Raw genomic sequence first — 129,156 nt, forward strand, 5'->3', positions numbered from 1 at the left:
CGTTTAACAAAACATAATTTTTTATAAAGTCTTACATAAAATTTGAGAGGATTCTTGAACTGTAAGTGACAGATCTGCTGCTGAGAGGTGGAAATTGTGTGTCCTGGACTTCTGTGTCTGGGCAGAGCCATTTTGTCATGACTCCACTTCCTGAAAGCATTGGAAGAGCTTTGTTTTTCCTCTAATAAACATTGAAAACAAGTTTTGAAACCTTGAGAGCTGTTGTGAAAGAGTCATCCACTGGCAGGTGCTGCTACTTTTGCTTTCCAAATATTTTAAAATTTATATTGTGCCTAGCACACCACTTTGCCAGAGAGTCATGGGAAACATGCAATCTCTGTCTGTTACCTTAATCCTATATTTAAGACCACTTGAAAAGTTTGAGGGATACATTCAGGTTGCAAAAGTGGTTACTCTGAGGCTGGGAAATAACACAACTATGTTGTCTTTTTGACCCTTTGGACACAACTGCTTGCATTGAGCAAGGCAGCAGCAGCAGCATGAGTAGGGAGTGCTGACATAATTAGTTTTGTTCCACACATGCACACACCCAGATGAGTCTGAATGAAGTCTGTGCCTCTCACATGGCCAGCTACTCCTTACAAATATTGCTGGATTCTTCAAATGAACCAAGAAATATTCTTAGTAGCTTACCAAACAATTAACAAACATGCCTGTGGATAGAAACAGGATCATGGGGCTTGCAGGTCTATTGGTTTCGTGCTGTTCTTCTGACTTTGTTTAGAAAGTTACTCTTAATGAAGATTCAGCCTTATCTGGATGTCCAGCTTAAGCCGAAGATGAGGTTTACTGTCTTACACCCAAATGCTGAACGCATTGTAGAAAGTGAGCATTTACTACTAATTTTAAAAAGTGTCAGACTTCAGCTCCAAATTGGAAAAGGGATCAGGTTTTTTTGTCATGTAATTATTTTAAATAGAAAATCCAACAGGAATAGAAGAGACATAGGGAGGAAGCATCTCACTACGATTCCACAAATCCAGGAATTTTGCAATGATCAGTGCAAATAGGTGCATATATAATGCTACATGCTACTCAGCTAAGCTCCATCACGCGAAGTAATGCACCCACCACTGCAGCTTTCCCTGCCCTCAGTAGAAAGAGGGCAATATTTAACCTTTGAGAACATGTCCCCCACTTCATATATTTATGCCAAATGAACCTCTGGTCTGCACCTGAAAAGTAGGTTTTCATAATGTATTGTCCACATTTATTTACAGAAGAAATGCTAATGCTGGGGCTAAAGTAGAACTGCTACTTCTGAGCATGATCTGACACCCACATCCATCAAACTTCCTGAACTGCTGCTTTTTCCTGGTAGTCTCAATTTTGTTTGAAGGTTGAAAAGGTGAAGTAACACCCACTGCAGCTAACACAGCTCTTGCAGAGTGTTTGCTTTATGTCAGTACCTCTTTTATTGGCTGAGCTGGTTGTCCTTTTGCTGCTCACTTAGGAGCCGCATGATCCTGCTGACTCCAAAGAGACAATGCAGGAAATTGCGTGGATCAGTTTATTATTCTGAGCTGTTTGTTTAGTTATGTGTGGCTTTCACTATCTCTGGCATTCCAGAGCAGTCTTAGTTTGAGGACTGTGCTGATGCTAGTTAGCAAATAGGTGAATTAAGCTGTCTGTTGTGCTTTCTGTCTTTTGCCTGAAATATATCTGAAAGAATGAAGACAAGATGAAGTAGCTGCACTGCAGGACAGGAGTCCAGCAGTTGTTCATTAAAGCTGATTTTCAAAAGGAAACGAACCATAAAATTTCTGACATCTTTGTTAACAGGGTGCAGTCAGTTTAGTTGGATGGAGGTAGAATTGGACTGGCTGCAGCGTCCATTACAGAAAGCATTCCTGAATGGATGAGTAAAGAAATGAGCCTGAGCTGCAGAAGAAATGGAAATCTAGATGACTCTCAGATTTGTATTTTTACTTCAAGCGTTATTTCCACCTGCCTTCTGCTGTTGTGGTCCAGATGGAGGTCCAGTCCAAATGAAAGAAAAGCGGAAAAAAGAGCCCACTATGCATTATGCTGTGACAATATTCTTGCGCTTCGTTAATTTCAAGTCCCTATATGTGTTGGGGTGTGTGTGGCAAGGAATCCATTCAGCTTCCTCTTGTAGATATATAGAGAGAACAGAATAAAAAGCACTGCAGCCCTGTATAGACCTGTCCTGTAGCCACACCAATATTATTATATGCCTGTTCTCTTGCCTCATCTCAACGTCAAACTAAACAAAAGAGCAGAAAAAATGTCAAATGTGTGAAATAACTCTTTGCTCCGGGGAATGCGATGATTGAGAATGCAACTATATGAAGCATTAAGTGCAGAGGATTGAGAATTACTACTGTTAATAATTCAAGGGCTAAAGGCAACAGACTTGAAATGTGAGGCAGTCAATTTAAACCAACAAACATAAGTTCCTTCCCTGGGTTTCGACCTCTTCTCTGCTATATACACTACACAAGTTAGACTCTGAAATTCATGTAGCATGGAATATTGTAGAGGACAGTGATATGAATGGGTTAAAATAGGTTCAATAGATCCAAGGAAGATAATTATATATGGATATTAAACTCTATTGAACTCAGTACTTCAAGTCTAAACTCCGTAGCTGCCATTCCAGAAAGTTCTTACAATGTTAGACACTGGAAGCTGAGGCTTTTTACAAGAAGAAGAAAAAGAAGAGGTTTTAACTTTCCCTCTTGTATGGTTTTCTTAACCTGTCATTAGCAGCCACTGTTGGAAACGAATGCTCCTCAAAGCAGCATTTGGCCTCACCCAGCATGGTAGTTTTTACATCTTTTGGAAATGCATTTCAGGGCTGGACACTTGAGATCTTTTCAAGATCTTCTGCTGGCATTTACAAGAATGCAATGAAACCCCATGTTTCAGGAGCCAACAGCCTGTGGTTCTAAAGAAATCAGTTTATGTGTGTGGAGGCAGCAAAGAGAACAGCACACAGAAGTTATGGACTAAGCTAAAGCCAGCTTACTCTAGGAATGCAGAGAAAAAAAAAAAAATTTCTCTGCTGTTTGCATAACTGGAATGTTTCCTCACTTGTAAGCAGGTCAATACTTTTATCATGGCTTTTCAACAGTGCCAAGATGGAAAATCTTGTTTCCTTCAGGTACCTCAAAGTACAACAAACATGACAAAGCAGCTTTACAATTTATCAGAGAGCAAGTCACTTACTAATGCAGCAGGACATGTTCTGTTGTAAGCCATATCTAGCTGCTGCTGCAGGAGTTGTGTTCTTGAGTGTGTTTGTGCATCTTGCTAACCTGGACAGAGTCAGCAAGGACAGAGCACAGTGCATATCTGAGAGCTCAAAGTCTGTTTCCCACCCATCTTAAAGACAGGCAGAGGGGGAAAGCTCACTCCCAGAGGCATTGTTTAAACATAACAATTGTTAGGCCAGAGCCTTGGGACAGAAGACAGACCTAGAGATACCACCCAAGAGATGAGATAGCCTGAGAACCCTGTACAGAGAGCAGAAGAGATTTGGAAATACCTGACAGAGGAGGAACCCCACCCAGCTTCCAAAAATAATACTGAACAAGCCTCAATATGCAAACTTATGGAAGGTTTGTACAGACTGTGTACAAGTTCATGGTAACTTGAAATTGTCATTGTTCGTGTTTGCAGGAACATTTCTTAATCTGTTTAGCTTTGCTCCCACTTCCTTGATTGCAAAAAAATCTTGAAGAAGCTTTCTATTCAAGATGAGGAAAAATGAAAAGCACATGTGAAGAGGATATTAAACATCCATTTTGAAGAGGTGAATTATTATACAGGCAATCAATTTATGTTATGATGGCTCTGTTGCTAGTGCTTGCATCTGATAAGGCAATGCATGTGCTTAGAGAGAGCATTCATGCTAAAGACTTTGCTGGATCACAGCCATGATACTTGGCTTAGAGATTTTGAGGTGCCAGAGAACAGATTTTCACCATACTAGCGTCAGTTAAATCATAAAGTAACTTTGCATAGAATTAGCTCTTTCTGTCAGACTGAGAAGGATTTTTTAGACAAAGCATTAGCAGCACTAAGGCAGAGGATGGCTGTGCAAAATCCCCTAGATCTCTAAGACTGTGATACAGTTAATCCCCATGATGAGAACCAAGGACTACCAACTGCAATCTATTCAGCCCCCTTCATTTGCAACCTAAGCAAAGGAGCTTGTGGGACAGTTCCTTTGTTTGGCTGTAAAAATGATCCATCATCTATTGCAAACTTCTCCTTGAATTACACCCATTTCTATCAACTTTAGACAGTGAAACTTCAGGTGTGGTGTGGTTGCAGCCTAGAATCAGGGCCATATGTTAAGATACCTCACTAGCGGTTAGTCCATTTGCCTTCCCAGCATGCACACATGTAGATCGCATGTTCCACCCTGGGCCACAACAGCAATAATCAGCTCTTCTGACTAACTTCTTGTATCATGAGCAGCTTTGAAGATCAGGTTTTTGTTTTCACATGCATGCATCTTACAGCCTTGGGAACTGAACTGCACGCATTCTGATTATAAAGAAGTCAATAACTACTTCTAACATGTTGTTTATCACCTTTTCAGCATAAGGAAACTAAGTGGAGGTGAATACAACATGCGTGCATCACACATAGTCTCTGAAGCTGAGGACAGCTCTTCATGATAGAGTACTACAGAGTCTCAAAGACACTAACAGATACTAAATTACTGTAAGCTTCATGGGAACAATGAGACACCTGAAGAAGGGAAGACAGCTGTACAAGTTTAACCTCTATTAGACATCAGGGAAGCCAAATTGCACAGAGGGAACCCCCAGCAAAACAAAACACATGGTGTTCACAGTGGGCATTTCTTAGGGGCTGGCGATTCTCTCCAGAGGACACAGAGCACGAGGACAGTTGTTTTTCAGCTCAGAGAGCAAAGTATTATACGCACTTTTGCAGTACTACTACCACCATATCACTGTTATGTAAAAGCAATAGCATAAAGGGTGTGATTCAATTAATTGCAGGCAGACACATGCTGATATTTCCCTTCTGTTTGCTCTGTCTGCTAGGAATTCTTTTTCGACCACATACTCCCGAGCCTTTTTTACAGGTGTGCATTTTCTTGCTGACTGTAACATACCTGATGGAGAGACAATGTTTCTGGATTAACATGTCAGTTCATGAAGTTTCTTTGTTCCTTTCTTTTAAAGAAAGGAGTCAGGCAGGTAGGGAAGGGACAGCACACAGATAGTAATGTCCTCCCCATGGGCATCAAGTGGAGAGAAGTTGGCCCAAAGCTTTTCTCTCCTATTATTCATCCATCCACAGAACTCTATGCTGTAGGTGCATGGGGGGTGGGTGGGTATAAAAAAGCAATGGTGGTTGACTAGGACATATGTAACCACAGGGGAAACCAAGTGCTTTCTGAGCACTGCTTTGGCTGTTCATGTGGAAACATCTGACGTCACTTGACCATGATAATTTTCTCCTGTTGTGTTCACAGTTTTAAAATACTGTATCTCCTTCCCATTTGTCAACAGTTTATCCAGGGACCACTAGCTCAAAGAAGGTGGTTTGCTTTCACTTGAGTTCTTCACTTTTTGCAGCTGTGTGAATTGGAGCACCAAGAAGTCATCTATTTTGTCAAGAGCAGAGAGTTTGTACATCATCGAGGATTGTCAGCTAAGATCTTCACCACTGTAACCAGACCCTGAAAGTTACAGTACTGACCATGTGACCTGGCCAACTCTGGATCTGACTACTTCCCGTGAAGTACCTGGAAGGCCAAGGACAAATCAGACATGTCAACTTTGGTGTAAGCACATTTGGCTTAATCTCAGATGTCTTGAGAAAAGAAGGGGAAACTAAAGCCACAGCCTGTGTTTCAGAGGGCAGTTGTATTTTGTGATGTAAGTGTAAGTAAGTGTGGTAGAAATAATTCCTTAATTAATATGTAAAGGCAGAGTAAATACCACCAATACATACTGACCAGATACTGTAGAAAAAGGGTAGTGGTCACAAGATGAGAGACCCGAGGTCTGCTTCTCTAGGAGTCCAGCTACCCCATGAATACACTGCATTAAAGCCTGTAACTGTTTTTGTGATGCTCATAACACACACAATTAATGTAATCTGGTGTACTACTCCCTCATACTTTCCTAGTCCATCAGTGTGACTTCACATGCCCTATTGCCATCTAGTCTTGATTTCTCTCATTCCTAAGATGTGTGTGACCAGTCTGTGCTGGCATAATATTCTTGCATTATTTATCTTCTGAACCTGTCATCAGTGCAATACCAGCTCCACAGATGAGAATTCTGTAGACCAAAGCCTTCTCCACACCACTGTCATGTAACAGCATCCATGGGAGGGCAGTAGGAGAGATCATGAGCTAAGGTGGAGACTTGACAAGGTATCTTTTATTTTTTAGATGTTGTACTGAAGCAGGCTGCCTGATGGAGCCATTGGCAGGCAGTTTCTCACACTAGGTCTGTGTGTCACTCAGCAAGCAGTGGAGAACAAGTCTCACTTTCAAGTCGAGTTTCTTGTGGTTAATTCAGACAGATATGACAGCAAAAAGTAAACAGCATTTGGCAGAAGTCACTCTTAATGAGAATGTAATTAAGAAAGTGACTCCACAGAGGATGTGTGCACAACTCCCCTCCCTCTCATTTTTTCCCCAACCACTACAACATGAAAGATGACAATTTGGGTTTGTTTTCCTAAAATTACTTTTTATTTATTATATACCATTGCTACTACATCACATATTTACCAGAATAGTAATTTCAGCTTCCAGCTAAATGAGGCGGGATTTTTTTACATCTGCCTTGCTTTGCTGCTGCAGACAGACATAAGATGGAAATAGACCACCAAGCTCTGATGTTAGGATACCCTAGATAATGTCCCATGCAGAAGGAAGTAAAAAGATGAAAGACAGCTGGAACTGCAGACTAGCACTGGAAGTCTGTTGCCACACAAGCTTGGTTATCCTCAGTGTAAAGTAGCTGGGTGGTCATCTGGGCTGAAACCTCTGTTGTTTACCTCACTTTAGAGTACCCTAAGGATAAAATTGAACAGTAGGGTTTGGATGTGAATTGATGAGCAGAAACAGTTGCTTCAGCTATATTTGTAGTTAAATTAAAAATGTATTTTTCCTCCTTGTAACAGGAACGGCCTCTGTTTCCTAGAGTGGCTACAGTAGCATCTAATAGAAACCAGACCAAAACTATTCAGGTCATGGTTGTATGATCCAGCTGTCAAACATCAACTCATGCACATAGCATTTTTGACATGGGGCAGAAAATACTGTCCCCTTTCCTCCAGGAAGAAAAGGTTACCTATAAAGAACAGCAGGACCAAGAACTTGGTCCAGCCAAGCCACACACAGCCTGGTATAGTAGCTGCTACATCAAGTGAGTATCTCCACCCAGGGTGGTCCTCTCCTTCTGCAGAGCTGTTCCTAAGACACTCCCAAATTAAGCCTGAAAAGGCAGCAGTGTAGAAAAACATGCCAGTGCAGTTGTGAATACCTTGGTTCTTTATTTCCAATGGGAGGAAAGTGTTTTAAGTGCATTAAGGTTCTTGAGGGACATACATGACTTTCTTTTTTTGCTCGCTTTCTTACTCTTGAAAGAACCGCTTTGGTCCTAGCTGGAAAGCCCTCAATGACCGTCAATGCCAAGAAGAAAACAAATCTGCACTGTTGTGTAGATGCATGCACCTTGGGTCCTGCAAGAACTCACAACTAAGCAGCAATTGTACAAAGCTGTAGCAAACTGCATCCTGGAAACCAGCATTTTAGCAACTACTTTCCATAGAGGCAACTCTGAAATGTGCAGAAGACAGAGTCCTATTTCAGTGATTTTGCTCTTGAAGTTAGAAGTTCACAAAACAGTAACTGCTGTTGCTAGTGGGTGAGAAGACTGAGTCTACCCACTAAAGCTGAGTGGTGTTGCACAATTACCATGCAGAAGTGACAACTAAGACTTTCCTGGTGGGGATTTCTGTCCCGATTTTCCTTGCTGTCTTTCAAAAGAATAAAGACAGTAAATAACGTTTACTGTTTCAGGAAATTAATATCTCTCGTGGATGAAGAGAACAAATGCAGGGCAAGGGAGGTCCGTACAAGCTCAGCGCTGCAAAGGCTGTATCAAACCCCAGGAACGCCGACCTCGGCGAAGTGTCGTGCTACCCTCTGGTGATGCTCTGCTGAAACTGCAGACAATTTACAAACAACGGCCGTTTCTCGGGCGGTCACAAACACAATTGCTCACTTAAAACGTGATCCAGACCTGAAAAAGACCAATTTATGTGATTGCCCATCTGGTTCTGTGCAACAGAGTGTGCTTGAATCTACTGGTGAAGACTGATTAAGGAGTAATTCAAAGCTGTGCTTTGCAATATACTTAAATAAATTCAAAAGGCATTTTAAAGATATTGCTGCATTCTGTATGGTCTTTTTGCATATCCAGGACTCAAGGTGTGGAGATGGATACAAGAAAGGCTTAAAATTATGCAGGCTACAAATATTTGCATACTATAGACATAATGACATTTGAAACTGCTCTAGGGCTCAGGAGCTCTGAGCACAATCTGAGTACCCACCAGTTACTGAGATTTTCAAGCATTTTTATTCCACCCACCAGTGATTTGAAATAAGTGGCACAAATGAGGAAAAGGAAGTCAATAAACCAAGCAGCCAGTCATTTCTGCCTGCAGGCATAATCTTATGTCTCCTCATTGTTTGAGAGGCAGGAAAGAGCCCTGCACTGACCAATAGACAACAATAAGTGGCAGTTTGACAACGAAGTCTTTTCCAGAAAGATTAGCCTGTTTTGAGACAGCAAGAAAATAGATGGTTTAAAGCAACTTCCCCAGAAACGCTTGTTGTTTGAAATGCCAGACTGTGACACTTTAGCACTTTATAAATTATGTTTATGCAAAGGGAATCTGACTCCGCAAATGCTAAGTTCCATTCAAAGATCAGTAAGGTTTTGTTTCTGTTTCAGCTCAATATTGCTGTTTTTCAGAAATTTCAGAAACTCATCATGAAGTTCAACAAGGCCAAGTGCAAAGTCCTCCACCTGGGTTGGGGCAACCCTCAGTATCGATACAGGCTGGGCAGAGAATGGATTGAGAGCAGCCCTGAGGAGAAGGACCTGGCGGTGCTGACGGACAAGCTCAACATGACCTGACAATGTGTGCTTGCAGCCCAGAAAGCCAACCAAATCCTGGGCTGCATCACAAGCAGCATGGCCAGCAGGTCAAGGGAGGTGATTCTCCCCTTCTACTCTGCTCTCGTGAGACCCCATCTAGAGTTCTGTGTCCAGCTCTGGGGACGCCAGCATAAGAAGGGCATGGACCTGTTGGAGGGAGTCCAGAGGAGGGCCATGAAGATGATCAGGGAGCTGGACCTCTCCTACGAACACAGGCTGAGAGTTGGGGTTTTTCGACATGAAGAAGAGAAGGCTCCAAGAAAATCCTATAGCAGCCTTCCAGCGCGTAAAGGGGGCCTACAAGAAAGCTGGAGAGGGACTTTTTACAAGGTCTTGTAGTGATAGGAGAGAGCGGGATGGTTTTAAGATGAAAGAGGGTAGATTTGGATTAGGTGTTAGGAAGACACAGGCTGCCCAGAGCAGCTGTGGATGCCCCATCCCTGGCAGTGTTCAAGGCCAGGCTGGATGGGGCTCTGAGCAACCTGAGCAATCCCCCATGGCAAGGGGTTGGAACTAGGTGATCTTTAAGGTCTGTTCTATCCCAAACCATTCTGTGATTCTATGGTAAGTTTGAGATCTTTTCCTCTCCATTTCAGGATGGTAGAAAGTAATACATTATACCTATCTTTTCTCATCCCCTCTTCTGTCTGTCCAGTTGCAGCATCCATGATCAACTGCATGACAACTGAGCCACAGGAGGTGGCCTTGCAGTTGAGGCCCTGGTAGGTGAACAAGCAGATATATCCATTAGAAATGGTAGTGTCACAATGTTTTAGGTGTAATTATGTTGAAAGCGATGAGGACAAAGTCTAGTTATGAAGGGCTTTAAAGAGCTGATTCAAAATCCATTGAAACAGATAAGATCATTTCCCAGTCCCAATTTGGTAACACTTCTGTTTTCTGCTCTTACTTTCACCTTCTCAGGGACTATGAGTTGAAACATTTCATAGTAAATTTACTTTGATTCCTTACCCCCCAGGCCTGTAAGATTGCCTAGGGAAGGATGAGAAACTACATTACAGAGCTGGGGAGAGCACCTCAGAGACCCGAGAGAGGCCAAACCTGCAGGGCAGCCTCTCCACCCAGCTACGCACTCCACTCCCCACAAGGCTTATTTCTGGCCAGAGCTGACAGCTTGACATTTGCTTGTCGCTCCCTCTGTCACAAAGTCTGCCCACCATCCAGATCAAAGCAGCCCACACATGGCAATCTTTGCTGTGGGTGGCCATGCACCCTGCCAGAGCCTCTCCTGTGTGGGCATCTTTAAGGTTCAGCCAAGCTGGGAAGGAAAACTGGGGAGAGGGGCTGGGGTGGATTTTGTGACACGTTATAAACATGGGTTTTAAACAGAGAAGATACATGTTTCTGAGGGAAACCTGCCCATCCTCTAAAGGCTGCTCACATCTCTCCAAGTCTGCAAGTGAGGAGAACTCATCACAAAGTAACTAAGATGCAACAGACATGGTGTGATCTGAGGCACTGTGCAGATCTTGCTGGGGATTGCAGCAACCCTCTTCCTTGGAGTACAATACACCTCACAACTTCTGAAAGGCTGGACTTGAGAGCAACACACCCTCAGCACTAATAGGAATGACCAGAGGTACAATATCCAGCCTTTTCCTCTGGGATAAATACTTTGACCTTTCCAGCCATGAATAGTTAATTTTAACTGTGTGCAGCTGGAATACACTTTTCTGGGGAGGCAGGCAATATCCTTTAGCTAATGAAAGATGTAACTAACCATGCATTGATTGCTTGGCATTCCTCCACAAGGGAGGTGCTGTGCCCCATGGTGGGTGGCTATAGCCTCCGCAGGCTTAGTCTTTACCAAGTGCTGCTGTTCAGCCACAAGCTCCACACATGGACACAGCAGCTGTTGTTATACGATGTCTGCATGCATATTGTATGACTGTTTTGTGAACACTTAATCCACTTTTTACTGCTTAACAGTCTTGGAAATTGGTCATCTTTGCTTGTGTTAAGAGCATCCCTATTTCTTATTTCCTCCACTCCCTGTGAGTACCACTCTCATGGGGAAAAAGGTCTTTTTCCATGAAGTCCACAAGAGACACCTTGCATGGCTGAGTTGGAATAGCTCCATGACAAATGAATAGCGTGTGAATAACTTTCACAGCCAAGCATCCTATCTGCTGGGCTTCCTCCTTATATCCCTGTCTATTCCCTTTCATGACAGATTCCACTGATGCCAGTCCTGTGTTGGCTTTTGTTATTGCTGTGGAGTCCATCTCCTGCCAAGGGGGGAGGAAAGGGAAGCCTGGCCATCCCTGTGGGACTCACCCTTGGGGTCGCTGCTCGGTGGGAATGCCCCTCTCAGCACTAGGTCTAGAGGAGGGTCAGCACTAACACATAGCGTATCAGCTCCCAGGCTTGCTTCTTGCAGAGCCTTTTAACCAGGCCTTCCTCTTCAGGTCTTTGGTGAAAAATCCCTCACTGAGCTGTCTGCAGCCTCAAAATCAGTGCCAGTGCTCTCCTCATCTCTCCGCAGTGTTCCAGCTCTGCTTATTTCTGGATTTGCGGGGGGAGGAGATATGGCCATCTCAGTCTTCTCTCACTCTCTACAAGCCTCCAGCACCACTGGGACCCCAAGAAGGACAAGAGCCACCCCTCAGACATATGGGAGATGATCAGGGACCAGCTCCCATGGTTACATTTGCTTGAAACAGATTAAGTAACTAAAGTCAGACTCAAGAAGGTTTTCCACAGTGCCCTTCACCGGGCAGGTGGTGAATATGCCTTGGTGAGCTCAGAGTCAGCCTGCTTGCTAAGCTTTTTTTATCTTACACAGAATGGCTGGGAACTAGCTACATGAATGTGACTTACCCCTATATGCAGAGAGTTGTGGGGGGTTTTAAATTACATTTCTTGCTTTCTTCTCACTTCCAGTGTAATTGTTGCATAATAGGATTTCATTAACTAGAATTGCAGAAAATTCAACCAAGACAGGCATAGTTAGAAGGTTTAGACCTAAGCAATGCTTTATGGAGAAGCTGAGTATATTTACTGATCGAATAAAGTAATATAACAAAGCAGCTGAAAAGTCTGGACATTTTACTTACCAGAAAAGCAGTTAAAGATCAGTATGAGCTCTGCTATGAGGAACACAGAGAGAAGAAGGATGAAAACTCAGACTATCTTCTTTCAGTATTTTTTTGATGAAATATTTCAGGTGTTCACACTAAGGGATTTTGGTTTTGCTTGGAACTTCCTGAAACCAAAACCACAATAAAAATTGCATCTACATACCAAACACAGACTTTGTTAAAGCTCCTTGTCTGGAGAAGTTCAGGTTTTAGTGACAAAAGGAATAATTTGTGGGTTGAAATTTGCATGTTACTCAGCTGTCCTTTGTCTCGATTCAGCCAACTTTTTGGAAATGCTCTCTGGCATGAACAGAACTGATCTTCTAGGCATGCATGATCACGCCAGTGGTCTGGGTCAGAGCACGCGTAAGTGCCTTTGCAAGGGTCTGGAGAGAAGGACAAAGCCAGATCACACTGAGTCAGCAACCCCCAGACAATCACTTCACCTATCTCTATCTGAAGACAGTGAAGGGTGGTAACAGATTTGAGTCTTGCCACTGGTGGCTTTGCCAGGAACTGTGAATCCCTGGACTGCAGTACTCCAGGCTTCAGAATCTGTTCAGACACTTTGGAAACAATTGTCTTTAAAAAACTCATCCTTCTCCTTTTCAAGTTTCACATCTAATTTTTTCCCTCTTAATGGTCTGTCTTCCTGAAATCAGCCAAAACAATGGAATTTATGTAAAAAGAGTATCCATGCAGAAACTAGTCTTTTGTAAATGAGCTGGTCACAGTTTCAGATGCAACCAGGAGATGTCAGTATGCTCACAAGGAACAAACAGCAGTGCAGAAACCCCTAAGAAACAGATGCTTAGTTTCCTTTGAGAAGTTTAGTATTAGCATGATATCTTTTATATATGACATGTCTTAGAGAACGTACTCTTTCTCGAGAATTAAAATTGTTCAGTATTCGCATGGGAAAGCTACTAGCACAACTGCACCTGTGTTTTCACCCAGGGACAAGGTCAACCAGTGGCTATGCTATTTCCAAAATACAAGAGTTTGCTTCCCCTCCATAGCTCATACTCCATGAAAAGGCTGAAAGTAAAGAGAAACCAGAAGAAGAGCTGAAAATCAGATCTGGTCTTCACTGAAAATGCTTGTGACCTCCAGGTTGCTGGCTCACTCCTGTATCAGATTTTATTGATTGGATACTGTTAACATTTGACAAGTGTTTTGTGCCTTTGATTTAAAGACGTCCATGTAATTCCTTGTGAACAGAAATCCCCGATCTCATAAATCAATGCTGCTAAAAACACCCAAAGCAAGTGTGTCAAAGAAACCAAGAAGTGACAGTCACAAAAAACAAGCTGCTTGCTTACAGGCAGCTTGAGGAAGCGATAGGGACAATTGCAGACCTTGTTCATGTCTTAGGCAGTCCTCCTATTCTCTCTCACCCAGGAGAACATTTTCCAAGTTGATAAAATTGAGGATGACAAATAGGACTTATTTATTTTGTCTAGTCAAACTTGCAAGAGAGCTTTCCTTGACTGGACGGATTTCCATATGTCATTCACCTATAGCATCTATACACCCATGAAAAAGTAAAGCACCTCTGAAAAACAGATATCTCAAGAGCTTTTGGAATGATCTCAGACTGAATGTGCTCAGCTATACTGCTTAGATACGTGAGTGGCTAAGCCTCCCTGTATTTAATGGAGGCAAGATAATATATTCCTGAATAATCTGTCAGGAGCCAAATCCTGTTTGTTTTAAAGCTCTTTGTTGCAGTTCGTGCCAAGTCAACAGAAATCACCTATGATCTACAGGAAGAATTCAGCTTTCCTCATTTTACTTAGTTAAGCAAATATTCATGTGTTCATGGGGGCACACTGTTGGCTTCCATTGGCACTGCAGCATAACATTTGACCTGTGATGAGTCCAGATGCTAAAATGCACCATCTACTGAAAGACATTTGCAGCTTTCCTCCACTTTCTGCTACGTGTTGTTTTGCCAAATGATGAGATCCATTCATTTAGGAAAAGATATGTGGGTATATGCTGTGAAAGTTATGGGTCAAGAGACTGAAGGTCTGAGAGATGGAGGGGGAGATAGGAAACAGCCTAGATATGATGCCTTTTCAAGTTTGCTACCAGCTGTTTGGGATCTTGTTCAGCGAATCTGAGAAAATGCCTTTCGAGTCTTAATTTGTGGGTGCTGTGAAAGCTGTGGATAACATACTGGCATTGTGTGTGGTCATGCTTTTCTCAGGCTGTGGTTAGAGAAACGGTGCAATTTGGGGAACAAACCCCAAACATCTTCCAGTAGAACTGAATTAAATGAAGCTGCCGCTGGGATAGAAAGAAGTCATGCCAGCTTCTCCTAACCCCCAAGGTGAGCAGCTGTGTTTGGCACGTTTTAATGTGTGTTCCCCTCCTCAGGCCCTTCTCTGATCAGACTGCTCAGCCTGATGCAAGAGAGAGCCTTGTTGTTGGCCAATATACTGTGCTGACTATCAAGGTTCTGTTTTTTCTCAAGTCTTAAATATGCATCTGTATTGTTGCAGTGTTAAAAACCAGACAGCCATGGTAAAATGAGGAAAATGGTGTAGTTTATCTGTGTCATGAGGCAGGTATTGTATTGTTTCAGAACTTAAGGAATATGCATCAGTCTTGCAGAAAGCCCTTTGGAAGGAATTTCACAATAGGATCTGGTTTCAAGAGCTGAAATTTCACCTGAAAAATGGAATTTGCAGACAGAAAGCCCACTGTTATTTCCTCTGTGTATTGTCAAAGCACATCCTGGGCCAATGAAACATTTAAGTGTTAAACTACATGTTTGAAGCAATGAAAAGAAGTCTGACATTTCCTATGTCCACAGGTCCTTTCACAGGCGGATGTGTACGTGCTGTGTGCAAGCTGCTAGGGGAGTATAGCATGGTGCTGAAAATAAACTATCATTTTCCCAAAGATGCTTGGGCCATGGAGCAGTGCACCAGCCTGGGTGAAGGTAGCAGATGGAGGTGTGCTGTGGACTTGGGTCTTACCCTTTAAGTGTAAAGCAGGAAAGCTATTGGTCACAGAAAGTAGACATACTTTTCCAGGGACAAAGCTGGATTCCTGCACGTGGGGACGAGAGCCTCAGGCTTCCTCCGACCTCACTGCTGGAGTTTCTTTTCAAGAAAGTTGTTTTTCATCGTAAGTCTAATTTCTTCCAGCTTTTCTGACTGCATCACTTCAGACATTAAAATGCCATGCGTACCCACCCCTCCCCCCACAAGTATGCTCCTCCAACTTACAACAAATTCAAGTTTCAGTTAGGGCTAAATTTAATATATGAAACAAAATCACTTAAGAACAGAGAAAGGCTTCTTTGGGCTCCAAACCCAAGAAAAAGCTCCTCAGTAGAAACAGTTTAACATTAGCACTCCTACTTATTCACTCTTCAGAAAGAGAGTTTGGAAACAGATCTGGAGGGTGCCAAATGAAGTCGGCTACATTTGCAGCTGGCTCAGTCATAATCCACACTGGGAAATGCAAGTTATGCCGTCAGCTAAAGACTGAACAGGCTGCTGAAGTCTGGGTGTGTTGCAGAAAGGACTGAACATATCCACAGGTAATGCCAAAATGGATGCACACATAGAACAAGTTCCTGTTTCAACAGGCAAAATAAAAGTGAAGAGGAATTTTTGCTTGAAATATTTTTTGTCTAGGAATCTACCTATTTTCTCTTACTGGATGTTTTAGAATAAAAACCCCTTATATGGAATGAAAAGCTGGTCAAAGACTTTGTTTGAAACATTGTGAATTTGCTAAATTCAAGGCAGAGAAACCAAACAGGGATTAGAAGCCAGTTCTTCAAATAAAAAACAAACCAGCAAGCCTTCCAAAGACTTCATTAACTCATGGAATATCTGAGGTAGGAAGAGACTTCTGGCTGTGCAACCACCTGCATAAAACAGGCACTGTTAAAGCAGGTTGCTCTGTGCCTTGTACAGCCAAAATCTGAGTATTTCCAAGGCTGGAGATCCCGCAATATCTCCAAGTTCCTTTACTAGTGACTGACCACCTTGATGATGAAAACCTTTCCTTAATAACTAAATCAAAATAACCCTTGCAAATTGTGTCCTCTTGCCTGTTGTGTACCATGGAATGGCTGACATAAGGTCTGTCCTTGCCCTCCTCTTCTCCAGGCTGAACCAGCCCAGCACCCTCTACCTTCCTTCATATGCCCTACGCTCCAGCCCCAACCACTGCAGAACTTCCTGTGGTCGCCAGGTAGAATACACACCTTGCTTTTTGCTTATTCTTTATATACAGTTTCACTGGACTTTCAAGAAGGCTTTGAATCACAAGAAGGAAGCATCTTGGAAAGAATGTGAAGGAATGTAGAACTGCTGCCAGCTGCCAAGGCGACCACATGGGCTTCATGTGCTGTCATGCTGGCAGGTGAGTTTGGGCAGAGGACAGCTGGCTTTGCTGTAAACTGATAGAGTATGAGTTCCATTTTGTGGAGGAACAACTTTTTTCCACAAAGTCTTCAGAAGCAAATTTTCTTCGTGAAGACTGTAAAGATATATCTTTTCAAAGCCTGAAGGGGTCCAGAGCCTTTCCATGAATTTCAGAGGTGCCTTCTCCAGGGCCTCAGTTTTCACTGTTCCATTACCTAAGCAAAATGACATTTAAAATGCCTTGGCCACAAAGAAGGCAGCGCGTACAGGGATGTTCAAGCATGTTTTTGGTTTATTAGTTCTATTACAGACACTCAAGCAGATGAATGTAAGAGGAGAAACTGTCTATAGTAGAGAGACCTACAGCAGTGACAGATTAATTTCCATCCTGTTATGACTCATGAGACAGCACTACAGTAACATTAACAAAACGTCAGTTAAAGTGGTAGTAATTATTTCCATTGCTAATACTGTCTCTGGCTTAACAGCATTTACAGGCTTTGTTCCACTGTTATAAAATAAACAGCAATATAGAAACACACCAGATTCTCTACTTTTGAAAGAATGGACTTCTTCCCCGTCTGTGCCCATGCCAGAATCATGCCTTGTGAATGTGAAGGAAATCACGAGATGGAGACATGAAATCAGCTCATGAAAAATCCCAGTAAGGAGTTGCACCAGGTTTTCAGCAGCATTTAATTCAGTGTCAGAAAGGCCATGGTCTTGTTTTGCCAGGCCCACCGCAGATGGAAACTGCAAGAGTAGGTCCCCAAAAAAGTCCCATGCAGTCCAAGTCAACTCTCTGTTTTTTCCTGTATGTTGTTACAATGGCAAATTGGGGGAAACTGGTGCCCCGACAGCCAAGATCTTCTATTTCCTGTTAGACCTATTGAATTGTGTTAATTTTTCACAATTTTGTGTGCCATTGGTGCCCTGTCTTTTCAGCCGTGAGGAGTAGAATTATCTGCTGGAGCCTGTGGATGGGTTTCCTTGTGGTTTCATACCAGAGTATTCAGGATCATCCAGTAAGAAATTAAACAGAACATGCCCTGACAAAGAAATTGTCATAGGAAAACAGTCTTTCTTAATGAAAATTCGTAATAATGACCAATTCTGAGACAAAAGGGCCCCAGAACAATTATCTTAATAGTTTAAATTTAATCCTTTTATTGTGGATGTTCAATAGTATCCAGTCGCCAGGTGCTGGTTTCTAGGACTACTGGAGGGTCTTAAGACTGCATGTTCAAAAGAGACATTTATAACACCCATCAGACTATATGTAATTTCACATCACAGAACAGTATTTCTTAAGGACTATGATGCCTAACAGGGCAAAACCATGACCGAGTCTGAGCGCTCCCTGTTAAATGTCTTCAACCAAGTTTGATCCATTTTTGGAGATGAATTTATTGCTCTCTGGGTGTTTAATGAATATTTAATGACATCCAAGCCCTATTCCTGTCCTTGTAGTGGACGGCATGTGCAAAGGAAGCAGATTATTCCGTGTCCGTGTCTAGCCAACACAGGCACACGTGAGGGAACTCACACAGCAATGACTCTTTGTGGCTATAGACAGAATTTTCCTTTCAAAATGACCTTATTGCACAATTGAACTTCTCACCTGCTTTTGAGTTGGTGCTCAAAAGCTCCAACTCAATGCTTATTAAAATGGTCTTTAGTTCAGTAACTTGCATATCTCCAATTTACTGCTCTTACAAACCTCTGTCCCTGGAAATTCAGATGCCTTGACCACGGAAGTTTCTTGCTGAAACAGCAAGCTTGCACGTTCCTGTGGTGCTGCCTTATTGTGGTGCACAGAGTTAGTTACTTCAGCCTTTGCACTTGCAATTGCCAGGGACTAAGTTTTAAAACCATACCACAAGGGATGTTGCATTTTGTGCTAAGTAAGGGTATTATTCATATTAGCAAGTGGACACTGCACCACGGAATCCCATTTGTGTTGCTTTTCCTCAAACGTGAAACCCTTCTGCAGATGCTTAGTAGCCCAAGCTCAGATTTGACCTACCATGAATCAGACCATAATTCTTTCAAAGGAAGATTATACATTGCTTATTCCTGTGAATTACCAGTACTTTGATGGTAATAGAGGCTTTGTATACCAAAAATATCCTGGGAATTAGTCCCAGACTGCATTTTTCTTTTTAAGTCCTCACTTATTTTTCCTAGTGCTTGGGAGAGTTTAACTTGTCCATGTTCAATGATCCCTATTAACTGACTTGAAAAAAGTAATAGCATCTAGATAAAATCAGACACTTCACACAGTATTAAAGAATGATTATCTGAAGATTGGCTAAGAATCCAACCAAAAATCTGGAGACTTTCTTTACATTTTCATTCATTACCAATTCTTTATATGAGGATCTATAGGACCAATATTCAATGCGCAGAAAAACTTATGTAGGAAAAGTTTTTCTAGATGACTTCTAGTTGTAATTCAAAACCTTTTGAAATTAATGCGTATCTCTGCAAAAGAAGTGGAACAGATCTTTGTAATCCATTTCTGAGCAAAAACTTATCCTTTTTTTATTACAGGTGTTAAACTTCTCCAATATACTCACAATGAATAAAGATATTAGAATTAAGTTGCATCACTAGAACAAAATTCTTTGCACCTTGGCAATCATGTTAGGACTATCCCTTTGTCCAGGTTCAGGGTTTGCTCACTATGTGTGCTTTTTATGTTATATAGCTCCTCCCATGCTGGGTAGCACTGCAAGGCTTCATACCATTGTGGCCATACTGCGAGGGGGAAGGGTGTCCCCTGGAAAATCTTGCAAGAGGTACAAGCCACTTACACTGGCTCCCAGGTCACCAGTTAACTCCAACAGGGCTAAAATCTGCTGGTCCTGTTCATTGCTGCTCTGTCCTCCCACCTAGTGTTGTGTGACCCTTGTGTGATGCATACTCTCTGCGCCCTCTGGTTCTGCTGTCTCATGTTGCTGGGTACCGCTAGGGAAATGCATCGGGCCACAGCAGGCAGGGATTTTCTGGCTAGATTTCTTATTCCATGCTCTTTGTCTAGTACTAAAATGGCTTCTCACAAGGTGAATTACAGGACAGCTGCTAACAAATGGAGAAGCTATTATTCTGGCAAGATTTAATCATTGCCTCTTTGACTGGTTGTACAGTCACTTGGTTGTTGCTGGTGCCCAGTGTTTGGTGTGGATACTTACAGATTAATGCCTCCATACAGGAGCAAGGGTTTAAAAGAGTATTGCTAAGCCAGCAGGCTGGCAGCAGGCTTAGACTGCCAGCACAAAGATGGTGAGAAAGGGACAAGGTGTATTGTAGTTCGTTCTGTAATGGACTTTTTACTGTCTTTGCACCCTTGATTTGTCCTTAGTTTCTCTATTTGAGATCCCTAGGTTATACTTTTTAGTTTGTGTGCAACAAACAAGGGAATTCTCTTCATCACCTTCTGAACTTTTGATAAGAAGAAATTAAGTTGCTCTTTTTACAGTGGTGTTCAGCATGGGTTTCTGACTTCCTAATGCAGATAGAATTGGAAATGTGCAATGTGCAGTCACTTGGTGGGAAAGTCTATATGAGCCTGCTTGCATTCTAGGGATGCAATTTCCAAACAGCGGGCAGGTTCCATGCAGTGGTGAGGTAAGGGTAACCACACCAAGTCTCATTCTGCCAGACATCACCAAGTACTGATCCTCTCCACTAGCACAATCCTCCTTGGTCTGTAAGACCTACTTCCAGCCCACCAAGTGTCTCCATCTTGCAAGGCCAACCTCTGCTTCACCCCACACCCCAGGCCAACTCCATATCTTTTAGGATCCATAAATTCCCTTTCTGTCTGCTGTGGCTGGGATTGTTTCTCTCTTGCTTTTTTTACTGCTGCCTGTACTAACTCCTTTCTTGCTGTTTGTAGCTTGTGTATGCCACTGGCAGTAGCAGTAGCTAGAGTTACTTCAGTCTTTGCACTTTTATATCTAGCTTCATCTCTGGTTACGTGTCCCTGTTCCTTTCCCCCAACACTGATGTTGAGGTCAAGTAGTTGCAGGATGGAGACAAAAGGAGTGTTTCCCATTCCACCTTCTCATCAGTGAAGGCTGTGCACTGCCACAGACAGGTACTACAGCCTCAGAGAGGTCTTCTTTAGACCTCCACCAACTTCTCTTACCTAACTGAATATGAGGTACTGTATGTGACAGTCTAAAGACTCCTATGCCAGAGGATAGGATTGATGGGTGTAAGTTCTTGGCTGGCACACAAGAAGGGCCACAAACCTTTTTATCAAGCTTTGCAAGAACTTGAACTGGGGCAAAGCCTGTGTCTGTGATGCCTCTGAGACCATGTAAGACAGAAGAGAGTCTAGACGTTACCACAGTTGCTCAAATACCAGCTGCACAGAAAAGAATTGTGTAATTTTGTGCTTTTGACAGGCAGGGAGCAGCAGATGGGGATGGCTTCATTGCAAGTGCTCTACTGGCAGCACCTTTGCTTTTAAAGGCAAAGTCTGATAAGGAAGAGCCGCATCCCTTTTCTTAGGAAACAAATATAGTACTCTGTCTTTTATAACAGAGCCATGGCCAGATGCAGCACCACTTGGCAAAAAAATTGTAATGAAGTGCACTTGCTGGAAATGTTGATACACACTTTCTGAAAAAAAAAAAACATGCTGTATGTTTGGTCACTGTGTGACATATGTTAGCCAACTGAAGGTGGGTGGATTTGAGGGGGTGAATGAAAGGTTTGGCAGAGGGTTATAGTTACCTATATTCTAGTAAAATAAATAAATGTGGAGGATGTGATTCTCAGCCTAAGTCCATGCTGCAATTGTTTCTAAATACGGAGTTGTTCCCAGTCAAATATGGGAACTGTTCCTCCCCATGCAAAGGGCATGGTGACATCCTTAAGGACTGGGACCTCATTCCAGGTCCATCTTCAGTGTGATGGTAGAGACTCAGGGTTCCCAGGCCATCTTTCAGCATGAGGGGCTGGTTAATGGAAAGAGTTCTGATATGTGCTAGGACAGGCTGGGCTTCTGTAAGGGTTTGTTGAACGGTCAGAACCTGAGAATTTTTCTTGCTTTTGAACAAAACTTTAGGTCCCCTTAAAAGCCAAATTGTTAGCAAATAAGTAAATGTGTTTGAGCCAAACCTTATGCTACACACAAATGGCACCATAATGTGAAACACAGGAGACAAGTTTTAGAGGAGCCCAGTGCATCTATTGAAATACAATGGGACACATTCTCCCTGTAAAGCCCCTAAAACCTCAGAAAGTCCTTTGAAACTCGACACTTTGTTGTGCTACTTAATTTGTCACTGCAGAAGTCTGTCCCTTGTGGGCTTTTCTTTTCTTTTATTCAGATAGACTTTTTCCATTGACTGGAACAGGGCTGTCATGTACTTTCTGACAGCCACCATCCAAAAACTGCACCCTGGAAAAATTATGGTTGTGAATCACTCTACCAGAGCACACTACTCGTGTGGATGTGGGTTCTTGAACCAGGTCCCAAACCTATTGCCAGGGCTACACAAGCTAGTTTTGCTCCAGCATTTCCAACCATTGGGATTTTATCACATTATCTGATGTTCTGCTTAATGCCTTAGCCTCTAGGGCTATAAGATTATGTATGAATCTCTGCTTTTATTGCAAAATAAAGTTAATTTTCTAGCTTTTCCAGGAGAACTTAGAAATGTAACCCTCAATAGTGCAGACAATGCAAGGTTACTACACACCCCGTGTCCCCGTGACCCCGTCCCCCCCGTCTCCCCCCGGTTTAAACCAACTAGGATTTTTTTAAGACCTGACTCATAATTTTTGAATGCCTGAGGGACCCTAGTGCATTTTCAGAAGTACAACTATTGTTCAGCTTTTCGGCTAGATTTCTTATTTCTTCAGCCTGGCAACATTACCTAATTCAAGGATTTTTGTTTCTCTGAATGTTTTGAATGCTGTAGCTCTGTAATGCATTTCTGACATTCCAGAAGCAAGCCCCCAGGAGCCTCTGACATGAGTCTGTTGTTGGAGGTGCCTTAACAAATGTCCTACTACACGTTTATTGTTTCAAAATCATGCTTGTCTGCAAAAATGTGGTTGCTAGATATGTCACTTTTGGCACAATTTCCATGATGAAACTTTCTTCACGATGCAAATTCTATCATCCTTGATAGTGATCTTTCTTTTTCCAGTGTCCGAAAGCACAGACACAACAGCTGTGAAGTACCATGTATGGGTACATTGACTTTATGTGCAGCCATCCCACATGCTTTTGTGACTTTACAGTTGCAATTGATTCCTTCTTTTGCTGGCCAGTATCTGGGGAGTTTGTATTGTCTATTGCCCCAAAAGCATGTCCTCCTTACCCTGAGGTGGCTCCTGGAATAAAAAGCATCCCCTGATGTCTGACGCCTGACAGTGCTGATGGGTGGTGTTGCCACTTGCAATCAGTGATGGACTGTGCAATGCTTCTCCTTTGTAGGAGGCAAAGGAGAGAACTGGGTGGGAAGAAGTGCTTCGATCAAAATGTGACACCATGAATTATTGTGCTAGAGCTCCAGGCTAAAGGGGTTAGGCAGCAGTGTTTGGGAGGGGTTTACTGGGATGAGTGCATGGCATGGACAAGCATTGCCAGATGGCACTGGTGACAACAGCCCCCAGAGCTAGGGCTAGGCTCTCTACAGAGAGCTGTAGACAGTTGCTTAATAACTGCCCAACTCAGCTGGGAGTAGAAAGGAAAGTGACTGTGTTTGTGAAAGGCTGTCTAGATTTGCTCCTGCTGCTGTGGAAAGCACGCTGGCATGAGCAGCTCTAGGGTCCATATAGGCTGGGGAAGTGCCAAAAAAACAGATACTCCAAAGATATTTTTTTTTGCCTGGACTGAAGTACTAGGCTTTACTTGCTGCACTAAAATGGGGTCTCTGTCTTTGGTTGGATGTTGTAGCCCTGTGTACACCTTAGATTGCACATCAACAGGAAATGCCCAGCACTCGAAGCTTCAGGTCCATACTATCTGATGCTTTACGAACTCTGGCACAGTTTCGGGCCATGTTAAAACAGTCCTCGGGGGTGGCCTGGGTTTTAGGATAGACCCTAACCAGCAGTCAGTCATTCATTTGTCCACCTCGTGTTTCAACAGCATGGATATAAACTGGTGGGTGGCGGTTGCTGTTATAAGACAGAGACTTCTCACTTCTTGACCTGGTGAAGAGAAATTGCATTTTGCCTCACTGTATTGGGCCTGGCTGAGCCCCACAGCATCCCTCACGGTGCTGTGCCTGCACTGGTAGCTGGAAAGGCGGTGGTAACACACCGGTGTTTTGGCTGCTGCTGAGCAGCGCTCGCACAGCACCAAGGCTGCCCCTTCAGCCTTCCCCCCGCCCCCATTAGGCTGGGGGTGGGTGAGATCTCGGAGGGGACACAGCCAGGACAGCTGACCCAAACTGACCAAAGGGATATTCCACACCATATAACATCTGCTCAGGTATAAAAGCTAAGAGAAAGGGGGGGGGGGGGGGGGGCGGGGAGTGGCAGGCATTCGTTATTTATGACATTTGTCTTCTAGAGCAACTGCTATGTGTACTGCAGCCCTGCTTCCAGGGTTCTGGCAGAACATCACCTGCTGATGGGAAGTAGAGAGCAACTTCTTTTGTCTTCCTTTGCTTCCAAGCACACAACTTTTGCTGTTGCTTAATTAAACTGCCTTTATGTTGACCCACAAGATTTTTTCATCTTATTTTTTACTCCCGATGTTCTGCTGAAGATGGGGTGGTAGAGCAGCTTGGTGGGCAGCTGGCATCCAGCCAAGGTCAACCCACCACACTCACACATGGGTTTAACATGTTATAAAAGATTCAGACTTTTAACAGAAACTTCACATTCAAAATGCAGAATCTGACTGTTATGATTTGGTTGAAGTAGGAAGATACATCCACTGAAGTTGTAACTTAGATGCTATACACAGCCTCTGTGGCACCAATCTTCACAGCGGCTTAATTTAAAATGTCTCCATAGGCTAAAATACTTCTTTTTTCGGCTGGAGATATGGCTCGGGAGAGCAGAGCAGTTTAAAGAGCACAGCAGCTGCACAGGGAACCTCTGATGTGCAGATAAGACAAACAGCTGAAGTCTCAGTGATACTAATCAAATATGAATTACAGACCCAGTTCTGCAGCAAGGGCAAACTGGCATAGCTCCACTATTGCCAAGGGAATGATAACAATTTACATCAGCTGGAAGTCTGCAGATGTTTTGTGGAAATTCAAGTCCATCCTGCTTTTTCTGTCTTGCAACATCAACTGTCTTATCGACAACAGTAAGAATTGTGCCTCTGGTGTCAGTGGAAGCGGGATTTCCAGCCCTGCTGAGGGAGGACCAGGTCTTTGCTCACCCCTTGTGGACCATCTTCTGTGTCCCTGAACAGCTGGGGAAGAATCATGGATTTGGTATGTGATGATCCATCCCTTTATGTAGGGCAGGGGGGGCCCCAAGACACAGCTGATGGCACCCTGTGGACCTGTGTGGCCTGTCCAAGTGTGCATGAATAATATTGCAGTTTGGTGGACCTGGTCTGCAGTGAGATGAGGAGCCCACTGTGGCAAAGCTCCTGCTTGCTCCCGACATGCCAGCAGGCACGGCTTGGCTGCTGTGGTGCAATAAGTGCAGCTCTGGGGAGGGAAAAATTCAGCAATCCAGCCCTGCTGCCCACCTGCTGTGGCGTTCAGAGGAGACACCTCAGAGATTAATTTGGCCTGATGCATGTTTTCATCCAGATTCTCCAGAGCTGCCACTGATACTTATGGAAAAAAAGCAAATACTATGAAAATGTCCCAGAAAAAATGGAAGCACTGACACTCACAGCTGACTGATTGTAAGCTATTTTGAGGCCTGGAGTCTGGTTTCCCTTGCCAGCTGTGAAATCTGGGACAGGCAGTCTTGGCCACCACTGCAAAGATGCTCAGGTATCTTACCACTCCTGGGGAACATCTGCATTGCTTAAACCCATGTGGGTTTCCCTAGCATGACCTCCTCTCCCAGAGACCACCCACCTGCAGCAAATCTGTTGGTGGGGAAGAAAGTCCAAGGTGGAAAAGTGCTGAAGCAGCAACCAAAGCCCCCTCTCCATCCAGGGTGGGATGGAGGAGGTGAAGGGGAAAAAGGATCTTCACCTGGAAAAACATCCCCCTCTATCTGCCCTTTGGGGACAGCTCATCAGGGCAGGTGTATGTAGAAGTCACTCAACCCTTGGCAGCAGCATCTGTGGCTCTTGGGAAGGGCTCTTAGCCCATCTTTGGAGTATCAACCTCTCACAGAATTACCCAGGGTGGTTTCTGCTACATACCTGTATGGTTTTTGAGTCAAGGTATTTTGCTTTATGACCATCTTTTCAGAGCATAACATGAATTCTGTCCTTTGCCACTCCCTCCCCAACAGGTGGGTATCGAATGGTGAAGCAGTTAGCCACAAGGCAATTTCAGTTTAGGTTGTGGTGCAACCCCTTGACCCTCATCTCCTGACCAGCTGTACTGCTGATCTACCTGTCTTGATTTTGGCTGGGATAGAGTTAATTTTCTTCTTAATAGCTGGTACAATGCTGTGTTTTGGATTTAGCATGAGAACAATGTTGATAACACACTGACGTTTCATTTGTTGCTAAGTAGTGCTTACTAATCAAGGATTTTTCAGTTTCCCATACTTTACCAGTGAGGAGGTACAGAAGAAGCCAGGAGAGAGCAGAGCCAGGACAGCTGACCCAAACTAGCCACAAGGATATCCCATACCATAGAATGTCATAGTCAGTATGTAAAGTGGGGGTCGTTGGCCAAAGGGGGCCGATTGCTGCTCTGGGACTGTCTGGGCATCAGTCAGCAGGTGGTGAGAAATTGTATTATGCATCACTTGTGGGTTTTTTTTTTTCCTTTGGATTTTATTCCTCTCTCTTCCTCTCCTCTTCATTATATTATTATTATTATTATTATTATTATTATTATTTCTTTTATACTTAATTCAACTATTATACTGTTCTTATCTCATCCTACAGGCTTTACCTTTTTCTGATTCTCCTCCTAATTCCACCGGCAGGGCAGAGGGTAAGCAAGAGGTTGTATGGTGCTTAGCCAGCTTGTGGGCTGAGGTTAAACCACAACACCACCATTCATTAATTATTCACAATATCTAAAGTGTCAAAAGCACATAGTGCTGGCCAAACACTTAGGCTGTAGGGCCAGACACCAAAACTGCAGACATTGCCCTTGTTTCAAACAGGTTTAATGATGCTACATCAACAACAGGCAAAGACAGGAGCCTCAGGCCAAGTTCACTGAAGTTAAAAGGACTAATCCTGTGGATATGCCAGTGTTTAGGATCAGATTTTCTATGTTGTAGCTCTTTTTCAGAACCAAACCAGTTCCTAAGGAAACCCTGCACTGTGGTTCCTGCAGAAAGTAGTGCCACGGCTGCACTCCCTCCTCAGCTGGTGCAGGACCAATTGTCCACGGAGGGCTGTGCATCACTAGGGACATTTTCCTGAGGCTTGGATCTTTGGTTCTGCTCTCATTTCTTGCCTCATGTCAGTCATCATGTTACTATTGCAGTGTTTGCTGTTATATGTGCTGAGCGTGTTCCATGCACCTTTTGACTAAAGACCTGCCATTTGACTAAGGAGACATATCCACACGTATTGCCATGCTAACTGTGGTGCTTCCAAATAATAGGCAGCAGTGTTTAAATAGCAGCCAATGAGACTACCGTAGCAGGTAGGTATTGGGATGGTCCAAAACGCTATAGCCAAGAATGCTGCATTGAGTGAAGTTCACACTGGGACCTGATCTCTGCAATGCAAGCCTCTCTTTCATAGGAATGACTGGGATGTCACCAAGGATTATGGCTTCAAATGAGCAGCAGGTGAACTCTAAGAAATAAAGATCACAGGCAACATTCTGCTCTCAGTTACACTCCATTGACGTCAGCGGGGTTGCCTGGGGTTAACTCAGAGCAGAATTTAGTTCCTTGTTTTTAATAAATATGGCTGAAGCCCCCCAAAATGTTTTTCAGCATATGGTACAGTGTCTAAAAACGTCACCAGTTACTCCTGCGCTACACATGTTGCAAAGTTCGTCTTCCTATCACAGCAACAGAAAAAGACTATCTCATCCAGAAAAAGCTTGTGGAGCTGTTTCACATGTTGCAGCACGCTGTGCATGGTTCAGTAAAATGAAAGGGAATAGGATGCCCCTGGGACTTGTGTGTTGCCCACCTCCTGCAGCCGGTCATGGCAACCCGCCATCAGCTGGCAGGACATGGCAGCTCCGTTTCAGGTGTCCTGTTCCACTGGCAGACACTCTATTGCATGGGTGCAGGTACTTTTGAAACTTGAGCGTTTCCTCATATCACGCCCATATGTTGTAACACCTCCCAGATCCCATTTGGCTCCAGACAGATGCTGTGGCATTTCAGAGATGCCATAGTGATGGGTGGGAAAGGTATTTACAAGCCTATGAATACAAATCACTTAGCAAAGCTAATTTGTATGCTGTGTACAGGGCCACAATCTTCCACTTGAAGCCAGTTGTGCTAGAGGCTGTGTGTTTGAAACCTAACTAGTTGTTTGCTTGTGGCACACCTATAAACTCTTTCTTCTTGGCTTTTGCTCCTACAAACTCTAAAACAGCAATCAGGAACAACAAATAATGATGATCAAAACTTGAAAATCGGTTATTTTTCAGTCACCTGACAGATGAGGCATCACAGTACATAGATTTATTTCATTGTGATTTCCCTTGGTTTTAGTTCTGGTTGTTTTAAAGATTTGTTGACAAGAATCGAAATATTACTCACAGGAGTTCTGGTGTGAAATAGATTCAATTTTGTAGTGCCTGTATTCATGTAGTAACTGCTAACATTATATTGGATCAATCTGAAGTTGAATTTACTTCTTGGTGAGAGTGAGATTTAACAAGGTATAGTATTCTGAGGTCGAAACGAACAGGGTATGTTATATCCCTAACACATTCCTGTCCTGAAGCACCTCCTCATTTCTGCAGAAATGGATTCTGTAGGGAGATGTTCTCCTTTGCACAGTCCCTATGGCCTGGAAGTCCACACCTTTCTTGGAGGTTTCACTCAGGGCTCTGCTATAACAATTTCCAAATACGGGTCTTGTTTCTTGCTTGCCCAGGTTGTGATACCATGTGATGGAGAGCAGGTCTCATGTGTCGGCAGCCACCCTGGCCCCACAGACTGCACTCTTCTGATGGCAGCTGGAGGATAAAGGTCTGAAGTCAGAGGCTGGGGAGCAAAGGGTGTGCTTGCCTTTGTCATCCCTGTTTGGCTGAACATGGGCATCTCAGACTCCCCCCAGCTCAGCATAGCAACAGCATTATTGTTGCAGAGAGGAGAGGGCTATGGAGGGTGGGAGCTTTTCCCACATTACGGGATGGGGCTGGCTGCTGTGGGCAGTGAGGTGAAATAGAGGCCTGATCTCTCTGTAGAGCAATTAATTTTATATATTATGAAAAACCTGCATTCAGCTCACACTCTGTGCTATAGACACCAGTGCACAGTTAGCTAGCCACATTACAAGGGATCTTGCTCTTTCACTACAGTATTTACACTATTTCACTACAGTAATTACAACTCATAATACCACGTAATTTTGCCCCGCCTCACAGGAGAGCAGATTAGATTGGCCTTAGTCAGTACAGGCAGATCCTGTGAGCTGAAAACTTACAGGAAACTTTACAGCAAGATGATAGCAAGAAATTAATGCCAATCATAGGCTTCTCAATACCCACAAGATCTCAAGAGAAGAAAAGGGAACCATTTTAGATTCAGGCATCAGAGCTGGGTGAGTATTGAAATATTAGTAGAAGATCAGAGACTAGTCCAGATGGCTGTGGGCAGAGGTCAAACTAAGTGTGCCTGAAACCCTGCAACTTAAATGTGATGAGTGGGGCTTTGGGATGGGTCTGTGTTTCTTAAAGGACTTCAAAGAGAAGTCTTCCCTTCATTTTGACAAAAAAAATCCCAACCCCCCCAAAAAAAACCATAAATGCAGGGTAAAGAACAGCAGCAGCATAGCTTATTCCCTCACACTTTACACTGAATGCAGCATTTGCTGTTACTGACAGAAGCAATTATACCTTACTGGCCATATGTGTGTTGCAGGTTTGGTTAAATCCCTTGGAGCTGGTGGCTGCAACAGCTGCTTCCACTCAGGATCATTGCAAAGAAGCAAGTTGCAATGTGTAACAAAGAGCTAAAATGATGTTTACCTCCTCCCCAAATGCTGGCATGCATTGTCAGAGATGCTTTTTCCATGGCATACACCCAGAGGTGTGTGTCGCATTTAGGCACTGTTGGCAATGTGGGCAGGGTGGACTGTGAGAACTGAAGAGCCCATAACCCTACAGTAATGTGACCTTGATATATTTCTGTGTAGGAAGGCACACATGCAGGCCCAGGTGGTCAGATGGGTTTCACTGTCAAATGTTTTGTGAGGACACCTGTATCTGAGGGTAAGCAGCTTTGAGGAGGGGAGCAGCAAGGACACACTAGACACAAGGTTAGTGCATGCAAGGGCATGTGCGTACATACATCTCAGGGAAAGACCGCACAGTATATGTCCTTCTGGGCTCTGTGCTGACTGGAAGAAGCTTGGAGCTCTGACGTGGGATCTTGGGGTTTGAAGACCACTTGTCTTTTGTGTCTGTACTCCTCTGTTACCTCTGCAGGTTAGGGCTTTTTCTTTTTCTGGCTTGATTGTTCCATATACAAATTGACCTGAATACTATAGAGTAGTCATTTTTAGGGATTCTTGTTGCTTCTGAGAAGCAAATAAAATAGCCTGTTGTATAAGGCTGCAGATCTGGTCTCATGCTTCAGAGACTATGTCTGTGTTGCATTCAAAAGGGTAACTGCAGTACCAGTAGCACCAAAGTTGAAAAGTGGTGACCCCTGTATTTGCTTACGTAGGTTACCTGCACCAACATTCACAACATTGCATTAAAAAAGACACTGGTCGGGCTGGGTTAGTCGTGACTTGGATATTTCTGTGTGAATCAGCATATGCTGGGTGACCGGAGTCATTGCTAAAGCAACTTCATTGGGTACCTCCCCTGAAGGAGTTTTTCCCTGTCTGGATGCTTTCTGCTGGAAATACCTGCCCTGGGTTGTCTACATGGGTGAACATCTGGGAGTACATAGGGAGAAGACATCTTAGATGGTGATGAGGGGCAAAAGGCAGTTTTCAAAGTTTCCAGTGGTGAAACCATGTTGCATTTAGTGTGTAAAACTGTCAGCCTCAGGTAGAACATTTGGAAGAAGGAGGAAGAGAAGAGGTGTATAGAGAAAAGGTCCCACATGCTCCTGTCCTGCAGTGAGGAGCAACATTTCCCTCATCGTGGTGGGGAGATGCCAAGCAATGAATTAACTGGAAGACAGTTATATAAATTATTCAGGAAAATGTCATAAATATAATCTAACTTTCTCTTCTTTGTATTTATGCATTTATTAAAAAGTATGTTCTTTTTTAAAACTCACTCTGCAAATAATTTGCAAAGGGTAAAAATGAGAATGCTCCAGCACACCTTGTCTTTGTGCACTGAACTTCATGAACCAGCCTCTGTGGAGATGTTTGCTGATGCACAGACTTTGTAAGAACAAAACTTTGCCTGCCTGGAAGCCAGAGACTGCTTCCTCTTACCAGTTGTGTAGGCTGCTGGGACCTCATTTTGTCAGAGGCCTTGGGGCATGACTACAAGTAACAACAGCTTTAAATAACAATTAGCTGTAAACCGCATGCATCTCAGCTTTGTTGGAAAAAACAGACCCCAACAACCAACAAACAGCAAACTCATAACTACTTGAAGTAAAAATTAAAGGAGTATTTTATTTTTATAAGGTAAATCTGGAGAATGCTTGGATTCATTGAAAATTTGGTGTCACCAGTATTTCATTTCCACTGATTCTACTCTATACAGAAACATGTTTCCATGATGGACACAGATGATCACCACCAGCTTCCCATATATATTGTTTGTTAGCTGTATGGTTGGAGAACAAAATAACCACCTTGTGCATGTGTATCCTGTGTACTCCGATTTATAATATAATTTACATTCTTCCAGCTTAGAGCAAGTGAACTCACTGTGGTCCTTAATAAAAAAAATCACAAAGCAGAGGAAATTACAGGTTAGGAGTAGTTTGTTAATCCTAAAAATGCAAAGGAATTATTAACATTTAACAGTCATCACTGTCAGTGTAATTTCTAAATGCTGTAGTTGGAAAATAAAAGGGAAAGATTAATTTTCTTACTTGAATGGGATGGTACATTTTCAACGTCCTTGTAACACAGCCCAGGCAGGAATACAGTGATGCAGAGATCTTTGGTCAAGTCCCTCCACGGAGAGAAATTTACCCTAAAAGACAAAGTTGCATTTCTATGGAACAGATTAATTGGATGTGATTGGACTTAAACAAAACAAAAAAAAATATTTGTGAGTTCAGCTGTAAGTCAGGATTTCTCTGTTCCCTGGTAAGGTTATTGTTTCAATTGCTGTGTTGTTGTTTTGCTTTGTTGTTGTTGCTAGCTCCAGAATTCCTGGAAGATCTTTAACATATGTTCAGTGAGTGCTTCTGTCTTTATTCATCTTCAGATGAGAACTTGTCTAGGGTTCTTTGCTCCTAATCAGCCATTGCATGTCCCCGTTGCAATTATCACACCATGCCAAACCATTGAGATTCACCCAATTCTGCCCAGCTTTACTCCATGTGCTCCTCAGACAAAGCACTGCCGAACTATGTATGTTCACTGCAGAAATGACTGTTAAGAAGTAGTTGGAACTGAGAGGTTCAGCAAATAAAGGAAATTCCAGAGATCTCAAAATATCTTTTACCGTGACATGTTATGACTGCACACTCCCTTTCCTCAAACCATGCCTTGTAGCGCAAAGCTCATATCCATTCTTCTGATAACATGATGAAAAGTATCTGGAGTCATGATCCCAGGGCTTCAACATCAGTTTAATCCTCCTCAGCATGATTCTTCATCTTTTGCTTTTCTGCTCATGCACGTGTTGCCCCCACATTGGTGTTTCCATGGTGGTAGGACTGATTGCAAACACTTTTCGTATAAATATTTACTTTGAAAAAAAGGGAGTACAAATGAAATTTTTGAAAAAGATGATGTCATGTAGACTGCTGTGCTAGGATGGGGCAAGACACAGTTAGTCAGGAGATCGCCTCAAGTCTGATGGTCCTCTAAATCTTCCTAGGAAATGAGCTCTGACTTTCAGTCTTTCACTTTAGGTTGAAACCTAGTGGAAAATATATTTCTGAGCATTCAATAATGTCAGTACCCAACAGTCATATTTCCCTACAGCAATGCCTCTATCTATGCCCAAATACCCTGGGCTCTGCTGATGTTGAAATTAAATTCTCCCTTTCTCCCAAGGTATAAATGTTGGTCCCACTGTGGATAATAATTTTTCTGGGGGTCTGTTTCCAGGACAAGACTCTGCTTTTTCATTGTGCTGCAGCAGTTCTCAAACACTGACAACCTCCTTGGCAAAGAAGGGCACTTCCAGCCACCAATGCCAACCGTTCTTGCTCCAGCAAATACATCTGTTAAGAAAAGAAATGCTATCAGCAGGGTAACAGGTGGCATATTGCAGCCAATCATGAAAGGTTATAATAAGACAGAGGGAATGCATGTGAGAGAGAGAGAGAGGAGAAAAAATTAAAAAGAGGGGGATTAAGCTGTCAGAAAATTCAATGGCAAGCACTTTTCCCACTACTGCACTTACACAGTGCTGAAATAAAGACCTGGTGACTTTGGAGTACTGGGGTAGGGTACTGCCTTGGAAATATATTTTCCCATTGTACTCCTCTCTGTTTGCTTAGAAGGAATTCAGAAGGGATTTGCTTTCTCTTGTTTCATGAGCCCCACGCTTTCACAGTGACCAAAGTGGATACGCACCAGCTGGCCATGTCCATCACCACAGCCGGGTGGTAGAATTCCTGATTATACTTAGATCCTGCAGACTCTGCTCTGTCATTAGCGGAGAAGCTCTGCTTGCACACCACCAGCCAAAATGCAGCCAGCCGGGAGCTCTGAACACTTCACCTGAAGGAGCCGGATGCCTTCCGGATCAAACATGAATGACCTGCTGAAGGTGCCCCTGGTGCATGTCCTCACCCTGGCAGCCCTGAGCTTGGCCGAGACACTTCTGAAAGGTTTGTTTGGAGGGGGTTTTGCCCTGCTCTGCTTCTGCCACTTGCTGAAGGAGGTTTTGCAAAGTGGAAGGCATCTCTAGTAATGGGGTGGGTGGTCTGGTGGTGTTGCCGAAAAGGACAAAAATACGCTGCTTGCAGTCATCGCTTCACTGCTTTTAGAAGGATAAAAGTGAAAATAATCTCATGCTTGTGTCTGGGCTTGAAAGTTCATTGCCTAGGAAAAGCACCTAGTCCTGTGGTAAAGGGCAGGGGAGACCTTTGGGTTCAGCCTAGGTAGGATGGACATTTCTTATGTCAAAGGGGGCCTGGAGGTTTCAATGGCTGTTAGCACCCACTGCTGCAGAGTCCAAGATTTATGGTGTTCTGCATGTCTATGTATGCTTAAAAATATGTAAAGCTCAAAGAAGAACAGCTAGAAAGTCATTACAGAGCATGTGTATATAAATACAAATATGCATGTTTTGTATTGCATATAACAAAAGTTATTATACTTTCTTCCTCTCTTGTATGCTTACACGCACACATACTTCTAGCCAATGCAAGAACTGAAAAAAATGCGTCTAGGAAAGTCTTTGAGGTACAAAGTGCAACAGTGGTCTTCTGGGCATACTGTCTGGTAAGCCTGAGGACAAAAGGTTTTTCTGTGTGGTGATTGTCAGGAGTCATTCAAAGTATACCAGAAACTTTGCAGCTTCAGGAAAATATAAAAAAAAAAACAAGGAGGATGCCAGTATTCTCCTGTTAGGCCAACATTGCTGTTTTTTCAGGGCTGTGCTCTTACGATTGTTAGTCAGGTTGGCCTCAAAATGGAAAAAGAAAGGTCTTTATAGAAACCTTTTGAAATAAAAATGTTAATTTTTACTAAAGCGAACTCCAGTCTTTTTGAAAGCTGTAGTAAGACAGGATTGGAGAAACAAGGGAAAGAAAGAGGAAGGGGATGGATTTTTTGGGATGGCACAGTGCAATGAAGAGATACGCATCCTTTCCTAAAACGTCACAGGTGGCTGAATTGCCTTGCTCCCTGAGAGAGGCTGAAACGTGACTACTAGCCAGTGGTGCCCTATAGGGGTTTTGCAGCATCAGCTGGAAACAAGATTGAGCAGCTTTTGACCAGAGGAGCTGCACTGTCTCCGGGCATCTGCAACGCTGCAGAGGACAACGCCTCTGTTTTCAGCTTTGATTTGTTTGCCTGGCTTGTCTTGTTTGAAAAGTGTGGATCTAAAACCAAAGCCAAGCAATTTTGGACTTTCTGGTGGGCCGGGGATTGAAGGGGATTTGGCTTTCGCATGGGCCCCGTGACTGGCCTTGGGTCATTTTGCTATCTCGGGAAACTACAGCTGACATCCAGTAAAATGGCACCTATGTGGCTTTAGAGATATACAAATTAATTGATTTTCAATTTATTTAAAGCCACAGGGCTACCTAAAAAAATGTCAGAGAGCCCCAGTAATGTGCACAGAAAGGCTCGGGGCCATTTCTATATGCTGGTATATGTATGTCAGTACGTTGTTTGGATTTTATTTCCTCATGTTAAAATCTGGTAATGAAGGCCTCATAAGTTTCGATTGCTTTCCTGAGAAAACGTGGACTGACACCAACATCTGAGCCTTTCAGACAGCTTTTAGAAGCAAGCACCATCTCAGCCATTTTGGGTCTCCCTCACTGCCTTATGACAAAATGGCGGCATGCTCGCCTGCTCGCTGCCCCCTGCAGACACGCAGTGTGTTCTCCGGCCTTCTGCCCTCTGCTCCCTCACCCTGGCCTCACACTGCCTTCACCTCCCCACTGGCCCAGTGCTCACTTTTAATATTAGAAAGGTAAAAAAGAGCACTCCAGAAAATGACACATCGCTGTTGTTGTCACGGTTGCTTTTCGAGGATATAGAACTTAGGGAAGCAGCTGTAAAAAACAAAGTTCCCTTTCTGCTTTTACCACAGGTGAAGTGCGGTTGGTTTGGATGGTATTTTCTGTGAGTATAGGGCTTGATTCTGCCCTAAGAGCTGTGTGTTGGCTTTCAGGAGGTGCCAGATCAGACCCAGTGTAGGCAATACTGCTAAAGATAATTCTGTCATCTGTTGAATCTAAGAGATGCTATAAAAGCACATAACTGTTGCTAGAGAATGTATTTAATATATGAAACTGGCAGCCCTTGTCTTCCCAAAGAATAAAATACTGTTGTTCTGTATACTGGCTCCTGGTACAAATCTAACTCTACTCTTCGTGAGAATGGCCACAGATCGTAACAGCTCAGTTATAAAATTGGTTGCTTTGAATTTTGCTTACTGGAAATTAATCTATATTTCTCAGGGTTAAAAAACCAACCTTCTAGAGATCAAGCCATGCAGACAACAGCAATAAAAACATACTATAGAAAATTAGATTGTAAAACTCCATTTCAGCCAGGCTTAATGCCACAAAAATATACTGAACTCTGTCACGAAATAGCAATGTCCCCTTTGAAGTAGACAGGATAGCCATCAGTGGAGGTTATTCTCCTAAGACAACCTTCAGTAGCAGGGAAATTTAGGCTATATGAAAATCTTCCATTTGGTTTCACTGGCAGGGGATTCACCTTGGGTGCAATTTGGATGATTAATTCTATCTAGTGTGACTCAAAATGACCCAGTAAATTGAGGCTTGATACAATTTGAAGCAGTGATCTTAAACGACAAGTCTGACATAGGTGTGTTTTAATTAATGTTCAGTTAATATAATTTTTAGTGCTGCCTTAGCTGTAGTTTTAAGATCTTTTTAGGTACGTATAGTCGTTACCAATTATGCAATCTAAAGTCATATAATTCATAAATATTATTGAGGCAGACTCTTTCTAATGACATTCAAAAAGCTTTAAGACTTCTACGTAAACCTGACAGTGGAAGCAAATCCTTTATTCCTCTAGCTTCATTCCAGCTGAACTCTGATGACATTAATTTTTACTCCCAAATAAAAAAAGCATTAAGTTAAAGCTTCCTATTATTCTCAGTTACGGGAATTGGAGCATCTTGTATTTTGCCTTTTTTTTTAGGAGGGAGGGGTAAAATTGGTGTAGTTTATTTTTTGCCTGTATTTAAATCTTATTGTACTGAGGACGGCCAGCAGATACAGTGTCGGCAGGATTCTCCTGTGATAAGACACAGTGTGCTGGATAGTGCTGCAGTCATCAGGGAACAGGAAGATTCCTGCATCCACTGTACATTTTCAAGGTGGTGTTTCAGGAACATGGTATGAAACTAGTTCATCTCAGCACAGCTGTTCATGAAATCCAGTCCAACAAATACTGGATGTGTGTCCCTCACAGCCATAGATTAAAACTCACTCAAGCATCTTTGGAGGCAATGGCTGCAATGCATAGCATGCACAGGGAAAGCAATTTACTAGGCATATCCTTTGATCCCTTCCAGCCATGCTTCAAGTCTTCTACAAGGGAGACGGAAAATGTTTCTAAAGATACATTCAAATAATGTATGATGACAGGTCTGCAATAATAAGCATCAAGCAGAGTTATTAGACTTCTAACCCTGGGGCTGCTTGGTTAGAAATGGTGAGAAAAAGAGAATGTGTTCTAGAATGCCACAAATCTGGAGGACCTGAAGGGCCTTTGTGAGCCTGGCTTTGAAAAATACAGTGCTATGTAGCAGTTGTTTTGTTTTTGTCTTTTTTAATAGAAGTAGTTGAGTGGAACAATTTGCTTATTAATGATGAAGAAGCCCAAATCTCATGCATTGTGCATTAATAAGGAGGCCCTGTACCCACTCCTGGGGGAGGTCAGTTTGGCTTCAATGTGTGTACTGTTCCTTGCTCTTCCAGCTGATGCAATGCCACCCCAGTAGCAGGGAGCAGCCTCAACTGTGTCCTCACAGTTTGCCACCCAGTGTTGTGCACCCTGGGGGAGTGGAGGGTTTGAAACAAGGGACACACTGGGCTTGTTGGAGCTGCTCTATGCTGGGTCCCTCTGTTTTGCACCCTACAGAGAGAGAACAAGGGAAAATGCATAACCTGCAGCAAAACACAGAAGGCTGCAACTATGAATGCAGAGGCATCTGTGTTACAGTGAAGGTGTGGAGGGCGTGCAAAGCACCTCTGTGCTGGGGAAGAAGCCATGGAGTGACACTGCAGGAACATGGCTGCATCCTTCAAAGGGATCTGGCAGGCTTTGTGCCTCTTTCCAGGAGGCGCTGGGAAGTTTTCTCATTTTCTTTTCCTTCACACAGCTCCCTTGATCAGCACTCCTCTGGAAACTGTGGATGCACTGGTAGAAGATGTTGCCAAGTTTGTCTGTGTAGTGGAGTCGTACCCTGAGCCAGAGATTACATGGACGCGCAACAGCATTCCCATCAGGTAGGGATCAGCCCCAACCCTTTCTAGCACCTCCTGCCAAAACTGTCAGTGCTTTCCTTCATGATGAAAGAGGTATCTGGAAACATCAGAATTAGTCTGTGGCAGGGAAGAGGGTGGGTGGCTGTAATTATACAGGAATCTCTGTTCCCTAGGGAGTGATAGAATCACCAGGGGGGTTCTCTTGCAACTTCATGTGCTTGAGCATGGAGACAGTTGGTTTCTGCTGCAAGCAATGCAAGGAGTTTGCTCTCCACCTTCAGATGATGCAATCTGCTCTGTTCCTCAGTTTATGCATTTATGGAGGAGGAAGATGCTGTGTAATATTTAAAAGGATCATTGCCAGACTTGTTGCTCAAGTGTCTGCATTGTGATTGGAAACTTTGTGTGGAAGGGGTTGTGCACCATTCTTGTTTGCTTCTAGTTCTGGATCTGACTGTAGGAAACTGGCTTCTTGTAATGTACCATCAGACATTAACCACCAGGAATCATAGTGCTGCTGAAGAAGGCAGCCTTGGAAGCACACTACGGAAGTTGCTACCATTGCTTTAGCTCTGTTGCTGTAGACAGGATCTTGCAAAGTAAACTGTATGTGATCTTCCAACTCTGAGAGCACATGGCTTCACATTAGTTTCTTAAGCTAGATCACTGTTAGTGACTTCTTCTGTAAGGGAAAATCACAGAACAACTCTGTGTAACACAGTTAAGGCCCATTCTCCACAAAAGTTTTCCCTGTTAGGCAGACAGTCACCTGAAACATGGTTCCTGCTGTCGGGGTCAAGCATAAAAAAAGCCCTTGAACCGTTGGCTCAGGAGACTCCAATTAAGTAAGCAGCAGAAGAAGGTCTTACTGCTAAGAACACCGTTTTTGAAAAGGAGAAAAGCAGAATGTTGAATGTGCATACCGGCCTTCAGAAATCTTTTTTCATTACCTGCAACAGAACCTCAGAAAAACCCTGGTCCTAACCCTCTGACCCCAGCTTTGTCGTAGGGTGGAGGTCTGAACTTCCACAGATGTTATTTTCAAATCAGGTCACCTTTCTTTTAATTCCGTCTCTATCAGTGATGAAATTACTGTGCCTGAAAATCAAGGTTGGTAGAGGAGACATTTATGCAGGACCACAGAGATTAAATGCCTTTTTCTTCCCATGGTCTTTAAAATTTCACTTTTTCTATGTCCTAAGATCATAGGAAAACCAGATTGTTTCTTGCCTCAATCCCCACTTTCAGAAGCCCAGTACACCTTTCTAAAAGCCATCCCACTCTTTCTGAGACACAGTGCCTTTTTCACAACGTTGACCAAAAAGGAGAATACCAGTCAAAAAAGCTCTGCTGGTGAGGCCAGAGAGCTCAGGTGCTTTGTTCCTTTACTGGGGCTTCTGGAGCAACATTAATAGCAGCAACTATTTAACTTCCCCAAAGCTGTTTTAGCATTAATAGTCAGTGCTGCTGGATACAAAAGCTCAGACCAAAGACAGGGATATTGATAAGCTGAAATTATTTCTGTTACTTTCCAAGAACATGGACGAGAGTATTTGTACAATTGGAAAGGATTAGACCAGTGGACTTTTTCTTCTTAAAAAATCATAAATATATTTGTGTGTCTGTATCAAACATCAAAGGGGCAAGTTACTGAAAACAATAAATATCAGTTATTTTGTTTACAAAAGTTTCTTCTCTTGCCAAAGTCCCAACAGCCTGAACAGACGACTAAGCTACCCTTCAAAACATACCCATATGTAAACATTCAGCTTCAATGGGAACAGTGCCAGGACAGAGGCTTTTGTTAGCGCTAGTCTTTTGGAGTTTCCTCTCCTGGTGTCAAAACTTGTGCAAGTACTCTGGCAGGTGCCCTGTGCCAGGTGAAATGGTTACCTGCCCCATCTCCTAGGACAGGGCTGCCCGTGGTGAGCCTTCCTCAGGGAAAGAAAGGAATGCCTTTTACACAATGGATGAGTTCATTGTGCTTTTTCTTCCCAGGGTAAAAAGAGGAGGGAGATACAAGAATAAAAGGTGAAAGTCTGTAACACCATAAATGGCACATTCAAATTACTTGGTGACTGCTGTGAGATTTTTAACATAAAAGACAAAATAGAACATACTTAGTTGTTAGGTATTTGTGATAGCTTGGGAGACAATCCTCAAGTCAGATCCTTTTGTTACTGTTCATCAGAATCAAAGGCCAATTGCATGAAAGTTCTTCCAAAAGACATCAATGAATGTGCAAAAATAAAACATAATTTGTGAAACATTTTGCAAATCTTGTTCCACTGAAGTTTTACTATACTTTTCCAGTTTTGCAATAAAAATCAGAGATCAGCCCTCAGTTTTCTCACCACCTTTCTTTCTGTCTCTCCCTTGCTCTTGCACATGTACAGACACACACACACACACACACATGCATGCATACCCCATGCTCACATATAGAATTGCTCTTCTCTCTGCAGACTTTCTTCCAATATCCCACACTTCTGTTTGCTCCAGTTTCAGGGCTTTTCTTAAGTTCTCTGAAGTCTCCAGATCTAAACCTGCTGTCATTAGACTATAGCTATCTTTGCATCCTCTAATCTTTAGATGGCTTCTTTCCTTCAGCACGTTTCTTTGTTTGTTTATTGGTTTGGTTTTTTTTTTTTCTTCTAAAAAACAGACAAAACCATTCCAGGATGCAGACACAAAAATACTTGAATTTTGGTTTGTGTCTTATTGTTCACAACAGTAAAAATCTTCCCATAACATCATGTGTTTATTGAAAACAGCATTATTGTTGTTTTTCTGAATCTGAAGAAGGCGACCAAGCTGAATAAGATTACTTGTGCTCCTGCCTGTCCTTGGCCAGACAGAAATCTAACCATGATACCTACTTTACCAACACCTGACTGGAAGAAGAATTGCCACTACACTGCTGCCAGTCAGGAGCTGCATGGTCTAGTGAGGACCAACCTGAATTTTAAGGCCCATCTCAACATTTTCAGTACCTTCCTTTCTCTTTGCAGGTTGAAAATAAAAAAAATAAAACACATTACCATTTGTAGTGCCATCAGCAGTCTGCAGATACAAATGCAATTCCCGCTCTCTGTCCCCAGCTATCCCCCTGCCCCTGACAATCTGTGCTGTGCCCTGCAGGCTGTTTGATACCCGGTACAGCATACAGAGGAACGGGCAGCTCCTGACCATTTTGAGCGTGGAGGACAGTGATGATGGGGTGTACTGCTGCACAGCGGATAACGGGGTTGGAGCAGCTGCGCAGAGCTGTGGGGCTCTCCAAGTGAAAATGCGTAAGTGGGAATGTAATTTCTTCCTGACATGGTGTAAGCGTGTCATTGAGAGCCTGAGCAGACCCCCAGGTATGGCCCCTGGGGGTCTGTGTTTGGGCAGACCCATATTCCTGTGGGGCTGGGTACAGACCCTTGAGACAGAGACATGGAATATCAGATCATATCTTAATTATAAGCAGTTGTGATTATTCACTTTGAATAATGCACAGTTGTGCTAGGATCAGAGGAACTGTTTGCATAGCAGAGGATAAAAAATGATGCTTTGTACAAAACTTGGTAAAAGCAGCACAATTTGATAGATTAGACCTCTGTAGCAATACTGCATAAATCCCTAGTGAATTTTAAACATAAGATTTCACTAATCAGGTTTATGCCTGAGGATGGCAAAAGCAAGTAAATGCTGTTCAGATGTTTTTAAATAGCAATCTTGAAAGGTCTGGACCACCACAGTGTAAATCTCATCATCCCGCATGGAGGGCAGAGGACTGGTTCTTGCAAAGGGCTATATGCGTGCTGAGCTCTGTGAAGACGAGCTCACATGGCTGCAGTTACTTCACAAACACTTAAAGGGCAGCTGAGATATATCCTGGCTAAAGCATCTGTTTGTAGGAAAGGCTTTGTTTGCACTAATGAGCATGACCTTCCAGGTCTGGTAATTCTAGGGCTCTCCAGCACTCCAGTTGCCTGCAGGTGGGGGCCTGCTTTCTGAATATCGATTTTTTGCTGCTTTGGCATTGTACAAGGGAGGCAAAGCTCCCTATCTCTCACAACACTGAGATGAAGGTATTTTTACTCCCAGCTCACAGTAAGCTAAGCCATATTTTTCTTTGCTTAAAATTAACTTAAATTTGTCACATATTAACTTTGCAGGATTTTGCTTGTTTTTTCTTTAAGGACCCTTTCTCCTTTTTGTAACAGTGATAAATCCTTCAATTAGGGACATTAATTGAATTTACATGCCCTTTTTAATGAGCTAGAGTCAGGCCTGTGTTAAAACTATTTCAAAACTGATTCACTCCTGCTCTGAGCTTTCACACAAGACACTGTTTATGCAGTGAGGAATGTCAAAACCTGGAATGCAAACATTCTTCAATATTGGAAATACTCTTATCTGGATTTGGATTTTAGCCCAGGCCCTAATTCAAATGACTGTCAAACTCCACTCTTGAAAACAAATAACCCATGCAAGCTAGCTGATTTTGTGTTCATAAACTGAAACTCTGAATGCTGTGCTTAATTTTTTTTTCTTTCCAAGGCAGCCCATGAGCTACTAAGACCCTTCTATCTTTCAGCAATATACAGAAAAAGCAGCAAAGATTTTGTTGTCATTTCTGAACTTGTTCTTATCTTCAGTTCAACTTTAATTTTTGACTTCTAAAATTTTAGGACCCAAAATAACCCGACCGCCTATAAATGTGGAAATAATAGAAGGGTTAAAGGCTGTTCTTCCATGCATTACAATGGGGAATCCAAAACCTTCTGTTTCATGGATCAAAGGAGAAACAGTCTTAAAGGTGAGCTGAGAACGAAATCTAAGTAATTCTAACTTCGCTAAAGGTAATATGTTAAAATGCTAGCAATAATTACAGCATTTGCAAGTTCTAATTTCTAGGAAGTAAGCATCTGGAAAATCCAGGGCTCATCTCATAAATGTCTGCATCTGCAATAATTCTGCCTATAAACCAGACATTCTCTGTGTATCTAGATGTTACATTTTATATATATATATATATATATATATATATATATATACACACATATATATAATTATGAAGCATGGTCAAATGCTGCTGAATGCATGTGTGAGTATTCTTATAAATAAGAGCTTCTGAACTAAGATCCAGAGCTCTTTTGAACTTATATTCACTGATCTACAAAAGGAGGGATGGGTGAGTGTGTCATAACGATGCTGAGCAGGAATAGTTGGCCCCAAATCCTTCAGCTGTAGGACAACACAAATAATGTTGATGCATGTAAGCCCAGTCTTTTCAAGTGGATATTTGATGCTCCTTGTGTGCCCCCTGCATGTAAAACCCTCATCTTTGTTGCTCCTTCCTCCGGCAGGAGAATGCTCGCATTGCTATCCTTGATTCAGGGAATTTAAGGATCCACAACGTTCAGAGAGAGGATGCAGGACAGTATCGATGTGTAGCCAAGAACAGCTTGGGCACAGCCTATTCAAAACCTGCAACGGTGGTAGTGGAAGGTGAGTAACCCTTGCACTGGGCTTCAGCTTCATGTGCCAGCTTCTTGTGCATACCTGGTTAACTTGAATTAAATGGAAGTATCACTTTGATGTCAACAAAAACATCCTAGAGGGTGACCCAAAAGGCACAATAAGGTAAAGGAAAGGAAAGCAGAACGATAAACAGAAAGTTTGTCCACAGGTGCTCCCATTGCTGGCTGATGGTGAAGGGGACTATCTGTGGAGGGTCCTTGTTCATGGCTGCTATGGCTTTGGTGGGATATTGTCTGAGTAAGGACTCCCAAATATGTTTTTCCTTCTGAATGATGTTTTCCAAGATGCCAGCTTGTTTCTTGTTTGAAAAGTTCCACCAGACCAGTGGATTTCATTATGGCTTGTGGAGATGGACTAGAAAGCTGATGGCCCTGTAAACTTGCTGTGAAGAGCCAGCTCAGAGAGAGCTGCAGCTGCAAACAGTGAAGCATTTTGCAGCATTATGTGTATGTCCCTCCCCATTTCCTCTGATTTTCCAACTGAATTGGTTGATTCAGATTGGTAAATAGAGCTTTTCTCTTTGAGGACTTAAACATTTTCTGCCCACTAAACTGAACACTGGATTGATTTTTCAGTCTCTGCTCCTTATATGCTCAGTGTTTTCCTCCTGTTTGCAGAGGTGTTTGCTTTGGGGTATAAATCATAACCAGTTTCAGAGTGCTGAGACCAGTGGACTGCAGGGGAAACTAAATGTAGGCAATGAGACATTCAATGTTCCTGAAACCTATAAGAGAAATAAGGTTATGCAAGGTTTTGCGGAGTGGTAGGAGGGATGACTGACTCGGTAGATAAATTTTTATTTCTTATTCAAAATGACTGTACTATAGAAAGTGGAGAACAGTCTCCATTTGCCTAGTAAGCTTCACAAGATTGTTGTAGGTTACATTTGGCTCGGGACTATCAGAAGTTACTTAAGGTGCAATCCTATTTCTAAGAGGACCATTGACTTTCTCATGGGAGCAAAATCAGGTATATTAGATCCAACTACCAATTACTGTAGGTCTGCTGTTTCCCTAAAAAATGCATTAATTTTTTAGGTGTTTGGTGGTGTTTCTGTGGGGTTTTTTTTGTTTTTTGTTTTTTGTTTTTTTGGTTTTTTTTTTAATATTTACATGTACAGACTTCAAGTATGTTAGAAATTCCTCAAATACCTTTAACACAGGAACACAGCTATTCCTAATGTAGATCCAGAGCCGTACTCCTCCTGAGCTAAAAGCAGTGGGGCAGACTGAAGACACTTGCATCTGATTGTGGGCAGCTTGGGTCCTGGGTTTTGGCTTGGCCCCTTCATTGAGACAGTGGACAAAGACTCATCCAGAATTAACTATGAATGACAAACACCTGGTGCCATGCATACAAACCCCTACTCCATGCTGAAGGGCCTCAGACACTGGGATTTTACTGCTCCAGATCTACCAGAGCCATTTAGGGAATCTAAAAGCAGGCTGGAACTGCACCAAAATCTGGGCTGCTAACATTCATAACAGGTTTTGTCCCTGTCTCCAGAATTATGCTGTTGCCTGTTAATTCAAGGAATGGCAAAATAATCCACAAATATCCTACTTGCAAAGGAAAGCTTGTGTGTGCGCATGTTGAAATGAGGGAGATTAGGTCTTAATTAATCAATGGGAGCTCAGTGCTCCCACACAAACTGTCCCCTCATGTTCCATTCATGTGCTGGGTGAACAAAGCAATGCTGTTCTCCAGGCTTGCATTGGTTTCTCTGGTAGGACACCCATATAATATACCTCATTTCATGCTGCCACCCAAACTAAACTGGTGCATGTTTGTTTTACTTTTTTGGCTTCCAAAATCCAAAGGTAACAATCCTGACTACAGCTTGCTGTGTATACAGGTTCCTTTTCCTCCAGTATTTTAGATTAGTTCTCATGGATATTTAGCATACATACATACGCACATACCTGCATATTCATGCAGGTATGCATGCAGGTATGCACACACACATGCATCCCCCCCATGCACTTCTTTTACTGTTATTTTTAGTATCCTTCCTCTCTTACCTCTCCTACACCCTTAGCAGCAGCTTTTTAAAGTAACTCCAAGTAAATAATAATCTAAAATTACTCAATGAAGGAAAAATCACACTTCAGTCAGCCTTCTTTGAGCATTCACTATGTTCAGAAAACTTATGAAAATATACTCTTTATTGCTTCCCTGTAATAACACTACAATGTTTTTCCTTAAACCTTGGTGCTACCATTCACTGGAGTTACCACCCTACATAGTGTGGCTTAATATTAAAATAAAATGAGTAACCGTGGCTGGTTAACTATGAATATTTAACCCTGAAGCAAATGCCCATTCAAAGAGCAGTGCAAATATTTATGCCTAGCTAAATCTAGACCGTGCAGGTCCTGGTTTCTGAAAGAGGTTTCTAATTTTCTGTTGTGAGCTTCCATTTTGACAAGTTCAGTGCTAGTGTTGCCATTAGTTTCAGGCATTGCTCAAAGTGCAGAGGTGTCTAACTTCTTGAAAGATTGAACCTCTGACTCATGCATGCAGTCAGGCTCCTTAATGCATGTATGGTCAGGCACATGGTTAAATGACTTGTTGAACCTGGGCCTAGAAACTACAGCATCTCAAATACATAAAGTTATGTATGTTGGTTCCACTTGTTTAAACTGATGATAATCTTGACTCAAGAATTTGCACCACTGAGGTGCCTTATAGTCCTACATCTTGTCTGGTTTCAGAAGTTCAGGGTAAATAAGTTTAAAAAATGCTGCTATTTTGTTTTTCCAAATATTTTTTCTACATTCCTTGTTGGCTTTACTGAACCTTTATAATACTGGTTTCTATTTATTACTTTTAAAGCACAGCGTTAGTATTTTAAAAGTTTATTATTTTTAAAGCCAAGTGAAAATAATTTGAGAAAAGATTTTAGATGAAAATTCAGGTGCTGTTCTTGTCAGGAAAAAGAAAACAATGGAGGAACTGATCAGTTCTCTTAGTGGAACGGGTTTTTCAGTTGTTCCTGATTTTTGTCAGTGAATGGAGGCAAGGAGATAAGGATCATCTGCGTGCTGTCCCCTGCACAAACCAGTCCCTAGGCAGAGAAGCCTTCTTCTTCTCCCAGGGCTTGTTTCAGGCACCAGAGTTTGGATGATGAACTCTAATCTGTTCATGAGCTGGATCAGGAATTTAATTAAAAGGGCTGAAAAAACCCTGTCCTTTTGGACTGTGTTTTTCTCCAAGTTTGGGGTGAACCCACATGAATTTCAACAAGTGATTGGTGAAACCATCACTTTCCTTTCCTTAAAAGGCAGGAAGGGTGGAAACATAATCATAACAGACCTGACTGCTGGGTCTGTGGGAAGAGCCAGGATCTTCACTGGGAGCTGTGCTGAGCTCACAGACAGCATTGACATCACTGAAGGCCTGCTTGGTGTGCCTGGAGGGCATTAGAAGGAGAAGCAGAGCATGGCAGAAGCATGACCAGGGATTGAGCACCAGAGGCAAGGGACGGGGAAGGAACACAAGAGTCAAGCATTGGCTAAGAAAGCCAAGCGAGCAACCATGCAAGGTAGGGCAGGCTTCCTGATGGAGGAGGGTTGTACACTATTTTTACGATCTTAGGGTATCCTGTAGCAATAAAATGACACACAGGGACACATTGGAGGAGCAGGATTGGTTCTTTCCAACATGTGCTGGGGTCACTGTAAAGTGGTCCTCCACCAGTGCTCTGGTTTCCAGCTGTGTGGAAGCTGCAGGGGTGTATTGAGTCAGCTTTCCCCTGTTCAGCTCCTTTGTAAAATCGGTTACAGCCCACACAACTTATGGAAAAAAGGACTAGTAGAACTACTGGTGTGAGGCAGATTGCAATAAGCAGAAACAAGTCTTCATCACACTGCTCTGCAAAGCAAAACAAATGATCAGCAATAATCAGCTTGTTGGTTCTGTTAAATTTAGCATGTGGGAATGACTTCCTGTTGCTCATGTATGTCCAGAGATGGCTACAGGAATTAATAATTGCATTGAGATAAAGGAACAATACTATAATCTTGGCTGTTTGCCAAGAAACGTGTTTTTAATTTCCTGGAGGCAACATTTCTGACCTACAGTTTTGTATTCTTTTTCTATGATCTTAAAAGTATTGCTAACTAGCTGTTTAATTGCTACATGATCAGTTTTGATAATGAACACTTCTGCTAGTCCTAGAAGAACATTTATACACTCAGTGAAGCAATACCTTGCCAAAGGATTTATACAATTTTCCTGTTAATTGCTGTACTGATACCCAAAGTGAATCTGGGGCTGAAAGGTTGCAAGATTCGGGACTACGTTAGAATAGAAGAATTTGTTTGCTTTACCTGGTCTCTATAGTTCACACAGATGTCTGAAGGCTGAAGATTGTTGACAAGATGTTGGCTGAGATGGCTAAGATGTTCCCTCTAATTTTACCTGAAGATCATTCCTTTGGAAATAAATAGAGCATCTATTGCCTTCAGCAATGTTGAGAGTTGTCCTCAAGTCCAGAAATTCCCATTGATGTCAGTGAAAATTGAGGGCAGGGTATAGAATTTTAGGCTGTGTCAAGATTGTATTTCTTGGCCCTTCTAAGCATTTAAAATCTGTAGGGCATGATAAATAGCATTAGTGAGACATTAACCTGGTTCTTCCTTCATGCACTGGACAGCTGTTTACGTAATGTAGGCTGTAGAACAGGAGGAATTTTGGTTTTCATTACTATTTGCAGTGACATTGATCTAGTCCATTAGTAGGACCAGTTTAGCAAAAGCTATGCAAGAGCTCATCAGGTTCAACTTCTTGGCCTGCTGCCTAAAACTGTACATCCCCTGTGGTCTCCATGGCTTGGTATGTGTAACAATGATCTTCTCCATACCCATTATGTATACATTGTATAACATTCAAAGAATAATTTTATAGCCCCAAGCTCTTGCCTGGTAAGAGGCATGGGAATATTCCTGTTATGAGTGCTTGTCACTCAGACACAGAGGGAAGCTGCTTGGTAGGTTTTTTTGATGTGTGCAATAAATTCTGCTGGATGGGTTTGCTTAAACTCTCACTGTCTTTTTCAGATGTGGTGCTAATAACCAATAGTCAAAGTATATACAATTCCTGCACCAAATAAGAAGTGTCTGTTGCAAAACAGCAGTAAAAGTATGTTTTGTGATGACTTTCAGACTTAATTGCCTGACTTGGGCTCTGTATTCTGGCAGACTCCTTTTCTCTGTTTTGGAGAATGTTTCTTTCTCTCCCTGGGGGAAGGAAAGTGCCACTTGGTAAACTGATAGAATGGGCTCCTGTTCTCTTATGTTCTTCATTCTTCAAAACAAAAAGGTTACAAAAGAAATTGAAAAGCTGACTGTGAATTGCTTACAGGTTAGAAGTAACAGCTGTTTATACATGAGACATAAAGCTATAAACTGTATGTTTCTTTATCAACTTAATTTTTAGCTTCAACTATGGAAAGAATGTTTTCTAGAAATGAAAAGAGTTATTAAAATGTACAAAGGGTTGTGGTGGATTAGGCACTGACACAACTGGAGGTAGACTGTTCTTCTGAGAGGTATCCTTCCATTCCAATAGCAGCACATGCATGGAAGTCATCTGCTGCAGAAAGACAGTCTGAATTGTCTGTTGTGCTTTTTACCCTTGCATACTGAGACTTTGTGTGCAGGACTTTGTCCTGAAAAAAAGATTTTTCTTCCCATGAGGATGAAGAACAAACTTCGTGTTGTGTCTTTCTAGGTGTTGCACCCAGCCAGTGAAATCTCTGATGTTCCCCAATCATACATTTTTAATGTTGAAGAAGAAAGAAAAAGGCAACTAAATACATGGACTCTAATATGAAAGAAAAGAGTATTCAGACAGTACTGTTTGTTGTGTACTGAGTTAGATGCACCTCCATCTTGTGATTTACATGAAGCAGAGCTCAGTCTCCAGCCTGTGGCACCAGAGGGTTGTGGAATTCAGGAATTCAGGAGTTTTGGCGTATACTGTGAGATAAGAGTTAGTTTTGAAGTCATTGATGTACAAATGCAGGTCTAGAAATCAGAAATCATATATCTATCAGTAAACAAACATACAAACAAATTAGCTAGGACAAGTGTCGAAAGATCCAGTGTGCTCATCAAGAAACTAGTGGGATTCTCCATGGATTTAATAAACTTTTTGGATCAAATCTCTGTAGTTTCCAGTTGGCTGAATGGGGTAATTGTTGAGGGCTACTAATCCTTTCTTTATCCAGGCAGTTTCATTTGTCAAAGTGTTGCTGCTCCACTTTCTCCTGTGCTACTGTGTGAGAGCACACAAAGCAAACAAAGCAAAACAAGGGTAGGAGCAATGCTCCTCAGGCTCCCCTGACTTAGACATTGTTTGCTTTTGCAGCCCGGGTAGATAGAAGTCTTTTCCTGCCCACAGTTTATTGCTTATTACTAGCTACTAAAATAATACCCTGCCACAGGCCACAAAAATACTTCCCTATAAGTCTCTTGTGAGAACTATCTTAGCCTTAAAAATAGGAAGGTTTTCCTTGGAGTATCATCCCTTCAGAGGGAAGGATCTGCCACGACATGGGTAGATTTGGTCTGGATTTTTAATTTTTTTTTTTTTTTTAATTTTTTAATCATTCTGTCTAACTCTTAGAGGCAGTGAGGGACACTAGACTAGATGATAATAGAAAGCCCACAAAGTGTAAAGCACTAGCTTCTTTCAGCTGTTTTGTGGACTAACCTCTTAAGTAACCTTGGGACAAATCTGCATCACAGATAAATCAAAAGACAAGACAGCCACACCACAATTCACATAACAAGAATGAAAGTATGTATTTAGTCCAGCTGATCTATCAATTTAGATGGACCGTATTCCAGAGATGGGTCCTATTTCAAATGAAAACTGACTCCAGATTGCCATCCAAAAATTTTTCTACATTTTTTTGTCAACACATCTGTACTTAGTGTAGACAAAAGAGGAAAGGGACATACCAAGAGACCACCAAAGCAGTCAGTCAGCACTGTTATGCTGATTCTTGCTGCCTTTCCCATAGATCAGCTATGGATATGAAATCTGAATTTTAATCTGTGCCATCCTCAGAGGTAGGATGTTTTGGGTGAGATGGATCGATAAACAGCAGACTGACAAAGAAGTCTGCAGTTTTGCATTTAAGAGCTGGGTGAAAGTTGCTCAGGGAAATTCTGATATTAATTCTGAGTTTTTGGCTTTGCCATGAGCAGAGGCAGAAACCTTGGGAAAGGATTGCCTTCCCTACACACAGTGATGGTGGTGTATGTACCTGCAGATAGTGTCCTATGGCAGTAAATGGTGATTACTGCAATTTGCTGTTAAAAATTGCAAAGGCTTTGTGGGGAGGGAGCATTACAGGGAAAGAAAATAGTACTGAGCTTGTCTGTAATTACACCAAAGTAGTTTACTGGACTCAGCAGGGTGGCATGGGCATAACTGAAAGCCCAGAATAACTCATTAAATCTCCTCCTACCCAATGTTAACATCTACCATCATCACCCTGAGGTTCTTAGATGCTGCAGATATGACCATAGCTCTAATTACAGCATAAGAGGGCAAGCTGCAGGAGAAAGAAAACAGTCCCAGACCTTCAGCAAATGAACAAAAAAAGTGTGAACTATAAATTTATTCCTGAGGCTTGCTCTGCTGTGACATAGGCATGAGGTGTGTGCTGCCTTTGAGTAATTTGCATAGGGTGGCCTCTTGCACCGAAGAGCTGCAAAGCATGTCTCCTTGGAGCATGAGGCTTCTGACAAGACATGTACCTGAAATTGTTCTTTAACGAGAATTTGAGTCCTTCTATTTTCTCTTGCAAAAACCTCTTTCCCCTAACAAAGAGTTTGGAAAGACACTTATATATGAATTTCTTACATCATTGCATGAATTGTGGTTTTAAGGAAAAAAACAGATATTGCAGACAAAAATCCCTCTGGCTTGTAAACTGTGTTGGGTAGCTAGGAAGCAGGTGTTTCCTGTCAACAGCAGAGTAGAGGATAGAGAATATCCATAGCTATCGGATACAGGGGGGCAGAGCAAACTGAGACAACCATCCTGAAATAACGGCCTTTTCACATCGAAAAACCAATATGGAGCTGGGGCTGAAGACACAGAAAGACACGATTTTGAAGGCAACCTGGAAATCTAACAGAGTCTCTTTATCAGTCCAGTTTTGGTAAGTTGTGGATCAATACCATTTTTCTAAGGCCTTCTGTCTTCCATGGACCTCTTCCAACTTTCTCAGTCAGGTTAGCCTCAGTGGAGGTGAAAGCCCTCTCTTTCCACTGTAACTGACTCTTCCAAACTGTACATCTCAAGATTTTACTTCTAGCACTAATGCCCGTTTTAGTGTCACACAATATTTCTAGGGTGTGTGTGCCTATACTATGGAACAGAAAGTGTCTACTGTTGTTGTGCTGCTGTGTGGAGGAATGGTCCCCTCACACCTCTGAAATTGAATGTAGGCCCAGGCAGACTGTCACAAAAAGGGAACCTCAAACTGTGAGTTGAGAACAGGGAATGAGGGTGAATCTCTTTGTTAGGAGGGACTAGCAGAGTTTTCAGTGCTGAAGACCAAGGACACATGGTGAGGTGAGCAAGGAACAGGCTACTTGTTATCACCCCAGAACAAGAAACATCCTAGCAGCTACTGCTAGCACCGCTTTAAAAGAGATGAAAGGAAGTACTTTTCACATGGCATGTAATTAAATTTATGGCACCGCTGTTACCCATTGGTGGAGACCAGATGTCAGGATGCTGCAGGGCTTATCTCAGTTTTGGGTATCCCAGTGCCTCATGTACTTGCCTGCTCCATTCCTGAGAGTGGGAGGGCAAGACTTGGTGCAGCTGTGGAGGTTTCAGTACATGCAGGCACACTGGTAGCCTCGGCAGTGGTCATAATGGGTAGTGATCATAACTGGAACAAGAAAGAGTTGCTTTTTGACTCAGGAGATGGAAGTTCTTATTCAGTTTCACATGTGATAACGGGTAATGGCAGAGTTAAGCGATGTGTCTCCATGCTGCAGAAAAGCCGTAGCATGGGGGGGTTTAGAAGGGTCTTTCCTTCAAAGAAACCAAACACATATGTAAGACCAGTACTGACATGAAAAGAATTTCCTTGGGAAGTAATTTGAACATGTTATCCTCACTTGTCCTTGAATCTGGTGTTTGCTCTGTATATAGAAATGAACACTTGTACAGAACAGGTTTTATATAGTTACACAGGATATAAGCTATCTATTTACATTTTAGTCCTGGTTATTATAGCTTTGCATATTTGCAAGGTCTGCTTTTAGGATTCCAGAGACATGTATATGTGATGCAAATTCTTTCACAGCTGAGAAGTTACTGTGCTGGCTGGTGCATTTAACATTATATAAGTCCTTCTGCTGATGCAAATTGTCCTACCATCCATAAACCTTGGAGCTCACCCTAGAATAAGGTTACCTTGAAAAGCTATTGCCTTGCTAAGAAAAACTGGCTTTGATATTGATACCAGAGCATAGAATCTGAAGGCATATGGTTCAGGATGGAGATGATGTGGTTTCCTCCAGCACCCTTCCACACATATCTTTAGTTGTTCCTGCCATCTATCTCACAGCCTCAGGCTCTAGGTTGAGTGTCAATGTATTGCTATGCTGTCTGGCCTGTGCTGGATGAGGTGTTAGGACTACTGAAGCCCCAGATCTCACAAATCGCCTATCAGGAGACAGAAGAGCTTTGAGATTTTGAGATTTTGTACAAAATACTCATGTTTCAAATGCATTGGGGAGGTTGTCCCTGAGGATTACCATGATAACCAGGTGAGGGGCAAGGGGATGATGAAGTACTGCTTACTTACAGTGCCCCTGCAGCTTGCTTTTCCAGGGCCCACACCTAACAGTGCTGTTCCTTAATAATACAGTGGTTGTATGCATTTCCTACTGCATTTTTACCATTTTTTCTTTTGATAATCTATATACACATGGTTCTCTGGCAATAAGCATCTTTGCATAGCGATTAAATAAAAACGGATAAGCAATTTCATAGAGATAAGTGGAAGTGTCTCGTATCAGCTTTTCCTGTGGCATTTTGCTCTTCTTTGTGATTACTTGGCAGGCTTGCAAAAAGATAAATATTGCAGTTTTGGTAAGAAATACTTAAAGATCAAAGTGAAACTGACCTTGCAGTTATCATGGGATTTAATTATTAACCCAGTGGTTTTGGAAGTGTGTGGGAGGGTGGCAGCATGCCTTGAGCAGTGGCAAAGGTACAATGTGAGCCATTCCCATGTGGAGGCGTGAGGTGAGCCATGCACAGTGCTGGTTGCTGTCACTGTGAGAGGAGTTACTGTCCATGCTTATGGAATAATTCGTTTGTTCTCTGAGCTGGGATTCAGTCCCGTTGTGTCAGCTGTGGAGACTATTCCTCCTTTGCTCAGCCCTGGCTCTTGGCATGCAATTAGCTGCTGCACACAGCTTGGTGTGGCTGTCTCTGTGACTGCTGATCCAAGAGCAAGATGTGTGGCCTGGTCTTAGCCCTGGTATTTCAAAAATTGTTGGGATTTTACACGGATTAATTTGAAATGTCAGAAAACACAAATGCTGTGGCTTTCTGTGTGTTCATAAATGTATTTGTCAGACCTCCCCTTATCTCTCACCAGTGGGAAGGAAATATAGCCCCTCTGCTTCTTACCTCTCCTGTCTGCCTGGTTTAGACTGGCAAGGAAGAGTGAATGGATATGAGATGAATGAATCTGAATGGGGATTTAAACGACTGGACTTCTCACTGGCAAAGGACTGCGAACACGTTGGCAGAAGTTTGTGGTTCTTCAGAGCATATAGGTGGCAAGTGTAAGTGATTTTTTACGGATTAGTTAGCAAAGTCCAAGTCCAGAGAACTCCTCTCTAGAGAAGGAGTCATTTCAATCTGTTGTGCTTCAGATATGAAAGAGCTACGGGAACACTGGTGAACATAAACAAAAAAAAGGCAACATGTAACTTATCAATTCCCCCAGCAATGTAGACACATTGGTTCTCCACATGTCACCAGCTGTACCAGAGGAAAACGTCTTTTGCAGAAAGGTTTTGTCTTTACCAACCGTGTTTTGTAGCTTAACTGGAAAAACTTTTGGTGTAAGACCTGGCTGTAATCACCCAAAAGGCCATTTTTCATAATAAAATCAAAACAATTTAGGAAAGTGGAGCAGGCTGGGGTATCAGATCTGGCAGTGTGGACAGGCCAGGTCTAGTTCATGTGTTAGGCCAGGCTCAGACTGCTGTGGGAAGAGAGCGTGAACTCATCCTTGCCGGGCGGTTGCTAACACAAGATTAGCCTTTTCTCAGTCCGGACTCTTAGGTATGCTTTATGGTATGCCAGGGCTAGCAAGAAAGTCTGGGATGTGCATACACACAGATGTTGACAGGCTGGTTTAATTCAAGTACATTGGCAAGTGTTGCTCATGTGCTCGAAAGTCAGGGTTCACCAAAGGTAGTGGAGGCTCTGGATAAAAAAAACCCACCCCACACCCGAAAACCAGTGCTTGACTGGGCCCAGCGTGTCAAAGCTAGTGTTAGGGCTCATGAAACCCTGGCTAAAAGGGGCATCTTCCTGCACTGGGGCTGCATGATGGTTTCCTGTGATGTCTGGGTATCACTTTTTGCTTTCCACTTTGTCCCAGGCCACCCAAGCTGCTGCCTGGATGTGACAGGCCCAGTTCAGCTTGCTTTAACAAAAAAACCAGGCCTTACCCAGTCAAAGGGCAGGCATCTACCAGAACTGCAGGATCAGGCCCCAAGCCCTGGAAATGAAACATAGCTCAGTCAAAGGCGACAGGAAAAATAGTCATCTGGAAAGAGTTAACCATTCAAAGCTAGGGGGAGGGGGGGTGAGGGATGCTTTAATCTTTTTATAGTATAAAAATTTTGTGACTGTATTAAAGCCCTACTGTTTGGACTGGATGATATTACCTAATTCTCAGAAACGAGAGCAGCTGGCCACAGTGCAGATACCTCCTAGCAAGCCCTGCAGTGCACATCACATCATTTAGCAGGGCTGTAAAAGAAATGACATTTATTATGGGGCTTAGGAGTGAAACAACGTGCTGGCTTGGCTTTCAGCTGGCTGAATTTCATTTCCAGCTCCTCTGTTTTCCACTTAAGATAAATGAAGCCCTCTTTGCCCACCCTTCTTAAATGCTTTTTGGCATGCATTTGGGTAAATCCTGTGCTGGCAGCCTGGGGGTCCTGATGTAAATGTTGTTAATCTTGTGGCTATATAGGTAAACAGGCAAAGGTCCTGGCAAAATCCACTTTCAGGAGGCTCTGGAAAAGGAGGGCAAGTAACATAGGTGCAAAAAATCACCTGATTATTGGGAATTTTCACTCTGAGGCAAAATGAAAACAAAATGATGTCCTGAGCCCACCAAACAATGTGGATTTTGCAAGTATTTATTGCCATTTCCTTCTTCCTGCCTTTCCCTGCATTCTCACCTGCTTCTCCCTGCCAGTTGCTTAGGTCGGTGCAATCAGGGTTGCCATTTCTTCCTCACCTTTGCCTCTCTTCTTCCTTTGTGTATTTTCATAGAATTATCACAGAATCACAGAACGGTTTGAGTTGGAAGGGACCTGAAAGATCACCTAGTTCCAACCCCTTGCCATGGGCAGGGACACGTTCCACTAGACCAGGTTGCTCAGAGCCCCATCCAGTCTGGCCTTGAACACTGCCAGGGATGGGGCATCCACAGCTGCTCTGGGCAGCCTGTGCCAGTGCCTCACCACTCACAGGAAAGAATGTCTTCCTAACACCTAATCCAAATCTACCCTCTTTCATCTTAAAACCATCCCGCTCTCTCCTATCACTACAAGACCTTGTAAAAAGTCCCTCTCCAGCTTTCTTGTAGGCCCCCTTTACGCGCTGGAAGGCTGCTATAGGATTTTCTTGGAGCCTTCTCTTCTTCATGTCGAAAAACCCCAACTCTCAGCCTGTGTTCGTAGGAGAGGTCCAGCTCCCTGATCATCTTCAAGGCCCTCCTCTGGACTCCCTCCAACAGGTCCATGCCCTTCTTATGCTGGCGTCCCCAGAGCTGGACACAGAACTCTAGATGGGGTCTCACGAGAGCAGAGTAGAAGGGGAGAATCACCTCCCTTGACCTGCTGGCCATGCTGCTTGTGATGCAGCCCAGGATTTGGTTGGCTTTCTGGGCTGCAAGCACACATTGTCAGGTCATGTTGAGCTTGTCCGTCAGCACCGCCAGGTCCTTCTCCTCAGGGCTGCTCTCAATCCATTCTCTGCCCAGCCTGTATTGATACTGAGGGTTGCCCCAACCCAGGTGGAGGACTTTGCACTTGGCATTGTTAAACTTCAGGAGGTTATCATGGGTCCACTTGTCAAGCCTGTCAAAGTCCTTCTGGATAGCATCCCTTCTTTCCAGTGTGTTCACTGTACCACTCAGCTTGGTGTCACTGGCAAACTTGGCTGAGGAGGCATTCAATCCCACTGTCCATGTTGCCGACAAAGAAATTGAACAGCACCAGTCCCAGTTCGGACCCCTTAGGAACACCACTCACCACCTGTCTCCACTTGAACATTGAGCTGTTGACTGCAACTCCCTGAGTGCGACCATCCAGCCAATTCCTTATCCACTGAGTGGTTCATCCCTCAAATCCATGTCTCTCTGGTTTAAAGACAAGAATGTCATGCAGGACTGTGTCAAAAGCTTTGCATGAGTCAAGGTAGATGGCATCAGTTGCTCTTCCCTCATCTGCCAAAGATGCAACCCCATCCTAGAAAGCTACCAGATACGGGTGGGGTGGGGTGGGGGGGTGGGGAAGTGTCACAGTTTTGTGCGTTGGGTTCCTCCATTTAGCTACAGGACTGACTTCCTTGCTGATCCAGTTGCCAAAATGGAACTTGAGCTCATCCTGCTGGTCTTGCCCCACTTTGCACAGGTGGAAGATGACACTGGCTACTCTCACACAACCTGTCTTGGCTTTCCTACAGCACCCAAGTTTGCTGGCAACGGCAATGGCAGGGTGTTGATCATCCACTTATAGATGATGTAGATGATGGGGATGAGAAATAGCTTACGTTATTTTATTTGATGCTGTTTCCCAAAGTGATGAAAAGCCCTTTGGAAAATGTGTCCCTGGGTGTGCCATTAAGTGGCACTACAAAGCCTGTTGGGATCTGAGAAGTCCCAGGGAATTTCTTACTCAAAAATAAAAGAATGTAACACCACCACCCCCGCCCCCCCAGGTTATTCAATTCACAGCATCTAAGCTAAGTACTTAAGTTAAATAGCTAAACTTTGAGTAAAACACTTTTAAAAAGCGTGCAAATGTGAGTACTTGAAATTAACATTTATTAACAAGTATTAAATCTGTAACTTCAGTTTTGAAACTCCTGGAAATGTATGTCGTGGCACTGGGGGTGGTAGCATCTTCCATTCTTCCACACTTAGGAAATCAGCTTATTTCTTTGTAGGCCCGCTTTTATTTAGCTGTCCCTCCTTGTGCTAGATAATACACCTGCAATACTTTCCACAAGAAACATGTGAATGCTTAGCAGCCATCAATAGATTTTTTTATCCTTGTATTTGGTGTTTTATGCTTGAATGGCCTGACCCTTTGCCTTCCCTATGCTGGCAGGCAAGCACTCACACCACCAGTGTGCTGGGGTACCAAAGCAAGTGATCAACAATGGTAGGAGGAGCTTGGGGAGCGGGATGTATTTTTCTGGCCTTCCCACAGGCACTGCACATGAGCTGGACCAGCTGCTGCTCTCAATGTGGCTTTGCTCCCTGCTTGGGCAACTGCCATAATTTTCAAAGTGTCCTTTTTTCCCTCCTAGCTGAATGATTGTTGCAGATTTTGGGAGAGCAGGCAGTACAGAGGAAGACATACATGCCTGAGTCTAGCACTGGCTAACGGGGTGCTGTTAATTCATCACTTTTATATTAATTAAGTTGGGCAGGATCTCAGCAGCAGAATCATCAGGTGGGCAGTGCCCTCACAGCACACTGAGAAACCAACAGCAGCATGAGAAAAGCACTAAGAGCTGAATTCCAGTTCTGGGAGCTAACGTGCTGCCTTCAGCAGGAGACATGGGCATGTAACTGCTGCCACAGGACTGGCCCAGAGGTTTGGGATTTCCCTGAATTAAGTATAAAAGTAATTATGAGCTTGGCCCGAGGCATTCGGGGCTGAATTCATAACCATCTGGTGTTAGTGGCCTGAAGTTTCATTTTGGTTATTATTCATCAGAAAAGTCCCTGGCTAGCAACTGCAGCTTTCCTCATTAGTGGTGTATCTTCATACCTGCTGCCTTGCTGAGGGGTAGGGGGGATGCAGCAGCCCTGACACTGCTCTGCTTTGACTTTAAGCAAGTGGCACCAAACATTGACAATGAGGGACTGCTTGGAGACTGTAGAGGAACTAAGAAGCTGAATGTAATATATATGCTCCTGCCCTTTTCACTTAGCTATCATGAAATTTAATCTTCCTAAAAACCCCTGCCCAAAAGTCTATTGAATAGCTGTGCTTCTAAGAGAAAAACGTTTTTACACTGAAATGTAGTCTTAGTGTCACCTGTCCATGAGCAGAAGCTGGATTTAGGCTCAACACCTTCTCAGGCCAGGACTGGGTGGAAGGACTATGTGGAAAGCATGTACTTTTTTATTTTTTTATTCCAACTGAACTGTTGCAGATGAAGCCTTCCCATCCAAATGGCAGGGACAGATGTTCAGTTTCTGAAGGGTCACTGTGTTGATCTTCTAATTGTTTTGCGTTGGAGGTCTCCATCTGGAAGCAACCAGTGGCCAGTGCCAAGAGGTGCATTGGGCAGAGACACAGAAGACTGTGACATGGTCAGATATGTTGGTAAGAGTAGCCATACAGATAGGAAAAGTGGCAAACAAGGCATCAGGCTTGTCTGAGAACTCCAAGAGAAACTCCCCTGCTTACTAAAATTTCTGATGGAGACTTTTCATCATTGTTGTGCAGCCCAGAAGGAGAGGGCAAGCCTTACTCACTAAGCATAAGAAACTGGAATAAGAAATGGCACAGAACTATTCAGCCTGCTTCTGCACAGAGATTCAGGCATCTCAATTAAAAATTTTTGGTCCAAACTACAATGTTCCATATGGGAAATGTCTTTCTTCTCTGCTTTCCCCTATGTGGTCCAAGTACAGCAGATGAAATACAGCTTGTGAAGGCCATCAGAGTTGTGTTTCTGGATAGAAATAAGTTTTCAGAAAAAAATTTCAGTTCTTCTTTTCACACACACACACAAAATAAATAAAAAAAAGTCTTGGGGCAGGGAGGCACTTGCTTATCTTCAAACTGCCCAGTAACTGTATTACCACAAAAGAAGCAAGTGCAGTAGAGATGAAAAGTCCCTTTAAAACCTGCTTTCCCCCACAACCTCATCTTCCTGAAATCTTTGCCAGGCATTCCCCCATATGTTAGACTCTCACCTCTTAGGGCAGGCTGTCATGATATGGAAAATACTGGGGTTTGAGACGCTCCATGGTAAGTTCTAATCACTGTGATCACACTAGAGGATGTGATCTGACCCTTAACCTTCATGGTATGTGACTGTGCTGATGGTCCTTCTTGATGGTTTTGAACAAGCTTTGCATGAAGACACCTTTGGCAGGGCAGCATGGTAACTTGCTGTGTATTTGCTGTAAGCTATCCCATTTGCACACTACCAACGAATTTGCCCTTGGTTCTTTGCACATTACCTCCTCTGAGACATCAAACTCAGGTGATGTAGAAATTTCCAGAGGTAAAATTTTGGTCTGTAAGGTGCAGAACATAATCACACTGATCACCTTTCTTTTCCTTGTCCCTCTCCCAAGACTGTTGCTCCCTGGGAAGCCTGTGCTACACTCTGTTCTTATTCATAGGGCTATGGCTTATTTCAAGACCTGTTAGGGAGGGAGCATCCCCATGCCTCCCCAGCCTCAGCATTACATTGATGTTCAGCTAGCACCTTTGTCTTCTCCTGCAGTTTTTGCCAGAATCCTGAATGCTCCCGAATCCCAAAATATCACCTTTGGGTCTGTGGTGACATTGCGGTGCACAGCGACCGGCCTTCCAGTTCCCACCATCACCTGGCTGGAAAACGGGAAAGCTGTAAGTACCTCTTTTTTCATTCTTTTGGCCCCAGAGGGCTGTTAGCATCTGGAAGCTCAGCCCAGGGATTAAAATATGGGCTGCCAACCAGTACCCATGGTTTCTATTCCTGTCTTAGTGCTCTGCTGTGTGATCAGGTTCCTTCTGCCCCACCTCCCTGCTACAGTATTGTCCTCTGCAAAACACTCTCCCCCTTCTCCCAGGTGTTGCATGGGTTCATTTGTTAGGGTCTGGAAAGCCTGAGATGAAGGGTGCTTTAGATGTTTACAACTTTCCTCTGAGCCAGAATTTCTAGGGCTTCATCACAGGTTTAGGTATTTCTGCAACCACTTTTCCTCTACCTTTTCCTAATGTGTTAGCAATAACATGGCAAAATTGCTTATTTGACAAAATAAACCAAACTGAGGTAGTTAGGTAGAGCATGCTGTCTTGAGGCAAAATACCTGTGGGACAGCATATATACACAGTATATTTGCAGATGAATAGATCTGAATTTTTCTAGACTGACCTAAGTGATGCACTGAAGTATGTCACCAATTTATTTCTGGCTAGAAGCATGTCCTCAGGAAAGGCATACCCTCTCCAGTGGCAGGCACCAAGAGATGCAAGTAAACTGCTTCTCACAGGAAATTGTTCCATGGTCTAATTATCTCCACCATTTAAAATAGGTGCCTGCTTTAAATTCATCTGGTTTTCATGTCTCGGTATAGGCAATAGCAATACCTTATTTTCAGCTGAACTGAGCTTGACATCTGATATTGCCTCCCTGGGAGCAAGCTGTGCACCACAGTCATAGCAGCTCTGCAAGGGTTTCCTCTAGCATTCATTCAGTTATGGTGGACATATATACTCTCTGCATGGATATATATGGGCATCTATATACTCCATATATATACCTCATATATGGGGCATATATATGGACATATATATAGTCTCTGTGGTCTTTCAAAAGCTTTTTTAAGGATATGAGCCCCAGGGAGTGATGCTGTGGAGACAGGTGGAGCAGCTGCTGTTTGCAGGCCAGCAATCTGCCTCTGCTCTTTCTCGCTGAACCTGTCACCGTCAAATCCTTCTGGTTACTGGCTGACCATAGCCATTCCTGTGGACTTGCTTGTCCAACAGGACCAATAAATGCTCTTGCTCAAGCTTCAGGAGGCTACCTCCGTCCTGGTCTGTATCCCCTCTTCCCATGTATTAAGATACGTTATTAAGGAGCCTGGACTACTCTGCAGGCTGTCTTGCCTTCCTTATCTCCTCTAAATCTGATTGTGTCCTCCAGTCTCATTAGGGCTGATTTTCTATATTCCCTCAAGGTTGCCAGGCAGAACAGCAAATGGATCAGATCTGCCTCTGCAGAGCCCTGTGAGTCCTTGGTAGTTTCTGGTGATAATTATTCTGAGACAATTGCAGGTGCTTATTGAAGACTTCTTCCCCATTGAGGAATGTTCTGATCTGGGATCCCTGGCAATGGCAGAGTATTTCTGGAGCACAGACCTCTACTCTGCCAAGACACTCTGGTGTGTCACTCCCACACAGAGCTGTCTGTGAGACAATGCTTAGCCCCCTCAGGGCCATCTGCTCTGCCCACTCTTGTCTGCAAGGCAAAGCCCAGTCCCAGGAGAGTGGTGCTTTAGACTGCCTCATTTTAAATATGGCAAGGAGATCTTAAAGAAAGCCTGTCTCTGGGAAAGTCAGGCCAAGAAGTGGGTGGACTGGAGCACGTGCATTTGAGGGCTGGCTCACAAGCAAGCAATGGTGAGTCATTAGAAGATGCAATATGACTGTGGCCATACAGTCTCTGAACACCAGCTTGTAGTTGTCCTGAGGTCTAAAGAGTAGGAACCTACTGAAGGTTGTTGAGCTGCCTTTGAAGAGGAGGATGGAAACTCCTCTGCTCAGCAGCTGCCTTGCCTACCTAAACAGAAACACAATTCCTTTTCCTCCTGCTATGCACCACTGGGTATCATGGACCTTAAACTGTAGTTTTCCACACCACAAAGAGTAATTGATCCAGGTGTGAAGATATGAAAAGATCTCTGCTTCAGTGATGGCTGAGGCAATGTTTTAAAGGCTAAAAAAAAAGACCGGTTGGAAACAAAATCTCAGGGAACATATTTGAAAAGGGAAGGGAATCAATTAACAGACGAAAACAGCCTGAGGTTCCTAATAGAGAAAACAACAGCTGGCCAGTGTGGAACTTCGAGGCACAACTACGTGACACTCACCTGAGATTGCCCACAGTGCATGTGAGCACACATACTGCTTGTACTGCTTGCAGTTACCTGAGCACCCTTTTCCTCCCATGGCAAAGGCCAGGATGAGCAATCCTAGCTCTCTGTGCTCGTCAGACACAAGTCTAGTTCTGCTGGGAGTGGAGCTAGGAGGATGGGATATGCCCCAGGCCTGAGACTAGGGAGTGAGAGAAGATTGGATCAGTGCAAGTGGCTTGAGGTCAGCAGCCACTTCTCCTGGGTGGTTACTGAGAGGCAGGGGCAGCCTGTAAAGAAATTCCTCCTTTCCACTAGGAAGATCCCAGAAATGTCTTTGTGCTGAGGAGCTTAGTTTCTGAGGAGAAAAACATTCTAAAAATCAATCTGACCAACACTGTATTAAAAGAGAAAGTTGTGAAAAAAGCCTCCTGAGCTCCCATCCACCTGAACTGACTTCACAGCATAAGGCCAAAAAATACCTCTGGTCCCTGCATTTGCAAAGTGACTGGCATACCACCCATCCCTGATACAATATTTACAAACTGTGTTGGTCTAGTTATTCAGTGATTTCGTCCCATGCATGTTCCCTCACCACAACTCTAAGTTGAGCTTGAGTGAGGCAAAACAAGTATATTATTTTCAGCATTTTCTTTTCAGAGAAAAACCAATCTGCTTAATAAAGTCATGATACAGCACTGATGCTTCCCTTCTTGATTCAATGATTACTGTTAATACTTTGGGAACAGACACAGAACCCATTGAAATAACGTTTCTACTAATCTCCAGGGAAGTCAGATAGATCCCTCCAACCTCTCAGATAGATGCATAGGTAAAATGTTTTGCTGGGACTGATCCAGGGAGACAACTCTCACTGTCCTTAGGGCCACACTGGTGGGACCCACTGGCAACCACATCTTGCTTGGATTACACTTGATGATTCCTACTAGTATGAAGCATAGAGCAGACAATGCTGCTCCTTCCCACTGCCTTTGCCAAGGTAGATTCTTGCTGGACCTCTTACTTTAATGAATTCCATATAAGCAGGAAAGATTTGAGGATAAAATCAAGACCAATTGGCCAAAATTAGCAGGCTCCAAGCTCATTTACCTGGAAATTTCTGATCTGGGAAAAGAGCTGGCCAAAATCACCACAGCTACAGCCCTTTCCGTATTTCCAGGTGTGAGATAAGAAAATCTATGAGATTTCTGCCAAAGTGTTGGAGTCACAGCACTTGCTTTGCTCATGACTGCTTTGGAAGTGTGGCAGTGGTTATATTAATCCAGAATCAACAACTTCCCAACTATTTATTTTCTCCGTCTGTAACTCCAGGATCTACAAAGCCACCTGATGCGTTTCCTTGCTAAGGCATGAACAGGCAAAAAGTCTACTAGTAGAGGTCCTGGAGTAATTAGCCAACTCAATGACATGAGCAAAGCTGAGACTGAAGCCCTCTGGAACAGAAAATTAATTGCAAAAGTATTGCTGAAATGTGAAATACGAGAGGTCTTTAACATTTGTTTTTGTCTGCAAAGTCAGCTGCTATGAAAGCACCAAAATAACACCAGCACCTTTAGTTCTCTGCCACTTCTACCTACTTGCTACATCTTCCTCTGCCAGTTTAAATGTTTGAGGCTGATGCTTTTAGATTTTTCCTTTTGTTTGTCGGTTTGTTTGCCTTTTTTGGAAATAGCACTCCATTGGACTTTTTGCTGTCTTAGGTTTCTGCAGGGTCTATAGTCGAAAGTGTCAAGGACAGAGTGGTTGACTCCAGACTGCAGGTGTATGTCACCCGACCTGGCCTATTCACTTGTCTTGCCATGAACAAACACAGCAAAACTTTTGGAGCTGCAAAAGCCGCAGCAACCATCAGCATTTCAGGTATGCTGGGAAAGAAGGGGTCATTAATTTTTTACCCTTGCAATTGCAGTTCTAGCTTCCCTGTGGTGGGAGAGGGAAGGGGTATTAAGTACTCTACAGGAGGAGGGAAAACCTTGGAGACCTGACATTGTGCAGGGGGCTAAATTTGAGTAGAAGTGTACCCTCCACCAGGCTATTTCCTCATATATTCTTGCAATTCGGAGACTGGCACAACTGTCACTTCCTGAATGTTTGATGCCATCTTGTACTTTGTGTCCCAGAAGCACACTTGGTAAGTTCATCCATACAGAGGAAGTTGTGGCCATGACCCAGTGCTGGTATCACCTAACAGCAAGGTGAAAATAGCTTTTGTGAGCAGTTTGGCTTCTCAGGGTGTTCATCCAGAAAGCAGAGAGGTTGTTGTAAGAGCAGTAGCCCGCCGTGCCTGGGGTAACCTCTGCTCCCAGGGACATCTCCAAATGGGGAAAGGATGGTCCAAAAGAGGAGAAATACCAATGGCCTAAGCTAGCTGACAGCATTTGTCACACCAAGAGAAAGGTGTGGGTGCTTAGTTAGAGGAAAGAGGAATCATCTGGGACTCCAGACATAAGGTGATACTGCTATTAAGCAGGCACCCACCTGCCCCTCTCTCTGTGCCTCAGCTTCTGTTGGGAAAATAACCATGCCCTTTCTTACACTGGGCATTGAAACCTAGCAGCAAGCTCTGCCCTCTAAAAGACTCAGCACCTGGTACTGTATTTTACATCCTCACTTCTGCTTTTAGCCCAGGCAAGGCTCTGCCCCATGAAACAGAGGTACAGGTGCAGTAGGGAGGGCAGATGCTTTAGGCTGGTGGGAAAAGGTGCATTGCTCCCTTCTAGGCTGTGTGTGCTCAGCAAGAGGGCAGCAGCTCCCCAGACCTGAGCAGGAGCCTGCCTTGGCCTCATCCCAGCTCCCAAGGGTCCCAGGGCAGAGGTGTCCTCGTCCCTGGCTAATGTTCAGCACTTCCTCCCCATGCCAGCACAGCCCAACTCCCCACAGCACTGCAAGTGGGGGGCATGGCCATCTGCCTGTGCTGATCCTCCACCCCTGGTTTCTCCCATCTGCTGCCTGCAGTAATTGGTGCATGGGTAACTTAAATAGAGGATGCTATTTGCTAGTTATGTAGGATCCAAAGGATATGGGTAAAAGTGTTTGGGGTGCAATGGTCCACCTCAGCAAGAACTGCATCCAACAGTCCACTTCCTCCTCCTCATTTCATTTCCCCATACATCATCCTGTGCTGCTCAACTCTTCTTCCCCACAAGAAGGTGCAAAATTAAGGACAGAATTTAGCTGCATCCTTTTCAGACAGCTTACAGGTCTCACACAGATTTCCTAGCATGACAATCTTAACACCCCATATCTCAGAGGGGGCAGTGAAGTGTTACTAATGTCTTTTTCATTTCTTTTTTCTCCTGGTTCATCACAATTCCTGTTTCTGGTGCCTGTCAGCAGAGTGGAGGTAAGAATGACTTTCTGTGGCTGCCTTAGAGTTTTCTCTGGGCCAGGGAGAAGAAGAATGATGAACAAAGGAGATTTGGTTAACTGGGCTTATATGAAGGGAGTGGGTTTCTGGGTGCTAGGCATGCAGATGACGTTCAACTTTATACAGGTGTGATTGGAGACTGGGCCCAGATAGATAAGGATGCCTCTGTATAAAGCAAGCAGTGGATTGCACAGGAGTAAGGGTGTTTAAAACATGGTAGTCAGCAGAATGTTCTGGAATAAATTCTGTTCACAGTTACACATCTGCAACTGCACTGACCTTATAAATTTACAGGTAAAAGTTTAACTGCAAGTTAAATAATAATAAATATATTTTGGTTAGGTGATCACCAGGTTTGGGCAAGAGAAGTTTAGATATCGGTTCCAAGCAGAGTTATGGATGGCTAAAGCCACACATGCAGTTGTGATGTGATGTAATCATACATGCAGTCTTGCTTGGTATTTTTTGGAATACTGAACAGTTTGGTTGGCTTTTTCTTTTAGAGTTCTAGCGTATTTCTACATGCTGCACTAGCAGCTGAGTCTGGAAGGAAAATGAGAGGATTAACCTGGAAGGAGGGCTGCGAGCTACTGGCCTTCAAAGAGCAGAGCCTGAGAAAGTCTGAGCAAATGACTTTGCCACTCTGCTGACACAGGTTCCCTGCAAAGGCCCTTGCCTCCCTCACAGGGGATTGCAAGATTGATTCAGGAAGTCTGTAAGTGATTTAGTGACTAGCCGATAACAATGGTAGGCTTATGCCTTACACCTGCACTTGTAGGTGTGACAGGCGTGGGAACAGTGATCAAATGCTCAGCCCTTTTGTCCTACAGTTGTTCTCAACATCTGCTGCACGGAATTCCCTTTCTGTGACAAGGTGTTGTGAGAATCATGTCTGCTACTCCATTGCAGCCTGGTCCATGTTTCCCTGCAGGTTTTAAAAAAGCAAGGAAACAAATATTAGCACTGATGGCTCATCAGACTGCTTCTGCAGCCCATTGAAGTCAGCAGCACAGGTGCCCCACGCACACTTGTGCCCTCTTTTGCCCCTTGGGGCTCAGGAAGGACATACTTTTCAGATTAAGCACAACGAGCATCATCAGGAAAATGTGAATAATGTGACCTCTGCCATGCCAAGGACAGCTCTAGCAGTGTGCTGGGAGCAGCTCAGTGCTGTGGGGAAACCTGCTCTGTGCCAGGGAGATGCCACGGGCTGTGGGCTGTAGGACTGGTGCAGGATGCTGGAGGGTGCCTGTGTCACATGAAGGGGTGTCCATGAAGCCTTGGGTGATGCAGGGTGTCACAGCATCGCTGCTGTTTTGGTACTACCTCAAGGAATTGGTGCCTTCCTGTATATTTTAGCCAATGTGACATATATGAAAAAATAATTGAAAAAAATTTGACACGGAGCCCAAAGTAGTGCAGATAAACCAGGACCACAGAATGTCATCTGGAGTGAGCAGGATCTGAGAAGCAGACATTTGAGCATCCTATATAATCTTTTGTCCATGTACCTCCAGCTTTCTATAGAAAAACAGCAAGCACCCCCAGGGTTGACAATGGGTGACTATTTGGACAAGGGAAAAAAACAAAAGTCAAAGATACAAATAACTCTGCTGGCTGCTCCAAATGGTTGGCGTGTTGTGAATTGAACTCCCTGACCCCAGCTACACTGACCGAATGAGCAGTGGGGACAGCTGCACCCAGCCCTCCTCCTTCCTCGATTCAGCTGTCTCCTGCACACAGGGGAGGAGGTTTTCCCAAGTTTCCCCCTGCACTGAGGGCACTGCATCCCACAGGCTGCCTGAGCAGAGGACGCATCCTCACCCGCAGACCTTGCTGCCGTGGGGTGGCCATGGGAGCTGACCTGTGCATGCCCTCGCCCTACTGCTCTCTTCTGATGGCTGTGGGGAAGAAGGCGAGGGAGGGATGACATCTGTCTCCTGCTAGAGGCAAAAAATGCAGGCAAGATAAATAAACAGCCCAGAAAGGAGCTGACCCTGCTGTGCTTTTTATTGCTCCAGCATAGCTCTGGCCCCATGCTTTGCGGCAGGAGTTTTCGAAGTGGGAGATATGGCAAACAGAGGAGAAGCTGGACCTTGCAGGGAAGCATCAAAAGGAAAACTGCAGTCTTGTGCCTCTACCTCTCTGTTCTCCCACCCAAATGCATGTAGAAGAGAAGCAGGGTTGGGAGGGGTGTAGGAGCTGAGGAGGGGCAGGTAGGATCTTGGCTGGTCTGATCTTGGGAAGAATTTCCTGGCACATGTCGGGTGGAACTCTCCTGGCTCCTGCTTATTGAATCCATCCAAAATCAAACTGTTGCTAGTTAGCACAGCAAAATATCCTGAGTTATCACAGGTCTGCAGCAGGCAGCACCACTGATCTCTACTGCAGGGAAGCATGAAAACAAAACGTTTTCCCATTAGGACCTAGGGGCAGGGTGAGCGGCCATGCTAGGTCACAGTTGTGCATGATCATTCAGTCTTTTTGCCCACTTATAATGCTAGCAACTCTTGGCCAGAGCCTTAGCTCTGGAGCTTTCCAGAAGGGTGCTGAGATCACACTGGGGTTCCTTGCAGAAGTTTCATTCATGGATGGTATTAGGTATTTTTAGTAGTCATAACTATCTACCCTCTCCTCTGCCCTCTGTTAGCTTTACAGATGCCATTTTATTCAGAAACAGAGCCTAGACATCCTGCTCCTGCAACTGTTTAGGGTTGGGAACTTACCGTGTGTATATGCTATTGTCCTTGACAGCAAGCTGTACAAGGGTGATGCAGGCTACTGCAGCACGTACAGAGGTGAGGTCTGTAATGCTATCTTGGCGAAGAATGCTCTTGTTTTCTTCAACTCCTCCTATGCTGACCCAGAGGAGACCCAAGAGCTGCTTGTGCACACTGTCTGGACTGAACTGAAAATGGTGAGTTCATTCTGCCAACCGGCTGCTGAGTCTCTGCTGTGTAACTACATCTTCCAGGAGTGCAATCCCTCAGGAGCTGGGCCAGCTCCAAAACCAGTGTGCAGGTAAATGAAAAAAAAAAAAATGCTCATCTTTCACTTTAATTTAATGGGAATGTGTAGGCAGCGGGGAAGTGGTGAGGGTCTGCCCAGACTTGCAGTAACGCAGAGCGAAAATGGGCCCTCTGGGTTTGCATGGGTTTTCTCTTTGCTCTCTCCTCTGTATGCACAAAGATGACATGATCCAGCTCTCTCTGTGCTCATTGCATAGACTGACTTTCAGACCCAGGCATCTGTGTTATGTTGGACTTTTAGCAGTCAGTGTTGAAAAGAAATATCCATTTGAATGACATAATAGATTTAAATAATTAACATATTGTTATCAGTTAAATCTTACTAGGTCAGTATGTACTCCTTATTACTGTCAAATGTAATTGCTTCTTTGGAATTTTGACTAAATATGGTTACAGTGTGTGCAAAAAATCTGACCAAGGCAATACACTAAACATTCAGCTCTTCCTGTCATGACAGAGATGAAACAAAAAAAGGTGACACCAAAGACACTGCCAGTGTAATTATACCTAGCAAAACAAACCTCCCTCCCATCTGGCTCTTGTGTCCTCCTGTATGAAGAGAAATGTGCATAGAAACAGGGCTGGCAGGGACCCTGAGAAGTCCAAAGCATCTCCCACTACAGCTAATCCACTGCTGACAGGTGTCTGTGCAACACATCCCAGTGACAGGGACACTGTTCCCTCCCTGTGCAATCTTCTGAGCAGCCCTTCCCTCATTGCTCTCTGTCCTTCCACTGTGGCCATGGAGATGTATTTCTTCCCTTCCTTTTTGCAGTGAGATTTTACATCTTCCCCAACTTCCCAGACTAGAATAAAGACGTTTTTTTCTGAGCTCTGATCATAGCTCTTGCTTTTCTGGCCTCTGAAGCCTCTGCTCTTCATCTTTCCTTAAGCACTAAGTATGTATGTACAGCCTCCAGCCCATGTTCTGTTAATGTTAACTATAATGGAATGATGATTGCTTGGTGTGCCTTGCAGAAGACAGCCCCACATAGATGTCTCAGGGTGAAGCTTTCTTTTTTCCTAACACAACTGCTGGCCACAACTGATTCATATCCCTTTTCAGCCCTGGAGGGACTGTTGTCTGGTCACTACCCATCTCACGTTTAGGCAGCTGACATCCCTGCCTAAGTGCAGGACTTTGCTCTTGTCCTCCTTGAACCACATCTTAAAACAGATTATTCAGATTTGTGTTTATCAGGAGAGCAGTCCCAAGTCTAGTGTCTCAACTAAAATACAAGTCTTCTCTGCAGACATGGCAAGCATGCTTCCAGCTGGACTTGGGCCAGATGTAGTTTACTGGCAATTATTTTTCCAGTTATGTAGGGACTTTTTTAGGACAATCAGAAACATGTTGTCTTCACAATCTGGACCTTTCTCATTGGTCCTCCTTCAGTATCTCTAAAATGAAGGGACAGAGGAAAATCCCAGTATGAAGCTTGACAATACATTATGTTCTCTGTTTGGTGTCTATGCTAGCATAGTAGCTGCATATATCGTATGAAAGAAGTATTATGTGCAAGTATCCACAGATAATTGTGCGGCCAAGTACTGAAACTTGCTTTTTGCTGGCAAACTCCTCCCTGCTGCCTTGTTGTTCTGCTCTTTGTCATTGCACCCTTCAGTACATGATCTCTCTGCCTTTTCTCAAGATGTGTGACAGTATTTATATCTGAGCCACACATGCACAGCACATTTGTCAGCTAAGGATTTTGCACAGCACTCCATGAGGCATTTTAGGGGGATCTGGGTCTTGCTTCATTTACCTCTGCTCATGAGTGACTCTGCAGGACCAGAGCTCATGGTGATTTGTCTGAAGGCCTGCACTTCATGGGCACTTCTGAAGTCAGAGTGACATAAATCAGCATAAATCTGCACTTGATCTGGAGCTAACAGGCATATCATTTGCAAATATGTCTAAATCTTAATGGACTTGCCTGGCATCATCTTTCTTCAAATCCACAAGCCAGCATTATGTTTTTTTCCCTGTAATGATTTTCCCCTGTAGTTTTAATGCAGATTTAAATTCAGCTTTCTTCATGACAAGAGCCCTGGCATGGCATCCTTCCCGTTTCCTGTTCCCAGAAGACTTCAGCTGGACAAGAGTTCTTGCAAAGCCCTAACCCAATACTCCTTGTGATAAGTCAGACATTTAATATGTACTTCTGAACAGCTGAGACCTTTTGGGGTTCTTGAACACATTTCACATGGCCTTGGTTACTTTCTATTTATCTTATCTGTTTTTAACTGACAACTTCATACCTCTCTGCAGAAACTGGCTAGACTACGCCAGTTTTCAGCTGAAATACTTAATCTATCTCAGAGGCCAGAGAATTCTCCCAGTTTTTGAGGGACGTATTTCCCTTGACATATTTCCATGTGGTTTTGTCTTGTTATTTATTCTCTGCACCACTTTTTCTCTCCCCATGTCATTTTTTATGTTAATTTTGGATTGGAAGCTAGCTAGCAAGAATAACAACTGACAAGCAGACTGAATAAAGCTTTTATAAAAATAATTAGGAGGTTAAACAAGATGAAGTGAAACAGAAGAAAGCAACATGGGGAAAAAATCCACTTAAAGTGAATTAGGATGCAATTTGATTAAAATTAGAGTTTTTCTGATTTTAATGGGAAAGTGATATCTCATCCCAGAATTCTTGATGACATCTGCCTTTTACCACTGGCTGCTTCTGTGATGGCAAAAGAAATCCCCTCAATTTCTGTTTCAACCACTGCTGATATGAAGTGACCAGGCTGCAGTGGGCACTCGTGTTGGGAAATTTCTCACTTTGGTCAGGTCTGTGTGTCTCCATTTCCTCTTAAACAATTCTTTGTGGTGCCTAAAATGCTACTGGCCCACTTGTTCTCTTTTGCTACTACTATTCTTTGTCCATCTGTCATTTACATGACATAAGATTTCTAATAATAATCTGAAGCAATCTTTGCATATGATCTCATCAAGCTCTTGCTGGTCAGGATTAAGTGTTATAATGATGGTATGAACCCAGCTCAAGGAGACTAATCATCCCTCCCTCTGGCTGCCTTGCCACACTCCTGGGATGGGTTCGTAGGTGAAGATAACCTGCCTTTAATGCTGGAGCGGACAGGATTGCAGAGGAACAATCTCCATTTTGCAATTGCACACTGAATAAGGAGCTTGTTTAAGGGTGCTCAGGCTTCAGGACTGAAGGCAGCTAATGTAATCCAGATCTCCCAAGTGTCAATCAGTGTTTCAAATGCAAGATTTTCTCATTTTTCTAGCTAAACATTTCTTTACTTCAGAAGGTCATTCCTATTCCACATGTTGTTTAACATAAAAAAGATAAATTACACCATCTGGCTGCATCCTGGCTTTTATGGAAGTGAGGAAGGAATAAAGCAGCAGTGGCTAAAACCAAGCATGGGGCAGCTGGGCTTTAATGGCTTCAGCCTGCAGACTTGAAGGGCATCCATTGCAGTTGCAGAAAAGCTGCTGCCTTGGTAGAATTCCCAATGGCTTCCATCCTTCAGGCACGCTGGAGGGTTTGCGGTGTTGGTAGTCATTACCAAAACTCATGGCCATATGCTCTTGCCAAAGCTGTTGTATAAGTAGAGACTTCATCAACACAGGAGGTGTTGAATTTGGCTGAAACCTTCACCATAGACCCCAGCAGTACCTTTCTGCATCACTGACACTTGGGAAGGATGTGGATCTGCAAAGGACTTCAGCTGAGCTCAGCAAAAGTAATCTCTGCACATGACCTCAAAGATGGTTTTGCGACTCATCCTCTCACGAACGAGTACATAAATAAGCAAATCACTGATAAATTGACTCACTCATGCAACAAATCTTCATTCTCAAACTTTTCTCAAACTTTCCGGTATGGTACAGTGTCTTCCTCCCCCAGAGCAGGTATTTCTGCTCTGTCCTTCTTCATGAACAGTTTCTGACCTAAGTAACATTCAAACATCCAAAGCACTTCTTGTCAGTGAATGTTTCACATTGTTATGGAGGTAAATGGAGGTAATACACTAGGTAGGAGATAGTTAGGTATCTTGTTTTACCAGGCACTGTAAGAATTTTGCTGCACACAGCTGAGAGATAAAAAGGAACTGAATACTTTTTGTGGATAAAAGAATAGAATTGGATGGGTGATTCTGTGAGGTTAAAAATACAGGCAAATATTTAGTTTTAAAAGGTTAAGAATTGCAGCTCACCTCCTGTCTTTTGTAGATGACATGTTAATGTGCAATTTGCAGAAGACGGGTGAGATTTTTAGAATGTACTGGAAAAAAGCTAAGATAACTCCAAGACATAATGTTTATTAATAGAAGATGGCAATAAATCTGTAGGAAAAGATATGAATGAACTCCTCACAGACTGTGGTGTGTGTTATGTTTTGAGCATAACCCTGCTTCATTAAAAGTGCAGCTTTGTGGGTTTCCTAAAGGAACCTGTTACATTTTATACAGAGTTTCCTTTATGGTACATGAGCCAGACAGTCTGACTCAAAGAAGTGTAGCCTGGTAATGGATTTCTGTCAGCCTGCGTAACCCCTGCACACCATTGCGAAGTGCAGCCATTGTTAACAAGCCATTGACTGCTGTATTTCACTGTTTTTTGCGAAATAATGTAGAGAGAATTGCCTTGCTGTAAAGGATCTCTACTGCTTTAAGGAATGGCTCTCAATGGAGGAAAACTCTCAGAAGGGGATTTACAAGCCAGGACTGATGCTTCTCAATCTTCCTGAATGCAATAGGCTGCCCAGCCTGCACCAGGACCCCAGCACCTGCACCCACATCCCTTTCTTTGGTAAGGTGGCACACGATGCCTGTTGTCTGGAGAGCTGTGTTCTTAGTAAGGGAAGTGGGAGGAAGGATGTAATCCATAATTTACAACTAAAGTCTGGTGGTGGGTACCATCCTGTCAGTGCCTGTGCACAGAACTATGACAGCCGCATCAGCCTGTCTTGTTCAGCTGAGCTGCAGGAAAAATCCCCTATGTAAATAAGGCCTGACTCCTTATTGAGAGGGTCATAACAATCTCATTGCCAAAATCAGTCTTAATGATGTCAAAATTGCCATTCAGGTGCCATTGCAAAGGAACAAGCTGCTTAAGCACCACTGGGAGGGAACTTTTTCCCATAGCACACTCATAAACAAGCATCCAGATATATTACATCCTGGAAAACCCCTCCTTACATTGTGTCTTGTCTTTTTACAGATTTTAAGAAGGAGAATATAACCAGTAAGTAGACTGCTCCAGACTCTGTGTTTCTAGAGGTGGGCATGATATTCTTTTTTGAGAATGCATCTTGCACAGTATTTTTGTGGTTTGCTCTGGTCCTGGCTGGCTGGATTAATGTTATATTACCAGGGAATGTCTGACCTTTCACATCCAAGGCATGGGGAAACTGCTATCAAGGTAATTCCAGCCCTATATGCTGTTAATGATGTGCTTACCTATGTCAGGTTGGTCTTGAAAGACCTTAATACCCAAAATGCCACAACACTCTTCTCCCAATCATCTCTGAAGCCTGGCTGTTTCTCACATGTCCCCACCATGACAAATGGTGAGACCTAGCTGTCCCTCACAGTGCTGCTTTGATGTGTGTCAGCCTCGTGCCCTGCTGCTGGTCATGGCTGAAACATACACACGCAGGTCTTCCAGCTGACATACAAAAAGTTTAAAGCTCAGCCACTGAACTTGGCCCATTGGAAAAAGGCAGAACCTCCCTCCTGCCATGCTTCTGAGCAGGTTAAGTCTCCAGATCTGGCAGTGCTGCACGGAGAGAGAAAGCGAAGAAAGTGTAAACAAGAATTTTGGGGAATTTTCTTTTATGGGAAGGCCTTGGCTCCTCCAGGCCACCCAAGCCCCAGGTGCTTGGTGCTACACACCTGGAAGACAGGCACTTCAGCAATCCATGGGCACTCCAGCATTGCTGCCCAATGCTTACAGACCACAGCTGCAGCTATCTTCTCCCTAGGGAAAGAAGCACAAGAGAGGAATGCCAGCAAATGAGTGGTGTATTCACAGAATGGTTTCAGCCACCTCTTGGGTGTTTGCAAGTTCAGGACATGGCCCGTATCTGCTGTGTAAATGTGTGACCTTTTTGTTCAGCTTTCATAGTATTTTCCCAGGGTGGCGTTGCACAGATGTGCACTATTCAGTCATGAATCAGGGAGACATAACCGTAACATTTTAGCAGTGTTGCCCCTCTTTTTTCCCACTGTTATGTGCACAAAGGTTTGGGAAGCACGAACCAAAATGTTTTCTAGCTTGCCCATCAAAATTAGTCATTAAAGACCACTTGGCCACCTTTTTTATTCCCTCTGTCCTCATTGTAGTAAGATCATGTATGAGAGCATCTACATTTCCCAGGCCACTATGGAATCAGGTTGCTTCCTCAGTGTTGCTGTTGCCCCTAAAGTTCTCAACATGGTTCCTCTAAGATTTCACACTAATGTTTATTTCAGATGTGTGCAAAATTTTGTTCATGTTGGTTAGTACTCAATCATTGCTTTCCTTGCCTCTGATTGTGAGACATTTAAAATGCTGAGCTCAGACACACAACTAAGTTCCAGGGCAGCTTAACAAGTTTTCACCTCTACAGAACTACAAGTTCTTGTCATGTGGGGGCTGCTAGCTTGTTGTGGATGTGAGACATAACATGGTAGCTTTACATATCAATCAAAGAAGTACAAGTTAGAGCATTTTACTTTGCATTTGTGGTGGATTAAATGGCTTGTGACATCCATGGCCATTCCTATACTGAGGTGTTTGGGTACCTTGGACTACAAGAACTTGTTCTTATGTTTGAGTTCACTCACCTGGAGCAAATGTTGTTATGGGTTTCTAGTCACCCATGTGTACTTCCTGGTGCCTGGTGAAAGTTCAGAAAGCTAAGCTCTTTTAAAGACTCATAACTGCCATCCTGAGCACAGAGGGTGATGCAAGAAAATAAGAGCAGATAGCCATCACGATGCATTTACTATGTTCCTCCTACCGGAGAAACAGGACAATCTGTGAACATAAGTTAAAACACGTAGCATGCATGCATGCTGGAAAACATAAGCTGGTTCCAAACATTCAGTCTAAGAGGACAAGCACTGCACAGAGGCAGGGAGGAGAGATACCACCATAGGACTTTATGAATCCCAGCCCTCTGCTACCTACCCCAGGAATGTGGGTGTCTTCCTGTTAGCACCTCTGTAACAGTGCAGGCTGAGAATCATGGAACCAGTGCTGCAGTTTGCTTTCTGCCTTGGTTTGGCATGGGTGGCTTCACTGTGGTTCTATTCTGCACTTTCTGTGTGGAAGTGTTGTGGACTGGGTAAGTGCAACACAACCATTGCAGGTGCACGGCCTGTTTTCTCAGTCTGAAAGAGCTCTAGTTCCCTCTTTGGAACGGATGTGATCATTTTACCGGATTTGATCTTATGTATTGAGGTCAAAATCCATTAAGTATGTGCAGGAGGCTAAGCAGTTCCTTGCCTGCCGTTGTCTGGTTCTTCTATGCATTTCAGATCTGTTGCTAATTGCCTCATGATCTCATGTAATGACATGAAGTTTATTGTGAGTTCTTGCTGCAGGGCATGGTCTGTAGATGCCTTGACCCCCATGCTGGTGTTTTTTTCCTCCAGGAACTTGCTACAGAGGCAATGGCCAGTTTTACCAGGGCTGGGCCAACGTCACAGCCTCTGGTATTCCCTGCCAGAAGTGGAGTGATCAGGTACGAATCAGTGTGAGTCCCGCCAAATGGAGAGCCATGCTTGAGGTCTGCTTTTCCAAAGAGTTTCCCAGAGCTGAGCAGCCCACTCCCAGTGGAAGGGCTAAGCAGGGGACAGGTTACCATCATTCTTGAGTTCACTGGTGTTTCACACTCTGTTCCTGTTTCAATCTGCAAGTTTCCCTTCCTGTAGCAAGACATGTTCTCTGTCATTCTGACAGACTACTGAAAGGCTGTTTTACCTCTGCCTTTCTTTGCTGCTTGGTTTTGTTTTGTTTTATTGACACCCGCAGGAAAAAATTACACCAAAACGCTAATCCAGTTTGCTTCCTCTCCCAAGGCTCCCCACTTGCACAGGAGGACTCCTCAGGTTTTCCCTGAGCTGTCTGATGCTGAGAACTACTGCCGCAACCCAGGAGGTGAGAACGAACGTCCCTGGTGCTACACAAGAGACCCATCTGTGATCTGGGAATACTGCAGCGTGTCTCCTTGTGGAGATGGTAGGCAATTGCAATTTATGGTTACTGACACAGTGGTTGTTCTGGGGCCGTGCAAGGTGTTTGCATCCTGAGTGCTCAAGGCCTCACCAATCTGTTCTGTCTTCTGGATTCAGCCAGTCCTGGTTCTTCTCACGGGTTCACTCAGCATCTTATATCAGAAGGTATAACATGTGCCTTAAAGATGGAAAAATGAAGACAGGCAAATTGAGCACCTTGCCCCAGATTATAAGGCCAAAGGATGAAATAAAATTTCCTGTTTTATTATGAATAATGGATTTGCCACACTGCGTTTTGAGGGGAAAGTAGGGTTTTGGGCTATTTTCCAAAGCTGTTTTGCTTCTGGCAGTTTTTTTTCAATAATAAAAAACTATTCTAACTAAAAACAAATCTGAAAAAGATGGAAACATCTTTGCTCTGTGATGCTGAAACTAAGTCTTTCTGTTATTTCTTGTTCAAAAAACAGAACAATTTTTGAAACATTTTTCATTCAAGATGAACAGTTTCTGAATCTCAGTGTTTGGAAATAAGAATGCTTGCACAGAACACAGGGGTACCGTGAACTTAAGGGAACACAAGTCAGTACTAGTTTAGCTGGCCTTAAAAAGAACAGTTTAAATTTCTTTTTGTTCTTGATCATTGCATGTACAGATTAGTATTTTCTAGAATGTCACAGAAAGTACTCAGCAGGTAGGTACCTGAATATTATATTTTTTTCTAATGATACAGCCAAATGTATTTTACACTAGTTTACCATATTTGCCCCATAAAGACACAGATGCAAATTGTTGAGGCAAGGGGATATTTCAGGAAAGTATCACTGTGTACTTACTTGGTCTTACTCTCCTTCCTGCAGATTCCTTTTAGGACACATGATAACACACTGTGGTCTATATTGTAGACCATTGATCTTTCTCTCTGCAGACATTACTATATTTGAATACTGTTGAGATCATCAGATGTGAACTCTCATCTGTAACTCTTGCAAACATTCCTTACCAGAACTGTGTTTGCAGCACATTGGGGACTCTGTCTTGGTCTTCACCAGATCCTGGGTTTTTGCATTTGGCACCAGAATGGGTTTTGCTTCCTACAAACCAGGCTTCCCTACTATAGTCCTCTCATGCAGTCATACGGCTGTATCTGTAATGTCAGTAATTTCCAGGACATCAGTCTGACTCTGTAAATACTTGTTAGAGAAAGCCCTATAAACTAGCAGAGGCATAACATTCTGATTTGTTTTGCATTACAGCTTCATTATCACTAGGAACAAGAAAACCAAATGGAAAGACTCCAAATCTTCCCCCTCTTCCTACCTTTTCCCCTACATACTCCATGACTGTTGTCATCTCAATCATCTCCAGCTTTGCCCTGGTTGTGATTTTCGGCATTGTCACACTGGTTTGCTGCCGTCGGAGAAAGCAGTGGAAAACCAAAAAAAGGTAAGGCTTGGGCCTTAAGGCAGCAAATTCTGCTTTGAAAGAGGACTTGCCTGTTTCTGAGAGCACAGTCCTGCAAATGCCTGGTAGGGTGTGAGCAGCCCTCCCTTTGCCTGTGGCAGCTCAGTGCAAGCTCTGGCAAGTCCTTGTGGCAGACTAGATGCTGGTCTGGTGACTGTTTTGGGGACATGGCATGACACCTTGTTGCAAGGCTCTTTCAACAGCTCGGCTGCACCTCCCTTTTCCGTCCTTGAAGAAACTAGCCTTGGAGGAAATGCAGATCGTTATCTCCCAGTTAAAGGCTGTGCACACACTGACTGAAAACTGCTCTGTCATTTCAGAGATTCAGAGACACCAACGCTCACCACTCTGCCCTCCGAACTCCTGCTGGACCGGCTGCATCCCAACCCGATGTACCAGCGGATGCCCCTTCTCCTCAATCCAAAATTGCTCAGCTTGGAGTATCCCAGGAACAACATTGAATATGTGAGAGATATTGGGGAAGGAGCATTTGGGAGAGTCTTCCAAGCAAGGTAAGCAGCCTGTATGAGTCCTTTTTAACTGGAGGTACCTGGGAAAAATTGGCAGTTGGACAACAACTTATCTGGGCACTGGAAATCATTTATTCATTTACTCAGATCAAGATCAAATGCATGTGTACCAAACAGTACACTCAAGCTTGAATAATTGTTCCTGTTGTCCACTGCTTCCTGTTGATATTAAACTTTTGTCACAAATGGCCTTCCTGTTCTTCTCTCTAGTATATGTAATGTCTTACTGACATACTGAAGTCTGGTGTAAAAGCTTACCTAAATTTATCATCACTGGTTTTGCCAAGAGTATTGCCTGTGACATGTGACCTATTGTGAAATTCCTGCATTTCCCAGTACTTGCAAATTGTCTGTGTGTGGTATCCTCCATTATAATGACAACACTGGTCAGTAATTACCACAGAGGGCAATGTTACGTTATAAATGTCATGCTACAGTTAGGTTCTGACCCGGTTTCCATTTGATTCAGTGGCAAAACCAAACCAAACCAAAAATCTCCTAAATACCCAACCTACTTAGGCCAACATTATTTTTTTGTGTGTCCCCCCTTTAGTTACTCATTTTTTATTCTTAGAGTTTGCAGCCATCGTTGCCTGTTTTAAATTTAAGATATTAGATGAGATCCCAGTTCTGTTAAATCTCATGGGATGTGAGACCATACACTTCTTCATATGTGAAAAATGTTTCGTTGAAAATCCCAGAGATGAACCCAGTGCTGCCTAGACTGAAGTGGATGGAGAGTGTCTAGTTAGCCTTGACAGAGCATGTAATTTCTTCAGGACAGTCTTTGGCCAGTACTTTACTCCTCAGAAAGTCTCACCCCCAAGTTCTTGAAGGAAAGTGGACAGACTGTCCAGTTTCATGTTTACTCAAGATAGTTTTCTTTGTCCTTTACAGTTAACAAGTCTTGGATGTGGGTGATTTTGTAGCTCTATCTGGAGTAGTGTATGATGACCTCAGAAAACCCAGGGGAGTATCAAAGTCCCACTGGGCCAAGACCTGCCTGGTGGAACCAGTCCCATGGACTTCAAAGACAAAGGACCCTAAGGACTGTCCTGCAAAATGCAGTCATAATTTCAGATACTTTTAATGTTTATAGTTATGCTGTTGATGTATCTGCTAAGAAATGAGTTATGCACAGGTTAAATGTGTTAGAGCAGGGAAACAGTTTCAATAGCTCTGATGGATTTTTTTTCTAATGAAGGGATGCATTTTTTCTAATGGAAGAAATGAAGGCATACTTTTCATTAATACAGAGAGGGCTAAAAATAACAAAGTTTGAAGGGCACGCAGTGGGAAAATTGCAGACACTTAGCCTGTGATTGATTGTTAGCCTGGATGGCAAAGTCGAATGCATCCGAGCTTGAAACGAGAACAAAGCTGCAGGAACTGTGCCGCAGCTGCGCTCGGGGCGCTGCACACTAACCAATGCAGGAACACAGTGCAGCCCTCATCCCAACCTCAGCACAACTCTTGGGATGCCACCCTGCAGAGTGTCACCTTCCTGCTTGCACAGCAGGCGTCTTCACCACACCGTGGGTGCACAAGCAGGGCAGGCAGTCTTTGACTCTGTACTGCGATCTTCATTATAATTTAAGTGCTGCACAGACCCTTCTGGGCTGGAAATGACTCTCACCCACATCAAGCAGGAACTCTCAAAGGGCATTCAAGTGTTACTAAAAGCACTGGGTTAAGCAAGTGCTAAAGTGGTGTAAAGACCTTTCATGTGGATTTCATCCCTCCCAGTGCTGCAATTTCTTTTAATTAAACCTTTTTGCTATTTTTAGTGGAAACCAGGAGAAAAAGGACAGGGGGGAGAAGCAACACATCTTCTTAGCCAGCATTTGCAAAGTGAAGAGTACCATACCCTGAGAAATGTCCGCTGTCTGTGGCTCAGGGAAGGAGCCCCAGAAATATTGCTTCTAAAGGGCTTCCTTATTTTTATTAATATCTCTGTCAAAGTCCCTTCAAGGCCTTATATTTCCAGGAAACATTTAAGGCACGGCATTTCTGTGCACCGCTGGCAGATCAGCGCAGACTGCTGATCCAGTAGTGCCAGCTGTGTATCCCTCCAGTTTGCAACAATCACAACTATTGTTGCCTTCCCATCTCAGATGGATAATATGTACTTGTCTACATGTGTTAAATGGACATCTCAAGCTAAGTTTAGCAACCTTCTTACTTCTACTGGTCTCATGTTTCTCCCTCTCCTGTAAACACAGCTATGCACATGGTGCCAGTGATGCCTTTGCCAATTGGCTTGCTGTGAGTCCTGATTCAGTGTTTACTCACTCCTGGGTCAAGCAACATGTTAGGACAGGAAGTGTCTGGCTATCATTTACTAGCTTCTCCTGAGAGGCTGCCATCTTCACTGGGGGCAGCTTCACAGTGGAAAGGATGAGGAAGTAACCAGTTATCCTAAGATGTTCTTAAAGCAAGACTCAAGACCTTGTTCGGGTCTGTCCCAACTGGGTTGTGCCAGCTGACTTAGGGTCTTCTGCCTGTGGGAAGACCATGCTGGCCCCACGTGCCACCAGTGGAGCACCAGCCCTGTACAGTTCAACACAGACCAGCATGCAAGTTTTTTCTCAGAGCTGGAGCTGTATGGTCCAGGCTAAGCCCGAGGCCCCGGACTGCCTAAAATCCTGGGTATGGGGGTCTTTTTTAGCAGTCTGCTAGGTCCCCACTGCAAAGGCACACCTCATCATCTCTGCGTGTGACAAGCTGTTCCTAAGGTCAGAATTTCTCAGACAGAAGTCTCATATTGTTTCCAAATGCAAAGCATGTTTCTCCAAACCACAACACAACAAGCCGCTAGCAATTCAGAGCACTCTCCTGCCCACATACGATTTTTTTTCGAAGGACAGGGTAAAGGTTGGTCTCCACCAGCCTCAGTAGGTATTAATTGCATCATTTAATGTCTAATATGGAAGCTATGTGATGCTAAGGAAAATGTGGGACAGGACACAGACTCTCTGTTGGTAGGCTTGGGGTGAAATCCCTAACTGCACCGCTGGTTAGTTCTCTGAACGGCAGGTACCTAAAAGCCAAATGCTGCCAGTGTTGTACAAATCCATTGGTGGTGAAGAAGGCAAGGACAGCTGCTGTCCATCCTGTGCACCGTGGACATTTCTCGTAAGCATTTAGATAATAATGAGAGAGAATACCCAAGGTAATTTCTGTTGATGCATCCCAGTTCTAGAAGACATTTACCTGTTTTCTAGAAAGGACGCCACGTGCTGATCTGCTGCCTGAATTTTCCTGGTTAATTTCAAAAGCAGCAGCTTCCCACTGCTCCTGCGTAGATGTGCCCCCTAGCCCTTTGTGCAAAGACTGTCTTCTAGACACCAAAGGGTTCAACTTCAACAGCTCTCTGCCAAGACTGCAGAGTCTGCCTCTGTTGTGGGTCAGTGTGGTTTTCCCAGGTCTGCTAAGAACTGGGCTGAATTAACATATGAGTTACCAAGGATGAAATTATTTGCTGTTGCCTGAAGGCCCATTATAAGGCTTTGTGCATCTTAATCTCACCTAAATTACATTTAGGTTAATTTACATTACAGAATTTCAGTGACGACTAGATGGATGGTGAGTAGAGGGATGGATGTACTTCAGGCGTTAGCCTGGGGTGAGTTTCTTTCTTCCAAGAATGTGAAACAGGGCTGTGCCTGCCCCTGCTTTGGCACTGCACTAGGTCTGCACTAGGTTTGCTAGCCAGTGATGAGTGGTAATCTACGATGAGGCTGTTTGGAAGAGATAAAGACTCTCCTCATTTTACTTTTAAATGCTCTACCGGTTTCTGCAGACAGTTGCTGCTGACTTGCTCATGGACTGAGATTAGGCAGAAGCTGGTAGATGCCACTATTTCTCCCCTCCTACTAGATTGGAACCTCATTGCCAGCACAGGGGGAAAAAAAGGAAGACATTTTGCTGTAAATGAAGGCAGTAGTAGACAAGTGTGGAGTCTGCTTCTCTGTTCTGGCTTGCCAGACCGCCTCACCCAAGTGTCTCAGCTGTGATCTGGCCACCTGTGAGATTCCTTTCTTGATGGGCACCCTGCCATCTTCTGACATTTGACATTTACAGCATCCAAGTGCAACTGTTGTGACAGCCATATGTCTGGAGTAGATGACAAGGAAACTGGAAGTTTGCTTTGGAAATCGGAACCTCCTCTTGGAGCTACAGAGCAGTAAAATAACCTGGTATTTGAGCAATGGTGGGCAGTTGGGCTAGCGTAGTAACATGACACGTAAATGCACGTCACTCTCCATGGGCTCTGGCTGGCTACCTGTAAGGAGTGCGTTTTAACTGCAGGACCCCTGGGAAGAATTTGCGTGGGCAACAAAATGGACATCTGAGGTTTGACACATCTTTGAAGAGTGGAAAGTTACTCTTCTTTGGCAATAGCTACCTCTAAATCTTTGGCAAGCCCATGTAATTAAACTTGTTGAGGGCACAGTGACCTGTGGATAAGAGAACAAAGTGAGCCTGTAATCGCTTTAAGTCAGGAGGCTTTGTTTCTGATAGATTTGTGTCCCTAAGCTCCAGATGAAGATTCACCAGTGTCTTAACATGGGTGTATTCACACGTTACATTGCTCTTCAGACAGGACACACGTATACTTTGTCCCCTCTGTCCTGTCATCTGCTTCCACTTGCAGGAGCATAGCTGTTTCCTAGACCTCAGCTCCAGCACATTAAATTCAGCTGGAATTAGCTCACGGGTTTATAATAACTTGTTGAATTACAGGCACACACATATGCCAACAGTGGCAAAAGGGTATTTTCCTTACAAAACCATGGAAACATGCTTACTATAATGGTTACTTTCACTCTAATAGTAGCCACATGTACCAATACCATCATTGTGCCAGGCATGGGACAAAACACAGTGAAAAGAGGTTCTTTCAACATTCTAATATATAATAGGTTTGTTTTTAAGTCTGGTAAGCTCAGCCATGACACCTCAAAAGCAACTTGTTTGGACTGAAGAGTCCATCCTGACCTCCATGAAGTTTCTGATGTGACACCAACCCAGGTAGATGCTATTGCTCACCACCCTGTTATTTGTTTATCTCTTTACCAATCATGGTGAACAGTCTGTATGCAGAAAGAGCAGTGGCCAAAAAAAAAGCTATATTGGGTTTAGCCTCCTTCAATTAAATTAAATGTCTCTGTACTTTGCAATGCAGACATGCCCAAGAGGTGAAGATGGTCTTTCATGTTCCTTCATTCGATGCTGGGGCCTTCCACTTTTTCATTTTTGTTTTCTTTTTTTTCTGTCAGCCTGTCCATTTGCACCAGAAACAGAGCCTACATTTAGTGTGCATATGCATCCATCACTGATGCTTCCCTTTCTCCTCTCTTCCTGCAGGGCCCCAGGGCTGCTGCCATATGAGCCTTTTACAATGGTGGCAGTGAAAATGCTGAAGGAAGAAGCATCTGCAGACATGCAGGCTGACTTTCAGAGGGAGGCAGCCCTCATGGCAGAGTTTGACAATCCGAATATCGTCAAACTTTTAGGTATCTGAATGCCCACGTACAGGGTACCACCTTCTGCAAATCCGCTGTGGGGTTGTTGGGGGTGCAGGTGCAAACACACATGCTTGACTGGCTTGGCGCTTAATGCAAATGGCAGTGCTGGTCTCTTTTGTGAGAGAAGATGCCTCTTGCAAAAGAGGTGAGCTTTTCGATGTGCTAGTGCATGCTTTGCTGAAATGTCTGTCACAAGTGTCAAAATGTAGGTCTGATACTGTTGTGTGAATGAAAAGGATGTTGCATTGTAATGGAGTCTCCTTGTCCTGCACTGAGTACGTTGTTGACCATCTTGCTGCCTAGCTCTGCTTCCAGTTTAATAACATTGGCACAGATATCTTCAGGGAAGGCACGAGCTTCCTGGAGCTGTGATTTATTTTTCAGATACTTAAAAAAAGACGAGGAACAAGTCTTGTTACTTTTATGGGTCCCCACTTAAAACTGTGATGTCTGAACACGCACTAGCATTAAAAAACCAAAATGAAACAAACAGAAAAAGGCAACTGCAAAAATTATCCCTTCCTTCCTTTCCCAGGGAAAGGAAACCCCAGTTTATTGGGTATTTTAGAAAGTCTTAATGATGTAGCTTGGCTAATAGGGTGTTCTTCTGTGAAGAAAGCTGCTAACCAAATTTTAATTCAGTCAGTTTTCAGTTTTTGACTGAAGTGGATGTTGCTAGCCACCTTCACATAGCAATTCTGATTTAAGTTGTTGTGTGCAGATTGGAACCCTGTGAACAGGCAGCTGAGATCATAATTCATTGCAATAGGAGGTTCCACAAAATTTGGAAATAGATAAATCCCATTTTTGGGAAAGCTGGGTTGCTACAAGTACTTTGGCTACAGAAAAGAAAAGCAGGAAATGCCCCAAACTCAAATAAACATTGTGTTTATTGTCAACACATTTTAGGTCCGGAAAGGGCAAAGGTACAGGAACAAACTGGTTTCATATTGTGGGAGTGTGGAGAAAACAGCCATGTTGTTGAAGACAGCTTAGATGATAAAACTTTCACATACACTCCTCATGCTTGTCAGATCCTGATTTTATCACACTGGGAACAGTTATCTGTTTTTCCTCAAAGATTCAAGTATTAGGTCATTGACAAGAATTTCAGATTTCACAATAAGTTGGATGAACCATTGCTAAATGATGGCCCTAAGAAAGCAAAACACATACATTTTAAATGCTGGCTTTTGATCGTTGGCAATTTAATAATAAGCAGACAAATATTTTTTGCCATATCACTGTATGCTCTGTAAAACTGATGGGAGCGGGGTCCTGTACTGATTCTGGCCCCAGGTAAAGCTGATGTAGGGTCAGGCATGTGTCCTTCACTGGGACTAGGTTCTGCATCTATTAGATGTGGTAAATGTCTCCTTCCTGATGTCTGTTTTTAATTTGTCTTTCTTTAATTTTTTAGTATCTGTCATGCCAAAAGTAATTTCTGCAACAAACATTTTTTTGCATGATATGTTAAAAAAAAAAAGAAAAATCCAGAAGAAGTTGTAGTGGGAATGTCTTTGCGTTTCAGATAACCCACTGAAGCCTTGAACATGCCCCTTGTGATTACTCCTGAAGTCTTCCTGCATATGTGTAGTCCCTACATCCATATCATTATAAGTATAATTGCAACAAACAAAAGAATTAAGAAGTGCAGGGATCAGAATGATAAAGGTTACTTTCTTAAAGTTTGTCCTTCCAGTTGCACCCGGGGAGAGGTAATACTTACATTAATGCCAGCTTAAGCAGGATTGGGGTCTTAACTAATCCTAGGTCCAAATGTATATCTTTTTCCTGGGATGTCCAGACAAATCAGGCAACTGCATGATTTATTGGCATCTCCCACAGAGCTCAGCATTAGATCCCTGGTGAAGGAGCTTCAAAGACACAAAGGGATGCATGCAAACTTGGTGGCACTTGCATGCTTCACCTTTCTTTCCGTCCCATCATGCATTGTTGAAAGTCTCCCCTTTGTGTAAGTGTTTTTGGATTTTTTTTGGTTTTGCACAGCAGAGCCCACTTTGCTACCCAAATGACCGGTGTGTTGTGTCTATCTTCTTCCAGGTGTGTGTGCTGTTGGGAAACCAATGTGCCTGCTCTTTGAATACATGGCATATGGGGATCTAAATGAGTACTTGCGTGACCGCTCACCCCGCAACCTCTGCAGCCTGGTGCATGGTAGCCTGGATGCACGGATCAGCCTCTCCAACCCCCTGGCGCTGTGCTGCACCAGCCAGCTCTGCATTGCCAAGCAGGTGGCTGCAGGCATGGCGTACCTCTCTGAGCGCAAGTTTGTCCACCGGGATTTGGCTACCAGGAACTGCCTGGTGGGGGAGAACATGGTAGTCAAAATAGCCGACTTTGGTCTCTCAAGGAACATGTATTCGGCTGACTATTACAAAGCAAATGAGAACGATGCCATCCCCATCCGCTGGATGCCCCCTGAGTCCATTTTCTACAACCGCTACACCACAGAGTCTGATGTATGGGCCTATGGGGTGGTGCTGTGGGAGATCTTCTCCTATGGCATGCAGCCCTACTATGGGATGGCTCATGAAGAGGTCATCTACTACGTGAGGGATGGGAACGTACTCTCCTGCCCAGACAATTGTCCTCTGGAGCTCTACAACCTGATGCGCCTCTGCTGGAGCAAGCTGCCTGCTGACCGGCCAGGCTTTGCCAGCATCCACCGCATCTTGGAGCGCATGTACGAGAGGGCTGTGGCCACCCCGTCAGTCTGAGGGGTGCACCTGGGGACGTCCCTGGGTTCACCCATCCAGGCTGACTCGGACCAGCCTGTGGGGTCCTGAGCAGCAGCTCTACGCAAAGCCCTGCTTTAGGGGGAGGAGAAACAACTTCTTCTTTGCCAAGCAAGAAGTGTGGACTGCACCCCACTACAGTGGGCTATACCTCCCTGAGTGGAACTGTACCTCCAAAATGACAGTGCTGTCCCCTGGCCACCAAACCCAGACAACTGGGTTTGGTGAGGGTGGTGGCTGTGCCAACTCATTACCTACGTTAGGCATTTCCAGGAGCAGAGTTCCCCAGGGAAAGCAAACCAACATTTTGCTGGTGTCACTTCCCTTCCTCACAGGTCCCTCCATATCCTTCTGCATTTATGGTCCTGGCGTTCACCTTTTCCCTCCCTTCCTTAAAAGTTTTCAAGTATTATTTGAAAAAAAACCAAACAAATGATTGCAGAAATCAGTCTTTTTGGGGATATTGTTATTATTTTATTTTTCGTACTTACTTCCTTTTGTAGAAAAAGGATGTTTCTGAAGCCATAGGGCACTTTCTTTTTCCTTTTAACTTCCATTTCCTCTTTGACACTCATGAACATAACATTGACAGAGTAAAAAGAGGAGCCTGCAGGACCACTGGCAGCTGCCTGCATCTCATGTTACATGGACAGGCAAACTCCTGTCAAGCATGGAGCCTTAACGTTTTCAAAAGTGGAAAATCCGCAGCGAGGTTCATTTAATGTTTGCTAAGATCTCATCCAAAAACTTGCCTCAGTGAATTGCAGCCCCGAGGCTACAATTCACTGCCTTCCCCTGCAACAAAGCCAATTGGTGTTAAGGGAGAAATTCAGGCCAAAGGCCTGGTCCCGCACCTGGTAGATCTCTGAGTTGTATCTGTTTGCCTTTGCCTGCCTGCAGTATGGTCCTCACTGCATCCAAAGCAGGAAGAAATGCAGCCCCTCTTGCAGAAATGTGGCAGGTTATGCTACTTACTTCTTTCCTTTTCCTTTCCAGTCTTTGCCTCCTGTTTCTGGTTTTCCTTTCCTGACAGTAGCTCCTAACCCCTGTGAGCTCCTACTACAACGTTTGCTGGCCACCTTTCCTTGTGCTGCAGTTTACAGGTGCAGAAGTAAAGAAGGTGGAAGCCTGCCATCAGCTGCCTTCAGAGACAACCTGCCAGTTAGGAGAAGGTGGAAAAGGGTGTGTTCACACTCTACACGAGAAATGTTGTAGACTGTTCATCTGTGGGGCAAAGATGAGACTGCCTTCATTACACATGGTCCGCAGCCCATCCCCAAACACCAAATGTTGTTTCTCTGCTAAAAGTTCTCCTAATATGATGGATGCTTCAGTACCAGAGAAAATTATATTCCTCTGAGGACAGGTTGTGCTGGTTAGTTCCTTTGGCTGTGAGAAGCAGTTGTCCCAGAGCCTCATCACTGATACGAAATATAGCCAGAGGCAGGGATGTGCATTATCCTGGCAGAACAGGAGTGCTAGTGAGTGAGCGGTGAGTGTGACTTCCATAACTGGGACACACTGGTTAAGTCTATTCAAGAAACAGCAGTTAAGAGCAGCCTTCTGTAGGGCTTCTGTAGGATACAAGGAGTATCCTTGTTTTCTGGAAGGTAGGCTTGAAAAGCTCTGCCAAACGTGAAGAACAAAACTGGAAAGCATGCACCTTCCTCTGCTGTTTTACTGTAATGTGAGCTAGTTGTCTCCTACATCATAAGGTTATTTTCTTCTTTTTTCTTTTTAAATAAGCATAGTTCATTCTGGTTGTGGCCACAAGAGCATAGTTCAGTGTTTTCAAACCACTGGTGTCAATTTCACTTGAAGCAAAGAACTCACAACTACCCAAGACTGTGGGAAGAAAGAGGAAGCTCTGTTTGGCCTGCAAAATGTTGAAACGCTAAAAATGCTTGGATATCTGCACAGTGAGCACAAAATGACCTGTGCTATCTTTCTCATTTAGCAGTTCTACCATCATGCCACTATGACAGAAGAGCTTACTGAGGTTTAGATACTAAAAAAATATCCCCCTGAGAACCCCAAAGCCCTCTGTTTAAATAAAATAGTGACCGGAGATCCTTACATAGCTCCTGTTACCACATTATGACCGCCTCACAGTCCTCAGTGTTGAATTCTGTTAGGTTTTGTCAGTTACCTGGCTGTCCTCCCTGTGCTGCAGCAGCAGGGTTGAGGAGGCAAGTCTGAATGGATGCGGGGTGAGCTGTATCCCCAGCTGAGCAGAGGTGCCTGCAGCCTCTGCCAAGCTGAGCCCCACTGCACAGTCCAGCAGCTGCTCCATCTCCGTAATGGAAGGTGTAAATTCAAGAGCCTTGCAGTGCTTGTGGAAGCAGGGGTTTTGCCACTCTTCTAGAGAGGGCATGGCCAGACCTTGTATGTGGGTAGTGGTGTGTGTCCAGGTACTCGGCACCTCCTCTGAATCAGCCAAGTCTCTTAAACCAAGAAAAGGGCGCAAGAACAGGTGGCAAAACCTGCAGCATATGCTAATGTGAACATACTCATTTACAGTCTGAAGAACAGTCTGCTTTTCTTCCTTCTAGGATCCCAGTGCTTTCCTCAGTTGCTTGCTCTCCATTTCCCCCAGCTAGACTGCTTTGAAACCACAATCATGGTTTTCTTCTTGTTTTCATGTGGGATGAAGTTATGTGCCTGTAATGTCACATGCTGTGAAGTTTCCCTCACTTTGTGGAAGAAGGACTTCCACTAACTCAGAAGGGTAGCCCTTTTCATTGCACTTTCCTAGCCCAAATTCTTATCTCAGTGACCCCATGTTCAGGTCAACGCGGGCCTGCAGTTACGAGTGGAAAATTCAGTTTTTCTTGTCCAGTATTGCAGCCTTTGCACTATAAACATGCACCACAATGTGTGGTAGTAAGTGACTGCAGGTTGGGTTGGAAAATGCTTCCTGCATTGTAAGAGGAAAGACATAATTTCAAGATCAACTCACGGAGAAGCTCTCTGCAGCATGTTCTCCAAGGATGATAATCGCTCCTGCATCATAATCCAGGTCCCTAAATCATGATGTTCTTTGAGTATTGAATGGTAGACAGACCTGCTGCTGCCTTGGTGTATTAGCTGGATTTTAGCCTCAGTTTCTTCCTGTTACACACTTCTCAGCCTGTTAAAAGCTGGAGGTTGAATTGCTTTCATAATTTGCCTTCTTTCACAGCTTTCTTTTCTCATCCTTTTGTTTGAGACTTCTGCTTTCTTCAGTGTATGTTATATGGTGTGCTACTCCAGAAACTTACACACTTTCTGTTTAACTACAGCATAATTCAAATTTTGGATTGGAATAAAGCCAGGGATTGTGAGACAGTAGAAGAGAAAGGAAAATTTGTTACTCACAAATTTGTTTGGAAACAAAAACTATTTTGCAGTCTCTAATTTGGCTTTAAAATTCATATAGAGAAAGACCATGAACCAGAAATGAATATTTTTGGTGCTTCGGTTCCCATTCCCACAGATGGCAGAGGAAGCCTTGCAGTCAGTGGCACTGCATGAGAACCCTGAGGAGAAGAAGAGATTTGTAGCACATTTGATGTACCCATTCCCTCTGCAAGTGCCCTGACTAGATCATTTGCAGCATGTATACAGCTTTGTCCTGGATGACATAATGTGAAATTTGATCAACTAAACAGTGCAGAAATCCTCTCAGTTTCCCATGACTATTTAACAGTTGCATTTAACATACGTGTTAAATTCGATTCGTATTCGATTAGACATTGCCTGCAATGTGATCAGATTTGGTTTAGAGGGATTGCCTCTCAAACACACTGTGGAAAAAATTTAACTGTCTGGTCTCATTTCTCCAAGGGTATCTCATAATTATTATTCTGTGATTTTTTGTTATGCATTTCATGAATGATGGCTTTGAAAGACAACCCAGAGATGTACATTTCTTATTATCCCAAACTGTGTAATTCATGCATGCAATATTTTATAAAATAAAGGGATATCAGAAAGGGGTAATACTAAGTCTTATCTCTCTGTTCTCTTCTTGCTCCAGCACTGGATTTGTTTCTGAAAACGGATGCATTTCATTATATTGAAACAGCTTTATTACAGCTTTAATATCACAGTGGTTATACCATATGCAATTGCCCTTGTAAGGTAGCCTATTATGTGTGCTCAAAGGCATGTGGTTTTGATGGGTTAAACTGTGTGCTATAGGAACACACTGAGAGACTATAGACTGAATGAGACAACTCAAGATTGGAATGACATCTGTCTCACTCCTGATTTCTGCTGGTGTTTGTGCCTGGATTGTGCCTGTGAATGAAGTGCAGTATAAAGTCAAAAGGGAATTGAGTCTGGTGTCTGTAGAACCCCACACAGAAAAGTTTGTCACTGATGGGTTTACCTAAAAAGTCAGAACTCCTTTTTCTGCACATGATTCTTGAACATGAACTCATTCAGTAAGTCTATGAGAATTTTAACTATTTTAAAATTAATTGCAAATATTTGACAATCAGAACTGGAAAGTAAAACTGAACTTCCTGACTACTATTAGCTAGGCAAAGCATGAAGTATATAGTATATTCTTTCTCTCTCTGTTTTTTTTTGGTCCAAATATGATGTGAAATGTTTTCTGCTAATAGTCTAGCTTGAAATCTTAGGGAAAAAAAAAAGTGTTTTGTAAATGCAGTCCTCACTGAGAAAGTCAATAATGAACTAGGAAAAGCTACTATTTAGTCCTTTCCGTTGGGGTGAATCCTAATGAAAAAGTTGGCTCTTACACACCAACTTTTTTCAAGGTGTGAGGAGAAGCGGGATCTTCATTTCCCATCACAAAACCAAGTGGTCTTTGAATCTTTAGAAACACATTTTTGTAGCCTGGGCTAAAAGGTTAACCTTATGACAGAATCTGTCATCTCCAGCAGTGTGATCACTTCCAGGCTCTCCTCCCTCCAAATCTCTCTGAGATCACCTGAACTGGTCAGCACAAGCAGATGTCCCCAATGTCATGAGTCACCCTGAGTATTTTGGATAGTACAGCAGTAACGTTGGCCCTCCTGAATGAAGCAATGAGAGTAACATGTGGTTGGGAATGTAATGGATTATTTAATTTTCCTTGGCTTTTATTTGTGTTCTCATGAATGCATATGCTTGTGTTTGTGTGTGTATAGGAACGGACAGGGTGAGGAAGCACGCTTTGTATGGAGGGAGAAAGAGGTTTCAGTCAGCCTTCCGTGCAAATTTCTCATTGTGTCTTTCAAAACATTCACTTCACCCATTTCCACTCTGTTTAAAACTTCTAATCTTCAGCTGGATGTAATGACATCTTGCTGTCATCAAAGGAATCTTGAGGTCTTAACAGGCCTTTGCCAAGTCCCCGACATTACAGCGATGTGGGAGCTGCTACCCCCTCTGCTGCCAGTGTGGAGCTCTGAAGTAAATATGAAACTGCCTTTCGTATTTCATAAAGAAATCAGAGTCCAACACTGGTTGTCAAATGCAGAATTAGGATCTTTTACGTATCAGCAAGAAGGGAAAAAAAGGGGAAAAAAGAGAAGTCCTGCCAATTTACCACCTCCAACAAAGACATAGAACCTGCTATAATAACATAATGGATGTTTTTCAAGTTTCTCAACCTTAGGAGAGAAAATATGCACTCATTCACTGGAAAATATTTAGAAAATCACTTTTTTATATAGTCTTGCTGTATTTAGCCAAGAACCTTCCCTAGAGGTAGCGCTCCATACTGGTGGCACAGTGGCCAGCTGTAAACTTAAAATGGGTAGTATCTGAGGAGCTCAAAGCTGCCCTTAAAGCCAGTACCTACAATTTTCTCAGTGCAGGAGGTGGTAGCCTGGAGTGAAGGTTGCGCTCTATACCACTGACATATTTCTGTGCTAGCACAGCATCTTCTAGTGTCCTGCAAATTTAAGATTAAGTAAGGGTTTCATTAGCAGCTGATCGACAGGATGTTTTATGATGAATTTGGACTAACACGCATCAATTAAATAATTGATTATTAAAGATATTTTTTTTTTCTGTTTGCTGTGATGCTTTAAATCTCATGCCATTTATAGGCCAATGTGTTTACTTTGAGATAACCACGCTATACTGGGCATGAGTGAACACGTTGAGGCACTTGTATGTTTACCTGCCCTCCCCCATGGCTGTTATGTAAAAGAGATATTACAGCTTGGGAGTTTATATAGGCTAGCAAAATTTTATGTAAACAAACAACTTAATGGAAGAGGGGACCTGTGCAGAAATGAGAAGTGCCATATGAATGAATGGGGGTAATTCACCCTCTGAATGGTGAGCTCATGCTGTGCTATATTTAACTACTTATTTAAAGCGGTGCTAACTTCACAGCAGTGACACTGGAGAACAGGAGGGCTTTGGTTATGGTGAAAATGGGGAACTTCCCGTGGGTGGCTGGGAGCAGGCAGGATGACATAGGACCTGTGCATGTAAAGGGCAGCAGGGAACGGCGTGTTCCTCACCGGAGGAACATGCCATTTTCCTGAGAGATGCGATACCCCAGGCATGCTCATTTCTGTGCTGAATTCACTTAAATTTGGTTGGGATTTGCTCCCAGTGCCGTTGCTATCGTTCCTCTTGTTCTGGAGCACAGTGAGCTGTCTTGGTGGTCCAAGACCCTGAACTCCCCACACCTTGAGCTCCTTTCAATGGAAGCAGCAGGACAGCCCTGCTCCCCTCTCCACTCCCTTCCTCCTGTCGTGACCTGGCAGACTCCCCACCTGCTGCTCAGAGCAGGGAATCCGCTTCACTGGTTATGGGTCTGGGCAGTGCAAACAAACACTAGGACTCACAGTGTGATTAATATGATTGCTTTCTTGAATGCTATAAATAAATGCCCACAGGCAAATCACTATCCCTAGTAATATAATGGAGGCAGTGATCATATGTTGATCACCCTGGATAGTATTAAAATAAACAACACACAGGAAGGTAAAGAAATAGACTACAGCTTTGACCAAAACATTATAGTAAGCTACAAGCGAAAGAAAGTAAATACACATATGACCTGCTCAGAGGGAAAGCACAGCGTGACAGTGGTAGGGAATCTCAGGCTGGCTGAGAGGCAGCTTCATCGAGTGGTCTCTGAAGCCAAGATTTTATACCCTAGAAGTCACATAGGTTTTTTGTATGGAGAACTTAGATAAGCAAGCCTTTTTTATCAGTTTATGCACAACACGAAGGTGTTACAACACTGGATATGTGCTCCTCCTTAGTTGATAGGTGGTTTTGTCTTTTGGGTTTTGTTCCGTTTGAGTTGGATAGTGTGAGCGAGGCATCACACACCCACAGTAGGGATCAAGGGCCTCAGAAAGTAGAAACTACTCGCCCTGTGCCTGGTCCTGCTCTTTTCTTACAGCTTCAATGGCAGTTTCCCTTCTTCAGCACACTTCTTTGTTGTTTTTTCCAACCAACAGCCTGAACCTCACACCTCCCCATGCTGCACTGCTTTCATCGGACTGCAGGGTCCAGGCAGGTGCATGTCCATGGGGTGGGCAGCACTGACAAACAAGGTGCATGTCTCCACTACTCCTTTGGTGGGATGTTGGCTGCCTCTGCTCAGACCAGCGCTACTCTGCCCCAGGTGGGAGCTAGACGTGTGATACGGCTGCAAGTCTCCATGGGGCTGGGAGGCTCTGCCTTGTTTAGAAAGAGCTCCTGGCGAGGACTGTACAAAATGTTCAGATCAAAACCTCCAGCAATGCAAAGCCACTTGCTTCTGGGTGTCATTACTTGTCCTGATGAGGTTTGCTAAGAGGATCCGCAAGCTGCTAGGCTGCTGCTCGGCTCCATTTCAAGAGAAACTGGCCTGATTTATTGCCTGGTGTCGGTAGCACATTGCAGTCCGACAGTCGTGGACTGGCAGGGGAACGGACAAGATGACTTGGTATCTGTATGTCTTGCATGTGAGATCTTCAAGTCAACAGCAAAGCATGCTAATGATCTGTCCTCTCATTAATCTGGGATGTGAAAAATTTTGAAATACTGTCTGGGAACCAGGTGGCACCTGTCTAGACAAAACAATAAAGTTTTTGGCCAATCTATTTTATGTGTAACACACTGCATGCAGACATGGCACTGACACTTGTACGCTGTGCTGAACAGCACTGTTGTCTCTTTTGCAAACAAGGTGCATTATTTCCCTGGGTGTTCAGGGCAGCAGAGTACTGGATTTGGCTTGCATGAGATAAATCCTGTCAATGAAAGGGACACACTGCCTATTTGGAAACATATCCTGACTCAGCAAGACTTGCACAAATATTTTCCTTGGACAGCTACCATACAGTCAAGTAGCTGCTACTACACTTTTGCCCTTTTGTGCCACTCCAGACAAAGGATTATCTGTTAGCAAGAAGATTTTTAAAATAACTTGAGATAAAATGTTAGATTAGAATCTTACACATGAGATAAAAGTATCTCTCTCTATGATAAAAAATATGCATAGTTCATACTTTTGGGACTGTGAGATCCTCTTTGGCTTCACTGGCAACCCTTCTAACTTTACTCAGAGTTTAGTGGGGCTGATAATTATTCACTGCTTCTGCCAACACAGGAATGAAGGGGCCCCCAATGAACTTAACAACAAGGAAGCAAAAAATCTTACACAAGGCACCACTACATGTGCAGGAGGCTACAGATGTCAAAAGCACGAAAAAATTTAAAGAAAAAGAAAAAAGGATCCCACAAATTCACACAGGGGAGGCCCACCTACTTTCATTACATTTTATGGTTTCAGTGCCTTACAGTTCTGTTTTCTCAAAGCTTTTAGAGGAACACTGGACAAAAGACTTACTTTATGGATGTAGGTGTGACCTGATCTGGTACTTTTCTTAAAATATCTGCTGATGACGGTTGGAGCCAGGATACCAAATGTCTGACCTTCTGATGCCTGATTTACTACTTCTATTGTGAGACTCATTTGCTAAAGGGCCCGGATTGTAAAATCTGGGCTCAGATCACGGATCTCTACTACCTGAAGGACATTTGGTTGGTCTGAGCTTGACATAAAGCATGTAACTGGACAAAAAGAAATTAACTTTCTGTTTCCCTTTGTAGTGCTTTATTGTCTCTTGGATAATGTTATAATACTTGCTGAACAAATATCTGTGCACCCTTCAATGGGTCAATGCCTTGTGTGCTTCTGCAGGGTCAAGGGGATCAGAAAAACTCTTCTTGGTGTAACTCAAAGTCTTGCTACCCACTGACTTGTGTCAACAGCTTTTGAAGCCTTCACCATGTTTCCAGCTGACAAAGATGCACCAGTATTAAAAATTGAAGGGAAATAACTGGGAGGTATAATGAAAAACTGACCAGAGGATACAGAGCAAGGAGCCAAGCTCATCTGCACAGTCAGCTGCTAGAGGCCAGCACTGAAGCTGTACAGCTGCCCATGCTAGTACCTGCACTGCAAAGGGAGTCCAGCCCTGTGGTCCCACTGTGCTGACTGGGATTGCACACAGTCGCTTTCCAAGTTAAAATCAAGAAAACATGCGTTAGGAACCTCTGTCTCTGAGCCAGCCATAGGGAAACTTGCTGAAAGCTGAATGCACACACCACTGGTTTCCAGAGTCTGGTCATGTCTCTAAGGCTACCCCTGCACTGCACTCATTTGGTGCACCAACATTTCAGGGCCAAGTAATTTTCTTCCTGCAGACTTGGCAACGCCATTACTTGTAAACATTGACACAGCATCATCAGCGGCATTTCTTAGCAGGTGCTCTTTCCATTCAGTCACTACCAGCTATCAGTCCTCTGGCTTCAAATGATGGCGGCCAAATGTGATTCTTTCAGTTCCAAACACTGGAACTGTTGATCTAAGCAGCTGGCTGCCTCTTCTCCCCTGGGCAGGCCTTTTTCCAAGGGAATCCGTGATTCATCTGCAGATGGCTCCCTGGTTCGGCAGGCAGCTCCACCCACAGCCAAGAAAACGGGCAATCCCAGCGCTAGCTGCCCCAGCAAGGATGTGAGCCCCGCTGCTGGCACAGGTGTACCTGCATTTCCAGAAGCTTCTTCCCATTTCTTTTGGGCTCAACACTTGGCTGAACGGTAGGAAAGAAAATGGCTTGCAGGCACACCATCCTGCTGCAAATATGCCTTCCAGCAACACTGTGATACTGCAGGATGACACCTGCAAGGCACCCCAGGATGGATGTGACTGCTTCTGAGATGGTCTGAGATGGCTTTTCTGTCATCCTGAGGAATGCAATTTGTCCTGGCAAAGCAGCAGCAAGTGTGTTGATGCTATTACCAAGTAACAGGCATGGTGGTGTACAGCAGGGATCATTTCCTTATCCGCTCAATTTCCTGGGGAAGGAAAAGTGAGGCAGAAGTATGAGACTCGTCCTTCACCCTTCCCTAGCATAGTTAGTGCTGCTTACTGGCCCTTGAAGTCAAACTTCTTTTAATTCTGGTGCCAGCAGGAGAATTTGGCTTGCTCAGAGCATGCTTGAAAATGCCACACTCACTGTTGACAGCAGGGTTTTCATAGTGCCAATGGTTATGCAAGGCAAAGATTTATAACATCTATGCTGATGTGAATCCAAACAGTTTTGACCACGTAATGCAGCTTTTTGAGTTGCTGCATATTCATGCTGGAGTTATATAATACAAGTGACCCGCACCTGACCTCCCCTGGCAGCTTCCTGCATGTAATTAGAGATCTCTTGGTGACAAATTTATGCTTGGATCCAAACAGTTTGGCAAATTCCAGATACAGAAATTTCTGGCAAGCTGGGAATCCAAATAGCCCAATGCTGCCCCTGGAGCATCTTCCCAGGGACACACACTTTTGGTAGCAGATGGACAAAGAAAATTTCCTCTCTCCCTCTTTCCTCTTTCCCCTTTCCCCTTGCCTTGGAGGTACTTTCATAAGGAATAGCCTCCTGGTGCCTGCTGCCTGGCTGAATTAATAGGTTACATCGAGCTCCGGTGAAGTGCCTTTTCTATAAGGTTTGTCTTCTTTAAAATCAAATGTATGTCTTGATACAGTCAAAACACTGCCGCCTGCCACCTACACCAGAGCAAATCCGTGCTGTGAGGCTCCCAAGTCAAAATGACAGGAGGGTACTGGATGTCTGCTGCCTCTTTAGTGCTTGTGACACAGCGCTCATCACTGCAGCAGGAGAGCAAGTGTGAAAAACAAGGAGACAAGAACTACCTTGCTAGGTCTGGTAGTTGTCACCTAAACCTGTGGTGGGAAGGCGGAGCTGTAACCCACAGCTCTGATCAGGCAAAACATCAGCCCCAAGATTAACTGAAGGCCAGTCCCAGGACAGCTGGAGTATAGTGCTGGCCCCATGGGAGACCCAGTGGATGAAGGGTGTGTGGGACACTAAGATACATTACTCTTAGTTTTACCTAGCATAGCTCTAGCCTGAACAAGCAAATGGGTGGCCTTAGGGCCATGGTGAGTTGCCCAGCAATGTTCAGTGAAGCATGGACTTGTTTAAAAAACATTTTCCTATTTCTGTCTAAACAGAGGCTTCAAACCTACACCCACAGTAGCATAATGGAAATTTTGCAAGACCCACCAGAGCCAACTCATTATAAAATGAGGCTCATACAAAATGGGATAGCCTGTCTGTGGGTGAGCAAAGTGAAACTCTCTACTGCTATCATGAATGGGTCTGGATCAAGCTAGTGTATTTTGTATAAGCTGCTGAGAGTACTCCTGTGGAGCCAGTAGGTGAGAATACTTAACAGAGCTTGCCATAGGGGTGTGTGCAGTTTATACCTTTCTGAGCACAAAAGTTCGGTGTTTTGACACAGAGACTTGCCCATAAATATCTGACAAGGAATCAAAAACCTATTACCAAACAAACAGGATAGCTTTCTGAAACATGCTCAGCCATGTTCTCCACCCTGCTCCTGGTTTTGTTTGTTTTGGGGTTTTTTTTGTCGTGTTTTTTTTTTTTTTGTCTTCTCACAATCCTGGGTAAAATGCCAAAAAAAAAAAAAATAGGGTACATTTCAATCTATTATATGTAGCGTAATGGGGTCTGATCCAGCTTTCATTTGTCAGTTGAAAAGTCCCATTACACTTACTTGGGAGACAGCTACAGTACACAGTGAACTGTAGTTAAGTTAAACACAAACCCAACCACTGAGAAAGCAATGAGAAGTGCCATGATAGATGTTTTCCCCTGGTGTTAGAATCCTTGGGGATGCAAGGTGATAGGTGTGCCTGAACCTTTCTGGGAGAAGTTATTTCACAAAGAAACAGGCCCTTTCATGGGCTCCTTCATCTAGGAATGAACCAACTTATTCCACAGAGGTACTATACTAAATCGGTTAGACTGAACCTGTGATAAAATAGTATTTGGGAAACTGTCTTGGAGGCAGAGGGTTAGGATCTCTGTTGCTTTCTTTCATTCTTAGGTATATCACTTTACAGGCTGTTGGGACTGACTGTTCCCTGGCTTTCTCTGACAAAGCAGTGACAAATTTCTGCAGGTGTCCTGGGGCACAAAGCATTGCTGTTTGATGAATAGTGGTCAAAATTAATAGTGCTGCAGACTTGGAAGGGCCTTGGACCACACAGGTTGCATCCTCACTAACAGACAGTGCTTCTGGCTGGGCACTTCTGTGCTATCTCTCATTTAGAGTTATTTGTTTGAAGGAAAGAGAACAGGGGTGGGGGGAATCAACTCATCAGCTCTCACACTGCTTGCCCAAAATTTTCAGTCCTTACTAACAGAGACCTTCTCGCCTCTCCTCCCTTTAGATCCTGAGAAAACAAAACAATAACTCTCATGACTCAATACCTCTTTGGGTCAGGCTGCTTTGCTCTCCTCCCTCCTCTTATTGCAACAGCAGCTTGAGGACAAGATAAGGTTAAGCATTGCACTCGGTAGCATCAAGGTTTGTTGAGGCTGACACGCAAGTAGTCACTAGCTCTTGGTTGCATATAAAGCTACAAGCTGCATCTTTATCAGCTGGAAGCACAGAAAGTTAGAAACTCACAAAGGGAAAAAAAATAATATAAACAGAAATCATCTGTGGCCCTCCATATGGGATTAAGAAATGCCAGGAAGAAATAAGTTTCTCCATCAAACCCCCCCAAAAAAATCCAAACAAGAGGAGCTGTAACTGCTGAGGTCCATGGCTTTTGCAACGGAGTGAGCAGTTTCACACAAGAGCAAGCTGCGCAGGTGTAAAGAGTGCAGGGCTGGGAAAGCAACAACAGGTTTGTGGAGGTCGGATTTCTTGGCAGGGGTGTGTGTCTATCCTTTAGGGGATGATGGTCTGCCAAAATATGCTGCACACTCAAATCACAGCCACTGACTATGCTGCCACAAGGGAAAAGACAGCACAGCATATTTTTCTGGGAGAAGAATGAAATCAGAGGAGCCAGAAAAGCAAAAGTCGTGAGGTAGAAGCTGACTGAAGGTCATTTACCAGCTCCTACAGTTCAGTTCTACTTGTACATCTTGTAAGGGAGACAAAACTCACTCTTGGCTAGCCAACACTGCTTCCAGGAGGGGATCTGTAAAGGTTTACAGCTTTCATTTCATGCTTTGTTTCTGCACCACAGTTTGCTTTGCCAGCACATTTCATGTGTCTGTGTGTGTGCTCGCAAGTTGGAAGCAACGTCTGCCAACTCAAGCAGGCTCAGGCCACATGCAGCATCTGTGGGGCTCTTAGAAGTAACAGCCGTTGCTTTTCGGGGCAACGAATTAGCTTATAAATATTTACAAGACTGTCAGTTACTGGGATGCAGAGCCGTTAGCAAGACAGTTCTGATCAAAATATGGGAGGTGGGGCTTCAGCATGCCTGACTAATTATAGTCTAGCAATTGCCCAGCAAAATCATTTATGAGCCCAAGGAAAGCAGTGTCCTGCTCTCTGCTTCACAAATAAAGCAACAGCGTACTTTGGAGGAGAGCTGCAAAATCCAGCACTGCTCAAAACATGACCCTTGAGACTGCATTTTTTGATCTATATTTAAGCACACCTCTGTTTCAGAGGGGCTAAAGAACTTCTTCCCACACCCTTACGTGTTGTAGGAAATCAAGCCTGAATACACCCAGAGCCCCAGGTCACACAGCCCCAGCCTCAATGAGACCTGTGCCAATGGTAGAGGCCCAAAGGTCACTCCAGTGTTTCGACTACCTTCCATGCTTCCTCACGAGGAGACGTAGCCACGTCTAACATCTCCTGCAGGGACAAATGCTGCTCTCCCCCTCTTGGTAGGGCAGTCCAGGGACTTAACAGCAAGGTGCTTACTGTCTCTGGGAAGGGCTTGCTCCTTATCTCCCTTGGAGCAATCTGTGTCTGGGTCACATCTGCAGGCACTAAATCAAGCCTCTGGAGGCTACGCTGGCCTTTGCAGAACCAGAAATTTGCTGCTGCAAGCTGGATGCCGTCCTTGTCTGAAAGAGCCAACTTTGCATACCTGGAGGACAGGTCCTTGGAAAAAGTAACGCCTTCCTCAAAATTTAAATGGATGGGTTTTTTCTAAGAGGTCATGGATTTTTTAGTACAAGTTTAGTCTTAAAAATTAGGAAGTTGTTTTTTATTTTTTTTAATGACCACGTGGTAAAAGAACTCAAGGCTTGGCACACTGGTTTTGAACATGGGTACTCCACACCAGTAATCCAAGGGATAGAAAGGAAAAGATGAGCTACAGTGACTAGGTGAAAGACTCCAGCACATGAGGAAGTTAGAAGCTTGATACAGATCACCTCATTTTCCCTGATCCAATCCACATGAGACACCAGCAGAGCCCGAAAGTCTGAGCCTATGGTCTGCACTGGTCTGCAGGAAGCTCAGTGGCAGGGATCAAGAGGGGCATAGAGTTCCTGGTTTGGTCAGATGTCCACAGCTTTGTCAGACTTGGAAAAACCTGATGCCTGTGGATAATGCAGGAGCTAAGATCTGTTGCTCCCTTTCCAGTTGTTGCTCTTCTCTTGCTACTTCCTTAACATGCCTTTTGGCCCAGCGTGTGGCATTGGCTTAGGTCTTGTTCTGACTGACCTATTTTGGGTCACCTTCCCTTATGCAATGCTCCAGCTATAATCTGGGGGCACACAAGCCTCTATCCACACAGATTTAATTGTGGGATCAGGTCTTGAAGACAAGATTTCTTGGAGAGAGGCTGACTCTTACTCTGTGTTTTTCCAGCACTCAGCTTAATGGAGCTGTGATCCCAGTCAAGCCTGGGCTTGGGAGTCACACAGCCACGGCACGAGAGCAGCAGCCTCTTGCTGTGCGTTATCCACTAGGCACTCTTTGCGGAGTAACTACGTGTCTTAAGCCATGGCTCATGTTCAGGAAGTATTTTGGTCAGTGCTGCTTCTGCACATTTTCAGGTCTATGTGGAAAGACTCTTTAGTCCTACTTTTTTAGCTGGTTGTTTTGGCTCTCAGCTCTCAGCTACATTAAAAAAAAAAATAATATGGGAATAGAAGCAGCTTTGTTAAGTTTCCTTGTGACTCTTGCAAGGAACAGAAACTCAAGGTGTTGGAGACCTTTTAACGTGTTTAGGAACAAAGGGACCCTGCCATCAGACACTGAAAATCCTGAGTTCTGCTTAATTTATACTGCCACATCCACCCTGGGGAATTTGTGAAGCTTCACTACGCTTTCTCTCCCCAGCCTGTTGTGAGCGAAGAGCGATGCACACACTCGTTGCACTAGGGATCACATGAGACTCTGATGTCCAGCAAGATGAGATGAGTGATGCCCAGTGTCTCTACGATGTCTGATGCAACAAGAATGGAGGCAGCAGGTACATGAGATTTTTTCACATGCCAATAATGTACCTGATCCTGCTCATGCTCTCCACACCTGAGGCGATGCATAAAAAGCCTGGCACCAGCAGCTGTGCCGTCCTACCGCATGCTGCAGAGGTGAGCACCTGTACGGCCAAATCTATACAGATGGAGTGACCGCTCACACTTCCCTGTCTCGCATGGCATCAATTCCTTCATCCTGGACATGAGTCCTGAGGGTGTGTCAGCCCCTCACTTCTCCACCCGTATCTTCCTGTCAAAATCTGTGTGCCCACTCTGCTTGCTCTGATCTGGCAGTAAATTATAGAGACTGCTGATGACTCTTCTGTGGGAGGTCAGGAGTCTCCAGGAGGGAAGGAGAGAATGCTGAATGTTGAGGCAGACTCCAACATGTTCCTTTCGAAGCTCTTGATTTGCCTTATACTATAAAATGCGAATGCTGTGGGGCTAATGAACTACTAATTTCATAACTGATTTTGGAGACAAATGTTAAAGTGGAAAAAATAATGGAAAATAATTAAGTTATATTTAAAATGCTGAAGATGTTTTACAAAAATCAATGCCACAATATGCAAGGACTCACTACAATGTTACTTTTTCTTCGCTGAGGGACAGAGGAAAAAATACCACTGTTTTTGGTGGGGACTCAGTCTTTTGAAGTGTAGAAGAACAGGTCTCTTTCCAGTGTATTCTTCTTTTCCAGTGTTCTTGCAGAGGCAGAGAAAGATAAAATGGTATGTATGAATGATAAAACTAGATGTCTGACAAAAATTCTGAAGAGCCATGGTGAACACAACAGATATTTTGCAAAACTAAGACATATCTGTAAGCAAGATATGCACTTTCTTGAAGAGACACAGATTAATTTCACTACTGTGTCAGGAACTACAACAAAATGAGCAGGGCAAAACTGCATTTATTGAAGGGCTCTGGGGCTAGAGGCTTTTCAAATGCATGCTCATGTTTGTCTCTATCACATGTAAATACAAGTGCTTTTCTGAAAGGAAGAAAAAGCTGTGTAACTCAATGACTTAAACTGACCTTTATATTATACTTCAAAATACCACCTTTTCCTTATCAATTCTTGGCCCCAATTTTACTGCCATTCCCTACCCAGCAAAACACAGAAACGCATCTTTAATTTCAGCCATGTGCTTCAATGCTCTGTTGGAGCAGTGCAGAGCCTTAACTGCTTGTTGAAGCTGACCTTCACAGAGACTGCTGTGACACCCTGGCACCAGGGAAGCCAGCAGGGCTTTCCTCATGGGCTTTTGCAAAGCCAGGAATTTGCTCCAGCACCCCATGGGAATTGCTCAGTGTGTGAAGGATCAAGCTCTTCTCTTTAACAGAAAATGGGAGCTGAAATGTGGCACTCTGCCCATTTGGCTCCCTAGCACTCCCAGGGAGCTTTTGTGCAGCCTTTGACCAGATGTCCTCTGTTTTCTACAGTGGAGCAGTAGGACTGTGAACCTGTTGGCAATATTATGTCCTTAGACTTACCAAATGCTTCTGTGCCTGCTCTCTGGAGGTGGAATGCCTGCTGTAGGGTGAACTTAAACCTTTCACAGGACACAGCAAGTGTCAGGAATGTCAATATATGTTCTATTTAAGGCCGTATTTGTACCAGGTTAGTTTTATTAAAGGACTTAAGAAAGACAGGGTAGAGGTAGGAGTTCTTAGAGGACAACCTGGTATAACTCAAGCCTTACTCCTTCTTTCTGCATCACTGACTTCCCAAACCAGAATGAAAACCAGAAAATAACTGGTCTTCAGTCAATGCTCTTCCCCGAGTTAGATTATATCTGTAGGGCATAGAGGCACTGTACGATTTGTTTAAGAAACATAGTGTCCTCAGGTCTGCCCCGTGTTTCTGAAACACATTTCCATTACAGGTCATCATCATCTGTGTGTATGTAACTTACCCAGCAAAACCTTGGGAAGTCATACACCCCCAGCCTACCCTTTCGTTCACATGTACCTGGTCAAGTTCCAACTCCTTTTTTTCATTAAAGATGCCATAAAAATTTCCAGCTCAGCTCCTGCTACAGGTGGAAGGGAAACTCTTTCCTAAAACCAAAGACAAGATCTTCCTGCATTATTCAGTGCAAAAAAGAAGTGCCTCTCCCTGCCCAGCGTGTAAAACACTGGAGCTTCTGCATGCACTGCTCCGAGAAGCACAAGGCCTTGCAGTCCTTGCTTGGCAGGTCCCACATATGGCCAAGTGGTGGCCGTGATGTAAGAGGAGGGTCACAGCCTTGAGACATGACATGCCTCAAACAATGGGGACAATGTCTTTTGTGCAGAGGAAGTACATCTCCCGGAGGGGAACATGTATTGTGTTTCATGCAACAGAAGATGGAAGCTGTTACAAAGCTTTGGCTGCTGAGTTGCTTGTGTTTGCAGTCCTGGACACCCTCCATTCCTCAGCTCCCTACCCGCTGGCCAAGGGAGGCTTGCAAATAAACAATTAAACAATATTGTCAGGGGGAATTTTTCCAGGAGTTCTGTAAAAGATTGTGGTCAGCTGAAAACAAAACAAGGCCCGATCCCTGGCAGGAGATGTTCAGGACATTGGAGGAGGATTGAACCTCAGCTGAGCCAAAACAAATCCCAAGGAGTAACAACAAGTCAGCAGCCTCCATGTTAAACAAGGGTTTCCTCTCAGTTTATCCACTTCTGTATTGTTACTGCTTTGGTGTCCAGGTCTTGAAGAAAGCATTTTCTCAGAAACCAGAGGTCAAAAAAGACTCTTCAAAAGTCACAGACACCTCTTCACCTCTCACAGTGTTCCGAACCACACACTGCTGCAAGCTATGGGCATGCCCCACAGGGGAGGAGAGGAAAGCTTCGGTGATGCTGTTAACTGCAAATGTAAAGGCTTTGCTGCTGTTACCTTATGAAAATAGCAATAAATGCCCTGTCTGCAAGCTGCGGAGTGAGGTTGCCTCAGGCCAGTGCTTTAGCTCTTTGCCTGCTACATAACAAACCCAAGCAATGCAAGGGCAAAGATAGCCTGTCCATAAACAAGTCTGTGAAGGCATGAGGTGGGTCAGGGGGATTCCTTTATCTGACTCTGTAGACTGCCACAGAGATGCCATTGGTGAAGGACAGTACAATGAGCCCAGTTTGAAAGCACAGATTGGTGTTCTCAAGTCAGCTTGTAAAACCTGACCACCTAGCTCTCTTCAGACTACAGGGGATCTGAGTGAGCAGGGATTACTTGGGGTAGACCACAGACGAGATGAAAAAGTAACCCAAAGTAACCTCCCCATCTGGTTTCAAATACAAGGGTCCCGAATCATTCCAGTTCAGACTACAAATTCAGCAAATGCTGCCGTTGAAGTCTTAAAGTCTTCACCCCAGATACCCCTAGGATAGATCTGAGAATTTGTCTAAGTCCAGACATGAGCTCTGAACCTTCCTGTAACTGATAGGAAAATGCTGGGAAAATACTGGAATACCTGGAAGAGGGACAACCAGCAGGCCCCAAAGGTATTTGTTTTACTATTCATGGCTTTTAATGCAACGCCATGACTTGTGGATATTTGAGTCTAGAATTACCACTAAGCTTTGATATGAAAGCAACGCATTAAACTCTGGGTTGTCCAAAAATTTTGTGTGTAACAAGCATGGTCTTTGTTGCTCTGAGGCTGTGATCTCACATCAAACCTCCGACAATTAGCCACAGATGCAGTTGCACACTGCAGGGTTTTAATGCTGAGTTTCACACCACAGATTTTGAATGTCTTCAAGTATTCACTCACCCAGTTTTTAAGTATCTCACAGTATGCATATACAGTTACACCATGATTCATTACACACAGTCATGTCAGAGCAGCTATCAATATTAAATCACAAAATGCTGGAGAAAGATGTTGCCAAAGATACAAAAAAATGTTGACGTAACTGCTTTGGGACAGAACAGGAAAAGCACAGGAGCGCACATATATTTTCTTGTCACGCTAGGAAGTGAATAAGAAATAATATTAAGTTCACATCAAACTTTAGTGTGCTAAATTATTTCAAAAGATGTAACAAGGTCACATGTTCCAAGCCAATTTAATTGCTGCAGTTATATTGAACAATTGTGTTAAAATGAAACAAAATGTAAAAAGAAGCAGGTATTAAGGAAATTGTTAGGGATACTACAAAAAACCTTGAAGACTTGAAACTTTGTTCTCTCCAGAAATGTACATAAATGACTGTGCTTGATCTCTGGGGTATGTGTGTGATTTCTGGATTCATGCAAGCTAGGGAAGCTACTCTTTCAGATTATTTCATTCCATCAATTTCTGGTCTCACCCATAAACAAGCCTAGAAAATTAAGGTTGGGGGTGTGGTGCTGGGAAACCACAGCTATTTTTGTTCCTGAATGTAGTGCAAATCTGGAGAAGCTAAAAATATTGGTGCATCGCCAGAACGGTCCTTATTTCAGCAAAATGGGCTGGTCCAGAACTGACTTGGAGGGCATTGGGCCCAATCTTATTGCCACTTACAAAGAAAGTGTCTCATCTTTGCCAAGTGTGAACAGGCAAATCCATGGCAGGAGTGCAGAGATGGGTGAAAAGTAGCAGGATACATTCCTAGCAGAAACAGAAAATGGTTGAAAGTCTGTGCATACATACAAATACTTTCCTTTTCCCCTTCTCTCCCTCTTGCCTAAGGCCAAAATAACAGAATGATCCAACTGAAAAATGGATCCCTGCTCTGTCTTTCAGTGGCAAAAAACACCGGCACCCATTATTCAGAATGTCTGACTTAAATCATAGGGGAGTCAGCAAAGGCAGCCAGGGACAGTTTTGAAGAGTATGTTACAAAATAATAGATGAATGTATAAAGCAGCTTGGGAAATTTCACAACTGGCAAACTCCACACAGGACCTTACCACATGTTTCCAAGAAAAAAAAACAAAACCCAAAACACTTATCTGCCTGCATGAAAGCCAGCAGCTTTATTGCTGTCTGGCTGCATTGCACCAAGCCTGCATGGGAAAGAGCTACAGCCATCATTCTGCTCACTTTGCTCTGCACCATGCTTTCTCATGCACAATGCAAAAATGAAAGAAGAGAGGGAAAGCTAAATGCAGAGATACAAGCAAAGAGAGGCAAGATACGGAAAATTACTGGAGCAGAAAAATACTGAAAAGCCAAATGGCAGGGCCAAGCTGTTCCACCAGGCTCTGTAACATGGCAAATGGCTCAGGACCTCTATTATTTTATTACAAGCAGATGATATGCAAGGCCTGGATCATTCGTCCTAGGCAGCCAGGTGCTTCATACTCCTTGGCCTTTTCTGTACAAAGCTTTTTTTTTTCCTCCTTTTCAGGTTTTCTCCTGCTGCTTTTGCTGGTGCAGTTCCATTTCTGACAGCAGGAAAAAACATGCCAGTGCATGGTGTTTAACCACGATGCCAGCTAGATGTCCTCTCAAAAGCTTTAGAACGTGGCTTATTGGCCAAACCCCAGCTTTCACAAGACATAAGTCACATTAGTCTGCATCGTTTGCCTGCTAGTTCGGATGCATTTGGATGGAGCAAGTGTATATAGGGAAAGAGGCAAGAGGAAAGAAGCCATTACCATTTCCAAGTTCTCCAGGCCCTGGAAAGTTTTACTGAAAGAAATCCAACTGAAAACAAAAAGGGCCATCAAAACCCAACATGGAAGCTAATGGCCGCCTGTATCCCCATGATTTCTAGGTGCTTGCGTTAGAAACCTGTGAAGACTGAAGGGTGGTGTGTGCCCACTTTGGGCTGGGGGAGGCAAGCAGGGGCAGTGTGAAGTCAGTGTGCCAGGGGCTCATTTTTCAAGGTCTGGATGCATGGACTGCCCAGCTGTGGATCACGAGTGACACACAGTGGAGGGGTCCATAAGCAGGGAGAGAATGAAAGGCAGGGTGCAGCTAAAAAACCAAAGCACTATGCCTCATGTCTAATTTGAGCAAAACCCCATACTGTGTAGCTGCAAGACCACTCCTCAGCAACGCCCCTACCCAGCGCTCCTGGGCTTTCATGCAAGGGACTGTAAACAAACAAAGGAGTAGGAAACAGAAGGGGGAAAAGAAAAACCTAACACCTTTCTCAATGAGGGATTTGGCTCAGAAAAAGCAGCATAATAAAACAGGAGCTCCTCTCTTCTACCTACAGTTGAACACAATATGAGTAGGAGAAAAAAAACCTTCCCTTTCACGCTGCTCAAGAGCCCCAAGCACACCCCTCCTCACAAAACTGCTGCTCTGTGCCAGCCTTTGCTATTAACACCTCCCTTCCCACAGTGGGTCTCTGGAGGTCCTCGCTGGCCAGCTGCATCCTTGGTGCTCTGCTGTGCTGATACAAGATGGTTAAGTCCTGAAAAAGTGCACCCAGCTGTGCATAGAAAAAGATGGAAAGTAGTTTACTGCTAAACACCTCTTCATGAGCTTTCTGCAGAGCGTTTTCTAATAACTTGAACTGTTGTGCAGAAAATCTGATTTCCTAATTGTGTGCTGGGGTTTTTCCTAACTTTGTGAGCCAAGCTATTAAAACTACCTTGTTGCCTTCTGTTATGCTCTTTCCTTCTGCAAAGATGGACAAGCTGCTTTTACTTTACTGCAGAGGAGTAACGACAAGGCAGGGTAGGTTTAATGACTTAGTGAGAGTGCAGATGCATTTTCCAGGGGCAGAGCAAGTGTTTTTTTCATCTGAAGGAGCATGTATCTGCTCCTGTCCCAGTGCCTGGCAGGCGCAGTGCCTCACCCATCCTGGCTCTGTCTCCTGCATTGCAACTGGCTGAAAACTTCTCCTGCTTGCTATCTCCTCTTGAATATACAGCCAATTTTCTCCTTTATGGAAAAAAAAAAATCTTTTAGAATAACAGGGGATATGAGATAGATTTTGCCTTCCCTGATCAGTGTAAGTTATACTATCCTTGGAGAGCAGCTCCCTTGAAATCTGTGAATTGTGCCACAAGCTCCAAATAGTAAAGGCAGCAATTGCTTGCTGCAAAATGGAGTTTTGCAGACAAAGGAGGTTTGGAAATTAAATGTAAGTCATAGTGTTCATTGAGGCTTATATACAAATAATTTACAAGAAGTTATTAATAGGTGCTTAATAGTTTGCCTTAGTCACTGGCAATCAATTTTTAAGGAGTCCAAAGGGCAATGAACTGCCTCTAGCCATCAATTACCTCAGAGTTACTTGAAAACCACCACGACACATATTAGTCATGAAACATTTAAAATCTTGCAGTAACCTGTAATAAACCTTTTCCAGCAAAACTTTCATGCAAGTGATGACTGCATTTGTTCTGCAGCGCATGGTGTGCTTCCTGTCTGGATAGATATTTAAATGGTCTGCAGAATCGACCAATGCCACTAGGATGACACAGGATAAGATGACCTGCCTTTCCTGTAATCTTCCCCAGGGTAGTACCTCAGGTTTCAGAAACTGAAGAGTGACTTTGATGGGGCTATGCTGATTTATAGGAATTGCGGTTGTAGCCCTGTAGCAGTTTTTCATTAAAAGTAATAGGGGTTATTACTAAACCTGCTAATGATATCCTAAAGTTTTGATTTCAAGGCATGTGGCTGTAAGAAGTGACTTGGTATGGGGTCATTCTGGTTTTTTCCCTTCTTTAGAGTCACTTTGGGAACAATTTTTCATCTTTGCATATGGTTGTACAACTGCAACGTGATAAAATTCACATACACATAGAAAATTTATTTCTAACTAAAGGGCCTCTGTGACTAGCCAAAAATTCCTCCCTGAACAGTTTTGTGGAAAGCAGTTGCCAGCTCAAAGAGTTTTGATTCATTAACAGGACTGCTGATAGGAAGTGGGCTGGGAATAGTCTTGAATAAATTGCATGAAGTAATCCCCAAACTTTCCATATTATTTGAACAGTCCCTGTGTGCGCACAACCACTCTTCTTCTATCTGGGACTGCAGGAGTGATTCCATACCTACAACAGAGACAAGCTGGGACTCCTTGTCCAGGTCAAACTTACCTGCTCATTTGGTCCCACTAAAACCAGTATAACTGGCTGCCACAGACGACCAGGTCAAATGAGTCTGATAAATGGTAAGATATTTATATTACCATTTACACAACTATTTCTTCTTCTGCTGCTGCTCCTTTGTTAATGGCATACAGCTACAGAAGAGGCAAACTTGAAGTAGAAAAGGGAGAAACTCTGATGTGCACGAACAAAATGAAAGCACTGTGAAAAAAAGAGGAAGAAAAACTGGCCAGTAAATACACATCTATCATATATCCTCACAAATTGTTAAATGCTCCCCACAGTCCTGACTTTGTTCTTTCCAGCAAAATTATTTCAAGTTGTGGAATCCAGAGAGCATCAGAAAACATCTTGCCTGATTCATATATTCACTAATCCATTAAACTGTTTTGTAATTGTATCAATGTCCTTGAAGGTGTAAATGTGTATTTGTCCAAAAGCATTTTAAAGAGCTTTAGAAACAAAGAGACAGAACTTCATATGTGACATTCCACTACACCGAGTATGCAGGTCATGAGTTTAGCATGCCGTTTCTCTGACAGCAGACTTCTTCCCTCGCTTTAACATCAAGAATAGGCAGACTAGAGCATGTCAGATACTTATTTCAGTAAAGTGGGCTCATCTATAACAAAAAAAATATAATTTTGCTGTGTTCATTACACACATGCAAAACTCACTTTTGTTTCTTCCTGCTGGAGCAAATCCTCAAAACATATCCCTTGACTCTAACTCAAGAGGTCTAAATTTGCTGTGAAATTCTGAGTGATGCACAGCTGCTCTCTTTAAAGTTAGGACATAATGGTCCTAGGTGCTGCAGAAACATGCAAGGGTGAGGATATTTTTGCTCCACATCTATCACAACATGCAACAGGTGGGGGAAACAAGAGGGCAGGGAGAGAGTGGAGAGAGCAGGACAGTAATATAAGCGTGTTTTCATGTAGAGAAGTGCAGCTAATTTGTTGAGAGCTGTCAGCAAAAGTCAATCTTCTGCCGACGTGTTTCTTCCTAGTTCATACAAACCGATTCTGCTCTTATCCTGTCACTTGGACACAAAGACATGCTGAGACTGGATGTTCCTGAGGAATTATGCTTGGGACAACCGGAGCTACAGCTGAGCTTCTTTCACAAGACTGGGAGGTGAGCTCAAAATGGAGAGAGGTGTACCTTAAGTGGAAGTTCTGAAAGACAGGAACATTGGGTATTGTTTCATCTTCAGTCCTGCTATTGCAGATGGTGTGACCCAGAAAATCAAGAAATTTGCTAATGGAAAGCAACCTGGAGGAGTATTGGTCAAAGCAGGTAACACAATAGGGAGCAGAACTGACTGGCAAGAGCACCACTGAGTCAGGAAGCGCTTGGAAGATGAGAAGGATGGTCAAAGAGAGATGAGGAGAAGGTAAGGTGGAGAGGCAACAGAAACAGTCAGCATCTGTAGCTGGTGGAAACTTGAGGAATTCTCCTCTGCTTTCAAGGAAGACACTTTGCATCTGCAATGGTCAAACTACCTTGTAGCTGCCTTGAGTTTTTTACAGGCAGTTAGATTTTTCCAGACCACCTCTAGACTTTTATGGAAGAAAAGGTCACTTAATAACACCCCTTCTTCCAAGAATCCATCCCACAAGAATTTCCAGTAATCCCTTGGCCATAGCATTGCTGAAATATGGATTTTCCAGCTGTGGGAAGAGACTTGTTAAGGTGATTAGCCCCAAATATCTTTTTAAAGCACAACTCACATGCCTCTGGTGCTTTTCAAAGTTTCCTCAGAATCACATGTTTTGATTAACTTCAAGATAATTTAGAAGATAAGCTAGATGATTAATCTGCCTGTTCTGGACACAGAGCTAAGATACGCAATGTTAATGGATTTCCAGATTCCTGATTCACCACAGAGATACAACAGCTGTGGATGAAGAGATCCTCCTCTACCAACACACAAGATTTGGTCTGTTCCCCCCATGGTCTGCAGTCATTACCACCCCGAGGGCTGGCATACAGGTACTTGGTCTGTAAAGTGCTTTGGCCCCTGTGGGGTGCAAAGGTTTTCCAGTGGAAGACTGTGACATTTTCTCCTTGCTGCATTGATGTTTCTTTTTTCCTCTCAGGTGTCTCAGGACAGATGCTGCCTGCCTTTCCCCCTCTCTGGTCTGCCAGTAGCTCAGGTTTCAGTCGTGATCACAAGCATTTCCTGGCTACTGGTGTTTGTGTCAGCATAGGGGCTGGAAGCTGTTTCCATCCAATAGTAACCAATGAATGACACTTCTAAAAAAAGGAAAATAAAGGTCTTTGTGCTGGTTTTGCTGGTTTTGACTCCTGTGGTGGAACCTGACATTACTTCTGGGGGAACACAGCTGACACGTTGTTCCCATGTTTTTGCCTGTCAGTTTTTGTGTTTATGGCTTGCAGAAAGGGTTGGGTTTTTTTGCCTTATACCCTGAAAGCCTCTTGTTCCTCCTTCATGGTGCAGCCCTGTGTGGCCATAGGCTCCTGACATAGCCTTGCGGCAGACGCTGGCACAGCAGAGCCAGAGCAACGGGGTTCTGGACAGTGTGCTCCCGGACCCCCATTCCTGGGCAGAGGGATCAGCCTCGGGACACAGCATCCAACCAAACAACTGCACCACATCTCCAGTGCTTCCACACACAGGGGCATCAGGGGACCTGTGAACAGCAGCTCACACAGCTCCTAGAAATGCTGCCTCTGGATCGCCCACACCGATGTATGAGTCTTCCAGCTCTCCAAGTCCTATTGTTTTGAACTGTCTTTAAGCCACCAGAAGCTCTTTTTCCAGCCAGACCTTGAGAAGTTGCATTCTGAAAGGGACTTCTGTGTCATAAAACGTAAGAAAATACAGTGAATGAGACGTGCACACACACACCCCACACCCCCCCTGATTATTAATGAAAAGTCAAACTGATGTGTCAATCTACATTGGCTGCTTCTTTTTTGTTCCGTTTGTCAGCTTTTTTTCTTTTCTTTAACCTTTACAAAATAATGTGCTGTTTGAATTAATTCCTCTAGGCAATAATCACTTAATGCTTTTCAAGTTGTCTAGGTGTGGAGGTGTATTAACAATGTTACACACTAACACATAAAAACACTTTAAGGTGGGCTATTGTATCAGGTGGGGTTACCAACCAGATGTTTGCCTCAACATATTGTTTGAGCTTAAGGAGCTCTGTCAAAACTTTGTGCATTGCCACAGGATCAGCACTGACAGAAAACCAGCATTGCTTAAAGCAAAACCAGGATTTGCTTAAGATCACCAGGATTTAGGAGTGATGCATACAAAGACTAACACAACAGAGATGTGCATGAAGCAGGAAGAGGAATGATGGTTTTCAGCAAACTGTGGAGCTATTAACCTTTGACACTGGTTGGTGTCCTCATGCTGAAGCTGCTTGTACTGCTTGTCCCTATCTGCTTACCTTCCACTGCCTCGAAGTAGGATTTTGAGGGGGTGTCAGCTCTTCTTTGGCAAAACAAGAGGGAATAGACCAGCAACTGTGTTTTTGCTGCTGTTTGGGTTTACGTTAGTGAAACCCTGGCTCTTGTGACTACCACTGAAGCCTACAGAGTCATAGTATGTCACTGGCTATAGCTAATCAGAGCATGGGGGGTGGGTGTTTGAGAACTGTCCAGTGTTGGGCTAACTCTTCTCTTTCTGAAGCCACCATGAATTTTAGTGTCAATTTCAGAGACAAGATAGTGCCGAGGGCTATGGAAAATGACACCTCTGGAACCATGAGATTGTTGTTTTAAACAGCTGTATGAGAGAGGTATTTACCTGGGTGCAAAGAGTGTATGCACGGGGTTGGAATATCCAAAGCACTAGTTCTGAAACCCCTTTGTAGTGACACCACTCCCTGGGTCAGACAGACAGAAACCCCTCTGTCCATGTGGGTTCAGCTTTCAGTTCCCATTTCCTCTTTACAGCCCCTGCACTTCCTTTTCCCAACATTTTCTCGATTCCTGCTGTTAACACCTCTCCATACTGTGAATGTCATCATGCCATCCCTTTCCTAGAATCATTGTTCAGCTCACTGCTAGCCTTCCCACATCAGCTACTAGTGCTCATTCACAAAATAATAGGAAATGCATTCAGCGCTCCTAACATGTCTGTGCTAATGTATGATGGATCATTTCTGGAAAGACTTCCAGCAGCACGTCTTCATTCACCTAAATTACTTCTGTTCACTCTGTCAGAATTTGCTGTTTATTGCTTCAGAGTTTGCTAATGGAAATTGGTCACACAGCAGCCCTGGCTCCTCAGCCCTCCTGCTGCAGCTGGAGTTGGGAGAGGCACTTTCTGGGATTCGTAAAGGCTGATGATATACTGGGCCCTGCCTTGCAACTCCCAGAAATAATTCTTGGAGGTCAAGAATGCTAGGTATTTTCTAAAGGCAGCTCCATCTTCATGCCTGGAGCTGTGAGCATTCCCCAGCTGTTTAAGATCATCCCTTTTGGCCAATAAAGCATATGCCAAAACCATCTTTCAGCCAGTCTCCTATACATTTCCTAAGCTCTCCACACCACCCCATGACCTCTGTTTATTGTAAACATCACAACACAGTGAGGATTTTTGCATGGGGGAGTGAGTAGCCCCTGAGTAGGTGCACAGACTTTGCAGACATGTCCTGAGAATAACCCATTGCAGAGCCAAACTGGAGAGTTTTTTTGAACAGGTGAAGAAGCGACTTACCGGACAAACATTGCACCTGTATTTCTGGTTGTCCTTTTCACTTTTCTTTTGGATGTCAAATTATTTGCTTGAAAAGAAATATCCTAAAGAAAATTGCTTTGTCTAGTAGTGTAAAATTTATTATAGTTGAATATCCAGCTAGGTAGCAGGTAAAACCAATAAATATCAAACTAAATAGTAATTAGTTTTACTCTCAGCTGTTTTTATTTATTTTGAGAGGAGCAATGGATAGTGAAACACCTTTGAAAAACTGAAAGGTAAATGCATTTCAGCAGTTACAGTCCAGGAACATGAGCTTTTAAATGTCCACAGCGTTTAAAAGGAGCTGCAGGAAAAGCAGGCTGCTCTGCTTACTCTGAAACCTACCTTTGAAAACATGAACAACCCCCTGTCTATTGGCAAGTTTGCCATTATGTTGCTGCATCTCCAAGAGTTCACATGGGCTTATCCAGGGAGGATAATATGCCAGGGAACAGGCATTTCCCCCACTGGATGTGGATCACTACCTGAATTCAGAGCCCCAGTTTTTTAATAACCAGAAAATTTTCTTACTCCTGACTCTGAAAAGTCTCCAAAACATATAGGACATGAATGGCCCACAAATTGTAGTGGCAGGTTTGTAGGAGATGGTGAAGCTGGATGGGAATGTTTCTCAGAAACACATTTGCAGTGTCAGTTTATGATTCGTACTGGTTGTGAACAAGCTTTAATTTCCCCCCATCATTAGCACTAAATCTGTCTGAGATGTTCAAAATAGTGTGGAAATCTTTCCTTTAGAAATCTCAGCCATTGTATCTGTACGATTTCAAGCTAAGAACTTAATCTTTAATTTAAAAAAAAGCAAAAATGTTATGAGGATAATGATAAGGACAGTAGGAAATCAAGGTTCAAAGACAATACTGATGCAAGTATTACCAGTGTCCTGCAGTCACACTTGTACCTTTCCATGCAGAGACAGCTCAGAGACCAGTCCTTATCACAGGGGAACTTGGTCCCTGACCTGAATGTTAATATGGACTTTAGCCTTTGTTTTTATTTTCATGAGTTTTCAGAGATTACACGTTGTCAAAGGCAGGTTTCGCTCCCATTTGAAGAGTAGAAGCAGTGCCCACGTTTTGATTCTGGTTTTATAGACATGCCTATGGAGTTGCTTTTCTGATGGCAATAGGATCATTTGGCTTTAACAGGAAAATGAGACAAGATTGTGATTCTATGGATGACAGTAACACCACTTTTTGTGTTTCCTCGTATGCTTCTGGAAACAGCTTAAATGATCTATTTCAGTAAAAATTTAAAGCTGTTAACCTGCAAAAACTGATTTTTCCAGGGTGTGAGACCTGCAAATCTGTGCAAACAAGTTATGATCTTACTGCAGAAGTACTTCTTACCAGTATATTGAACACTGCAGCAAAACTGATGGAGACTGCATGGAAAACAAATGCTGTTTCCTTCCTAAGAATGGCCACTGGCTTGTCTGAAAAGCACTTGTTTGCTGTAATGAACAAATGCTCTTATGAAATAGATGCAAATGGTTGGCGTTGTGCATTCCTTAAATCACTGGTGTGGCACCTTCTTTTTTGCCTCCAAGGAGATGTTCAATGGCTAGGTGGGTATTAGCATCCTGAGCATCCTAGTCATCCCACCGTGAGGCAGCTTGCTGGGCAGTGTGAAAAGTTCTATTCTGTGTTGAGTCCCTGGGACCATCGGTGAGACTCACACTTCCTTCCACGTCAGGGACATTCCCACACAAACCTCTCTGAAGTCGGCAGGACTTCTTTTCCATCACCTTTAGCAGCCTGGGGGAAGGCAGCAGACCCCTGAAAATGATCTTTCAAAACAACTTAAAATGAGAAGGCTTGCATGTGCCCTGAGACTGTTAGCACTCCGTAACTTCAGTTATTCTAGAAGAAGATACCTTCCAATGGTACCAGCCTTGTCACTCTTGGATGCTATATTCCCATTCATTTATGGTTGCACTTGCAAGAGAAAATCGATGCTGCCTTTCTTTCTGTCTCTACGCAGAGACATGAGTGCTCTGCCAGGAGGCAGATTTTGAGCCACTGTCCTACATCCATTCAGCATACTGTTACAACAGAATTCGGCAAGAGAGTGTCAGGCTGATTGTTTCAGCAAAACAGCTATGGCCATGGCCTTGCCTTTGGTGAGGGAAACCAGGAACACATTTCCAGCTCTCACAAAGGTGAGGAAAGAAAGAATCCCAACTAAAGTTAACACAACAGGAAACAGAGGGTCTGGCAGCTGGAGGGCTTGGGGTCCATCCTGCACAAAACATGATGGAAACCAGCCCCAGTGAGCTGGCAGCTGGCCCACAGAAGGTCAGTTCAACATGGTCACTGGAGCCCTTCTCCTCCCTGGATTAGACATTTAATCTTGGTATTTATGAATGAAATCTCTTTGTTTCCCCTGGGGAATTACCAGGCATGAAAGGACCATAGACCCAGAAGAGAAAAACAGGGAAAATGGAGAGAGGAAAAGCCAGGTCATATTTTTTCATAGGGTGTTGTTGTTTCATGCTCCCATCCAACAGCCACCTCAGCCGCTAGTGAGTTTGATGCTGTAGGTTCCAGCCAATATCCTCCATAATAGATCTCTTGTCAAGTTAGTCTGCTCTTACAAATGCTGCTCTGTGCTGTAGTCATATTTTGGAGCTGTATGGCTCTGCTCCTTGTTTTTCAGGCAAAGCCCATTCCCTTCTCTCTCCTCCCAAGCACCACAGGCTCATCTGTAACAGCAGTCCACAGGTCCACATGGTCCCAGTGACTTGCCATAACCTTCCTCAGCAGCTGTAAGGGTCTGGGTTTGCTTAAAAGATAAACCTGCTGACTAACTCAAGCCTTCCAGGCTTTCAGAAAATACAGCTATTTCCTGCTGGACACTACTTCAGCATCCTACTTTTCAGCAAGTCCTTTGATGGCTTCTTCATCTCCAGTCCTGCAGCACATCAAGATTTGCAGTTCCATTAGTTTTCAGACTGTGGTCCAGCAGAGCTTAACCACAAGGAGTTTTTCAACTTTACATTTAGTCCATTACATTTACGTTTTTCCACATTTCTCCTCCTGGTTTATCATCACTGAACTTATATTTTTCCTTCTTCCTTCATTACTAGTTTTTGGTGTCCAACTGCATTCTGACATAATTCTCTTTTTCTGCTTTCCTGTCCAAGTTCTTCTCCAAGAATGAGGTAAATACATTACTAACCGGCTCCTGCCTGAGTTGACAATGAGTCAGCTGGGTGACCAAGTTACTTAACTGAGAGGCTATTGAGTCCTGCCCCAGAAACAGCCTCATCTCCTGGTGGAAATACTGTCCCGTGGAGATGTTCATTTATTGCTCTGGGTTCTGCAAAAACACATTACAAGGCGGCATTCCCCATACTGTGGAATTCACAGTGGAAAGGGAGCAGAGAGAATAAATCTATTATCTCCTACTGAAATGGAAAACTCAGACACTGAGGGAAATTGCCTAGTCATATACAGTCTGTGGCAGAACTGGGCATCATTTCTACCTCTGGAGTCTTGGTGCACTATTTTACTCAGCTGGCTATATTCCCTCTTTCTTTTGATCATTCCTTGCATTTGTTGAATGTGTCCTGGGTCTCTGTGTTAGAAGCAGGACCAGAAGAGAAGGCAGGGGATGGTACAGTGACCAGACTGCTGCATCATACCATGCGGTGGCCTCATACATGGGCACTGAGCTCTGGGAGAGAGACAAGCAGTGGGACCACAGCCACAGCACTTCTCAGCACAGCCCTATGCTGCCAGCCGCAGGGGCAAACCCAGCTGCAAAGGGGCTGGGGACAGTTAGGGAAGAAGGAGGGGGCAGAAGCCCACCCAGTCTGGTGGTGTGGTTGCAAAGGCTTGTGTAGCTTTATTGATGAACAATTCTTTGATGACTGACTGGATCTGCTTTGTTTTTCATTGTACGCTTGACTTGCACACAGTGTTAACTAATGAAATCATGGTTTTCTTTATTGAAATCACACGTATGTCACTGTTAGTTCATAGCAAACAACATGGCTTCATAACAAATTTATACACTGTGTAATTTTTTTCCACTCAATGAAAAACACACTGTTTTGTTTGGACAACCTCCAGACTTTTCAGTTATGGAGTTACTCACCGAGGTGGAAGCATGTGGGAGGTTGCTTTAAGCAACATTACTAGCAAAGCCACCTACTCTGAATATTGGCTGCTCTTGTACTTTATTTGGATGAAGAGTAATATTTTGAAAAGTGTCTAGGCTACTTAGGAGTCCATGGCCTGCACCAGAAAATTTCACTGGTGCATGCTGAACTGGATGTGATATTTTTCCGTCAATGGTTGCACCTTCACACAGTAATACAAGGCACTGAAACAAAGATGCCTTTTACTAGTGCAGTTTTTTGGTTCCAGAGTGAGAATAACCTGTACTGGCACAAGCAATGGTAGACTAGGACAGATACATTGACTCAAGCAAAGTTGCATCTCTTCCCTTGTATTCAGCAAAATGGAAGCAGCCACATTTGTGAGCGACTTAGGGCACTTGGGAAGAAAAGTCTTTTTGACTTTAAGCCAAAGTATTCTACCAAAACTGTGCTTCTTCAGCTACAAGATAGCTCTGGGGAAATGCTAACCTTGCAAGTAAAGAGACAGAGCACTATCATTATAAAACAAGAAATCTGTGCTTCAAAGGCTTTCTCTTATACCACTGTGCACTGGAAAGTGGGTAGAAAAAACAGGAACTTGTATTTTGCATAGATGACTTAGATGTTTTTTCTTACACCACTGCCTGGTGTCTGCTAACTAACAAAACATCTACCTTGGCTACAGCTGTGCTGCAGGAAACTTCCAAAATGCTATTCAAATGCTGGAGTGAAAGAAAATCCCAAAGCCTGCTGCAAAGCACAGGATGTGCACATCCTGCTGGTAGTATCTGCTGTGGGACGGATTCTTCCACAGCAGCTTAACCCTCCGGCTAGGCAATGCAAGGCAGAAATGCCACTGGCCAGGAGCCACTGGAGAGGCAGAGGGGCCATCAGGCTGCCATTTTTTCTATGCTTCTGGGAGGACCCCCTCATACTAACAAAGCCGTATATGTTCTTTGACACGTCCTTCTTGGCTGAGTTATAGCCATCGAGCACAAGGTAAAGCTAGTGCTGAGGAGCCCATCCTGAGTTCACCGTGAAGCACTGTGACTGACATCTCCCAACAACAAGCCTTAAAGCCTCAGCCCAGACGTTTATATCCTTGCTCCCTGGGCCAGGTCTGCGATCATTATAATCCATGCTATGGATTCATTATAATCACATAATTCCTTCCACTCCAATTGAGTGGTCTTCTGCTGTATCCCAACAGAGATTTCACCTCTTTACAGAATGCTAAAGGCAGGGAAAGTAGCCCGGCCTGGCTCTATTTCATAGAACTACTTGCAAGAATTTTTTGACACCTTCTTCTTGCAACATGGCCATGTGGCTCACCTGTGGCTGCTGCTCCTAGCAAGGCTCCCCTGGCACTGCCACCTGCCCAGGCTGACTTCTCCCTTCAGATAGACATGGGGGTCCCCCCTACACCCCACAGCCTCTTTGGTCCCTGCCTCCCTTTGCACCACTGCAACTGTGGCAGGGCAGAAACTGGGGAGGGAGAACAAAACTTCCCCAACTGCATCCCCTTCCTTAAGCTCACTGGGTACATGTCAGATTCGGAAGCTAGTGCTGGCAGTTTCCAAGGACTGCAATCCTTCTTTAGCAGGTAGGTTTACATGTTTTTTGGTTTTTTTTGTTTTAAAAAAAGAAAGCTGTCTTCTATGCATGATGACAAAAAAATCATCATTTCTCCCTTTGCAGTTGCTCTTTGTGCCTTTCCAGGATTTTGGAGTATGCACTTAATCAAATTCAGGGTGTGTTCTGCTTAGGAAAAAATAAAGTAATGCTGCCCAGTGTCTGTCAGTTTTTTGCACAGAAATATAAAATAATAATAAAAAAATACATCCTTTAAAGTCTTCTAATTCTGCAAGTTTTCATGAAGTTTGTCTAAGCAAAATCATTGCCTGTGTCACAATTGTGTTTTATTTGTACATTTGCAATAAGAAATTAAACATGCCTGGTGTTTCCAGACCAAAATATACATCATAGCACAGCTGATGAGGAAAGAGGTCTTGCCAGTCAAGAGTCTCAGTTCCCGCTGTACTTTCCTGTGCATTCCCTCTGGTAGATGAAGTGTGGATGGCTTGTGCTTTTAACCACATGGACTGAAAAGGAGGATTTCCACTTCATAGAAAATCTGCAGGGTTTTGGGTTGGTTTCTTTTTTTTTGGTTTTTTTTTTTAACCCTGAGCTATGTTTTTGAGGAATGATGATCCACAGGGAACATTGGTGCTTCTGAACCTCCAGCAGCTGTCATTTCCAGCACGTGGGTCTGTGTGAGCTTGGTGTGGTCATGGCCAGATGCCCCAGCCTGGTTGCCCCTTCCTGGCACATGGCTGCCCTCCCTTGCAGGTGGGCACCACATAGCTAGCAGTCCACCTGCAACGCTCCCCGCAAGCCCTTGCATCTGGGGTCTCAAAATTACCTTTCCTCCCCCAAAATGTGGAAGGTTTCTCTCTCTCTCTCTGCTGGCTAAGGGGGGAAGAGGGCACAAGCATACCAGGTTACTGTTTCCTGGGCTGCTGCTGCCACCACCCCTGCCTGTGAGCACACGACCCTTTGGCCAGCAACCTGAAAAGTCTTAGTTTGCTGCTGGGATCCAGTGTGCCTGGTAGTTTATAACCCTGGAGGGATGTCCCCACCTGGACATTAAAGGTAAAGTAAGTGACATGGGAAGGGGAAAACAACCATGAGTAAAAGTAGTGCCAAGAACCAGACTTTTGCAGACATCCACAGAAGCATGGTTTCATCCTTCACTTCCTCAGGCATGGGCTGTGAACCTTCCTCATCCTTCTCCTCCTCCTTTTCTTTTTCTTCCTCCTTCTCCTTGTCCTTCTCTTCCTCCTTCTCCTCCTTCTCCCCAGTGTGTTGACCACCTCCAAAATGAGTGGTTGGCACTGCCAGGCTTGGGGTCCATGTACACACAGGGCACTGTTGACACTGGTTGGGCAGTGCAAGCCTGTCCTGGCCAGAGCCGGACCGTTCCTGAGCCCTTTGACAGACGCTCTCTTCCTTCTGCCCCTGTGCCTGTCCCAGGTTGAGCATTCCTCATCCCACCACTCTTTCCACTGACACTGCTGGAGGGAGCAGAGCCACGGACAGGAGTGCGTGTATCACTGAACAGCAGGTGAAAGGATAGATGATCTGAAGGCTAAGCAACAGCTCACGCCTAAACATGTTCATGCAAAGATGTAGGAATGATATTTCAAAAATAAAAGAAAGGTCAGTCATCTTTTTCAAACCCTTAACCCTGTCCAGCAGAGGAAACTCTGTTTCCCTGATGTGCTTCTTTAAGAAATAACACAGGGGCAACCAGCTTGCCTGCAGCATATTGCGTTAGCTGTAAGGACATATATATATGATATTAGCATGTCCCCTGACACAAGAATTTCTATACAAAGTTATTGTCACTTGCTAGCATCTAGTTGTGGCTCAAAATCAGACCTCACTGTGAGCAAACAAGATAGGGGTCTGGGAGGCAATGGCAGCTGGACTAGCTCAAAGCAGGCACATTTTTTAGTAACTCCCTTGAACTAGGGAGTGTTTACTTATTTTGAAAAAGCAGGATTGCAAAGAGACACTTGAGGACAAGAAGAATGTACAAACTTCAAAACCTGCGGCAGAATAAGCATTAAAATATCCAGATATCATGAACCTTGGAAATAAGAAGTGAAAAAAAAATAATCTGTGTCAGTCCTTGAAGCATCCTTCAACCTTTCAGTGGTAAAACACCATTTATATAAAACCAGTTTAAATTTCTGTTGAAGTGTGGGTGGGAAATGGGAAAGCTTCTCGTTTCAATTGGCCTTTTGAGCTCTTAATAAATGAAATACACCTAAAACAACAGTGTTCTATGGCCGTGTGTGTCTGTGTGTGTGTGTGTGTGTGTGTGTGTGTGTCTGTCTGTCTGTCTGTCTGTCTGTGTCTGTGTCTCTGTGTGTGTTTGTCTCTGTGTTCGTGTCTGTGTCTGTGTGTCTGTGTCTGTGTGTGTCTGTGTCTGTGTGTGTCTGTGTGTCTGTGTGTGTGTGTGTGTGCGTGCGCGTGTGCGGGAAACAACAAAAAAAACCCCAAGAGGCAATGCCATGGAAAGGACATTATTCTTTCCAAGACAAAAAATGCCACAACCCAAAATCCTTTCTGAACTTGCCAGAAAGCCTTTCAAAGGATCATACAAACCAAATCCTGCACAGAAGGACAGAGGGTGTTGTCTCCTCTGCTGTCCCTCCCTCACTGCAATTTTTCACCTCCCTGTTCTCTATATATTCTGTTTCTTTATTTTCCATAGAAACATTTAGACTGGAAAAGACCTTTAAGGTCATTGAGTCCGACTGTAAACCTGACACTGCCAAGCCATGTCCCTAAGTGCCACAGCTACATCGTTTAAACACCTCTAGGGCTGATGACTGAACCACCTCCCTGGGCAGCCTGTTTCAATGCTTCAACACCCTTTCAGTGAAGAAATTTTTCCTAATGTCCAATCTCAGCCTGTCCTGGTGCAACTTAAGGCCGTCTCCTATTGTCCTGTTGCTTGTTACCTGAAAGAAGACAGTGACCTCCACCAGCCTACAGCCCCCTGTCAGGCAGTTCTAGAGAGCAGTAAGGTCCCATCTCAGCCTTCTTTTCTGCAGATTAAACATCCTCAGTTCTATCACCAGACCTGTGCCCCAGCCCCTTCCCCATCCCCGCTGCCCGTCTCTGGACACGCTGCAGCCCCTCTACGTCCCTCTTGCAGAGAGGGGCCCAGACCTGAACACAGGGTTCGAGGGGCGGCCTCACCAGTGCCCAGTGCAGGGGGACGGTCACTGCCCTGGTCCTGCTGGCCACACTGCTGGGGACACCAGCCAGGGTGCTGCTGGCCGCCTGGGCCCCCTGGGCACACTGCTGGCTCCTGCCCAGCCGGCCGTCACCCAGCACCCCCAGGCCCTTTCCCACCAGGCCCTTTCCAGCCGCTCTGCCCCAGCCTGTAGCGCTGCGTGGGGCTGGTGTGACCCAAGGGCAGGACCCGGCACTGAGCCCTGCTGAACCTCACACGACTGGCCTGGGCCCATCGCTCCAGCCTGCCCAGGTCCCTCTGCAGAGCCTCCTGCCCTCAGGCAGGTCAGCACTCCCCCCAGCTTGGTGTCATCTGCAAACTGACTGAGGGTGCACTCGATCCCCTCATCCAGGTCATCAATAAAGATATTAAACAGGACTGGCCTCAGTACTGAGTCCTGGGGAACACCACCTGTGACCAGCCACCAGCGGGATGTAACTCCATTCCCACATCATCCCCCAGGGAATTACAAAGAAACCGTATCTGTGATGGAAAGTACCTGGTGTTTACCTTGCAGCTTGGTTCAGAGATGGTTTAGTATGTGGAGGAGCTGCAGAGAAAAGCAACACAAATGAGGAGGAACTGGGAGGGCTCTTTGGAGAGGTGACAGGAGAGTCTGGCAAGAGATTGAGCTTGCAATGACTAAAGGAGCGAGCAGCAGATTCATAACCATGTCAAGGCTAAGCAGTTGAGAAGAGGATGGCTTTAGACAAAAGTGGAAGAGGCTGATTCACATCTGCTCCTGCCGGACCAGCTCATCTGAAGCAGTCCTGTCTTCCCAGCCTGGGAGGCGCAGATCTCAAAAGGCACAAAGCAGGATGGAGCGGTTGGCCCATGCAATGCTGAGGACTGTGCTGCCGGCTCTGGGCATTGTCATCCCAAATGTGCTGGCTCTCCAAGCTCCTGCTCTGCATGCTGCCTACTGCATGCTGAAGCTGTGTCCTGCATTGCTGCACGTGTTGTGTATTTAATGTTAACAGATCACCATATAAACAGTCTGACTTTGCCAGCAAATGGTGATCCGGGGCTTAAAACAAAAAATCCCAGAGGCATTGCAGTGTGTTTTCACAAGGCGTGATTTATTTAGCAATTGTGTATTTTGGCTTTCTGCTTGCTATGTCCAGTAATCAAGCTCTGTGGGGCTGCTTTACATTACACATGCCATATCATGGAAAGCTCAGCACCATGGCATTAGTCATGAATCACCAGGGTTTGGGGACAAGAAAAAAACAAACTCATCCCTTTTTGTATTTTTGTACTTAGTAATGCCCTGAGTGACTAGTACTGCAATTTTACCTTAGGCATGCCAACTTTACTTTCTGTTACTTTGCTGAAGCAGACACTTGGTTTCTTTCAGTATGTAAGTGATTAGCTTCTCTAACAAAAGGCAGGGAGGGGGTTAATCCTTTGCCTAGGTTAACCCTTTACTTAGGACCTCATTTCTTCAAAATGTGAAACAGGAATTGGCATAAGAAATAGAGTCTTAAGCCAGCTATGCTCAAACAACATTGAAATAACACTTTTTTTTTTTTTTTTTTTCAGTTCTTCCTCCTTCCTATGGCTTTGCAAATGTGTGTGTGGACACATTAATTTCCATGTATAAGCCAACCAACTTTGGTTTAGTCAATGTACAACCTTCTACAGTATAACAAAAACTGGGGACTCATTCTAAAAGAAACAGGTCCCTGCACAGCCAGAAAGGAAAGGGTAAGCGAGAAGAGAGAAAGGAAAGGGAGAAGGGAGAGGGAGAAAGGAAAGGAAAGAGGGAGAGAGAAAAGAAGCAGCAGGTTTGTTTTCTCTATGCAGGAAAACTTTTCAATGTAGCAACAATTACATAGGAGGCCTGAGGTTAAATGGTACAAATGTGGACTTGAAGGAAGTGGGGCAGGTAGAAATCAGGAATAGAACTGATTAGATGATTTACTGGCAATAACCCACCCCTTCACTGTCCCCGTGTTTCAGCCCTACACCATCTCCTGGAACAGGCCAGCCGTGCCTCTACACAGACACGCTTTTTGGGTAATTCCCCTCCACACCCAAAATACTAGCTCTCCCGATGAAGGTTATTTCTTGCACACTCTGTATTACACATGCTAAATACTTTATTGTACTAGATACAACCTCTAAACATTTACAGTAAGTGCACTTAATAGCAAAATTGTTTGCCAGACTTCACTGGCTCTCTCCATACTTGTGAGTTATAAACATGGTTTTCTTTTAACAGGAAAACAAACGAACAGATTCCTGAGTCTCCCCCCAACACTTCTGGTTATCAGAAGTGTATCACATGCAAATGGGAACATTTCACAGAGGCTCTTGTTATAATGCTGGCTGCTTATTAGTGCTGGATTTCCATATACCACAGAAGACAGCAGCATAGTTTAATAACCTTGGTACTTGGGTGGTTTTTTTTTTTTTTTTTTTTTTTTTTGGGGGGGGGGGCGTTTTGTTTGTTTGTTTTTGTTTTTTTGTCAACCTCTTTTCTTCTCCTTCTAGACTTAGAAAACTGGAGCTGGGTGAATAACTTTGTGGGAAAATCCTCTAAAAAAAGAAAACAGGAGGAAGAAAAAGGGCAGTTTCTCTTGAGGAGGCATAGTTGGACAGATGTAAGAGTTAATACTCTTTAAGCTTTCTGTCTATTTGAAGTGGCCTTTCCAATCAAATAGTAAAACTCGGGCAATCCGCCTGAACAAATGAGTTTGCAGTTGCAAAACTCCTCCATACAGACATCAGTGTATAGCACAGACTGATCACCAACTGATCGAACTGATAGGAGAGGTAAGGGTATTTTCCAACCTAAATGATTCTATGATTCTATGACTGGTAGAATTGCTATTGTAAATTGCTCAGCAGGAAAGCCCTGAGGAGGAACAGAAAGGAAAAGTCTCTGTTTGGGTTATGTTACTTCTGCAGCAGGTGGAAAAGAGCCATCTGCTAACGCTGACCTCTGCCAGCTCCATTCTGTCTCATGGTCAGAAGGGACCCAAAGGAATGACAGCTACAACAGGGATGGGGGTCACACCTCAGCAGAGGATGGGGACAATGCCCTAGAGAAATGCCTTTGACAGCTCTGCTTTGCACCACCTTGATTCACAGTGACTGAAAGGCAGACTACAGGTCTGTGCATCACAGCCTCTCCATCTGGCAGTGTCCTCTTTAATCCCACCTGGGGAGAACAATGTGCTGGGTGGGCTTTTATTTCTTTCATGGAAAAAGCAGTGTGGTTTTAGCCCATGGATAACTGCTGCCAGGACAACAGATAGAGCTGGTGGTGGTTGCATCGCAGAGAGGAACCCCAGTTGGCTTCACAGTAGTTATGCCTGGTATCTGGCAGCATACTTCTGGTGCAACACAGAGGTCAGAAAAAGCTACCAAAAGCTGCCTCAGAAGCAGTGCCCACTTGAGTTTCCTGGGACAGATTGCCTGCGGCCAACCCCTCCTGACCACCACCAAGGTACAGACCCAAAGACATACTCCCCAGAGTGACTTGGAAAGTTTCATCTAACTGCAGTGCCATACTGGGAGAAATTTATGACAATACTGAAAAGTTACTTTGGAGGGGAAGAAAAACTAAGATACTGGTCATAAAAATATCTCCATTCCTCTTTTGACACCCAAGTTGCCCAGGCTTTGCACCATGAACATGCCTGCCCTTTCTTTTTTCACTGAGTGACCCACACCAAGCCTTTGTTGCCAGCTTGTTTAAGCAGTGCCACAGCTGACTGGTTGGGTAAGACAGAGTTAAAAAAACAACAGTGGATCTTGGGGCAACTATTATA

The 129,156-nt window shown here is 43.8% G+C and overlaps 1 protein-coding gene across 5 annotated transcripts; it reads left to right on the top strand.

Moving 5' to 3' along the window:
• The first annotated feature begins 33,839 nt into the window (after positions 1-33,839).
• On the top strand, positions 33,840-87,979 carry MUSK (muscle associated receptor tyrosine kinase). Of its 5 annotated transcripts, XM_037373925.1 has the most exons (17): positions 33,840-33,918; positions 38,130-38,256; positions 41,377-41,528; positions 42,915-43,042; positions 43,593-43,734; positions 60,763-60,887; positions 64,816-64,975; positions 66,452-66,458; positions 69,237-69,503; positions 74,128-74,303; positions 74,715-74,738; positions 77,135-77,223; positions 77,561-77,720; positions 78,970-79,159; positions 79,498-79,689; positions 85,078-85,226; positions 87,303-87,979. In XM_037373925.1, exons 1-17 carry the CDS (start codon positions 33,840-33,842, stop codon positions 87,977-87,979), a joined length of 2,844 nt encoding a protein of 947 aa, XP_037229822.1. The 5 variants fall into 5 exon arrangements, with proteins under 5 accessions (XP_037229822.1, XP_037229823.1, XP_037229824.1 ...); XM_037373926.1 differs by lacking the exons at positions 74,715-74,738; positions 77,135-77,223; positions 77,561-77,720 and adding an exon at positions 51,737-51,741 and having other exon boundaries at positions 43,593-43,738; positions 60,742-60,887; XM_037373927.1 differs by lacking the exons at positions 77,135-77,223; positions 77,561-77,720.
• Positions 87,980-129,156: the final 41,177 nt, after the last annotated feature.

Source organism: Falco rusticolus, chromosome Z, assembly GCF_015220075.1.
Source record: "Falco rusticolus isolate bFalRus1 chromosome Z, bFalRus1.pri, whole genome shotgun sequence".
Lineage (NCBI taxonomy): Eukaryota > Metazoa > Chordata > Aves > Falconiformes > Falconidae > Falco > Falco rusticolus.

Coding starts and splice junctions, on each gene's coding strand:
- MUSK (XM_037373925.1), top strand. CDS start 33,840: ATGAATGACCTGCTGAAGGTGCCCCTGGTGCATGTCCTCACCCTGGCA. Junction 60,888..64,815: donor GGCTGGAAAACGGGAAAGCT/GTAAGTACCTCT, acceptor TTGCTGTCTTAG/GTTTCTGCAGGGTCTATAGT. Junction 69,504..74,127: donor GCTCCAAAACCAGTGTGCAG/GTAAATGAAAAA, acceptor GAAATAATGTAG/AGAGAATTGCCTTGCTGTAA.